Raw genomic sequence first — 101,260 nt, 5'->3', positions numbered from 1 at the left:
TCAATGTAACACACCATGGAGAAAACCCATTGCAAGCATTGATGACATATCTTCAGCGTACACTTCCTTGTATGAGTCCAAATTTACTACCATTTACTTACCTACTACACGCCTATTATCCGATCCTACACGGGTACCCGCTGTTGGTTTCAAGAAGTACAAAATGTCCGATTGGGAATAGTTTGACAGTAGCACTAGCAATATGTATTAAGATACACATATAAACGATATGGTCATGCAGATACACTTAAGTTCATTAAAGTTTTATGTTTTTTTCAAAGTCATAAGGATGCGTTCTTAGTCTTGAAGAAATGCGAACATTAGTGACTTGTGTAACCATGTGGTTATAGTTAATTGAAACACTCATGAAACAATACATCAGGTGACTAACCACGGGTCCGGGTAGTCCTGAGGGTACCAGGGTCCAACACAGTACCTACCCAACCCGAGTACCCGAGTTATGCGTCCAGGCTCCAGCTTCTGATACCAAACCATTTTCAATGTTCAAACAGGTCATTGTATGCATGTTTTGGTTCTTAACGCACAAGAAAGCCAACACTTAAACACAGCTTAATTTCTGTACATGAAGTATACAAAATGTCAGCAAATCATTCTTCCCTGTGTTAAGTACAGGGTTGTTCAGTGATATACTGCTGAACATGGCTTTATTCATTGTAAGAATGTCTTTCTATGTTAATATATCATCCAAAACTGGCTCCCACAGGAGTGGGTGAGAGATAGAGGTTATCACGCGAGTGTGTTGGGATGGTAAATATCCTGCGTTAGGAATAAACATTGTATTTAGCGAGCCTTGACATTCTTACTTAACAGGGGCACGGGTGGCCCAGTCGTCTAAGGCGCCGCGATTCGCTGTGCAGAGTTGCGTCCGTTGGGCACACCAGAAACCTATGATTGTGGGTTCGATTCCCGGTTCGCCCCGATTATGCTTCTAGGTTTGTCAGCACCATACCCGTGCTCGTGGGTTTCACCGAAGTGGTAAACGTCTGAGACCTGCAACACCCTCTCCTCCAACATTAAGCTGACACGCCGTGATATAACTACAATGCTGCTGAAACTCGAGTTAAACCTAACTTACTCATTTATACTATACCGTTAACGTGAACGTAGTATAGATGTGTCTAACCTATCAGTGTACTAACTTAGTCTGACGAGGTGACCATTTGGTATGATTGTTACTGGTATGTTGGTGTTTAACTGAGGTTCATTTGTCACAGTTAGAGACACCTACTATGTCACATTGTAAAAAATACATAAAACATTGCAAAACACCGAACAGTGATACGTGTTTCAACCAAAGCAAATGTCAGTTTGCTGAACATAATCATCTTCATTGGAAGGGGCAGTGATGGCCAAATCGTCTATGGCCATGTAATTCGCATGATTACGTCCCAAAAGGGGTGACAGAAACCTATGATCAAGGGTTCGAATCCTGGTTCCCCCTGGTCCTGTTTTGGGTTTGTCAGTGCCATGCTCGTTCTTGTGGGTTTCGAAGTTCTAATTAAGACCGATATCAAATCGGACTCTCCTCCCACACCATCCTCATGATATCACTGAAATACTGTTCAAAGATTCCTTAAACCGAACTCACTCACTCATCTGCATTCGATTTTTATCCACATGATGCCAACTGCCTTTGCATTGGAGCTGAAACAACATGCGCGTACACTGAAATTAATGTTGGTGCGTGATCCTGTTCCCTGTTTCAATCGTCAACAGTATATACATAATGCATGCATGAGAAGATATATGGCTAGTAAATAGGGCTTCGGATATGAAAGTTAATTTCTATAATATAATATGCCTTGTACCGTTTTGACTCAACATTACCAGACTCTTGGCTCTCGGAGAACACGTGCCTTTATCGCTTATTTAGCTTTATCGATCGTAAAACGGAAAAGACGACCAGATGCCATTTGTTCTGTTTGAAGTTGCATCACAACACAATATATCTTATGCTATAATTCGTATTTATTGATAAATGTAGCCGCATGAATATGTAGGTGATGCATAATATTGTGAAAACTAGGGAATCACTATTAACAAGAGAGGGGACATCAAAGGGAAAATGTGATAGATACTCTATTATCTGTATCGTTATACTCTATCGTTCCTCGGGATAAAAACACATACCTTACATATTTTTTAAAAGAAATGAAACATCGACTATCTCTCCTTCAAACCTATTGTTATGCAGGCAGAGAAGTTTCCCAGCAGAATATTCAACAGTTCAATAATGGCCCGTGTACATACGCGTTATTTGGAGACTCCTGAAAGCTACATCAAATGCATACAGATTCAGGGTGACATTGCTACACACAAAGTTCGAACTTTGATATTTTTTGCGTCGTATAGTTTGTTGAGACTGTTCTCTGTACAACCTATGAAGGGCTTAAAAATCGGTTTAATCTAGCATGTGCTCAGGATTGGCTCACTGTGAAATCGCACCGATGTCTTGTAGTGTTGAGTATGCTTACAATCACTCGTTTGCCTGACGAAGATTCGTGTATTTACAGGCCGACACCACCTCAAAGCTACAATACCACAACCTCTAAGCTACCCTACCACAACCTCTAAGCTACCCCACAACCACCTCTAAGCTACCCTACCACAACCTCTAAGCTACCCCACAACCACCTCTAAGCTACCCTACCACAACCTCTAAGCTACCCCACCACCACCTCTAAGTTACCCCACAACCACCTCTAAGCTACCCCACCACCACCTCTAAGCTACCCCACCACAACCTCTAAGCTACCCCACAACCACCTCTAAGCTACCCCACAACCACCTCTAAGCTACCCTACCACAACCTCTAAGCTACCCCACAACCACCTCTAAGCTACCCCACAACCACCTCTAAGCTACCCCACATCCACCTCTAAGCTACCCCACAACCACCTCTAAGCTACCCCACAACCACCTCTAAGCTACCCTACCACAACCTCTAAGCTACCCCACAACCACCTCTAAGCTACCCCACAACCACCTCTAAGCTACCCCACATCCACCTCTAAGCTACCCCACAACCACCTCTAAGCTACCCTACCACAACCTCTAAGCTACCCCACAACCACCTCTAAGCTACCCCACAACCACCTCTAAGCTACCCCACAACCACCTCTAAGCTACCCCACATCCACCTCTAAGCTACCCCACAACCACCTCTAAGCTACCCTACCACAACCTCTAAGCTACCCCACATCCACCTCTAAGCTACCCCACAACCACCTCTAAGCTACCCCACATCCACCTCTAAGCTACCCCACCACCACCTCTAAGTTACCCCACCACAACCTCTAAGCTACCCCACAGCCACCTCTAAGCTACCCCACCACAACCTCTAAGCTACCCCACATCCACCTCTAAGCTACCCCACAACCACCTCTAAGCTACCCTACCACAACCTCTAAGTTACCCCACAACCACCTCTAAGCTACCCCACCACCACCTCTAAGCTACCCCACCACCACCTCTAAGCTACCCCACAACCACCTCTAAGCTACACGACCACAACCTCTAAGCTAGCCCACCACCACCTCTAAGCTACCCCACCACAACATCTAAGCTACCCCACAGCCACCTCTAAGCTACCCCACCACCACCTCTAAGCTACCCCACCACAACCTCTAAGCTACCCCACCACAACCTCTAAGCTACCCCACAGCCACCTCTCAGGTACCCCACCACCACCTCTAAGCTACCCCACCACCACCTCTAAGCTACCCCACCACAACCTCTAAGCTACCCCACCACCACCTCTAAGCTACCCCAACACCACCTCTAAGCTACCCCAACACCACCTCTAAGCTACCCTACCACAACCTCTAAGCTACCCCACAACCACCTCTAAGCTACCCCACTACCACCTTTAAGCTACCCCAACACTACCTCTAAGCTACCCCAACACCACCTCAAAGCTACAATACCACAACCTCTAAGCTACCCCACCACCACCTCAAAGCTACAATACCACAACCTCTAAGCTACCCCACCACCACCTCTAACCTACCCCACAACCACCTCTAAGCTACCCTACCACAACCTCTAAGCTACCCCACCACCACCTCTAAGCTACCCCACCACCACCTCTAAGCTGCCCCAACACCACCTCTAAGCTACCCCAACACCACCTCAAAGCTACCCCACCATCACCTCTAAGCTACCCTACCACCACCTCTAAGCTACCCCATCACCACCTCTAAGCTACCCCACCACAACCTCTAAGCTACCCCACAACCACCTCTAAGCTACCCCACAACCACCTCTAAGCTACCCTACCACAACCTCTAAGCTACCCCACAACCACCTCTAAGCTACCCCCACCACAACCTCTAAGCTATCCCACAACCACCTCTAAGCTACCCCACAACCACCTCAAAGCTACCCCACCACCACCTCTAAGCTACCCTACCACAACCTCTAAGCTACCCCACCACAACCTCTAAGCTACCCCACCACCACCTCTAAGCTACCCCACAACCACCTCAAAGCTACCCCACAACCACCTCTAAGCTACCCAAAAACCATCTCTAAGCTACCCCACCACCACCTCAAAGCTACAATACCACAACCTCTAAGCTACCCCACAACCACCTCTAAGCTACCCCACCACAACCTCTAAGCTACCCCACCACCACCTCTAAGCTACCCCACCACAACCTCTAAGCTACCCCACCATCACCTCTAAGCTACCCCACATCCACCTCTAAGCTACCCAAAAACCATCTCTAAGCTACCCCACCACCACCTCAAAGCTACAATACCATAACCTCTAAGCTACCCCACAACCACCTCTAAGCTACCCCACCACAACATCTAAGCTACCCCACCACCACCTCTAAGCTGCCCCAACACCACCTCTAAGCTACCCCACCACCACTTCTAAGCTACCCCACCACCACCTTTAAGCTACCCGAACACTACCACTAAGCTACCTCAGCACCACTTGTGAGCTACCCCACCACCACCTCTAAACTACCCCAACACCACCTCTAAGTTATCACATCACCACCTCTAAGCTACCCCACCACCACCTCTAAGTTATCACATCACCACCTCTAAGCTACCCCACCACCACATGTGAGCTCACTACCACCACCTCTAAGCTTCCACACCACCACCTCTAAGCTGCCCCACCACCACCTCTAAGCTACCCCATCACCACCTCTACGCTGCCCTAATACCACCTCTAAGTTACCCAAACGCCACCTCTAAACTACGCAACACCACCTCTAAGCTACCCCAACACCTACTCTAAGCTACCCCAACACCACCTCTAAGCTACCCCACCACCACCTCTAAGCTACCTCAACACTACCTCTAAGCTACCCCACCACCACCTCTAAGCTGCCCCAACACCACCTCTAAGCTACCCCAACACCACCTCTAAGCTACCCCAACACCACCTCTAAGCTACCCCAACACCACCTCTAAGCTACCCCAACACCACCTCTAAGTGCCCCATCGCCACATTGTAGCTTCCCGACCTCCCCTATTGTGATATGAAGATATACGTTCTATGTTGAACTGAAGTACTTTAACTAAGTACTGATAACGAAAGGTCGCATAAATCAACATATATAAATACCTTTTATTTTGCAACAATACCTTTTTAAAATAAATGAAATATGAAAGCAAGGAAATATTTTGATGGGATGACCCCAGTATTCCTTCCGCGTCGATCACACGAATCAACGTGTAGGGATCCTTGTGTTGCGAGGCCAGATCCCGCACTCTCAGTGGTGGTGATTAAATTACCCTATAAAAACCTTGTGATGGTGTTGCTGTGGCTGAGGATACTGTGTGTGGTCGCGTGCTGCTGTGTGCAAAGATGTCATTCAGATGAAGGTAATCACCGCTCCACTGCATGCTCTTTATCTACAGTCACAGGCATGTTGAACTCATGTATCAAGCGCTGAAGAGATGTGAAGGCAGCCATAGACAATCAGTTGTAACAGATGTGTGAAAGTGGACACAAATCTTCCGGTGCAAACACTGTCGTTCCGGCTTATCTTCCGGTTTTGCTATTATTCATCTATTTATAATTATTCATTATTCATAGGGTGAACTACTATTCAAAGCACCACTCGCTCCCTCCCTCACTCACTAACTCACTCACACAATTGGATCGATGGATCCAGCTCGATGAAGAGGTTGATAGGGTGTCTTCGTACCCAGTCGTAAGGACCGTTGCTAATAATATCAATCACTGGTTTGTCTGGTCCAGACTTGATTTTTCATAGACCCCGTCATATAGCTGTAATATGGCTGTGTACGTCATTATACATTAGAAAGGCCGACATACCACATACATATAGACAGTCACACAAACACTCACAGACACACGCAAACAATCATAATCATAATCATAAGAAATGTCTACAACGTTATTTTGAATTTGGATTGCAACAGAATCCTGAACACATTCCATATTCATATTCGACGTAGAATTACAACGCGTTGTCGGCAATACCTCATGTGTTCCTACTATGTGAAGATCCAGGTTATAACTGGTCTTCAGCAACCCATGCTTGTCGTAAGAGGCGAATAACCGTATCGGTTGGTCAGTTTCGCTGACTCGGTTGATGCATATCATCGTATCCCAACTGCGCACATAGACAGCCACGATATCACTCACTGGATTGTCTGGTCCAGATTCGATTATTTACAGACCGTCGTCATATGGCTGGAATATTGCGAAACAAAAAACAAACAAACAAACACGATCATGTATCTCTATGTATTACAGCATGGACTGGGAGTGACACAAGCACTACCTCTGTACGGGAAGGTCATAATGCAACGTTTACCTGGAATATGAGAATCTATGGACATCGGTTTTATGTTCGGTCCCCCACCGACAAGAGTCTGCTGACAGTGGAATCGTCTCTGGTCAGCGTATGGCCTCAATATATATCACGAATCAAGATCACTGGCGTCACCAACTCATCTGCTGGTCTGGCGGTACAGTTCATCCTGTACAGTGTGACGGCGAGTGATGCTGGGAGGTACACCTGTAGCAAAGTCTGGTGGAGTGGCGGGAGTACCATCCCTGACTGTGGATACACCCTGGTTGTTGAAGGTATGCATCAAACATCAAGCATGTCTGCTAGTTTGTTAGAATATATTATTCGTGAAAAATTTAAAAGCAAGTCTAAATGAATAAATTGAATTTGTTGAAATGAAAATGACTCCCTAAGTACCAATCGTTTAACTATGAAAACCGTATACAATACGAAGCTCATACTTACAACATATTGTGAACTCCTGTAAGGGCACCGTGGCAGTGAGATCCGGTTCCAAATCAACGAATCATTGTAAATGTGTGATATACTTGACGAGTTTTCGGAATCATCGTGGTCCGGATCAAAAGCTGTTCACTGTACAATACATTAGTCATTTCTTGGTCCATGTGTCATGTATACAGAATTCTCCTGAAGAAAACTGTAACAATATCCTCGAAATAACTACTGTGCATCCTGAAAAAACAAGGATGCCAAAGGATGCCAAATGAACCAAACGTTTCACAACAGAGACAGAGACATCAAGCAACGATCCCTGCCGTAGGGGAGACACGTTTTCACGTAAAATAGAACTTAACTTTTGTATTTCAAAAGCTCGTGGGTTACAAGAGTCCTTCTTGTGTTGCCAGGGACCGCGGGACAAGCAAGCACCGCCTCCTCTGCACTGGGCCAGGACACAACCTTGGTGTACTCCACCCCTTTCAAGAGTACCGCACCGGACCACCATCTCACATTGTCCTGGACAACAAACAACACGCACCTGCTGAAAGGAAAAAGGTATCAATTAACTAAAATCCTGCTAGTTAACAGTGAGTGAGTGAGTTGGGTTTAACGCCGCTTTTAACAGTATTGGCGTGTCAGCTTAATGAGGGAGGAAAGCCCGAAGTGATGCAGGTCTCAGACGTTTACCACTTCGGTGAAACCCACGAGCACGGGTATGGTGCTGACACACCTAGTAACATAATCGGGGCGAACCGGGATTCGAACCCACAATCAAAGGATTCTGGCGTGTCCAAGGGACGCAACTCTGCACAGCGAATCGCGGCTCCTTAAACGACTGGGCCACCCGTGCCCCCTGCTAGTTAATAGGTGATACGTGTGTTTTGTGTGTCGAGAGGAACATATATGTAACAGGTAGGCCGGCCTGGGAAATAAATGTTCTCCTAGTTTTATATGATAAGTAAACTGATAGATAAAAACATATTCTTGAAGCTTCTTTTGCCAATAATATCATCATTAATCTGCAGAACGAAATATTGAACCAATAACCCAATCGTTTGTCTCGAATGGAAATCACTTAATAAAAATAAATAAAAAGAATATCAAGCATCACTGTAATGTTACATGACTGATAAATATATATGTCTTAAACTACCAAGCTTTTGCTTAATATATTTGCTAACTTAAGTGATAGTGGCGTTTCTAACAGTAACGACATTTCTGTCTGACAGAACACAGGCCGACCAACCACACAGCAGCAGCGTACGGACCATATCATATGGATGTCCAGCCATCCTAGATCTCTTCATAGTGACTCTATTTGTCGTTGGAGTCAGTCGATAAACAACTATTGTGATACATGTAACATAAATAAATCTGTTTTGTTTATGTTATTAACCTTGTATTGTATGAGTCCTCAAAGACATCGACATTTAAGTCGATACAGCCGAGGAGGCACATGTGTCTGCTAACCAATCTTTCCCTACATGTCCAGTGTAAAGGTATTGACTGACCAACTCTATAGTTTGACTATGAAACGTTGCCAATCCATGTTCCATCGTGAAATATGACTTTCTGAAGCATCGTGAAGGGGTAGCTTATGGGTCGTGTGAATCCTTTTCTATTGACCCCAAAACCCATTTTTCCATCTGGGAATAAGCAAGTTTTAATTAGATTCAGCTACGAACTAACCTTTTTTAAGAAAGATAAATTTTATCCCGAAAACACATCTTAAGTAAATCTTGGTATAGTTGATATAGAACCAGTAATACAAGAAACCTACCTACCAGTCACTAATGAAACAGAATAAATTCTCAACATAAACATATCAACGTCTCCCCCACACATGGCTAATAACAGTTGTGGTATTCTAATATAGGGGATCCAACACCTAGGATCAACGTCTCACCCAGACATGGCTAACAACAGTTGTGGTATACTAATATAGGTGATCCAACACCTAGGATCAACGTCTCACCCAGACATGGCTAATAACAGTTGTGGTATTCTAATATAGGGGATCCAACACCTAGCATCGACGTCTCACCCAGACATGGCTAACAACAGTCGTGGTATTCTCATATAGGTGATCCAACACCTAGGATCAACGTCTCACCCAGACATGGCTAACAACAGTTGTGGTATTCTAATATAGGTGATCCAACACCTAGCATCAACGTCTCACCCAGACAGGGCTAACAACAGCCGTGGTATTCTAATATAGGTGATCCACCACCTAGGATCAACGTCTCATCCAGACATGGCTAACAACAGTTGTGTTATTCTAATATAGGTGATCCAACAACTAGCATCAACGTCTCACCCAGACATGGCTAACAACAGTTGTGGTATTCTAATAAAGGTGATCCAACACTTAGGATCAACGTCTCACCCAGACATGGCTAACAACAGTTGTGGTATTCTAATATAGGTGATCCAATACCTAGCATCAACGTCTCACCCAGACATGGCTAACAACAGTTGTGGTATTCTAATATAGGTGATCCACCACCTAGGATCAACGTCTCACCCAGACATGGCTAACAACAGTTGTGGTATTCTAATATAGGTGATCCAACACCTAGCATCAACGTCTCACCCAGGCATGGCTAACAACAGTTGTGGTATTCTAATATAGGGGATCCAACAACTAGGATCAACGTCTCACTCAGACATGGCTAACAACAGTTGTGGTATTCTAATATAGGTGATCCAATACCTAGAATCAACGTCTCACCCAGACATGGCTAACAACAGTTGTGGTATTCTAATATAGGTGATCCAACACCAAGGATCAACGTCTCACCCAGACAAGGCTAACAACAGTTGTGGTATTTTAATATAGGTGATCCAAAACCTAGGATCAACGTCTCACCCAGACATGGCTAACAACAGTCGTGGTATTCTAATATAGGTGATCCAATACCTAGGATCAACGTCTCACCCAGACATGGCTAATAACAGTCGTGGTATTCTAATATAGGTGACCCACCACCTAGGATCAACGTCTCATCCAGACATGGCTAACAACAGTCGTGGTATTCTAATATAGGTGATCCAACAACTAGCATCAACGTCTCACCCACACATGGCTAACAACAGTCGTGGTATTCTCATATAGGTGATCCAACACCTAGGATCAACGTCTCATCCAGACATGGCTAACAACAGTTGTGGTATTCTCATATAGGTGATCCAACAACTAGCATCAACGTCTCACCCACACATGGCTAACAACAGTTGTGGTATTCTAATATAGGTGATCCAACAACTAGCATCGACGTCTCACCCAGACATGGCTAACAACAGTTGTGGTATTCTAATATAGGTGATCCAACACTTAGGATCAACGTCTCACCCAGACATGGCTAACAACAGTTGTGGTATTCTAATATAGGTGATCAAAAACCTAGCATCAACGTCTCACCCAGGCATGGCTAACAACAGTTGTGGTATTCTAATATAGGGGATCCAACAACTAGGATCAACGTCTCACTCAGACATGGCTAACAACAGTTGTGGTATTCTAATATAGGTGATCCAACACTTAGGATCAACGTCTTACCCAGACACGGCTAACAACAGTTGTGGTATTCTCATATAGGTGATCCAACACCAAGGATCAACGTCTCACCCAGACATGGCTAACAACAGTTGTGGTATTCTAATATAGGTGATCCAAAACCTAGGATCAACGTCTCACCCAGACATGGCTAACAACAGTCGTGGTATTCTCATATAGGTGATCCAACACCTAGGATCAACGTCTCACCCAGACATGGCTAATAACAGTCGTGGTATTCTAATATAGGGGATCCAACAACTAGGATCAACGTCTCACCCACACATGGCTAACAACAGTTGTGGTATTCTAATATAGGTGATCCAACACCTAGGATCAACGTCTCATCCAGACATGGCTAACAACAGTTGTGGTATTCTAATATAGGTGATCCAACACCTAGCATCAACGTCTCACCCAGACATGGCTAACAACAGTCGTGGTATTCTCATATAGGTGATCCAACACCTAGGATCAACGTCTCACCCAGACATGGCTAACAACAGTCGTGGTATTCTAACATAGGTGATCCAACATCTAGGATCAACGTCTCACCCAGACAAGGTTAACAACAGTCGTGGTATTCTGATATAGGTGATCCAACATCTAGGATCAACGTCTCACCCAGACAAGGTTAACAACAGTTGTGGTATTCTAGTATAGGTGATCCAACAACTAGGATGAACGGGCAACACCTAATTGACATCGTGCACACAAAAGACAAAGTGTACCTTTGACGAAAAAGAACACCATAAAGGTCCAGACGCCAAGTCGGATGTGACAGCAGACGTCTGGGTGAGACGTTGATCCTAGGTGTTGGATCCCCTATATTAGAATACCACGACTGTTGTTAGCCATGTCTGGGTGAGACGTTGATGCTAGGATCTATACCTGATTCCACGTCAGTGTTGTCAATGTGAAACTGAAAACAAAACGTGAAAGGCTTTAATCAAATGACGGCAAGATGTCACTAAAACTGTGTTGGCAGTCGGTTGAATATTGCGACCCAGCAGGAAATCCTCATATTTCTAATGACATTAAAGGGGAATGATTCACCTTCCCTGCCTGTGATTACATATTAGCGTCTCTTTCTTTTAGTATAATCACAGGATGAATGAAGTGGCCTTTCTGGCGCTCAATTGTATGTCCTTATCAGTTGTATTTCTTTATCAATTGTATTTTCTTATCAGTTGTATTCTCTTATCAGTTGTATTGCCTTATCAGTTGTATTTCCTTATCAGTTGTATTCCCTTATCAGTTGCATTTCCTTATCAGTTGTATTTCCTTATCAGTTGAATTCCCTTATCAGTTGTATTTCCTTATCAGTTGTATTCCCTTATCAGTTGTATTCCCTTATCAGTTGTATTCCCTTATCAGTTGTATTTCCTAATCAGTTGTATTTCCTTATCAGTTATATTGGAGAACCACTTTAAAACACTTGAGAGAAAACATTGACCGTCAAATTAGTGGTCGACCAGGTCGACTTTTTAACAAGGATCAGTCAGCACAGACCATCCGAGACGAATGGTATCAAGTCCCATTTCTTGTGATCAGACATATAACATCTTCTGCCTGTCGTCAATTTGGGGCGTGCACTGATTCATATTGACTGACAAGTGTGTCATTCTGAAGGATTAATTAAAGAAAGTTCCATTTGCTGATTTCAGTCTTGATGGTAGATCCATCCCTGAGCAACAGACCCCATCCCCCAAGCTGTAGATACAATACCTTCATTTTTGTTCTCAGTCACAGCATAACTTGTAATGCTGTTGTTAATTCATGTCTTTTACAATACAAGTATCTTCCACAACATTGATCCTGCTCTTTGTTTTGGAACACAAAATGCTGGTTGGTAATGGATTTTTGCTCGTCATTTGAGATGATATTACTAACATGTACTCTTTTGGGGCTTTTGGGTCACATGACAATTAATGCTAAATGAAATGTCAGATTCTCATTATCGTGGAAATCGTAATACCCAACAGAGTATCAATTATTACAAGTAAGTAGCACGTTAATTGCCCAAGGGAACGAATACAATAGAAATGACATGATATTCTGTATTTTTTAGAATAATTACCTGCAGCTAAAATATAACTTATCCATTATAATAAGATAGCTCTGATGAAGGAAGAGTCCATTGTACGACTATAGCATAAGCAACTCTTTAGGAATCACTATCAAACAGTAATGATACCACATTGCAAAGATTCGTGCAAATCCTTTGAGTGTGTTATGATCCGCATGGTATTAATCCTACTTGTCTCAAATACTTTCTGTAAATATAAAGAAACGTCGTCCTTGATTGCATTTAGGGTCATGGTTAATCTCTGAGACAGGGATTTGGTGGTACGTTTGCTAACAAGCAGTCTGTCTGATTCTATATTCTATTTTGCTTGTACCATATGCTCAGATTAACAGTTGACTGGACTCTGCATTCCACCAGTCTCTGGCAGTGAACATTTGTAAATGTTTACTCTGTTTCTAATATGTTGTACCTGAAGTTAAGACTTAAATTAACCGCTTGTCTGTCAAAATTACACCTTAAAACAAAACAATAATAATCCGGTACACAGCTAATCCCTTGCCACTTGTATTTTTCTTGTGAAGACCGAATTTACAGTGACAAGGTTTTCAATTAATTATGGAGTTAGTTGTGTAATCTGCAAGCACCTCTCATCATAACGAGATACATAATGAATAAAGACCGAATTTACAGTGACAAGGTATTCAGTTAATTAGGTTGTTATTAGTGTAAATTTCCAAGAACCTCTCATCACAAAATGAAATAATCAACGTGTTCATCATCATGTTACAATTAAGGGTTTCACAACCCTTTGACTTGAAAACATATGCATTCTTCATAATATTTTTGCCCACATTGAATAAATAAATAATTCATACATATGTATAAGTGTGTTTTATTTACAATTTTAGTCACACATTTATATACGTTTTGGACAAAGAATGCTTGAATTGGTTGACTGACTTCACACAGACAACGAAAGGATTAAAAGTCCCAAATACCTCCTATCACAATCATCCACTACCAATTTTCTCTATTAAATATCCACAAGCACCAATACTACGTATGGTCATTGGATGATTATAAAAATCACAAAGCCTAAATGACCACATCCGATGATCGTTTAGAAGAACACATATAAAGTCAGCATCATGACAGTCTATATTTGTTTCCAACATCTCGTTATAATTAATAGTATATGTTAGAAAAAACACTTCCTGAAACGAGCACCCCCCACCCCCCCCAAAAAAAAAAACAACAACAAAAAACGAAACAAAAAACCTCTCTCTTATTAATAATTCTTACAAAGAGAAGACAAAAGTAGGATGTGTGGGGAAAAACAACGTCAAACCATTTGAGAAGTGGAAGCTACTATTACTTTAAAAAAAACTACAGACAAATGCATTTCCCTCATTGTGATAGTGCATCTGAAATAATTATTCAGGACATTCTTTACCCAAATGTTTGTAACATATTTAGCAGTGTAAATTAATTGCAAAGGCATTTGATAAATTAAGACGACTGAACTTTGCACTAAACTTCTGTGGATTATTTCTTACCGCTTATGATCATGATGACAAGAAGAATGTGGTTATTATTATGTCAAATGACATTAAAATGATATTTTGTATTGGCCTCTGTGATGTGATTGGCTGACGTATTTCTGTATACTTCAGTAAATCATTTAAAGTCATCAGCAAATGAAATAGCACACGTACAAGTGCAGGTGCCAGACAGACATTTGTCAGATACTTTTCATATTAGGCAAGAAGAATTCGATGTCCTGTTTGGAGGTCCGAGCTGAGGAAAAATCTTTTTTTCAGAAGCAGCGGTCACACGCCAGAAGCCAGCTTCCCGTCGCAAGAGTATCCACTATATCAAGGCCTAAATCAAGACTTTGTTAAAAAGGCTAGTGGACGCTCCTTGTGGAAACAAGACTTTGATAAAAAGGCTAATGGACGCTCTTGCCTCGAGAAGATGACCAGAAGCAGATACAATAGAGGTTGTGTGTGCTTTATGTTTGGGAATGTTCAGGGAAGCATGGCAATGGGCTTGTGATTTTCGATGTGGTGCAAGCAATGAGACACATCAATGTTTGTTGATATTCGAAACTTGAAGCGGTTCATGATCAAATTTTCCACGGGTGATGTGTTTAATGCAACAAAACATAAACAAGATTCTGAGTATAAATAATAATGTTAACGATTACTGCAATCATTATTTTAAGTGAGATACTAGCGTTCAGCTAAATTTGTAATCGCAAAAGACAAATTTACTTTATAGTTCAGATTTATAATACAATTTTCCTGAGACTGAAGAGAACAATAATCACATAAAATATTTGTTTATACATATATGAATGAGTACATTTCTATTCCCACCAAGTCTGCTTGATAACATTGACAATTCCACGTGTCACTTTCAGCATCTGTTTCCTTCAGCATTTTACGGTGCATTTTAAAACAGATCTTGATCAACTTCAGAGAACTAAATCAGTTTATCATTGTGTGCTAATTGCAGTTGTCACTCAGCGTTATACATATGAGACCTGTGACATTAAAATTTAAACATCAAAAAGACACATTCATCAGTGTTTACAAGAGAACATGGACACGTTTTCAAAGTGCCACTTAACTGTTAGCATACCTCCATTTCGTGACTGTATGCATCAGCTCAATCCCCTATCGTCACTGGAAATGTGGCTTAACACAGAAATACTTGTGGGAAATAAATTGTTCAAGCCCTTTCTGTGACACTTGATATGTGTTATTATACAATGTGCCTCACCTTGGCATTGGAAGTCTAAACGTGTTATTTGACTAAACACAACATTGAAATAGAAAATCTATTTTCGGAATCGTGCTGTCAACTCAACTGGATGTTGGAAAGTGATCATTGATATATCAGTTCATGTAAGAACTAAGGTCAGTAAAAGTGAAATAAAAGAACACAAATGTGATGAGACAGTATGCAAGATGCTAGTCTTGCCCTGGGACGTAGGTAGCCTAGTGTTCAACACGTTGGCTTCTCACGAGGAGGGACATGGTTTGAGGAAGATAAATCTGTTATTTTTTTAAATGGAAACTGGGGTCCAAATATTTATAAAAATATTGAGACAATATTAAAATTGCACGAACGCACATGCATGATGGTGCTATATGACATATTTGTTTGTTTCATATTCTTACTAAAATATGTATTAGGCTTCTTCTGTAACTAATAAATAGTTCTTATTTAATAAAGTTGCCTCTTTTGTCAAATCAATTACGTCATAAAATAATACATGCATAGCCAGTGAGTGTTTATCTTATGTTATGAATATACCATTCTCTATCGTCTTATCTGTCAGCTAATGAATGAACAGTAAATAATATGTTGAAATTAATTGGTAATGTTGGTTTGGGTAGTCTGTGATCAATCTCTAAAAAAATATGATTTGTGAGACGACATAAGCACTAAATATAACAGGAAAAACAGGAATAAGTGCCAATATCGATTTCAACCACCATAAAGCAGGGTTTTGAAATTGGAGGTATTTATCCCTAAGTGCTCTCAGCATCATCTGCAGCCAAAATGGGAAGCCATCAATTAACTGTAAATTAACTTCTTTGCGTTGCAGATTACGTAAGGGCACAGATCAGGAAGAGCATCTTCAGGTAATGAGATGTAGCTTCAGAAGATTTCGAGTGGAGGTGGCCAAGATGGGAGATGCCTGGCGAACTGCGTCCTGGCTATTCTGGCTTTGTGTGGTTTTACAATCTATTACACTTTGCTTCTGTGACATGTCACGTGGAACCACAATCAAGAGCCTTTCATGGATTGACATTCGTCGGTGCAACAGATTATGCATTCACAGTGCTGGCTGTGGGTTTTTTTAATTTAATCATGGCATCTTGACGTGTCGCCTGTCAAACACCGAAGAAGGTGGGCAGTTACAAGAAGAGTCCTTTGTTGTCGGTGAAGACGAGTCAAAGGTGAGAGAGATCCGTATGCTTGTTTGTTGTTGAGCCCCGGACTCCGCAATATTCCATCAACATCGCATCATATCGCAAGAATAGCTGCACCTTGATATCAAACAAATATTTATGCATTTAAACAATTTTATTTGTAGACAAACATTAAACGAAAAACAGACCAAGAACCATAGTATCCGGTTGTACACGTATAGTTTGTAATTGAAACGATTGTTTTTTTGAATAATCACCTAATCTAAGGCTAAGGAAACTTTAAAATTACTTAACCGCATCAGTCTTTAAACACGTAGATAGTTTGACCATCAGAGATAATTTGCGTTTAACCTTTGTGGTGGAATTCTTGAAATGGAAATATTCACATGAATGTTCAATATGCAACAACGTCTTACTCAGTTGTTAGGACATAAACATGCATCTAATAAAATTTATTTCACAGAATGAATTATTAGTAATCATATGCATAAGTGATAGGTGGAATGTATTTTCGCAATAATAGGGAAAGCTGAATAATTAACGATTTTTAAATTGTAGAAATCTGCTTCTGGTGGTTGCTCCCTGAGAACCCATACCCTCATCGCCCCGTGTCTGAAAACAGATCACAAACACGCATTTAAACACAGTCACAAGGAACATTCAAAGAAGGATGTTAAAGACATTCATAAGGAACATTCAAGGGAGGGTGTTAAAGACAGTCACACGGAACATTCAAAGAATGGTGTTAAAGACATAAACAAGCAACATTCAAAGAAGGGAGTTAAGGACATTCACAAGGAACATTCAAAGAACGACGCTGAAGACATAAACATGGATCATTCAAAGAAGGGTGTTAAAGACAGTCACACGGAACATTCAAAGAACGACGTTGAAGACATAAACATGGAACATTCAAAGAACGGTGTTAAAGACAGACACACGGAACATTCAAAGAAGGGAGTTAAAGACATTCACAAGGAACATTCACGGGAGGGTGTTAAAGACAGTCACACGGAACATTCAAAGAAGGGTGTTAGAGACATTCATCAGGAACATTCAAAAAACGACGTTGAAAACATAAACATGGAGCATTCAAAGAAGGGTGTTAAAGACAGTCACACGGAACATTCAAAGAAGGGTGTTAAAGACATAAACAAGCAACATTCAAAGAACGACGTTGAAGACATAAACATGGAACATTCAAAGAAGGGAGTTAAAGACATAAACATGGAACATTCAAAGAAGGATGTTAAAGACATAAACATTGAACATTCAAAGAAGGGTGTTAAAGACATAAACATGGAACATTCAAAGAAGGGTGTTAAAGACATAAACATGGAACATTCAAAGAAGGGTGTTAAAGACATAAACATGGAACATTCAAAGAAGAATGTTAAAGACATAAACATGGAGCATTCAAAGAAGGGTGTTAAAGACAGTCACACGGAACATTCAAAGAAGGGTGTTAAAGACATAAACAAGCAACATTCAAAGAACGACGTTGAAGACATAAACATGGAACATTCAAAGAAGGGAGTTAAAGACATAAACATGGAACATTCAAAGAAGGATGTTAAAGACATAAACATTGAACATTCAAAGAAGGGTGTTAAAGACATAAACATGGAACATTCAAAGAAGGGTGTTAAAGACATAAACATGGAACATTCAAAGAAGGGTGTTAAAGACATAAACATGGAACATTCAAAGAAGAATGTTAAAGACATAAACATTGAACATTCAAAGAAGGGTGTTAAAGACAGTCACAAGGAACATTCAAAGAAGGATGTTAAAGGCATTCAAACGGAACATTCAAAGAAGGGTTTTAAAGATGTAAACAAGCAACATTCAAAGACGGGAGTTAAAGACATTCACAAGCATTGTAAGCGGAGATTTATCTGTTTACTATTTTATTCAAAGTATAGATGCGAACATTTCTTATTGAAGAAATCTCACACAGTTATAAACACATTTTACTACCATTTAATCTAGTTAATGCAAATGGCACATTTGTTCGAGTTTTCCAGGTGGAGGTGGATAGCACAGGCACAAATCTAAGATACACTTATTTGTAAGATACAGGGAGTCCTGCTTGTAGTATCATCTGGTGTAAGCTCAGCGCCTCACCTAAAACAACTTGTTATCCTGACTGGCCCAGTTTTACTGAGGTACCATGGCGCAGTTGAACGTGGATACCCAACTGAGACACAGTATAATGAGCCAACCAGTTTGTGAATCACCTCCTGTTTAGCGCAAGGCAGGGTAACAACAAGTGCCATCTACGTCCCTTGGTATGACGCGGCCGGGGATCGAACCACCGACATTCCGTTCTCCGGGCAGACGCTCTACCCCCAAGACCACGGAGAAAAACATAACAAACATTGCTATATGTAGACAGGGATGAATGGTAGTCTAGGAAGACATTCAATATGGTTGTCGTGTGCACTGTTCGGTACGCATTGTCAGTGTTTCATACAATGCTAAGTAGTTTTTAAGTTAAATAGCTACCAATTCAGACGTTTCGAATGAGTGTATCAAACTCTGCATCCATGATACTACTCACAAGAAGTTAAAGAAGACCCAAGTATTTCAATAGTTATTCTGTCATGCCATAAGAAATTAACTATAGTAATATGAAACCATCGGTTAAAAAGTTCTTCTTGTGTTGCCAGGGACCGCGGGACAAGCAAGCACCACCTCCTCTGCACTGGGCCAGGATACAACCTTGGTGTACTCCACCCCTTTCAAGAGTACCGCACCGGACCACCATCCGACCTTGTCCTGGACAACAAACAACACGCACCTGCTGAAAAGAAAAAGGTATCACATTAGCTTAAATCCTGCAAGTTAATAGGTGATAGGTGTGTTTTCTATGTCGGGAGGAAAATGTTTGTAACAATTTGCCGGCCTGAGAAATAAATGTTCTCCTAGTTGTATATGATAAGTAAACTGACACATAAAAACAGATTCATGAATCTTCTTTTGCCAATAATATCATCATTAATCTGCAGAACGCAAGAAAGAACCAATAACCAAATCAAAAATCACTTATGGAAATAAAAAGAATATTAAAAATCACAGTAATGTTACATGACCGATGAATATATTTGTTTGAAACTACAAAGCTTCTGATAAATATTGTTGCTTACTTACGTGATAGTCGAGTTTGTAACAGTAAAGTCATTTCTTTCTGACAGAACACAGGTAAACCAAGCACACAGCGGGAGAGTATGGATCATATCATGTGGATGTCCAGCCATCCTGAATCTCTTCATAGTGACTCTATTTGTCGTTGGAGTCAGTCGATGAACCACTATTGTTATACATGTAACATGCGATTAACCTTGTATTGTATGAGTCCTCAAAGACATCAACATTTATATCGAAACACCCGGGCAGGCACATACAAGTTCTAAGCCTAACAAACAAATCCAACAGTTGTGAAAGTGTTTTTAATTTTATTTTTTAACATAATTTCCCTCCTTTCGATACACTTATTATATCGATAGTGAAGCTTTTCAATTCAAATCAGGAAGTAGTTTTCTGAAGTCACCCTGAAAAACCCGCTCACGTCAGCTTTGAGGTCATCGTTGTCATCATAGCGCTTTCCACAAAGGTATTCTTTCAGTTTAGGAAACAGGTGGAAATCACTTGGTGCCAGGTCTAGCGAGTATGGAGGGTGAGGAAGCTCTTCGAACCCACATTGTCGCACGGTAGGCTTGGCAAATCGATAGGTGTAAGAAGAGGAATTGTCGTGAAATAGTAAAAGCACTCCAGCAGTCAGCATTCCTTGCCACTCTTCTTTGATAGATTCTCTCAGGCGATGAAGCAAATCAGCATAGTAGGCACCTATAATCGTCTTTTGATTTTCTAAGTAATCACACCCTTTGGATCTCAGAATACAGTGGCCTTAACTTTATTTACTGATATTGAAGACTTAATTTTCTTTGGTGCTGGAGAAGTGAAATGGTGCCTTTCCATGGATAAACGATTTGACTCGGGATTGGACTAAATACACTTGCAACGAACTACTCAAAAAACGCATTGCATTGAGTATCATGCATTGCATTATGGCCCATAGTTGAACGTTAATCAAGCTTAGAACATTTCGACCAGCCCTCGTATTGACCTGGTCACCTACAGCTATTAATCCAGTAGCTCAATGTAATCAAATTGTAATCAAATGTAAAAATAATGCTGTAAATAACTGCAAAGACAAATCTGCCAAACTTTTACTATCAACAGTTATTCTGTTCACAACTAACCACTTGAAATGTTCAAAGTTATATTATTACATAATTGCATAAACAATTAAACTAAAAAGCATAAAACAATACAATTTTTTTATTCATATTTTATGAATTTGTATAAAAAATGTTCTGAAACTAACCAAACTAACCAGTTTTCGCATTTCCAGCAAGAAAAGATGTTCCCACTCCTGATGTCACCAACCAAGTGATCATGCATGTGGCATGCTCACGGCGCGAAGAGCAATCAAACTGGCTCTACTTGGTTTTCAGAAAATGTGTGCCAATCAAATCTGATGTCAAACTTCTTGTTTAGAAATAACGCCTTACAATAACTATGACGCTCTCTGTGGATTGGGAGCTCTTATTGGGTTGTGGGAAGTTTTCTTTTATCTTGAAAATACTACATAAATAACTTAAAATCCACCACCAAATAACTACAAATAACATGATATTTTGAATACTGTTACATTTATGTGACGAGAGCAATTGGGATTATTATAATTTGTTAAAATTAAAATTCAATTTTCACTCAACGTTGTAAATGCACAGCCAGTACTAGTTTTCACCATCTAGGAAGCTGTGATATAGCGACGGTATGTGATGTTCTCCCCATGACAATTTGTCTGTACTCATCCCTGAGGTGCCCATCAAATAAGAGTGCCATGTACTAAGTATTTATGTTTTAGGATGGTCTTATGCTTCTTTTCAGTATCATATAACGTGTTAGCTGTCCAATAAAATGTGGAAATGTCAACAGTGTTGGAAATCCTTTTCAGTGGAGATTGTGGCCAACGTTAGACTGCTGAGCGTCGGTGTATTGTGTATTCCAACAATGTCTCTCACAGTTAACACTACTCTTTGGTGAGTGAGTGAGTTCCGTTAAAAAACGTATGCAACAGTATTCCAGTTACTTCAACGGGTATGCTGTTGGAAAACCTAGAAACATAATCTGGGCAAACCAGGATTCGCACCCACGATCATAGGTTTCTGGTGTGCCCAAGAGACGCAACTCTGCACAGGGAATTGCGGCGCCTTAATCGCTTCGCCCAAAACGGGTGAGACGGCAAGAGTCAGGCTATCGGCCAAAACGTGTGAGACGGCAAGTGTCAGGCTATCGGCCAAAACATGTGAGACGGCAAGTATCAGGCTATCGGCCAAAACGTGTGGGGCGGCAAGTGTCAGGCTATCGGCCAAAACGTGTGAGACGGCAAGGGTCAAGCTATCAGCCAAAACGTGTGAGACGGCAAGTGTCCAGCTATCGGCCAAAACGTGTGAGACGGCATGTACCAAGCTATCGGCCAAAACGTGTGAGACGGCAAGTATCAAGCTATCGGCCAAAACGTGTGAGACGGCAAGTGTCAGGCTATCGGCCAAAACTTGTGAGACGGCAAGTGTCAGGCTATCGACCAAAACGTGTGAGACGGCAATTGTCAAGCTATCGGTCAAAACGTGTGAGACGGCAAGTGTCAAGCTATCGGCCAAAACGTGTGAGACAGCAAGCGTCAGGCTATCAGTGTTTTGTGATGGGGGGTTTGGTGCTGACAAACCAGGAGACATAGTTAGGGCCAATTTGAAGATGGAAACACGACAATAGGTTGCTGGCCCGTCTTAGAGATACAACTCTTGGCCATCACCAGACATATCACCCAGATGACACTTGTGGGATCACCTTGACTGTCACATAAGAGTAACGATCAGTTAGCTAGTCCCCTCTGAGACGAATGGTGTCAAATCCCATTTCTTATGATCAGACGATTTTCATCTTCTGCTTGTCCAGTTGGGGCGGGGGTATTGATGTCCGTATTGGGCATACACGATATTGACTGACAAGTGTGACAGGATTCAAGAGAGTTCCATGTGCTGATTTCAGTCTTGATAGTAGATCGATTCATGAGCAACAGACGCCATCCCCCAAGCTGTGGACACAATACCTTCATTTTTGTTCTCAGTCAAAACATAACTTGCAATGATGTTGTTAATTCGTGTCTTTTACAATAAAAATATCTTCCTCAACATTGATCCTGCTCTTTGTTTTGGAACAAAAAATGCTGGTTGGTAATGGATTTTTGCTCGTCATTTGAGATGATATTACTAACATGTACTCTTTTGGAGCTTTTGGGTCACATGACAATTAATGCTAAATGAAATGTCAGATTCTCATTATCGTGGAAATCGTAGTACCCAACAGAGTATCAGTTATCATACATAAGTAGTCTCACAGAATATATCGTTAAGACGCGCACGTCCGCCATATGATTTGTCCATGCCAACCAGAATGAAGACATACACTAAGAAATCCACTGCCTCTTGCCTGAATTGATCGCAAGGAAACGAATATAATAGAAATAGAAAAATATTCTCTACTTTCGAAATTTATTTCTCTCCACAAGACAGTCTGAATAAAACCTTTTTCCATAATAATAAGATAGATATGCTAAAATAATGCCCATTGTACGATCCTGACTATACCATAAGCATATGTTTATGAATCCCTATCAAATAGTGATTATAAGATTCACATGGTATATATTCCACTTGTCTCAGGTAGTATCTGTGAAGTTAAAACAAAATTCTTTCCGTGATTATGGTTAATTTTTTAGACAGGAAATTTGGTGGTACGGTTCCTGAATCATACATTATATCTAATGCTATATCCTATTTTGACTTGTACAACATGTTCAGGAGTGTCATCGCTGGGAAAGAACACCTGTTTGTCATCAGAAATAGATGGTGATTCATAAATACATGCTTATGATACAGTTGGAATCGTGCAATAGACTCGGCTGTTAGCAGGGACTTCTTATCATTTCGGTGAGGGTTTTGTCACCCTTTGAAACCCAGCAATACTGTTCTAGTTCCATACTGCTGTGTGCGAGGTGGCGGATTGTATCACTAATGACTCTATATGATACAAGTTAACGTCTGGACATATTTCGCTTTTATATATATCATTGTTACTTTGGTATTTTAATCAAGTTCATGTTCAAGTTCAAGAGGTTTTATTGTACTGAAGGCCTCCAGCCCATATACAAAACAAGAGTACAAAGAGATAATATCCGTGAATACAACACAGCTATATAGAGATGTGTTGCATAAAATACATGTGTGGAGACAACGTTACAAAGTGGGTGTACACAATTATTTTACGAAGTGACTTCACGAAACTATAAGATTCTTGCGCCGCAGGTATTTCTGTGGAATATATGCTTCTCTTAAATCAGTATAAACAGTAGAAACAAGCAGTATATGAAGTTCATCCTCTATACAAGTTTGACAGAAAGGACACAATCTCATTGGCTTCAGTATAGAACGATGTCGTCCAATGTTAACCACTATTTCAGACAATCTGAGACGAAATCTTGAATATGTTATGCGCAGATATTTGTATGTTATAACATTTAAATACAATTCAGGTTCAATCAACGATTTAAAAGATCTATATATGACATATCTTGAACTGTTTTCAAGTGTCGATCTCCAATCCTGCTGAAACATATCTAGTGACTTTCTATGAAATAATCTTAAAAAATCATGTTTAATACCGACACCTTTATACAACCACACATAAACGAAACCGTGATAAAATAACATATAACGAATATTTGATGCCCATGTTGTGTACCCATGATTGTCCAGATTAAGTAGCATTTTGTATGCTTTTCTTGGCAGGCGCTCTTCATGCATTTCTCAAATTTTAAACCAGTATTTTAAACAACTAATATACGCATTAATGTACGTCGGATATCTTCCACATTCGCCATAAACCATACAGTTTGGAGTGTTTATTCCTCTCTTCAAAAACTTTTTACTGCATATAAATGTATTTTCTCCGTTGGTTCATAATTTTTAAAACCCCAAAGTTCTGAGCCGTATAAAAGGATAGACTGTACTTGGGCATCAAATAGATTAAAATAAACTCTAGGTGGAACATGTATTTATATACAGTGGTAATCAACATGATCATTGCTTTCTTGGCCCTTACAGCTAAATTGTGGACAGTTTTTCCTAAATTCAAAGTCTTAGTAAATAAAATACCCAGGTATTTATATTCATCTGGGGTGTTTTTGTAAAACTAGTAGCGAGTTGACCACCTCTCCTAAACACAACCACATTTCTTTTATCTAGGTTTACTGTAAGTTGCCATTCATCTGTAAACTTTTCTAAGATATTCAGCTGGTTTTGAAGCCATATCACAGTATCTAATACAAGTATGACATCATCAGCAAACAATAGCATGAATAACTCTGGGTACAGCTGAACACCGTGTTTCCCCTGTCTGACGTATGTTAACTCTTTAATGAAAAATGAGAACAGCATAGGACTTAATAAGCATCCTTGTTTCAAACCAGTAGGACAATCGCAAAAGCCTGTTATCTGACCATCCAACCGTAGACATGCTCTCACATTTGTGTACATACTTTTTTACATTTGTAGTGCTTTACCATTCATGCCTGTATTTTTCAAACAAAGCCATAATTTATGTCGATTAACAGAATCAAACGCTTTCTAAAAGTCAACAAATGCTACATAAAGCTTCTTCTTACGCCTTAATAGATATTTCTGAACAATGGCATCAAGTGTAAACATGTGGTCAGTAGTAGAATAATGTTTTCGAAAAACCACCTTGCGTTTCCGGAAATTTGTCTCTCATATTTGCCCAAAGTGTAAGTCTCTTGTTTAATATACATGTAAAGACTTTACTAAGTGTACTATTCAGTGAGATTCCTCTATAGTTGCCTGGATTATTAGGATCACCCTTTTTGTGGAGAGGTACAATTATAGCTTTCGACCACATTTAAGGAAAACGGCTACTTGAATATATCTTATTAAAATATTTCGCCAAAAACGGCAGTATTATTTCCTTAGAACATTTAAGCATTTCAACAAGAATATTATCTAATCCAGGGGACTTTCCATTCTTCAGAGAATACATTGCATCGATAATTTCCTCAACAGTGGTATTGGCACCAAGAATACATCGATCAATATCAGTATAATGCTATGATAACATATATCTGTGTCGGTATCAGAACTGGTTAAGTTCTCAAACATATCAGCAGTATGGAAGACATCTTTGAAATGAGTTAACCATTCGGTGGGATTGTTTTTGCAAATGGTTTATGACTAATGTTTCGAATCTCTTTCAAAAAATTTGCAGGGTTACGGAGAGATTTGCATAATTTATCTACTTTATGTTGTCGAACTTGAAATTTATACCTCCGACATGTTTGCTTATATTTATTCCTGACAGCACAATATTGTTTTCTGGAATGTTCATTTCTATGTCACCTGAACTGTCGAAGCGCTCTCCTGCTGGCACGTTTGACAGATCTACATTCATCATTTAGTATTATTCTATTGGGTGTATTGTGAATATTTAACACACGTCTTTTCATACAATCAGCTGATTCTGAAATTATTTTTTACAAAATCGTTTAAAGCTTTATTTTTATTTTAATCAACATCTAACAACAGACGATCCAATAACTTAGTTGATCGTAACTTATCTAAAAACTGAACACTGAAGTTATCATTCCAAATGTACTTATCATAATGTACATTACCAATTCCCCGCTGCTGGTCTTCTACGTCATCGCCATATTTTCGAGTTCCAGAGGAAAATGATCCGAGTCTAATCTTTCACCAACATTCAACATAGATATGTGTGAAAACAATTCATAGAGCAGATGAAGTAGTCAACTCTGCTGCCCTGGCTACTGACGTACGTATATTCACCATTAGTGTCACCCTCCATTCGACCGTTCACGATACAGAAGTCAAAAACATCACTTAAGTTTGTTCATACTGGTATCTTGTGAAGTTCTATCCTCAAATGGCGGGAAAAGGATCACCTCTATTCTGTATGCTGTCTGGGTTAAAGTCTCTATAGTTATTCTTAATACCACAACGGGCGTTCATGTCTCAACACAACACAATATGACAATCTGATACATCGGGTAATAAATCAGATAAAAACAACTCCAGCTGGTCTATAGCACACGTTGATGACTTATTATCATAATAAGTAGATACTTGTGGAGGAATATATACACAAACTAGAACAATGTCAAAATCAATTTTAAGAATACTTTTTTGATAGCCTGAGACAAACAACATCATCGAAGTTGGCTTGCATGACGGTGGAAAAACCATCAAGAGCTTGCTTAATACAGACACAAACACCACCACAACATCGACAGTGTTCAGATATTTTGATGGCAGGTGAATAAAAACTTTCATATCCAGGTAACCAACTATTTGGTAATTCGTTAGACAAAAAGTTTTCAACTAGACATACAATGTCAAATGCTTGTAAATAATTTAGAAAGTCAAGATCTGAAAGTTTGCTGGAGAGTCCATTTATGTTATAAGTTAATAGACGAAGAAATGGGGATTCTTTTACGGTGTTGTGATTTTCACGACATGAGGTTGTGTTGTCTATTTCACCGGTGTTGTTTGGACATAGCTCCTGTGGAAAAAGGCCTTGGCCACTGTCCTGGCTGGTCGAAGCGCTGTCAGTTCGCCGTCCATCAGTTCGACGACTGGCACGTACGAACGGTCGCCTGGAGGTCAATGATCCCGTCTCCAAGTGCTGGGTGCCTGTTCCGTCTCATGTCGATTTCGCACTGTTATCAGTTTTCCTTGCTTGAAATATCCTTTCAGTCCTCTTCTCTCGAATTCCTTCAGACGGTCACTTTGGCGAAAGGTGAGATCGTTGGAGACGCCATAACCGCCCTCTTTCAATACAGGCTCCTTGCTTTTAAATTCTCGATTTCATCATCAGATTCCCGATATTTCACTATTAAGGGTTGTGGTTTACTTGGATTGTCACGCTGGATGCCTAGGCGGTGAGCACGGATAACGTCTGATTTCTCCCACGTTTTAGTCTTGACGCTGTCATTGAGAAGTGCTATTATAAATTTCGTTACGTAATAAGGGTGTCTCTTCTGGCAATTCTTGCACTCCGTAGAACATAACGTTGTCTCTACGGCTGAACGCCTCCAGCCCATAGAGCTCATTGTCAACATCTGACATCTTGTTCTGTATCCTGTCGACCTTTTCCGTCAGCACATCTATGTCGTCATACACAATACTGTTTGTCTGTTGGAGAGCGTTCAAGTCCGACTTAGTAGTGGCTAGTTGACTTTCCATCTGTCCACACTAGGCTGATAGTGTCTGAACGTCCGACTTGATGAATTAATTTGATTACTCAAGTCCGTTTTGACAGTATGAAGCTCGGATGTGACGGCGCGAATTTCTTCGAGGATGGCGATAGAGAGGGTGGGCCGGGGTTAGCTTCTATATCGCCAGAGCAAAGTAGCAAATCTGATACACCGGCTGGCAAAGGGTGCACCCCGAGCTAACAAAAAAATGGTGCACGGGAAAAGTGCCCCGTCGTTGACACAAAGGACTTGTCACGTACAACAACTTGACTTGCAAAATATTTTCTGCCGGTATCATATTAGTGAAATCTAGTTCATTTTTTAGAATACTGATAATGCCAAAGGAGCACAGTACCTGGATCGTCAGTAGAAAAGAGCACATAAAGCATCTAAGTGGTATATCCGATCCTGATGTGTACGGTGAGTAAGTTATATTGTTGAGCTAGATTTGCCAGGTGCCCCTCGGGTGGGAGAACGACACTATGCTGGCCCTGTACACCTTGATCGATACCAAGCTTCGTTACTTCACAATGCGTACGTAACCAGGTTTCAAAATGAGTAGGTTTCAGTCTCAAATTCGCATATAAATTACACAAATACGAAGTATTATTAAGCTGTTCGCAAACTTCCTGTTGTAGTCAAAGAGTACACGAGTGTAACCATACCCGAACATAAGACAAAATGGAAATTGACGTGACGTTTTAGCCTTGTTGATTTATGGCATAAATATAGTGAATAATACAACTGCTACGTACGAATAAAGTTTATCGATTTTGTCATAAAAGGAAAGATTTACAAGATAAAAGCTTATAGCTTTTTGTTTTGGCACTTGGAAAACTGTCACAGAAACAAAACATGCTGCAAATCATTTAAAGGTATCAGCATATTAAATATCATAATGGTTATGTTAGAAACCACTTGGGTTGTATGATAACTGTTTCAGAACTGATGGTACTGATTACTCGAGGGACATAGTTTATGGACAGATATAAAATACGATTTTCGCGCGACCCATACATACGATAACAATAATCGAGTACAATATTTGTTTATACATATATGAACGACTACGTTTCTATCGAATACCATGTGTCAGTCTTTCTGAAACAGATCATGATCACCATCAGAGAACAAAATCATTTTAAAGATCTCAATTTGTGCTAATTGCAGTTGTCACTGTGCGTTACACATATGAGATCTATGACATAAACAGTTATACATCAACTGTATGCAGCAGGTAAAGTGAACCTTATCGTCATGTAAATGTGGCTTAAAAACATAAATAAATGAGAGATGTCAACATGTTGAGGACCTATTGATCAAGTATGCTTCTATGTGTTATTATACAATATGCCTCTCTTAGTTAAAGAAAATGCAAAGGTGTTGCTTTGTCTAAATACAACATTGAAATAGATCATCTATATTAGGGGTCATGTTTTCAGCTAGATGTTGGAAAATGATCACTGAAATATATTCGTTACCATGCACGATCTAAGGTCAGTTAGTTGGTGAAATAAAATAAGACAGATCAAATGAAACAGTTTTTCAAAATGCTCATTTTGTTTTCAAGGGTGAGGAGTTAGCCTAGTGTTTAAGGCGTTGGCTTGTCACGCTGAGGAACAGGGTTCGAGGCCCCTCATGAAGCCGACTCTGGCGTCCTCTTGTGTGACTTGACTGGAACAGTGCGATAGGCGGCTCAGTCTCACTCACTCATTCTGAAAGTGTTCTGTCCAGAAAGAACACTGGGTTTCAGAAGATCATTACAGTGGATACACTATTAACCATATTTTGAAGCCCATGTATAAATTGTGACATTTCAGGCTCTAGCTTGGCTGTATCGCTATAATTCAATTAGGATACATCTGTTCTTTTCATGAAAAATGACTGGGGTCCAAATATTTACAAAAAAAATATAGAGAGACAATACTGAAATTGCACCAACGCACAAGCATGGTGACATATTTGCTTGTTTCATATTGTATAAATCCTGTTATAAGGTGTCTTCTGTAAGTAATAATTAGTTCTTATTTGATAAAGTTACCTCTCTGGTCAAATCATTTACGTCGTCATGAATTAATACAAGCATAAGGTACCATGTGAGCTGTAACTACTCTCCATGCGGTTCCATGGGGCCGGCAGCCAGCCAGCATAGTACCTCTGCCACAGGCCAGCGCCATGTGACGATCACATCTTTCAAAGTCCATTCAAGATATTGCATATGCTTCTCATCCGTTTCATGTTTGACAAGTCTACACATTTACATAAACAAATGTTGGTTACGGTTCATCAAGAAAGTATCTTAATACGTGAAAATCTACTTGTTTTTGCGCAGTTATCCTTTGTTTACATTGGTTGTACAGCTCCACGTGCTGTCATCGAAGCCCAACGGAGAGCTGGCGATACGGTCACTTTGAAGTATAAATATATATTGTCATGCAACTCCCTGTCGCAGTTGTATTAGCATATCTATATAATTATGCGAACCAATATGTAAAGCAACCCCAAATACTTGCATTAGTCCGTTCTATATTGATTTCTGAAAAAGCGCGTTTGTTTACAAACAAGAGAAAAGTCCGGCCACGTGATATGCAAATTAGCCTGTGGCAGTGGTGTTATGCAAATTAGTCTGTGGCAGTGGTGTTATGCTGAGTCACCACTGCGGCGGAGTGTGAGCTGTAACGAAAAAAAACAGGAACAAGTACCCATATCGATTTCAACCACAATCAATTATGGTTTTGAAAGACTTTCAAATTGGATGTAATTATCGCTAAGTGCTCTCAACATTATCTGCAGCCAAAATGGGAAATATGATAAGTCACGAAATAAAACTGCAGCCAAACTGGGAAGCCATCAGTTAACTGTAAATTAACTTCTTTGCGTTGCAGATGACGTAAGGACAAAGATGTGGAAGAACTTCAGATAAGGATATGTAACTTCAGAAGATTTCGAGCGGAGGTGGCCAAGATGGCAGATGCCTAGCGACCTGCGTCCTGGCTATTCTGGCTTTGTGTGGTTTTACAATCTGTTACACTTTGCTTCTGTGACACGTCACGTGGAAGCACAATCAAGAGCCTTTCATGGATTAACATTCGTCGGTGCAACAGATTGTGCCTTCAGAGTGCTTTCTGTGTGGGTTTTGAATTAAATCATGGCATCCTGTCGTGTCGCCTGTCAAACACCGAGGAAGGTGGGCAGTTACAGGAAGAGTCCTTTGTTCTTGGTGAAGACAAGTCAAAGGTGAGAGAGATCCGTTTGCTTGTTTGTTGTTGAACCGCGCACTCCGCAATATTCCATCAGCATCGCAACATATCGCGAGAATAGCTGCACCTTGATATCAAACACATATTCATGCATTTAATGACCAAGGCCCCATCAGTCTTTAAACACGTAGATATTTTGTCCATCAGAGACAATTTATGTTTAACCTTGATTATGGTATTCTGTGAATGGATTGGTTGGTTGGTTTGTTGTTTAACGCCGCACTCAGCAATATTCCAGCTATATGACGGTGGTCTGTAAATAATCGAGTGATTGATATCATGAGCATCGATCCACGCAGCGACCATGACCACCCGATCCCATCTGTCGCCTTTTACGACAAGCATAGTCACCTTTTACGGCAAGCATGGGTTGTTGAAGACCTATTCTACCCCGGATCTTCACGGGTATTCTGTGGATAGAAATTCATATGAATGTTCACCATGCAAGTACAACAGTGTCTCACTCAGATGCTAGAACATAAACATGCAGTTACGTAAGATTTATTTTACAGCATGTGTCTTTACAAGGTAGACACAATTTTATGGCTAACAACTTCTTTAATACTGTAAAAAGCGACGTTTCCGTATAGATCCTTAAACCGTTGTCAAGCAACGTCGCTTTTTACAGTATTAAAGAAGTTGTTAGCCATAAAATTGTGTCTACTTTGTCACCCGTCAAGTTATGCCTATCAAACAATTAATGTATTTTTAGTCATTGTCTAAATAAGCGATGGGTGGGGGATAAAGGAAAGTTTGATAATTAACGACATTTGAATCGTAGGAATCTGCTTCTGGTGTTTGTTCTCTGAAGACAGTTACCCACGCCACACTGTGTAAGGAAATACAACACGAAGATAAAGACAGTCACAAGCAACACTCAAAGAAGGGTGTTAGAGACAGTCACAAGCAAAACTCAAAGAAGGGTGTTAGAGACAGTCACAAGCAACACTCAAAGAAAGGAGTTAAAGACTCTCAGAAGCAACATTCAAAGAAGGATGTGAACGACAAAAACAAGCATCGTATGTGAAGATTTATGCCGTTATTAAATTGTGTACGATTTCATAAAAAAATATAGGTGCGAAAATTTCTTATTGAAAAAATCTCATACAGTTATTAACAAAGTTTACATCCATAACTATGCATTATGTGTTTACAAAGGTATCCTCACAAAACGTCTTGGCAAAACCTCCACAAACGAACCCTATCCTCCTATAATCCTTTCTCTTGTGTTGTTCCATTACAACCTTTTGAAAACTCCTTTCCTCGTTGTAAATATATGTTGATGTTTTCGCACGTATTTATGGCGAACAATGACAAGCCTTAACAAGCCACGGCGAACAAGGACAAGCCTTAACAAGCCACGGCGAACAAGGACAAGCCTTAAGCCACGGCTTACAATGGCAAGGCTTAACAAGCGATGGCGAATAATGACAAGCCTTTACAAGCCACGGCGAAGAATGACAAGCCTTAACAAGCCACAGCGAACAATGACAAGCCTTAACAAGCCACGGCGAACAAGGACAAGCCTTAACAAGCCACGGCGAACAATGACAAGCCTTAACATGCAACGGCGAACAATGATAAGCCTTAACAAGCCACGGCGAACAATGACAAGCCTTAAGCCACGGCGAACAATGTCAAGCCTTAACAAGCCACGGCGAACAATGACAAGCCTTAAGCCACGGCGAACAATGACAAGCCTTAACAAGCCACGGCGAACAATGACAAGCCTTCACAAGCCAAGGCTAACAATGACAAGGCTTAAACCACGGTCAACAATGACAAGCCTTAACAAGCAACGGCGAACAATGACAATCCTTAAGCCAAGGCTAACAATGACAAGCCTTAACAAGCCACGGCGAACAATAATAAGCCTTAAGCCACGGCAAACAATGACAGGCCTTAAGCCACGACGAACAATGACAAGCCTTAAGCCACGGGGAACAATGACAAGCTTTAAGCCACGGCGAACAATGACAAGCTTTAACAAGCCACGGGGAACAATGACAAGCTTTAAGCCACGGCGAACAATGACAAGCCTTAAGCCACGGCGAACAATGACAAGCCTTAAGCCACGGCGAACAATGACAAGCCTTAAGCCACGGCGAACAATGACAAGCCATAAGCCACGGCGAACAATGACAAGCCATAAGCCACGGGGAACAATGACAAGCCTTAAGCCACGGCGAACAATGACAAGCCTTAAGCCACGGCGAACAATGACAAGCCTTAAGCCACGGTGAACAATGACAAGCCATAAGCCACGGCGAACAATGACAAGCCTTAAGCCACGGCGAACAATGACAATCCTTAACAAGCCACGGCGAACAATGACAAGCCTTCACAAGCCAAGGCTAACAATGACAAGGCTTAAACCACGGTCAACAATGACAAGCCTTAACAAGCAACGGCGAACAATGACAATCCTTAAGCCAAGGCTAACAATGGCAAGCCTTAACAAGCCACGGCGAACAATAATAAGCCTTAAGCCACGGCAAACAATGACAGGCCTTAAGCCACGACGAACAATGACAAGCTTTAACAAGCCACGGCGAACAATGACAAGCCTTAAGCCACGGCGAACAATGACAAGCCTTAAGCCACGGCGAACAATGACAAGCCTTAAGCCACGGCGAACAATGACAAGCCATAAGCCACGGCGAACAATGACAAGCCTAAAGCCACGGCGAACAATGACAAGCCTTAACAAGCCACGGCGAACAATGACAAGCCTTCACAAGCCAAGGCTAACAATGACAAGGCTTAAACCACGGTCAACAATGACAAGCCTTAACAAGCAACGGCGAACAATGACAAGCCTAAAGCCACGGCGAACAATGACAAGCCTTAACAAGCAACGGCGAACAATGACAATCCTTAAGCCAAGGCTAACAATGACAAGCCTTAACAAGCCAAGGCGAACAATGACAAGCCTTAAGCCACGGCGAACAATAACAAGCCACGGCGAACAATGACAAGCCTTAACAAGCCACGGTGAAACGTAAATTCTCCCTACCTAACACATAGGGACGGTTCACCATCCCATGTATTTGCGACTTAAAAAGTAGTTACGGGTTTGCGAAATCATAAAAAATATGCACAATAGCAACAAAGAACAGTTTCTGTAGCATACATATAGATATGATTATAAACAAAATTAACTTTGTTATAAATATTCTTGAAAGCTTTGAGAACGCTGTCGGAAGCGAAAGAATACACGCTGGTCAAGTAACAAAAATGGCGCTTTGGTCTCGATTGACAGTTAAGTGAGACAATTACAGTTTATAACAGAACATTTTCAAGAGAATGACAAACGCCATGAAGCGATATTAACTCCATAAATGACCATTTGTCATTAGTTTGCATGGCCAATGTGGAACTAACATTAAAAAAGGATGTCAACAGTGTGTGAACGGGCCGGACACTTACGATAAAGGGAAACAATTTGCATGACAATTACAACAGTTAAAGTTGTTATGTTCACTGCAATAAAGATCACTTTTCTCAACTTCGGAAAACACTTCAGTATATGATACATTTTCATTCCTCCATGTCATCATATCAAACGCTATCTATCATAGCTATCTATCTATCTATACTGCTCACAAGAACACTCGATAATTTCATATTTCTATAGTTAATCTGTCATGCCATAGAATATTTACTATATTAATATGAAATAATCTGGTGTTCTTTTACTTTTTGAGTAGTATATCTGATTAGTTTTCTTATCGTTACAGCTCCAGCTACATATATTGACTGTGTCGAAGTTGACAAAAAGTACACCTTTACTCCTGACGTATATAAGATAGGCAAGGGCGACATCCCCTTTGATCAATGCGCACGTGTCTGCCAGAATGGCATGTTTGGTATTGAGGTAAGCAGTGTTATCTTGAGTACGTGGACGTTTATTTTGATTGCTTTCAGTACTGTTACTTGTATATCACACGGGCCCGTAAATAGTCGGTAACTTCTCAGTCTGCCTACATCTCAATCTACCTACAACTTCAACACGGCGGCCAGCAAGCTCCCCGAAGGAGAATATACAGAGACTTAGACTCGCGTCTTCAGACACTGAAAGTGAAGCTTGTGCAAGGACAGATGACCTAAATGAACTTCTTAGATGCTGCTAGCCACCTGTTGAAACTGAAGATGTGAACTGTGAACTAAGATGACGATGTGAACTGAGTGAGTGAGTGAGTGAGTGAGTTATATTTAAAGTCACATTGGCAATATTGCAGCCATATCGTGACTATCTAGGTTATATGTTTGTAAATACAATTTAACTTATATAAAAACCTGCCAACGAAGGACAGTAAAAAGTACTAGACTTATCACAGAAAAAGATATTAAAACTAGTATGGGATCATAAAGAAGGATAACAATTATACATAACAATAACATGATAAAAACGGACTATAGATCGCCAGCCCCTGAAAGGAGATCACCATACTGGGGATGTGAACTGTGAACTAAGATGATGATGTGAACTATTGATAGATCTGGGCCCAATTTTCTCAACACAAAGTTTTTACTATTAAATAACATTAAATATTACACATTCCTTTTTGTTTGTCTAACAGTTTGGACACTGTTACTATTGAAAATAGGGGTGTTCTCATTGTGCCTACACTTTAATTTACAGTGTAGACAGACTGAGATGTAGGCACACTGAGATGAAGGCAGACTGAGAGTGAACCAAATAGTCTGGTTGAGAAATGTCGAGGTTGTGACGACGAGCCATGCAGGATTACACATAATTATAATTCAACTAGGCTCTGTCTATCATACCGTTCAAAGTGCGCATCTTGCAGTGCGTTCCTGTAGTGAAACCTGTCACATGTCTGACGTGATCTGCAAGAACTTCAGATCGATATTCACCATTTCTACAAGTTCGATCGTCACCCAAATATTTACAAATCCCTTCTACGTGTCAAAACTTACCTTCTCTGTTGATTTTGTTGTATTTACGGATATGTATCTGGTGTTGATAGGTAGCAAATTTTAAATGTAAAACGTCGACGCAAGAGAACAATCAGTCTCAATTATCCGGCCAATCAGATTTAGGCGTTCAAGGCAAAATACATCAACATTACATGCATGGATCACTGAAAATCAGTGATGACACCAGGCGCGAAAAACTTACAAGATTTACTTGTTTATGTGCTGTGTAAGAAATACTTGAGCCGCTACATGAGGCTCCCTTCTGCACACATCACATATACAAACGTAAGAAGTCAAAACATTTAAATATTATTGACAATGTAAGTCACAAAGTTACAAAAATGAGGAATTGTGATATTGCTTATAGTTTGATTGTATTTTGGTTCAGTGGAATTATACTTAGTAAGTTGTCTTTCTGTTTGTTTGATTGTCCCTATTGTTGCCTATTGCTGCGGAGGTAACGGTTTTCACCTAACCCTTTGATTTAAGTGCATACATTTACATAGACGTCAGAATAGGTCTTCGGCAACCCGTGCTAGTCGTAAGAGGCGACTATGCTTGTCGTAAGAGGCGACTAACGGGATCGGGTGGTCATGTTCGCTGACTTGGCTGATACATGTCATCGTGTCCCAATTGCGTGGATCGATGCTCATGATGTCAATCACCGGACTGTCTGGTCCAGACTCGATTATTTACAGACCGCCATCATATCGCTGTAATATTGCTGAGTGCGCCGTTAAACAACAAACAAAACAAATCAACAAACATTTACGTCACATTTAACGTCACTGTCTGACTTTCTAGATTGTATAGTCTCTGTCACAGCAACGTTTGTCGGTTACCTATAGGGGCGGTCGGGTAGCCTAGTGGTTAAAGCGTTTGCTCGTCACGCCGAAGACCCGGGTTCGAATCCCGACATGGGTACAATGTGTTAAGCCCATTTGGTGTCCCCCGCCGCCAAATCCCGTCCAAGTTTGAATTATATTATATCGTTTTGTGTAAGCGAGAATATATCGAAATGAAACCAATCATGTTTAACAGCAAGGTTTTAACGCCGAGAGCTGTCGGTTAGGAAGGACATGCTGTTTTCGGGAACGCCTGGTGTCATCGCTACTTTGTCTTTTGTCAAAAGAATTTGTTTAGGCGGATAATCGAGACTGGTTATTCTCTGGCGATGACGTTTAATGTTTGTCGAATATGCAAAAATGGAGTGACAGAATATGCTATTTTCATTGGTTGTGTTGTTCTCTTGCTAGTAAACTGGAGAATCACACGAACATGAAGATATGCACACGCTTATAACTCACGGTATGGAACTCAAACTATAACTGGGATTCCAGGACTTGAGAAGGGGTGACGACAATGTCTTGTTATCCAGCTCATTGTGACGTGACATTCATTGAGTTCCATCACGTTCCTTTTCGTCAGTGGTTGTCAAACTGTGATTTAACTGTTCCAAACCTTGTTGAACCCAACTCTCTTACTCACTCTGTTTCAGTGTACCATGGGGTGCTATTGTCACTTCATCTGGAGACGTCGGTACAAGAGAAAGAAATTCTGGGGCTGCAGATTACTGGCGTTGCAGAACATCAGGTGTGGAAACATGCCGACACTGGCGATTTATAACATTACGGTGATCTCGGTGGATGGTACAGGGAGTGGGTGAGTGAGTATGGTTTTACGCCGCTTTTAGCAATATTACAGCAATATCACGGCGGGGGACACCAGAAATGGGCTTCACGCATAAAAAAACACCCTGCCACCAATCCCTCCCCACAATATCATACAATGGGTTCCTAAGGAGATGGATTTGTAATCCAGTTTGAAATCACCGCTACTCACATGATGATGCTTTGCATGTAGTAGCAGCAGCGTAAATGTCAAATGCAAGTGTAGTCATTCTTGTCATTAGTACATGAATATGTTCACAACCTGGTGAAAGAGGAAGAAGTAGATGTAAGGATGGTCTTTTCGATGTCATGCAACTTGTTCGCCTTTCAATAAAATGTGAAAATGTCAGCAGTGTTCGGACTGGTTTTTTTTCAGTAGAGATTGTGCTCCATGTGTGACTGTGAGCATCGGTGTATTTTACGATCGCTTCCCTATATGTCTGTTAAAGTGAAGGTTTTATGTCGCGTTTAGCAATATTACGGTGGGACACCACAAATGGGCTTCGCACATTGTACCCATGTTGGGAATCAATCCCGGGTCTTTGAGTGAACACTTTAACCATTCGGCCCACTCTCACTGTGAACACTCTTCAGGAGCGATTTCGGTTCAACGCGGCGTTGAACGTTATTCCAGTTATATCAGGGCATGTCAGCTTAATGTGGGTTAAAAATCCTAAGTAGTGCAGGTCGCAGAGCAGATGATCAAAGTTCAGGAAGACTTTCAACTTCAACCTCTGAGAAAAATGTTGATGAAATAATTAATGTCATTATTGAGGATGGAGGATAAGTCAAATAAGCACTGAGGGGGGTACTTCTCACGAAAATGTCGAGAACATCCTGAGACATGAAGTAGGCATGACAAAGGCATCAGCACGTTGGGTTGCAAGGATGACTCTGGATCAGAAACACTCCAGGTTCATCATCTTATAAAAGCTGGTTTTGTTGATCGAATTGTAGCCATGGACGAGTCTCAAATTCACTACAGTCAGCCAGTGACTAAAAAACAATCCAAGCAGAGGAAACATATTACGTGTCTTTCTCAGGAGAAGGCCAAATCTCCTTCATCACCTTGGAAGGTGATGGCTTCGGATTTCTGGGATTCCAATGGAATCGGGCTTGTGCTACCACCGGAAGTGTCAGACGGCTGATATTCGGACAAACAGTTATGACAACTGAGCAAATATGAAGAATACATGTCATGGAAAACTCCTTGGGGTATAGTTGCTTCTCCTGGACAATGTGCCTATGTATTAGCTACAAAGCGTAAAATTAAACAGCCTGACAAGCATTAAGGAAACGATGATGACGCCATTTTTGGTGTGGAAGATTTTGTGGACGAGCAGAATGAAACTCGCAAGCATCGTTGGCAGAAGCATGGACATTAGAGAGAAAACTTAAAAAACCAATAACCCCATCATCAATTTTAATTACATCCACTTGCCGTTGGAGGCCATGCCCTTTCCATGTTGGGGCAGCAAAAGACTCCAGACCAGATGTTACATGTATGCGCTTGGAAGGACTCTCTGGGCTTGAAATGGGCTGGCATGCGCTGTGTCAACATACTTCTCTTCAATGGCTTCGTGACGTTCTGCTGTATAAGATGGGCTGTAGAAACTCTCCAAGGGCAAACCTGAACTGACTGTCACCCAAGTGCTTCTCAGTGGATTCATCTTTAATCAACCTAGGAAATGACACTTTATCTGATTTCTGTCTTTTTTATTGCAAAAGATGTTTGCCGATCTAGACTTCCGATCTATGCCCACGGTTTCAGAAAGTTTTGGATGTCTGCAGAAACAGCTGGAGTCTTGTGTACACGTTCATTTTGCATGATTGGAATCTAAGGTGAGGATCGTTAATCACTTGACCAATGGCGCACCTTGCGCACACACCCAAGCCGGCGTTATAGAATGAAAGTCCATCTCCCACAATATGTGTCTTAACTGACCACTAACGAGAACGATCTTGTTTCACATACTCCCCAAACCGTAGATACTGCTCTCAGCTTATCCTTGTCTATGAGATGATCTACAGAGGTTACAGTGTGAAATGACCAATCGTGAATTAGATGTGATTAAAATTGTTTAATTTTACATTTGGACACACAGGAAGGAAGTGACGTTTTCCGGCCTCAAGCATACACAGTTGAAAAGGTTAGGGTTTACTGCTGAGTGCGGCATTAAACAAACCAAGCACAACTATCAGATATGTTGGCAGTGAAGAGGACGTCTGTTAAAAAATTTTGAAGATTTTAGAGTGTTTGCAACCAAATCAGTAACTTATGATGATGGCGCAAAAGAGGGAGCGTATTCAAAGCAATTATTGGCTTCACACATCGTACCCTTGTTCGAAATTGAACCCAGGTCTTCCAATGAGTGAATGATTTAACCACTTGGCTAAACCACTGCCACATAACAGGCTGTGTGGCGTAGGTCATAGATGTTTACATTAATGAATCTTACAAACAATGTGGGGACAAACCTCTGAACATGTTGAGGGCAATCTTGGATTTGAACCAACTCTCAACAGATCATGTACTGAAAAATACTCGCAGCATCTTGACCTAAAGATGACAAATGTCAAAGCAGCATCTCTGAATCCCACTTAATTGAAGACTGGATCTGTGTTTTCTTCTGGTAGCAATTGTGTAGGTTGAGTATTCATCACTACAGACAGGATCTGTGTTTTCTTCTGGTAGCAATTGTTTGGGTTGAGTATTCATCACTGAAGAGGGGATCTGTGTTTTCTTCTGGTAGCAATTGTTTGGGTTGAGTATTCATCACTGAAGACAGGATCTGTGTTTACTTCTGATATCAATTTTGTAGTTTGAGTATTCATCACTGCAGACAGGATCTGTTTTCTTCTGGTAGCAATTGTTTGGATTGAGTATTCATCACTGAAGACAGGATCTGTGTTTTCTTCTGGTAGCAGTTGTGTAGGTTGAGTATTCATCACTGAAGACAGGATCTGTGTTTTCTTCTGGTAGCAGTTGTGTAGGTTGAGTATTCATCACTGAAGACAGGATCTGTGTTTTCTTCTGGTAGCAATGTTGTAGGTTGAGTATTCATCACTGCAGACAGGGTCTGTGTTTTCTTCTGGTAGCAGTTGTGTAGGTTGAGTATTCATCACTGAAGACAGGATCTGTGTTTTCTTCTGGTAGCAGTTGTGTAGGTTGAGTATTCATCACTGCAGACAGGATCTGTGTTTTCTTCTGGTGGCAATTGTGTAGGTTGAGTTTTCATCACTGCAGATATATTTTCACTTGGGGCAACATGCAGTTAACATCAAACACAACAAACAAGTCCATTGTGGAAAAGAACCACTGTATTTCTTGACTCATGGAATTATTAAACATCAGGAATAAAGTACCTCAGTTATATGCTATGAACAATTGCAACAAATATAAGCACTTTCTATATTACTCAACATTTGATAAGAACCAAATTAGAAATTTAAAGGTGTGGTTCTTAGCAAATAGTGAGTAGTATATTATATACTAGGAAAATATTACACATCAGGTGAAACACACATCCAGTTATTTTCAGTCAGAATTGGGTTTTAATTGAGTGTGCAAATTTCAGACCTAAGAAATATCACAGATAACCTAAGAGAAATCTTGACAAGATGCCGACATTCATTCCTTGCCATGAGTGGGCGACTCATCTTGGGCTTTACGCTGTTATGTATTTTCAATGATATAACAGCAGTATTCACTTCACATGTGACATATTTGATGTTTATGTCTGTGAATCAACAACAAACTGAGATCACTCAGCTGGATACCAGCCAACAAACAGATAACCTTCTTTGACTATCTGCCACCTTTGTTCAGCCACATTCCAAGTTAAGGTATCTGCAACCACAGCGACTGACTGTGTTACGTGCAACCAGAGCCACCTTCTTGCTCAACTGTGTCTAGGTATGTGCAACCACAGCGACTGACTGTGTTACGTGCAACCACAGCCACATCGACCTTTCTGCTCAACTGTGTCAAGGTAGTGTGTTACGTGCAACCACAGCCACATCGACCTTCCTGCTCAACTGTGTCAAGGTGTGTGGACACAACCCTCTTCAGCGAGCAGCTTTGACTATCTGCCACCTTTGTCAGCCACATTCCACAGTGACCTTCCTGCTCAACTGAGTGGTAAGATATTTTAGCCAGAGCCATGTTGTTCGCAGTGAACTTCCTGCTCAGCCCATCACTGCTTTATAAAGCCCTGCACCCCATTTCAAACAATGATCTTGGCACTACAATTTCCACACATTCCCATAACATGGACTTCACTGTCACTTACAGTAATACTTAAAAAGGTTACCCTTCCTCATTTTACTTGCCCTTTGAGACAAGCATGAAGGCATATGATCTGTTCTTACGTCAAAACCTCATAATGTCAGCAGTCATGTGTGTTATAACATGGTTGAAAAGTTCTAAGGCTTATCAGGCTAAACTACTGATTAACTCTTTTCAAAACTTGGTTAACTGATCCCCCAAACCAGACGTTTATTAATGAGGAAAAAACGAAACAGATTCTTATTTGGTGAACAGGGGGTGTAAACCTTTTTGTTTCATCCTATCAAGACATTCTTTGATATCACATAAAAATATACTTTTAAAAAAAAGAAGAAGTTTTCTTCAAACCACAAGGCCTGCGGTTCAGGAAAAAGAAATCTGAAACATTTATAAAAGAAACACGGTGTAAGGATGGTTTTATCTGATTGTTTCAGGTTTTATTGCCCCAACAAATGTAGTCAGTATTCTATCAACATGTCATCACATTCTGGCTGAAAATCACCCACATCTTCAAACACACATAGATCAGGTAATTGTTTGAAACTAATACATTAAATAACTGTTACATTATGTACACTGAGTTGGATTAATTATTTACATAATCCTACAAAATTTGTTAGAAAATGGAGCAACATGATTTGCCCAAAAATCAAGCTAATTATCAGCACTATGTAACACAATAGTTCCAGCTGTATGTCAGGACAATACCATGTGCATGGTCAAGATGTGACAAGGTGAGGTGAAATGGGGTTTAATGTCGGGCTCAAGATTATTGCACTTATATATAGCATATGGCGTGTGTGAGTGTGTGTGTGGCTGCGTGTACCAGTCCGGGCTAATGTCAATTTAATAGTACTAGCTCACTGAGATACCATGTCACAGTTTAACATGACTACCCCACTCAGACACAGTATACTGAACCCGAGACACCAGTTTTTGTTTTAGCCTCTTATGCCAAGCACCAGGCAAGGTGACAACAAGTACCATTTTTTAACCTCTGTTGGCATGACGTGACCAGGGATCGACCACCCAACTTTCCGCTCTCCGGGCAGACGCTCTACCACCAGACCACAGAGGTGATACTCTTGGTAATCATGACCACGGAGTAACTGAGTTGGCTTCAACATCACTTCGAACAGTTTATGAAATCCACAAGCTAACCAACTAAGGAATCCACCTCTGCAAAGCAAATTGTTGTTCCTCCCACAATGTGTTTTATTTAACCCCCGCCGCCCCCACCCTCCACCCCCCCCCCGGCCCCCCTTAGCAGAGAAATGGAGGTAATGGTCCTAAAATAACTTGAAATTTGGTCTGTATATATCATTTATGTTAGTCATTACTGGCACCTGGATTCCACAAAGCGCTACAACTTTCAGTCAGATCCCCATTTATATACTCTGAAACGGATTTAAAAACAATCTATGTCAGATGTACAATATTGTGTGAGGAGTCGTAATGTATTCATTTGGTCTTGTGATTGAAGGGCACGGGTCAGTGATAGGCAATGAGGGAGTGTGCTGGTGACTGGTTAGGGACACTGCCACAGTGAGCAATAGAAAAGCTGTATCACTGCAACCTGTCATTGAGCTCGCACCGCAAATCATTTGTTGAAAGCGAGAGCAGAACTCCAGTGTCCGGTATCACACAATCTATGTGATCCAACTCCCATGCTTCAACATTACTTGAAGCAGTTGTACCTCGACGATTGCTTTGTGGACAGTGGATCTGGTGATCAGTGAATCAGTGATCAGTCGATCTCTCCTTGTGGTCATCCATCCAAATACCCCCACCACATAGTATCCATTGTGACCCCCTGACCCCCATCATATTCGCCTCTAAGGCTCGTGGTTGGATCATAAACCCCATTTTACCTCACCTCTTTAAAAAAACATGTTTTTGTTTCTTTTGTTTGTTTGTTGTTTAACGCCGCACTCAGCAATATTCCAGCTATATGACAGCGGTCTGTAAATAATCAAGTCTGGACCAGACAATCCAGTGATTGACATCATGAGCTGCAATCTACGCAATTGGGATCGATGACATGCATCAACCAAGTCAGTTAGTCTGACCACCCAATCCCGTTAGTCGCAGCTTACGACGAGCAAAAAGCATGACCCATTTGGGATCCATATTCTACTTTTTCAATACAAGGAACACTTTCAGGGCAGAACTTTATCACAGCACCCAAAAAGATTCTGGAATACACTTCATCATCTAGGAGCAATTCTACAAAGTGAACTCGAAGCCTTGCACTTACAAACATTATCAACATGTCGCCAACACGGCATGCAAAAATAACAAAATCACACCTAGCTTGTCCTCAACTGCCATTACTCAATCCAGCATAGGAGTATCTAAATGCAGGAACACTGGACACCAGAAACAAAATATAAAATGTTAGATCTAGCTGATATGGCAAACTGTAGAGATTATACAGGAACACAGGATCATACATCTTCAAACTCAATAACGTCACACAATATTAGCATACAAGCATACAATATGTACAGATTTTACATGTAGTACAGTAAGTCACCCATCTATGTTTCATTAAAGCTATGAGTTACAGTTGCTGTCGAACTATCACCTATCATAATATATCCAAGCTGGGATCACGATATGAGAATCTCTTTGATGATGATTTTCAATTGAAAATTTGAAAAATAATCTATTTCTAGTAAATGTGTCTTTTCAAACTTTAAACAGCACTGCAAATACTTATAAGAATAATGAATGAATTTCTAGGTTGCTATGGCATGAACTGCATCAAGGAGAAGTTCGTCAAGAATGTTCCCATGTTTCCTGCATCACGATGCTCTGTTCTTGTTCTGTGTACACATCAGCATATTGACTGTAGAAACAAGGGATGGAAATTAATGCTTGACCGTAGGCCAAAGGCCAGTCGAAATTACTTCAGGCTAAAAAAGTATGTCTACTAGCCTTGTAACTTTTTTTGACACAATCTGTAAATTATCTATCATCCTATTGGTTCACCCTCTTAAATTGCTGCGATAAACATTTGGCACAATCTTTCAAGTCTTTCTTGTAATGAATAATGTACGCAATTTTCGAATTTACCAACCTATACATTGTCACTGAACCATAACAACAGAATGTGCTTATGGCAAATAAAAGATTATAATTTCAAAGTCTTCATATTTTATCATATTTGTAACCTTAACAGTGATAGCAGAAAAAATTCCACTAATTTCCATCCCTGTAGAACCATCTCTGTGGTGAGGCAGATCAAACCTAAGTCCATCTGATCCCAATATTCTGCCTGCCACATCTGGTGATATATTAGCACAGATCCAAAACCAGGTATCTTCAGAGAACATGAAACAGCAACCATGGGGGCGTTCGTGAAGTGAAAGCAGCTCTTCCCTCCTTGGAAGTTCAGTACAGGTGACACGCATCAACTGCTTACTTCCTTGAAACACCTCCTCTTTATAACACACTACACACAAGCCAGCAGGTTTGTGAGCAGAGATATTCACACCACTATACCTCACATATACATAGGCTAAACTGATCTTCTAACTCAACTGTTTTTACAATATTCACAGAAAAAGACTGTTTAGTTAATTCAATATGGTGACATTATCTCATCGTAAACAAAGCAATAATTTGAAGGTAACGTTCTTGGATCTTCAAACTGATAAATTTCATTACAGATTCTTCCAAAATGTTTTCCGAATTCTGCAGATTCCTGAAAATTGCTATTTTCAAGTTCTTCCACCTGCCTTAAAGTGAGGGTGTTTCTCCAATGCTGTACTGCCATGTGTTATAATGGTGATGCACTGATAGCATTAAATGCCTTGTGGTGTCACGATCATCCCAACAATGTCTTATTTGTAACGCAAACTGGCAGTGGTCACACATGCAACAAGTTACTGCAACACAGCTAGGATTTCAAGTCACATGACCATCTGATGCCATGTGACTGTCACATAATCCATGTCATGTGACGTGGCTAGAACATCTTATGCATTTGACAACATACGTGTCACATGACCATCACATGACTAGGACGGGGTACATTGTAGTCTTTCAGGGTCCTCAGCCTCTTCCTCATCAGAATCAGAGTCGCTGTTTTCGCTGGAACTCGACACCTCTTCCCCTTCTTGACGCAACTGATAAAAGGAAGACAATAGTTTCACTTATCATCTCCTGGCAAAAATAATGAAATTATTTGCTTCAGTCTGCGTGAAATGGTTTGATTTAGCAGGGCTTGTCTAACCTCTCATAAAGCAGTATTGTCGGAGTCAATCAGGAAGTCGGTTGGTTGGTTGCTTTGTTGTTTAACGCCGCATTCAGCAATATTCCATCTATATGACGGCTGTCCTTAAATAATCGAGTCTGGACCAGACAATCCAGTGATTGATATCATGAGCATCAATCCACACAATTGGGATCGATGACATGCATCAACCAAGTCAGCGGGTCTGACCTCCCGATCCTATTAGACGCCTTTTACGACAAGCATAGTCACCCTTTACGGCAAGCATGGGTTGCTGGAGATCTATTCTACCCCGGATCTTCACGGAAGTTGGGAACAACTGGGGAGGATAAATATTTCAGATGTAAGTGTTGCATAAGGACATTTCTTTCACTACTTAATTTTTTTCTTATGGCTTTAAACAAAATAAGGGAGAGAAACCAGGCACAGGCATTGCATATTAAACAACAGACTGTGACTTTAGCCACTAGTTCGAAGCCTGATTCTAGTTAAATTGCTTTCGGTCCCGTAAGCTCTGCTCCTAAATAACCATACATGAACACTCAAATCTACTGAAATTGATGTCATGTGACAGGTTCGGGCAAGTAGACTCAAAATATTTTGGCACACACTGAGACATAAATATCTCGGCCAGCTATCTTTAACTTAGGACTAACCTGTAGTCGAGTATCAAAATCATTAACATTGTATCCTCATGTTGGTCTAATCATATTGTCTGTGAGTGAGTGAGTTTGATTTTATGCCGCTTTTAGCAATATTCCAGCAATATCACTGCGGGGGACGCCAGAAAAGGGCTTCACACATTGTACCCATGTCGGGAATCAAACCCGGGTCCTCAGTCTGACGAGCGAACGCTTTAACCACTAGGCTACCCAACAGCTCCTATTGTCTATGAAACATTCCAGACATATCCAGTATGTCAGGCAGTCCAGTGGTTGCATCATGATCAACAATCCCCGATGTCCGGACACAATCACACACAATCAGCAAGATCACTGAGTTTGACAAATCCTCATCTAATCAGCTCTGAAAAGCATGCAGTACTGGGGGACCTGTTCTGCCATGTCCTAGAACAGAGATTGCCGAAATACGAAACCTACCCTCCTCCTGGCTGAGCGCCGGAAGTGGTGCATGATAAACCACAGCATCTGCCCATCGATCATCTCCGGCTCTTGCGTTCTCTCCTCATCTCTCTCTTTACAGTTCCGCTTCACTGCCTGCAAATGTATGTTGCTTGTTGTTTAACACAGCACCCAGCAGTATTCCAGCTACATAACAATAGCCTGTAGGTAATAAAGTCTGGACAGGACAACCCAGACTGGGATTTATTTAAGCTGAGACCCCCACAAATAAAGGCTGATCCCTGAGTCCCTGATCCAGTGATTGATATCATGAGCACCTCTTGAAACATGTAGATCACCCTACACCTCTAATTGTACAGTTGGGGAAATCTGGTGTAATGTGGAGATATGTCTGGATCAAATAATTTAGTGATTGATAAACAATCAATATGGTCTGGGGACGGTGACAATCACTGAATCTGAGCACTCGATCCAGCGCAGACTGCCGGGGATCTATCCTACCCCGAATCTCCACTGTGAGGCACAGGGAGACGAACTCAACAAAGTGGCATCTGGTCGGGACACCAAAGCACAATGACATGCATCATCTACAGTACAATACAGACATGTGATTCAGAAACTCAGTTCATAATTTCATTGCTTAGTTTCTGTTTCAACTGCAGCAACTTCCAATTATACGAGAGGAGTGCTTTGACTGGACACATGCAATACCATAAAAAGACTTCATACCAGTCAACAAAAAGTGTCCATAACTAGGTGTAAGGCCCTCTTTTTTTAATACTAGTGTCTGTGAAAGTTTGGTCCATGTGATTTTCTTTCATAGATTGGCATATTATTCAAATTCAAATGAAATAAGAAAGAAATGATGCTGCATCATTTGGCCGCTATGTATATTTACCTTCCTCAGTCCCTTCAGTCGGGTTGGTTCCTCTGCTGTGGGTGCCCAGATCTTGACATCATGGTCTAACCCACTCGTAGCCAGGATCGGTGCGAAGGGATGGGGCTCCAGCACGTTGATCTGATAACAAAAACAAAGACGGTTCAGAGACATTAATTTGTTGTTGTTTAACTCTGCACTCAGGAATATTCCAGCTGTATGACGGCAGCTTGGAATAATCTTGTCTGGACCAGACAATCCAGTGATTGATACTGTGAACAACGATCCACGTCATTGGGCTATGATGACATGCAATCAACCAAGTCAGCCTGGCCACCAATCCATTTGGTTGCCTCTTAGGACCAGCACAGGCTGCTGGGACTTACTTTAACACTGGATCAAAACTGGGTGAAAACTAATAACTTAAAGTAGCATTTCGAGGCTTTAGTATCACTGAACAGGGTTTGATGACAGGAAATAAAGTCCTACCCAGTTGTTGATCACTTACTTGATACAGGCACCTTTACTGAAACATTGCATAAATACAGAAGTTGAAACCTATACTAATACCTTGTCTTTAGTTGAATCAAAGTCTGAGTTTTGTTGGCTTCTTGTTTAATGTCACACTCAGCAATATACCAGCTATATGACACCAGCCTGTTCATAAACGTGTCTGTACTAGACAATCCGGAGAATCAAAACTCTTAGTGTAATAAATCCATCATAATGAGTATTTGATTGAACTCACCACACCTCCTTCATCGCCTTCCATGAAGTTGACGATCTTGGCCGTCTCCTTGTCCCACAGAAACACATGGCCGCAGTCACTGCCGCTCACGATGTACTCACTCTTAGGCCCATAGAAGTTCACTCCCTTCACTGAAACACATGCCCAACATTGCAGCCAAACACCATCACTCTTGGGCCCATAGAAGTTCACTCCCTTCACTGAAACACACTCCCAACATTGCAGACAAACACCATCACTCTTAGGCCCACAGAAGTTCACTCCCTTCACTGAAACACATGCCCAACATTGCAGCCAAACACCATCACTCTTAGGCCCATAGAAGTTCACTCCCTTCACTGAAACACATGCCCAACATTGCAGACAAACACCATCACTCTTAGGCCCATAGAAGTTCACTCCCTTCACTGAAACACATGCCCAACATTGCAGCTAAACACCATCACTCTTAGGCCCATAGAAGTTCACTCCCTTCACTGAAACACATGCCCAACATTGCAGACAAACACCATCACTCTTAGGCCCATAGAAGTTCACTCCCTTTACTGAAACACATGCCCAACATTGCAGCCAAACACCATCACTCTTAGGCCCATAGAAGTTCACTCCCTTCACTGAAACACATGTCCAACATTGCAGGCAAACACCATCACTATTAGGCCCATAGAAGTTCACTCCCTTCACTGAAACACATGCCCAACATTGCAGCCAAACACCATCACTCTTAGGCCCATAGAAGTTCACTCCCTTCACTAAAACACATGCCCAACATTGCAGCCAAACACCATCATTCTGCATTGGGGACAGAAAGTTCAACAAACTTGTTCAGTGATGATATCAGCCTACTTATCCTCATACAACATAGTGCAACTTTCTTTCTTCTTTCTTTGATCCTCTAACACAGAACCAAAAGAAGTGCCTCTCCACCATGCCAGATTAGAGTTACCTCCCTCTTAGCCCTCAATTTCCAAGCTCCTTCCCAGCACGTGACACCTTCGTGGACGCGGCCATTACAAGAATCTTGAAATTTGCCCTCTAACCCCAAATGTACCGTATTTTCTTGAGTATAGTGCGCACCCATGTATAATGCGCACACCCCTCTAGCGGGTTCAATATTTTGGAAAAAAAGAAATTTGAATATTATGCGCAGAAAAAAATTACACCGTACCCTTTCAGCAAAGTCCGGCAAACGAACGGGTGATGAGAAACTTTGTCAGTACAAATTCGAAATTTGAGATAAAAAATCACCAAACATGTTTATTTACCGTTTAAATAGTATTTATTGTTCTGCTAGGCATTGTTTTATATCTAGGGATTAAGATTACCTTGTGTATTTTCTAGTAAACTAAGCCGGAAACAGCAATCAGCTGTAAACACGTTTTCTTGGAATCGACCGGTGATTCGGTCAAGACACACCCAATGATATAACTCTATAGGATTTATAATGCAAGGATCAGCAACAATTGTATCTGAAACTATTTTTTTTAATCAGGAATAATATATTCCATTATTTTCTTAATTATATGCAGCCTTTACTAAACATATTTAAAATACTAATAACCCTAAGCGAAGCAGCTGATCGCTATTGCCGGGTATTATATTTTACATGGAACCAGTCTGACCAGTCACCGTGCACGTGATCGCGAGAATTTCATGTTGACATAGAATCGTCAAACAAAAACAAATATGACTTTTAACGAGGCAAAGTATGGCATTTATGATATATGTATCCATTCTCTGTCAACTAAAGTTCGTTTCAAGGCGTCAATAGCGGTATTCTGACCGTGGTTGCTGTTAATAACGGTGAGTTGTGCGATCTTCCGATCGCTTCACACACGATTTCGCGGAAATTAATAAAAACAATATTAAAAGGAATTTTGAATAAAATTAATGAAATAAATATAAGTCCAGATATACAAAGAACACTTTTTATAGCAAGACAGTGTAATTACATGATTAATTTGCGTACTTCAGTATGGATTTGTTGACATGGTTTTTCCGGTGTTTCGTGCTCACGGTAATGTCTTTCCATGGGGGAAAAAAACATCCGAACTCATAATTCGTGTATAATGCGCACCCCCTTCTACACAGCTGTGTTTTTTTAAAAAAAAGTGCGCACTATACTCAAGAAAATACGGTAGTAACGTTTATACTTTTGTTTATGTCTTTGGGAATGCAATCATAGTGAATTTTGAACAAGTTTACAACTGACCATATTTCCCAGAAAAATTTAACTTTTTGTTTGTTTGATCAGATTGGTGTCGAGATTCCAGACTAACAGAAAATCAACCAAATTCAAACTGACAAACAAAGAAAATAATTTAGAAGGGGTAAGAGTATTCGGCGTCACGGCAATCATCACTTGTTTGTAAACATAACGGTCAGTCAGATGCAAGTCAAACTCCAAGCATGGTTGTGGCCACCTTTCACAGTAGGGAGTTTTGACTGGTGGCAGCGACAGTATAGAGAGCCACATGAACGGGCCATCGCTGTGAGGAACTTGCCACAATTTCCTCTCATCTAAAGCTCTACGACATTGGACAGGGTTAGGTTGTGAGGGTCATCGAAGTGTTGTCTCAGGCTAAGTATACTACTATTATAAATATACAAATGTTTTGAAATTATTCCTTAAAATGACATGGCATAGCGCAAAGTATATCCCACAGAGGAGTTTCCCAAAATGGAAGCTCTAAAACGGGTCTCACGTACCCTTTCTTTGGGAATCAGTCAACTGGGAAATTCTGTGTTCGGTACAAATTATCTCAGTTCATCTGCCATCATCAAGTGTGAAAACAGTGAACGCTGTCCCGATATGAGAAAGATTTTACAGTGCCAAACCTGTGTGAAAGTGCAGCCTGAGGTCATTAGGTCCTACAATTCTATCATGCTTCTATTGGAGACACATAATGTATTATTATACCTCTCGTGATACTGCTACAACGTATATTACACACACTAAACAAAGCATCACCAGAACAAGCAGCTACTGCCAGATATCTAACCTAGATATGCTGGAAGACGGTACAGCAGTTACTCAAAGCAGTTTATTTGTGAGAGTTAATAACACATACTTAAGATGATGAATGAAATGTAACAGTCCTTATAACCCTTGCTGGAGTGGAAGTCTACACAATTTGCTATTACTGAGAGTAGGGCCGGGACGGGTAACTCGGGTACTCGGGTCAGGTGGGTACTGAGAAGGACCCGAGTACCCAAAGAACTACCTGGACCTGTGGTTGGTCATGTGATATATTGTTTAATGACAAAAATGATCTTGAACTATATCGTTACACCACAAGTCACTAATGTTGGCATTTCTTTCTGACTGTGGACCCAGACGTTTATATGTTTGAATAAAGATAAAACTTCAGTCAACTTCAGCATATGCATGACCAGATCGTTTTATACATGTCTCTAAAAATATTTTGTCCAGGGCTACAGTCAAACTATTCCCAATCGGACATTTTGTACCTATCTGTTGAGACCTACAGCTGGTATCCAGGAAGGGTCAGGTAATAGGTGGGTGGGTCCCTGGGTAGTAAATATGGACTCCTCCCAGACCTAGTGAGTGAGTGAGTATGGTTTTACGCCACTTTTAGCAATATTCCAGCAATGTCACGGTGGGGGACACCAAAAATGGGCTTCACAAATTTTCCCATGTCGGGAATCGAACCCGGGTTTCGGCGTGACGAGTGAACGCTTTAACCACTAGGCTACCCGACCGCCCCCGTCCCAGCCCTAACTGAGACAAATATTCACACCCAAACAATAGGTTGAATACACAGATGTACATAAATGCAACTTTCTATTGCCATGCCACCAACAATGTGATCATAAACTCAGGCTAATATATAAAGGAGGTTTTAGCTAAAACTACAAGGAATGAACTGTTACTAAAAAATATTATACTTGTAGATGTCATCCATTACATTGTCACATTCACAGTTACTGTAAACATATTTGTATTTGTTGCCTAAGGAAATGTTACCATATGGTAATAGTGCTATCTTGAAAAGATAGTTGTCTTTCATGATAAGTTTTCGATCTACAGGTGACAGACAAGCAAACATTAAACAAGGAATGAGAAAGTGATCATGGTGATGCCAAGACATATCACTACAAACATGAAATGAAATCATGGGGACAGTACCTGTAGCGTTATTGCGATGACCGCGGTACCTCTGTGTGAACTCTGCCCCGTCGGAGTGGAAGTTGTTGAACAGGTAGATGTCCTCATCATTGTATGTCCCCAGCACCTCTACAACCACACAGAGAGAAGGATGCTCAATATCACTTTATCCAGTTCATTATTCTTTCAAACCTGTCAAGGAAACCTGCTTTGCCACTGAACTAAGACAGTCTTCCGAAAAATGACACTGAGATATTGAAGCACCATCAATGATAACAGGGGAGGTCTCGATACAGATGTAACATGATACAATACGTATCGCGATACAGAAGACACGACACAATACACATACTGCATATACAACAAGTTTTATTTGTTTGTTGTTTAACGCAGCACTGAGCAATATTCCAAGCTGTATGGCAGGGTGTGTAAATAATCAAGCCCTTACCAGACAATCCAGAGAGATATTGTGAGCAACATTTCAGGGTGAGAAGACACTCTTATCAACTAAGTCACTGACCCTGACCACCTGATCTGTTTGCTCCCAGAGAATGATCAAGACACAAGCCTCTCACCTGTTCCATTGTAGTTGTAGCAGGCACAGGTCACGTTGGCCTTCACGTCACTGTCCAACTGAAACAATACCCAGCGTTAGACATAGGCACTAGTCCTATACTCCTTGCCAAGCTGCCCAATAGGTATCATAGGGACGAGTAGAAATTTGACATTGTTTCAGGGCTTTGAAATATGTTATCATTATAAGGACTAGTGGACTGAAACTGTTCTACCGCTGAATACCTCAATGCTTCATTTATCATGTCTATAGAAATATTTCTTCGGATCAGTTGGTTTTAGTGTAAGTTCATCTTAATACAGCCATGAACAGTATTTCGGTAATATCAGGCCTTGTGAGTGGGAAGAGAGCCAAAATGACAGGTGTAGGAGAGTGAGTGAGTGAGTTGGATCTAACACCGCCTGGAACAATATTTCAGTAAATCATGACTTGTCACAACACAGTAACTGCCAGAGAATGATACAACCATGATTCAAAACAACCTCGCAGATGACCTTGACATTGGACAGACAAGCCAATATTTCATTCTGTAGTATTTGTAAAGATGTATGCAGAGGTAACTCAGACACTCAAATTGATGTCAACATGTTTTGAAAAGATGGTGACCTTGACTTTTGACAAATCTTCAACAATTTTCCAGAGCAGGGCCCCATCCTTGAGAAGGTACATACCAAGTTCAATGACAAATGCAAAGTGTGACCTTAATCTTTTAAGAGACATTTTTCTCTCTGACCTTGACCTTTAACCTCATGGTATATGCCAAACAAATTCCACAGATACACATGAAATAAGTCTATTGCAGGATATCTGTTAATGTCAAAAGTCTTTGCACAGTATTCAAGAGAAGAGCAATGAAACCTCTTCTGACAAATACCTAAAAGGTGACCCTGACCTTACAAATTTGATCAGAGAAATCAGAAAAATGTACAGTGTAAAACCTTGTGTCTGCAGAGGTATCCATGTCTCAGAAACTGACTGTGAAAGAACCATCTGATCTTGATGTTTGATTAATCTTGACCCAATTCTTTTCAAAGCAGGTCCCATCCTCGAGAAGGTAACACAAAGTCTAATGATAAATACATTAATACATTTTGAGAAAGTGTCACCACAATCCATGACCTTGACCTGTAAACTTTACATGACATGTGCCAGAAGACTTCCTCATGGCCATTTGGAAGTGTTCATGGAAGAATCGTCTCTAATAATCTATGTGTGTCGTAGATCTATGAAAAATCACCGGCTAAAATATGTTCTCAAAGCAGTCCCATTTCATAGGGATGCTAATTTTTGTGTCCCAATATTAAACAACAGGATCCAGTTATTCACAGCTTGCCTAGTGCTATGACCATAGCAAGTCTCAGCCAAGTACAGCAGCTACAGGTGTGTGGAGATAAATCAAAGACATACCAGATGATGAGGGCAAAATTTCTTCAGCACTCCACCATTGACATCCTGCAAACAAAGTGATTAGTCTACATTGCCGACAGATACAGATACAAGTGAGCTGGTGAAAGGGGGTTTTACATGGCGTTCAAGGTTATTGCACTTATATAGCGATGTGCATGCATGTGCATGTTTGGTCCACACCAAATGGACCTTTGAGCACACTCAGTACCTCTACAGTTAACCTCATACCATACTACATCTTGTTGGTTTGTTGTTTAACGCCGCACTCAGCAATATTCCAGCTATATGACGGTGGTCTGTAAATAATCGAGTCTGGACCAGACAATCCAGTGATTAATATCATGAGCATCGATCCACGCAACTGGGATCGATGACATGCATCAACCAAGTCAGCGGGTCTGACCACCTGATCCCGTTAGTGGCATTTTACGACAAGCATAGTCACCTTTTATGGCAAGCATGGGTTGCTGAAGACCGACTCTACCCCGGAATCTTCATGGGTCCCATACTACATCACTAATCCCTGTGTAATGTGTAATTTCAAACAGTATGTACTTGTTTATTTTATAATGTTCACATGTTCCTATTACATTGTACAACAATGCATCATTAACTTATGTGACATTGGCAGCAGACAGGCCGACGTATCAACCTGGTGTAACCTGATTTTGTTTGGGGCAGCTTGATTTTCATGTCAACATGCACCTGGTGCAAGTTAAATCAAGTTCCTGATACCGAGCCCAGTCGATGTTTAGCAACAATATTATTCTGCTATCAGAAACTCACATACACATGTCTCTGACAAGGCAAGGTAGGAAATACTGTAGGACATAGAAATCAACTACTCCCAAGAACAAGACGTTTTAAATGAGCCGTAAAATTGACACTAAACTTCAAGTATATATGTCAGTTACTTCCTGTGAGTGAGTTTAGTTTAACTCTGCTTTTAACAGTATTCCAGTTATATCACGGCATGTCAGCTTAATGTGGGAAGAAAGCCCGAAGTGATGCAGGTCTTAGACGTTGACCACTTCGGTGAAACCCACGAGCATGGGTATGGTGCTGACAAAACTAGAAACATAATTAGAGAACCGGGATTCGAAGCCCCAATCATAGGTTTCTGGCGTGCCAAAGGGACGCAACTCTGCACAGCAAATCGCGGCGCCTTAGACCACTGGGCCACCCATGCCCCCCCTTCCTGACAGTGTTATTGTACAAGGACTCTACATAACCCTCACCTCTGCAATCCTTCTCTTGTCATAGACTCTGGAAAGGAAGCCCATACATAACATTAGTACAAGCTTTCATAACATTACACGCCTCCTGCAACAAAATGTACAATCAAATCAAATCCTGAGAAATGCAACATAAATTACCTAGAAAATGTAAATACATGGCAAATACATCCATGGCCTCAAGAAAAACTGGAGTTGATAATTAGCTTATACATTAAGTGACTTGCAAAACACATTATTATTACATGTAATAAAGTCCATCTATCTGACTGGCCAATTGCTGTCTTGCAAAAACCCTTAACAGTCAGTTGGCCAGGCTGTAGGGACAAAATGGCGTCATAGTGTTTGATATGCTGTTAACTGATTGACGCTGCTCACAGGATGAATTGCCATACAGGCAGTTGCAAAGCAGACCTCATATTGTCACACAAACATATTGCACAGAAAACATGTCTTGGTTGGTTGGTTGGTTTGTTGTTTTACGCCGCACTCAGCAATATTCCAGCTATATGACTATGGACTGTAAATAATCGGACCAGACAATCCAGTGATTAATATCATGAGCATCGATCCACGCAATTTGGATCGATGACATGCATCAACCAAGTCAGTGAGCCTGACCACCTGATCCCGTTAGTCGCCTTTTACGACAAGCATAGTCACCTTTTACGGCAAGCATGGGTTGCTGAAGACCTATTCTACCCCGGAATATTCACGGGTCACATGGTATACATGTTATATGTGTCACTAGTAAGGAGGATGGGGTTTTACGAGCTGAAAATCCCACACACCCGTAAGTAACACACGTAGCTCATAGCAACCTGTACATGAAAACATATGGGACATAAAGAGATCAGACACTCTCTTGTTTTAAGTTTGTTTGTTTGTTTGTTTGTGCTGAACATCGCACTCAGCAATATTCCAGCTATATGACGGCAATGCTGGACCAGGCACTCCAGTGATTGACAACATGGGCATCGATCCACAAAATTGGGATCAATGACATGCATCAACCAAGTCAGCGAGCCTGACCACCCGATTCTGTTAGTCGCCTCCTACTACAAGCATAGTCGCCTTTTACAGCAAGCATGGGTTGCTGAAGACCTATTCTGCTTTAGATCTTCACAGGTTTTTAAGTAACAACATTAACATTCACAATGAAGCAACTTGGCACTAGTGTGCTGTCTCCTTGTCACTTGTCAAGGTATCCAATGGACCAGCAGAATTTCATTCTTTTCATCACTATTCACAGAAAATGTCCCTCGCAAGAAAAATCATGTTTTTTAATAAAACTGTCAGGTCAGTAACATTTGGTTAACGGACATTCCCGATTTCCTCCCCCACGGCTGAGCTTGACACAAGGTACATGTAGTATGATAGAACTAGGAACAAACAAATCTGGCGCCAAGCCAGTATCAGAGGAACTAAGCTTGTATCACAAGCTCATTGTTTTTTCTTGAAAAATCGACAATCTGTTCTAAACTGACCTGGGCCAACTTGCACAAAGCAATCTTAGCGCTAAGATGATCGCAACTCCCATACTTTAACATAGGCTTACGATAGTCAAGTGGCTCCTGTTGTCTAATGGCAGGCAACGGCTGTAAACAGGACAGACTGTGGTGGAAGAGCAAAGGCTTACAGTGACAGAAATTAGTCCCATAGTCCTTGTCACACTGCCAAGGTATCATAAGGAAAAGCAAAAATTTGCCATTTTGAAGGGTTATCAGGACTAGAGGACTAACATAAAGACAAGAGGTATTTTACATTTCTCCAATGTTCTGAGATTTTTGAAGGAGTATATTCAGGCTAATGAATGTTTCAGGGTAATTTGTGTTCCCAGGATTAAAGTTTGTAAGAAAGAATTCAGATAACTATATGAGAGACTGACCTGATGTAGTGATCCCGACCTCCCACACAGAACTCGAAAGAGTTGCGTGGGTTGGAGTGGATGGAGTACAGAGCCACCTTCCGGTCATTTTCTTTGGTTGTAATCAGTCTGTGAAACAAGAACACCTCACTTATGCAGCGGACTTAAAAAAATATTTGTTTTATTTGTCATTTAAAGCCACACTCGGGTAAATTCCACCACCATGATGGCGGCTGTAAATAAACCCATCTGGACCAGACAATGCAGCAATTACAAGCAAAGGTTATCGGGGTATGTAGACACGCTCTCGATCAAGTCACAATGTCTGATCACCCAATTCAAGTCATGTAAGCATATGTTGCTAGGACCAATTCTAACCAGGAATCTCCATGGGTTAATGAGGATTAAGACAGAAAATGCACTTACAGTCAGTTTAGATACACCATAAAAACAGCCTTATTGTGCTATACTAGTTTCATGATAACTAATTGTGAAACAGAAGGTTAATCAGATTTGTCTGTCTTTGTTTGTTGCGTAAGGCAGCACTCAACATTATCATCACAGGCACATAGCATCATATACAAACACCAAATGTGACCGACCATGAGTGAGTGAGTGAGCGAGTTGGGTTTAACGCCGCTTTAAACAGTATTCCAGTTATATCAGGGCGTGTCAGCTTAATATGGGAGAAAAGCCCGAGGTGATGCAGGTCTCAGACGTTTACCACTTCGGTGAAACCCACGAGCACCGGTATGGTGCTGACAAACCCAGAAACATAATCGGGACGAACCGGGATTCAAACCCACATTCATAGGTTTCTGGCGTGCCCAAGCGTCGTGTGGGTCACCCGTGCCCCGACCAACCATGACATAAGGGATCCTTGTGGGTGAAAAATCACATTTTGACTTCATGTTATATTTTGAAATTTCAGTATCTTGGGACCACAAAAATACAATTGATAAGCTTCAGTTCATATATAATACACAGACCCATGGCATCAAACATTTGGACTCATTTTCTGCAGACATTATGAAGTACCAAGAGAAAAATAAAATATTTTTGTTTACAGTCAGCTCACATGATTATTTTTACGGTTGTAAGTTGACGTCAAATGTCTTTATGACCTCACAGAACATAAGGTCCCTCTTCTGGTGGGTCACAAATTACATACAGCACTGGGCCATTACATCGGGTGCCCTGCCTTGTACTGGTTATCTACAAAGCTGGAATGAAGGTGTGATGGAAAGACGGAGCCCCAACCTACTTGTTAGGCTTGTCCTGTCGGAGATCCATCTCGTACGTCATCGCATCCTCCCCACAGCTGAGAAACAGGTGAGGCGAGTCGAACTCCAGGGCCAGCTACACAAACACACAGTAACAAAACACTGTTGATAAGTCTTGCATTTCACCAACATTAGCTTCTTTCTGTTTGTAGGGTATTCTTAGGCAAGGCAAAAAATAATAGACTCAGCGCCAAAAACTTTCAAGTCAAAGGTGAGGTGAGGTGAAATTGGGTTTAATGTCCCGTCCAAGATTATTGCACTTATATAGCAATGTGCATGCACGTGTGTGTGTACTAGTCTGCACTGACGCCGAGATACCATGCCACAGTTTAACATGAATTCCCCAGTCAGCCACAGTATAGTGACTCTGAGCCGACAGTCCTTGTTTAGCCCCTTAATGCCGAGCACCAGACAGGGTAACAAGAAATGCCATCTTTAAATGTCTTTTGGTATGACGCGGCTGGGAATCGAATCGCAGACCTTCCGCTCTCCGGGCAGACGCTCTACCACAGAGGCGGTCTCAGGATTAACACCATCCATTCACTGGGGACAAATAATCCGTAATTCCTCAAAATAAGTTGATTATTCTCTAAATAATACCTGCAAAATGGCATACATTGAAGCCACCAGTGATGTTCCTATACAAATGCACTAACATCATATGACGCCAATAATTACAAAGGCAACCATATCTAGCAGCACCTAAAACCTTCACTTATTTTCTCCTGTACTGCAAGAGTAATGTACTGGCAATATATTGTGCTCTGGAATCATTACAAGGTCAAGGTCACTGTGAATGTCCTTCACCTTGTGTGCTGCCCCCTTGTGTTGGGCCAGCTTCTTGGTGCCCTTGCACACCCCAGTGAGAGATAACTCCGCCAGCCTCACTTGCCCATCCCGTGCACAGCTGACAACATGACAGTCACCACTATACGGCATGAACTTTGCCTGCAACAATCAATGTAATCCAGTGTCTTCAACAACATTACAGATGTAGGATAGAAACATAAACTCTTTTCATATACAGATCGTATTGATGAGGATCAGGACAATTTGTTTTTTCACTCCTGGATAAATAAGCCCTTGTTACATCTTTCGTTGGGATCGGGTGGTCAGACTCGTAGACTTGGTTGATGCATCTCATTGTATCCCAATTGCCAAGATCAAAGCTCATGATGTTCAGGCTCGATTATTTACAGCCTGCTGTCGTATAGCTGGAACATTGCTGAGTGCGGCATTAAACAACAAACAAACATCTTTCTTGAAAACAAATATAGATCTGGTTGTCCTGATTTCTGGTAAAGTCTATAAATATTCAATATCAACTCAACATGCTCAATGGTCCCAAAAATGTGCCAGTGTTTGAGGGTTAACCAGGAGGCTACACACCCCAGTAAGCTGTGTCAGTGTTTGTATGTTTACCATGAGGCTACACAGCCCAGTAAGCTGTGCCAGTCATTACCTGAAAGTCTATAAATATACAATATCAACTCAACATGCTCAATGGTCCCAAAAATGTGCCAGTGTTTGTATGTTAACCATGAGGCTACACACCCCAGTGGCTGTGTCAGTGTTTGTATGTTAACCAGGAGGCTACACACCCCAGTAAGCTGTGTCAGTGTTTGTATGTTTACCATGAGGCTACACACCCCAGTAAGCTGTGTCAGTATTTGTATGTTAACCAGGAGGCTACACACCCCAGTAAGCTGTGCCAGTGTTTGTATGTTAACCAGGAGGCTACACACCCCAGTATCTGTGTCCGTGTTTGTAGGTTAACTAGGAGGCTACACATCCCAGTAAGCTGTGTCAGTGTTTCTATGTTAACCAGGCTACACAGCCCAGTAAGCTGTGTCAGTGTTTCTATGTTAACCATGAGGCTACACAACCCAGTAAGCTGTGTCAGTGTTTCTATGTTAACCATGAGGCTACACACTGAGTAAGCTGTGTCAGTGTGTTTATGTTAACCATGAGGCTCCACACCCCAGTAGGCTGTGCCAGTGTCTGTATGTTATCCAGGAGGCTACACACCCCAGTAGCTGTGTCAGTGTTTGTATGTTAACCAGGAGGCTACACACCCCAGTAGCTGTGCCAGTGTTTGTAGGTTAACGATGAGGCTACACACCCCAGTAGCTGTGCCAGTGTCTGTATGTTATCCAGGAGGCAACACACCCCAGTAGCTGTGCCAGTGTTTGTAGGTTATCCAGGAGGCAACACACCCCAGTAGCTGTGCCAGTGTTTGTAGGTTAACGATGAGGCTACACACCCCAGTAGCTGTGCCAGTGTCTGTATGTTATCCAGGAGGCTACACACCCAGTAGCTGTGCCAGTGTTTGTATGTTAACCAGGAGGCTACACACCCCAGTAGGCTGTGCCAGTGTCTGTATGTTATCCAGGAGGCTACACACCCCAGTAGCTGTGCCAGTGTTTGTATGTTAACCAGGAGGCTACACACCCCAGTAGCTGTGCCAGTGTTTGTCTGTTAACCAGGAGGCTACACACCCCAGTAGCTGTGCCAGTGTTTGTAGGTTAACGATGAGGCTACACACCCCAGTAGCTGTGCCAGTGTCTGTATGTTATCCAGGAGGCTACACACCCAGTAGCTGTGCCAGTGTTTGTATGTTAACCAGGAGGCTAACACCCCAGTAAGCTGTGTCAGTGTTTGTATGTTAACCAGGAGGCTACACACCCCAGTAAGCTGTGCCAGTCATTACCTGAAAGACGTTGCTCCTGTGGCCACTGTCATACACAAGGGCCGGCCGATTCCTGAGCCAGTTCCACAGCACTATGTTGAGATCATCAGACCCACTCGCCAGCAGTGTGCCTTCAGTCAGAAACAACAACAGCACAGTGAGCATGTTCAGGCCTCTCGCCTTCACTTATCCTGGGAAGCCCCTCGCTCTTTACCTTACTTTCATGGTAGTCTTAGCAGTTCATACATAAGAAGCAAACAAAATTTCCCAAAACTGTGTAAGGAAGCAATTATTTTCAAATTAAAACAAAACAAGTAAAATAAGGCTTTAGAGCAGACATTGGCGCCCTTCTGCGCTCCCAATGATCAACCTGAAAATTTACATCGGTCTGTATTTTCTTGTTTATGTTATAGATTATTGACAGAAACCAGTGGTGTCAAAGGGGTATATATACTTGCCTAGAAATTATAGAAAAAGTCATCTTTTGCAACGAAAGTAAAATGTGAATTCATGCCACGAAACTAACTTGGCATGCTTGTAGAGACTAACATCTAGCCTCTGAAATGAACTATCTTATAGAAACAAACAGTAGTTAAGTTATAGGTATAAAGTATAACTAAAACGAGCCTAGAGACTTTCCTTATTAGCAGATATGATCCTGCAGTCATCTAGACTTGCCTAATACATGTATTATAGACTTGCATGGGTTTCAGATTGTTTCAGGGTCTGTATGACAGACAGGCATACAGGCTAAATGTTTTGTTTAACACCAGAATCAACTTAATTCCAAGGCCATATTATGGTTACCATGGTTACCAGGAACTATTTGGCAGGACTGATCAGTGGTTGATAGCATGAGCAAAGTATTATTAATAGTCAAGCTATCAGCAGACACCAACACAAGATTATCATGGGCATGTTGAGTGACAAGCAGATCTTCATTCTAAATCAGTCCCTACTACTAGTGGTTGAGTCACCGTTGTCAGAGGCTTGTGTCCAGCAGGACAAGCGGTGCCCTGTGAGATTAAAAGAAACAGGTGCAAAAGTGAGCGTGGCTCACTAATTCAAACATGTCAAATATCATGTATATGATGGTGGCCCACAAGTAATCCAATCTGGACCAGACAATCCAGTGACATCTTCCAAGGAAAGGGAGTCAACGGACTATAAAAGTCCACATGTCGACCAGTTTCCTTTTTATAGTCAGTTAACTCCCTCATGAAGATGATCCAGTGATTGATGGTATAAACAACGATACACGCCATTGGGATACAATGACACGACATCAACTAAGTCATGGCCTTGGCCAGCTGATGTATTCGGTCACACGGACACCTTCAAGGCTACTGACGAAGTTGTGAGTGCGGTGGCACATGATTTACATCTTCAGTAGGCTGAATGGTCGAATGATCAGTTTTGATAAGCATGTGCTTGATTTCAAATACTCAATCCCTAATTTCCACATTTATTTTTACACGAGACAAAATCATGGACAGATTTCCACCTATAACCACTGCTTCCAATTTTAAACCTAACCCTAATCCTTAAATATTTGTAACTTTTGCTTGTTCTGCATGTTAAAGGGGCACTGATCTAACACAATTCCCCGAACTGGTTGTTGCCTTTGTTATTGTTTTTTCCCCGTGAGTACCCGGATGATACGCAACGCAACTGAGCGTGACCAGAGACTGGGCTACCGTCTGCAAGGACAGCTAAATAAACTTGGAGGCTGGAGGCAATATTTGTTTTACGCATTTTTGAACACTGATTGGTTAACTGTGATCTATAAAGATTTCGACAAAGGGGGCATGTTAATTAAATTCTTCAGCCTAAACAAACAGACAAAAACAACAGCGGAGCTCATCGGATGTCGTAATTTGGAAATACCCCAGATGGTTATAGTTTAATAATAAAAAAAAAAATTCCATGCAGTGAAAGCATTTTCGGATTTCCGATTGCGTCGATAATATGATTACTACTCCCTTGTTGTCATCCAAGTTTTCTAGTATAACCCTACACTTGTGTATTTGTCGTCATTCACTTGATGCTCAGTTAATGAATTTATTACAGGTACAATTAGTGGTAGCACCACTTCCCATTTGGCATTTATTGTGTCTGGGGTAATTATTCAATCTAAATCCAGGTCTGAAGTGAGGTGAAGTGTGTGTTATGTAATATGCACGTGGCAGACCAGCAAGAGATGAATGATCAGTTGATTTACTCGTAGTCATTAAAGGATTAACAGATAATACGTTGATTGATTAATCACTGTTATCTTGCACAGTGGACATGTCAAAAGTGAGTGTTTACATGTCTAGGTTTACTAAAACAAAGGGAATACACTCATATCATTGCGTGAGGTGCCGATGTAAAAACAACATACTTTGTTTAAAGGGTTCACTGATAATACGTTGATTGATTGCTCATTGTTATCTATCACTCAATGGATTTTTTAGGAACCGTGGACATTATTAAAATAGTTGTCACGTGGGCTTTCTCAGCATACATACACGAAAATTTGCCAAATTGGTGTCACATTTACACGGACGGATCCTCAGATCCAACCTCCAAACACACGGGTTTCGGAGTCCATACCACACAACCAACTAAAACCACACAATCCTTCCGACTCCCAAATAACCAATCAATATTCATGGCAGAACTAATGGGCATGGCCTCAGCCCTCCATAATCAAGAATCCAAAAACTACAAAAAAATCCTAATACTTACCGACTCCCTAAGTGGACTGCAAGCCCTCCAAAACAAAAATACCAAAAACCGACCTAAATTAATAAATCAAATACTTAAAAACTCCAACGACCTAACTAAGGCAGGCAAACAAATAACCTTCTTGTGGATCCCCGCCCATGTAGGAATATACGGTAATGAAAACGCGGATAAAGCAGCTAAACTATCCCTCAAAATCCCAGAAATAAGCTTAAACTTACCCATCTCAAAATCAGAAATTAAAATTGTAAACAAGCAAAAAATCACCAAAAAATGGCATAACCAATATCTAAACTCAAATAGCCAAATCAAAAAAGTGCTCAGCAAACCACTAACCAAACCAAAAATTCTCCATCCATCAAAAAAAATCGACAGAATAATCACTAAACTCCAAACAGGACACACCAACCTAAATAACCACCTAAAAAAAATAAAAAAACACACTACAGGTAACTGCCCACATTGCAAACAACTAGAAACCCCAGAACACGCACTCATCCACTGCACACACTACCTCACACATCCAACCGAATTACAAACCACCCTCAATCTAAACAAGGCTCTCACTCTAGAAGCAATACTAAACCCAAAAAATAAACTAGAAAACTTCAAGGCCTTAGGCGTATTCTTAATCAAAACGGAACTAATAAAACGCATCTAAAAACATAATAACCTACCAAATCAAAATCACGTAAACAAACAAACATCCACCATACCCAGCTCCCTTAGTTCTCCTCCCCAACCCCATCGGCATCTATTCCAAACCTCAAAATTCCCAAATTATATATAAGCAACCCCTAAAGCCCCCTCATAGGTTGCACAGGCCACCTTCGCCCCTTTCGGAAATACATTAAATGGCCTGGCCGGGCCCGTGTGCGAAATACGCATCAGTCGGAAAGCGCACGTTAAATCTCCAAAGTAAGTAAGACTTTCTCAGCCGACCCTTGAGACTTGACACCTATGTGAAACACCTGAAACAATCTACGTGATCAGTTGAGAAACGAACACGGGTTATAATATCCCGAAACAATATATATCTTTTAAAATATTCGATTGTTACTGAGACACGTGACATCGAATAAGTTTCTTTGTACAGCTGCAGACGAGTGGGATATTGTTCCTTTGTGTGGATATTCACGGATACATTCCTCGATCAAGGAAGCTGCCTAAAATTTATACACATAAATTTAGTAGGTTGTAATTATGATATTTGCATTTTGTTTTCCTTCATTTGCTGTAGCATTGAACTGATTCGTTCTTGTTCCTCTACATCTTGGTTGGGAAATTCTTCAATGTGCGATAGACTTGTTTTCACGTCTTTTCTTTTGAAAGCGTGTATATATTACCGTCAATTTGTAAAATGTGATTCTCTCAGGCAATTTATAAAATGTGTAAATATTTCAGTCATTTTGACTGAAAAATCTGTCCAGATTGACTAAAATTGATTTAGACGATCAATAGGGCCTAAAACATCACAATAGATTATTATGTAGGATTAGAAGCCAAACAACATAGAAATGTACTTTTCAACATTTTCAGTCTCTTGGAAATGACATTAAACATCAAAATGTTTGGAATTCGTTATCATAATAATACAGATGGAAATGTTTTTCTGTCACTTTGTAAAATAACTGAATATTTAGGCGTTTAATAAATTTGAAAATGTTACATATTTTTACCATGTGTTTACAGTAAAAAAATAGTACACACTATAAAAACAGCAATGCTCAGGTGAAATATTTACTTTGTGTTGCAAGTCAAAATAGTATAAATGAAAATCGAAAAATTACCAAGCAAGTGACTTATCAAAACTTCGTCACCATTACCGATGCTACCCACAAAGATACATACATTTCCTTCTCGAAAACTGTATTTCATTTTGTTGATCAATGTGACCATAGGCCCTTATTACTACCCATAAAAGTGACTAATGTGCTTACGAATGGCGCAGCAGAGGTCGCGAACTAGTCTAGATTTCTGCTATACATCCGGGTACTTACTGGGAAAAAACAATAACAAAGGCAACAACCAGTCCCAGGGAATTGCTTTAGATCAGTGCCCCTTTAACTAATTTTTACATAAATATTTTTCTTAAACTTCTAGCACTGTGACTAGCCAGGAGTTATGATTCTTAAAAAAATCGGTGAAGGGTTTTACCTCCAGGGGTTTCATGGATGAAAAATAAAGAATATGTTCCGTCCTGAGGGACACACAATAATATTACTTGTACCAAATTCTTGAAAAGAGACATAGGTCCTGTGATTAAAGTAATTATCAAATATTAAAGTAAAGTACACCACAGCATTTCATTACTTTACAAGACCCTCATCAGAGCTACAGTTAAGCTGAGTATTTGCGTAAAATCCCCCCCGCCCCCCCCTCCCCCCCAAAAAACAACTAAAAAAAATATTCAAAACCCAATTACTTTCAATTAACCTGTGTACAGAAACGAAAAAATGTGTTAATGAAAAAACTCAAATGTATAAAAACAGCTCTCATAAATACCCACTGAAGCTTATAAGCATGCGTACAACAGAGCTAATTTCTGAAACACAATTACAAGCCAATTTACTTTCTGAGTTAAGCCTATACTTAGAACAGTTATATACATATAAAACATTATTTAATTTTTTGGAAATCTCAAAATGTGTTCTCATTTTGCATGATTGGGGAAAAACCCAATAATGATGAATAGATGAGTAAAAAAATATAGGTTACCCAATGAAAAATGTAATAACTCAATTAAAATAGAACCCTTCGAGTAAAAACTTAATTGTTCAAAAATTTATCTGGAGCTCTGCCTCATAGTTAGGACCCTTGGAAGTAATTATTGGGGTCCCTTAAGTTTTGTCACAAAAAAAAGGTTCTCAGGACATGGCGGAGCCATCACTGCTGAAAAAAGATTTACCGATTCTGTTGAAGTGTAAAGCGTTGACGCATCCCTCATGATATTCCATCCTATACTGTAACTTTAGTCTTTGTACCATTTGAAGACTACCCTGAATCTTCTCACGAAATAAGGATGGAGGTGATCTATTGGTGTAACCATACTCTCGATCACGCAAGTCTGACACAGCTCTCCATTTATGACGTGGTCTGATGCCATCGTCGTCAACGTCCATCTCATCCTCACTTTCAGATTCAGATTCTTTCTTCTTGCCGGTGTCAGCATTTTCATTGTCACTGTCCTCAGAGTCACTTGAGGATGAATTGCTACGCTCATGCCTTCGCTTACGTGTGCCAGGGGAGCCTGTGTTTGTTTCGGAGTCATCTGCAACAATATTTGTGGATGTATCACTGACATCATGATGTGGACTAGTAACGGGTGACTCAGTCATATTAGAGGTAGCAACATTTTCACTATCATCGGTGTCATTACAATCACGCATACCTGTGCTTTCGGATGAATCGATCCCTACATCTGATGTTTCATCTGATTTAGCTTTCACGTCTTCCCATTTGACATCACTGACCGATTCACTTTGTGAACAAGCAGCACTGTCATTCAGTGATTCACTGCACTCCGCATCTGACATCTCTTTTGCACTTGTAGTTGGAGACTTCTCCATGTCAATACCACTGTCATCTTTCTTGAGACTTCCTAAAGTGAAGTTTTCCCTGGACGTCATACTAGATTCTGACAAGTCATCGCTCGTGGTTGATGTTGGGAGGTTGGACTTGTCATCAAATTCAACAAAATCGTTCTTGTTGCCTGAGCCACTGCAAAGTCCATTTCCTTCGGTGTTATTGTTTGTGCTTGAAACCTCTTGATCGGATGCATCTGCCATCTTGCAAGATGTTGCAAGAAACTTCTCACGCAGATTGGGTAAATTGATTGGAGATTTGAGACGATCTCCGTATTGTTTCCTTAATGAGTTTTCAAAATATTGCAACTGTCATGACGCTCCGATGATCTCATGCTCTGAAACGTAGAAAAACGAGATACTACTAATCTCAAATACACTAATTTGTCGTTCAAAGACTGAATTATATGACTAGATAGCCTGGGCGTCTTGAGTGATTAAGCGGCCATATTGGGACATGAATTTACATCCAATAACAAGTCACTCGGATCAAAATGTCAAAATAAACAAAACGTTATTGGCTATACTGTCAATGACATTATATGAAATGAAAGGCTGGACTTTATCATGCAATGTATTGTTATTAACGAGCGAGAGGTACATGCGCACCACTTTATCTCCGAGGAACTGCGCAAAGTGTTCTCAGGAAATGTTTCCAAGCTTCTCAGCTGTGTCGAGATAATCCTTGTTTTCGTCTCGCATTTGGGCAGTGAATGGGAAACTAAGAGGTGATTGGTCAAATTTATCCACCCAAGAGGAGATAAAACTATCACAGTTATACATGTATTATTGAATTTGGAGTTCTATCACTATCGTTTTAATTTAATTTGATCATTATTTATATTAATTATTACTGCGCAATACATGTAGGATTCTTTCACTGATCTTGTGTGTCTCGGGCACAATGTGTATCTCCAATCGGTTGACGGATTCCAACGAGCTTTTCCGATTGCCCCGAAGCGGACATTATTCGCTCCGTAACTAAAAAAATGGCTGCTGACAGAAGTAAACAGTGTTTATCAGCTGTCAAGTTTGTCACGGAGAATTGAAGTAGTGGTGTGGCAGTCGCGTGCATTTAACAACAGATCAACACTGACAGGGAATAACTGAGTCGGTGCATAGAAGAAGACGAAGCAATAAGATTAACATGTCTCTAGAAAACGACAATCCGGGCCGCCTTCTGTCATCTCTGATCAAGGAACTGAAATCACTGGCTTTGAGCAATATTGAATACTTTCAAAATGGGAACCAAAGCCACCATGCTAAATATCACACATCCTTTTGTCTCCTTTACGAATATTTAGACATGGGTATCGAACCTAACATTGCTGGCTTGCTTCCAAGATTGTCTGATTTTGACGTTTCACCAGATTTAAAAGGAAACGGGTACCGGAGTTTGTTAAGGATTGTGTATAAATGTTGTTTGCATTTAGCCCAGTTGCTGAGGTATATTGTGGTGAATAGAGATTCTATTTTGTTCAGAAGAGCTCACTACTGTAAAGAAGTTGAGGCATATGTCAGCACCATCGGTCAGCTGAGAGCATGTCTCTATTATGCCAACAAGCTTATCAACTACTGTCAAGATGGAAACCTGTTTGCAGATGAGGAAAATCTAAATGAAAATATTGCAGAGCAGTTGATGGAGGAAGTTGAGATGTTGAACCAAGATTGTTTTTATGGCCGTTGTCTTGGATTCCAGGTAAGTACATGCTTCATTTTGTCCTGTGAATCTATACAAGAATGTCCTCCTAGTCTCATTAAAATAATAATGTACTTTCAGTTTCAACTATTCTTGGAAATTCCATTATAACATTCAAAACAATGTGTTGATACCATGTAAATAAGATATCTAATGAACAAGAAGAAATGAGAATGTATTGCCTCCCTGACTTGTTAATATGTTTTCTTTACCATGTTTACCATGTACAGATTTGTTGTCAACAAAATATGCTAAAAGTAAACAACAAATTTGCAAATTTACATTGTATCAACCTGATCATGCATTATCCATTGTTTTGAATGTTAATATCATTTATCATGTTGATACTGCTTGTTTGTTGTTTAACGCCGCACTCAGCAATCATGGCAATATTCCAGCTATATGACGGCGGTCTGTAAATAATCGAGTCTGGACCAGCCAATCCAGTGATTGACATCATGATCATCGGTCCACGCAATTAGGGCCGATGACATGCATCAACCAAGTCAGCGAACCTGACCACCCGATCCCGTTAGTCGCCTCTTACGACAAGCATAGTTGCCTTTTATGGCAAGCATGGGTTGCTGAAGACCTATTCTACCCTGGATCTTCACAGGTCTATCATGTTTATGTGCCCGTTCTAGTTGAAAGTAAGCATGCAATTGATAAGGATCAACTTGATGAAAAAACTCTGTGTAACACATATGTTAACAGTTACTACAAAGCACATAAAACAATCTATACGTTTAATTTTGGGGTGTGAAAGACTTGTAAGAATTTCTCCATGTTCTGTATATATACATAATAATTAAAGTATTAGGTCCACATGAAATAATCATGCAAACATGCATTATTGGTTTTCAAAACAATGTGTAAACTTTTTCATTAAACGTTGTAAGCTGTGATGTGTGGCCACAAAGGAGTGCTAATGTCATTGGCTGAGGAACATGGGGTGAGGGTGGTGTGATTAGATCACCCACAGAATGACCTGAGGTCATTGTTACATAACTAGGTCAGTACCCTGCTGGGCAAATCTTCTGCAGTTGGTGTTATTGTTATCAGCTGCCCCAACTTGCCCTTTGGATGATTGATTAACATGATTAAGAGAAACACATGTGTCGATTATTTTAGGAGTCCCCAACATATCTAAATTATTAAACATTGTTAAATAAGAAATGTGTTTCAGCATGAAATTTCTAAATTAGTCCGTGAGGTTAGCATGGTAGTATTGATGTATTAAGTTCAAAAGTGTGATTGTACATTTTTTACCTGAAATGATATCTTGATACAAATACCGTATTCGACATAATATGCGCCCTGCTCTAATAAATGCCCACGGCGATATTTGCATATATATTGGCTAGTCCCAATTAGCACTCCTTCCGATTGATCAATGTACACAAGACTTATACACTCGTGTGTTATATGCACCCTTAATTAGGGGCAATTAAATTCTGGAAAAATAAATCTGTCGTATATAAACAGTTCAGTCTGTCAGCATAAACCACGAAATTTATCTTTCAACTCTGTTTTTTTTCACCAAAATAATATTTTAATAAGAGCCCCTTATTTCTATTTTTGAGAGCCCCCTGGGTGCTTATTACATCGAAAAGGGTAGTACCTTTTCATAACAAACTCATTGATTTCAGAAAGTTTATCATGTTTACAAGAAAGACCTCTGACAGACTAGTCACCTGTCGTGTTATGGCAGTCTTTTACAGAGTTTCAAATCACTTTCATTGACTTATCAGTATATCTCTTCAAATTTGTTAATGATATGGAAGAATGTTCTATGAATAGTTGATAAAATCATTAAATTGTCCTAATGTCATTTGTCTCTACCAAAATCACTGGTGAAATCACAAATGACATGACAGCTGTATAAATTATGTACAACTACTCTGAACTAAGCGCAGTGTCTAACTGACGCTTTACTGTTTGTTTACCAATCCGCAATATTATATGCAATGTTAATAATAATGATCATATATACTATGAGGGTTGCACATGATGCAGAAATACTTTATTTGACACCATTTTCATCCCAAATCCTCCTAATCCTATTTTAGTATTAGTTCCACAAAAACATCCAAGGTACTCTAACAGAAATTTCATTTTTCATCATAACAAATTTCAATTAACAGAATGCTAGTGATGTTACTATTTATTACCATATTCGAAAATTGGAACTAGGGGGCCCTTATTAGAATATAATTTTCGTGAGAACAAAAACCAGAGTTGAAAGATGGTAAATTTCGTGGTTTATGCTAACAGCTTGAAATGATACAAAAGAAAAGTCTGTGCGTATTATACACCACAGATATATTTTCCAGAATTTAATTGCCCATAATTAAGGGTGCATATAACACACGAGTGTGTATTATACACAAATAAATGCGTCTTGTGTACATTGATCAATCGGAAGGGGTGCTAATTGGGATTGTTCACTAGCCAATATATTAGCAAATATGGGCGCTTATTAGAGCGGGGCGCTTATTACGTTGAATACAAAATCTTATTGACTGGACATACTACAAGTTAAACTGATGCATGACTCTCTCTTTTGCTCAGATGTGCATTTAGTCATGTGGACCCCCAGTTTTCCACAGGCTAGAGCCCCGTGGGAAGTCTGGGTTAGAATGTAACCCTACCCATTGTACCGACCCATGCTGATCGTAAAAGTGACTGAATGGATACAGTGGTTAGACTAGGTGACTTGCTTGATTGCATGTCCATGTACCCTAGAGGCATGAATCACTGCTCACATTGTCAGATCTGTCACCATGGTCACATGACTGTCTGGTACAGATTTCTTTACTAACAGGATCCCATCATATGGTTATCATTTTGCTGATTTCAACATTAAACAACAAACAAACAAACAAATAAACAAAATCCCAGGCTACATAGAACTCTGAACATTATACTGATTATTATGATGATTTGTAACTGCGATTATTAATCATGTTACATGTGGGCCAGACAAACTGGTGATTGATATCTTGTCAACTGGCCTGCCCTTAAGCATAGTGAGCGACAATGAGCCATGTCTCCATTAGGACTGTTACGATTCACTCATATTTGGTGAATCGAACCGTATCCAATATTATCCATTCATGAATTGAATTCGTTATTCGTGGCTACTAGAATCGAATATTAATGAATATGCAAGCATATGCTTTTACTAAAAAAAATACCCATAAGAACATATTTTATGCATAGATTTCTCCAAAAGAGAACACTCGTATACTATTTAACATGTTTAATTTGACAGTATTGTGGTCACTGGTCATTGTCGCATTTGAGCAGATACTAGTTCCTGGATAAGTGCAGTATATAAATGAATAATATATTAATAATAATTAACAAACCATATGAAATAATATATGTTGTTGTTGCCTCACTGAACATGCTGAATATGACAAATAATACATCAGCTGCTGACTTGTTATTGTATTCGTGAATCAATATTTGTATTCGCTACCCTACATTCATGATACGAATCTTATTCATCTCATTGTGTATTCGTTGCAGCCCTAGTCTCCATCATGTCCATATTGACCAGCTTCTCTTTACTAGCGGACTTGAGGGGAATAAGGACCAATAGGAACTGCTCGATATTCTTTCAGTATAGATGTCATCATAATCATAAATATGATAAACAGTGTTCTCCAGTACACTCAAGATATTGACCAGTTGAATGTGGCTTGGGCTGATAGCTTGGCCCCTGTGAGCGTCCAACAGGATATAGTTTACCTATTGAACTGTTGGCATTATCTGCCCTGTCACTATATTCAGATGCCCGTAATACTGTAAATGGATCACAACATTGTTTGATAGGCGTCAGCGTTCCTGTACCGGTAATTATCGTTTTTTTACCGGTAAAATTAGGCTTGGACTGGTAATTCATGTGACTGCCAGTCCCTGTGGACCGGCAAATATAGCACCTTATAAATCTTTGTTGTTGAACAAAACATGTGTGATATTCATATAAGTACATTTTTCAAACAAAGTCAGCTTGTTTGTTACCATCAGGGTTTCCCCTTGTCTATTTCTAGGTTAAATATCCATTTGTAGCGTCTTCGTCTCGAAATATAAAAAAAAAAGAAGAGAAAATTTGGACTGAAGTTTGCGTGAATGATGTATGGATCTAACTAGGTTACTTCAGAGATGACATCTTTGCACTGAACATGATGTTGAAAGAATTAAAACCAAATAATTTTCATACATTTTTTTTGTTTGTTCAAAGTTGGAACTGGCAAAAATTAGGGGGACTGGTAATTGTAAGAGTTGCCAGTCCACTGGCAGTTTCAAAAGCCAGCGGGAACACTGAGAAGTTGACGGATGACAGAGTAGACACAATTTATGGATAACAACTTCTTTAATACTGTAAACACGTTGTTCGGTATAGTGTCTACTTTGGATCACAACAAATAACCACTATGTGTGAACTGATCAAACAAGGTCGCAATGTCATATGTATTATGATGCATAGGTCACGATAGGCATATTTACCTCAAATCACATGACAACATCTTGACTACAAATGTTTCAGAGCAAGTTCAAAATGAAAAGCTACGTGTAAACACATGCTAATGGTGGATATTTTTATTAGTGAACTTAAAATGCAAATTACAACACTTTTTGTGATATTTGACTGACAAAATTAGTGGGGAACATTAAAAATTGTTAAAAAAAGAAGGTAATTTATTTTGGCAAGTGTATCATCTTGTATCGATACAGAAAAAACGTATCATGTATCATATTCATTGAACTTTATAAAAAAAACAAATCTTACATCATTAAAAAAAAGAAGGAATTTTCAAAAGTTAAATGTCTTTTATAAAATGGTTAACAATCATTTGCACAACAAGTGATTATAATTTGGGAAACAGCTCACAGCTGCAAAACATAAAGTGTAAAACAAATAATTATGCCAAATCATTTATTCCAGATACAGCTAATTTTTGGAACTCACTACCTATTGAATACACCAATGCCAATAACTTAGGAAGTTTTAAAGGCTTTATAAAAAGCAATGATGAGAATGGTATATACTTTGATGTAAAATATGTATCAAGATTCTGTCAAGTTATACACTCCCGTCTCAGGCTTGGCTGCAGTGAGTAATCTTCATGCTGACAAATATGCCAGATTTATATCCGACAGCCCGAGATGTTGTGGCTATCATGCACTTTATTTCTTTCTTACATGTCCCTTAAACAGTACATTAAGGCAAAATATGTATTATTTTGTAAAAGGCTACGATTTGAATTCAATTCTAATTGTTTTTTCACATTAAACGATTGTAACAAATCTTGAAATTTTGAAATCAGTGCACAGTTTTATTCTATCTTCTTGCCGATTTAGAGATTTTGTCTGAGATGTTGGCTTTGCTATATGGTACTATGATGTTGTTGTGCTGGGTGTAAATAATAGCTATTGTTATGAAAGATGATCCAGTAATTAAACACTTACAGAACAATACTTGTCTTCAATGTCAATTACATAATGTATGCTATTTCCCATGTCACTTTCAATACATTGTAATTTGTATCATGTTTGGGAGAGGCATTCAGATAAGCAAAATTTGCTTGTTTGCCAATCCCTCCACATTATGGAAATAAATATGGTTATATTATTCATTGCATAGAAATTCATGATGCACGTGTGCACTGATGTATCATTTCATCCCTTATATTATAACGCCAGGTGTCCGTTCATGATAGTGAAAGAAACAGAGAGGTTCTTCTGTTGTAAAATTATACATTTGTCAGTCACATGAAGGAGAGTCACTTGTCACTTTGCTGGAGTAGTTTTCATCATGACTTTAATATTATGATACCTGACAGGGCCACATGTTATTGAGAGCATCGCACCTGGCACACAGCAGACAAGGCTGTCAGCATTCTAGCCTTGCTCAAAGGCTTTACTGAAAGAATAGTCCATGTTTGTGTAGTAATTCTATCCTCCTAATAGGCAAGTCTAGATATGTGGACACTAAGGACTCCAGTCTCTTATAGGGACACCGTGTTCTTATTATTTACATAATTTAGAAATTATGATGTAAAATAATAATTATTGCCTTAGAGGCTTGTGCAAGTCTATCAACATACTTGTTGAGGAAAACAGTAGTCTTCTTGCTGAAGATGTGGATGGTTGTAATGATTCTGCAAACGAATGCAGCAATATTTGGTACATGTATTTTCTTGGCATTCAGTATATGGACCCAAATATCTATCATCATGATCATGCTTTAATGATGCTACCCCTATTATAACATTCTGTTGAATTGATAGCATCGCTGCAGTGCTGACACACACTCACTCCCTGTGTGTCTTGTGAAGATGCTATTTAAGGGACCATGCACCAGGATAATTTAGTTTATACAATCTGGGGGGACACAGGTGGCCCAGTTGTCTAATGTGTCGTGATTTGCTATGCAGAGTTGCATCCCTTGGGCACGCCAGAAACCTATGATTGTGGGTTTGAATCCCGGTTCGCCCCGATTATGTTTCTAGGTTTGTCAGCACCATACCCGTGCTCGTGGGTTTCACTGAAGTGGTAAACGTCTGAGACCTGCTTCACTTCGGACTTTCCTCTCACATTAAGCTGACACGCCGCGATATGACTGGAATACTGTTAAAAGCGGTGTTAAACCCAACTCACTCACTCACTATACAATCTGGGTGAACCTGTGTATGATGGTCAGTGTACTACAGCTATCATATGTAGGCTAGCAGTATCAACAGTGATCAATACACAGATATTGTATCTAGTGATCAGCCAGTAGGAACTTGATTTTATCATATGCGTGATGTGTTTGTTATTTATACTTGTAATCTTGTTAAAAAGGGACATCACTCCAGGTTAAGGTGTGAATTGTATTATAAAACTGAATTGGTTAGAAATCCCCATAACATTGAACATTATACACAGTCTGCTTCCCCACACTTCCCATAGATTTTTGTGTTAATGGGGATTTATCTAGGATTTCAAACTATGTGCAAATTGGGGAATTCTTTTTTACTTTGTTCAAAATTGTTTTTTTTAAGGTTCTTATTTTCTTATTTTATGAGATATTTTACATTGAATTTTAACATTGCACTCCAAATCAAGTAATAATGAGGAAATAAGCCCTTTCCCCTATTTTGGTCCTTTCAGTGAGTGAGTGAGTGAGTATGGTTTTATGCCGCTTTTAGCAATATTCCAGCAATATCATGGCAGGGGACACCAGAAATGGGCTTCACACGAACCTGGGTCTTCGGCGTGACGAGCAAACGCTTTAACCACTAGGCTACCCGACCGCCCCTCACTTCAAAGAAGCCATCATATAAGTTCTAACTTTATGTACACGAAAAAGGAATTTTTTTCAATTCCCATTTGGGAATTTTACTGACATTTGCAGCAGACTTGGGGCGGAACACCAGCGTGACCAAGTTGAGATAAATCCTGGGTTAATGTTTGTACTGTTAGAAGTTGCATTTACCATTATTACAGGGTTCCATTCCAAGTTTGTTGTATTAGTGCACCAATGGCACAGTTAAAAAAGTAACAGCATGGTTAAAGAATGCTCCCAGTGCCTACAGATCACTTTCTGAAATGGTATGATGAAACAGCAGTAGAAACTTACATTTTTAGTCCACTTGTCCTCATAACTATATAACATATAGCAAAACCTTTAAGAATGGCAAATTTCTACTTGTCCTTATGATACCTTAACTATTGGGCACTATAGTGCCAATTTCTAACACTGAATGGAAGAACTTTTGCAGTATATTGAACAAACTCATGGTGATCATGTAAACACACATAATTCACAGCATGATTTGTGATGATATTTTACATCAACCTTTAGCAGCTGAAAAGAACATTATCAATCTCAGTGGAAAGGAAGACTACAGCCTTAGTACAACTAATTATTATCTAGCTCGTAGTGAAGTGGTTTGCATCATGTTGGAATGTTTACCCCAGCTGATGGATTGTAGCCAGTCATTTGATAAAAGCTTTCATTGGAACTGTTGTGTCTAGATGTTTACCCCAGCTGATGGATTGTAGCCAGTCATTTGATAAAAGCTTTCATTGGAACTGTTGTGTCTAGATGTTTACCCCAGCTGATGGATTGTAGCCAGTCATTTGATAAAAGCTTTCATTGGAACTGTTGTGGTCGACTTACTTTTAGTTCTGTGTTAAATATTGACCGTGGATGACATTGAGTGAAACACATTATTGACTGCAGGAAAATAGGACAAACATTAAAACATCACGCTTAAGTTCCAAAGGGCACGTCTAAACATCTTTAATAGTGGCATACTGAAAAAAATATTTGTGTCTGTCACTGTTATTGAATACAGAGCGCCTCCATGGTCTTGTCCCGTCATGCCAAAAGACAAGAGACTTGTTATTACCCTTCCTAGCGCTCAGCAATAAGAACCTGTGAAGATCCGGGGTAGAATAGCAACCCATTCTTGCTGTAAAAGGCGACAATGCTTGTCGTAAGAGGTGACTAACGGGATCGGGTGGTCAGGGTCGCTGACTTGGTTGACACATATGCATGGATCAATGCTCATGATGTCAATCACTAGATTGTCTGGTCAAGACTTGATTATTTGCAGACCGCCTTCATATAGCTGGAATATTGCAGAGAGCGGCGTTAAACAACAAACCAACCAACTAGCCCTTATGATACCTTAACTATTGAGCAGTTTGGCAAGGACTGCAGGACTGGTGCCAATTTCCATCACTTCAACTGCAATGGAAGATGAGCATGTAGACACAGTGGAAGGGAAGAGGGCAAACTTTCTAAATTGTATGTAGTCTGGCCCATGGTGAAATGATGAGATTCACTGATTAGAAGATGGGTCCACCGTAAAAATGTATTCTTTCTTATTGGCGCAATTAGTTTCAAAATGGTCCTCCTTGGGACACTGGAAAACCAAACGTTTGTGTCCGTGGTGGGCTGTGGACTAGAGGCTGCAGACTGTACTGACTTAGTGTACACAGACTTGACAGGTGATGAACTGTCGACAGCAGTGTCAGGCTGCCACCTTCCAGGTGTACTGACTAACCTATGTGCATGCTACAAGCAGTACCGAAGTGTGGTTGGTCTTCAGCAACCCTTCTTGTTGTGATAGGCAACAAACCATGCTGACAGAAACAGGTTGTTAGACTAGCATATTTGGCTGATCAATGATGCATGTCATCATATCCTGTCTGCTTATCGACGCTCATGATGTCACTGGATTGTCTGGTCCAGACTCATTAACATTAAATAACAAAGAAACAGAAGTTGGCCTCCAAACTAATGACAGCATGTTACTACTACACCAAGCACAGCATTTTGCGTCATTTAGCCATTTTAACTTTGATCTTGCAAAAGAATCTTCAGACATGCCTCCTTTAGGCCACAAACCATTCAAAGAGTGTCCTCCATCTATGTTGAAGCTGCTTGGTGAAACTTAACCCTTAGACTGTAGGGGCTTAGAAACAATTCACCAGGTTATAGGTTAATGCAGAATGACAATGCTTTTGGAGACAACTTCTTGTATTTGCAACATGCTCAACAATATGCTAGTCTCAGACCAGCCCTGCCAGCAGACTAGTTTCTAGTAACTAGGGCTGGAGAGGGAGTCCTAAGTTGGATAACTTGTTCCCAATCCATTTCAATCTGAATAAAATATGTTTAAATCAACTAGGGCTGGGACGAGTCCAAATTTACTACCCGGATACCCACCCCCCTATTGCCCGACCCTGCCCGGATACCAACTGTAGGTCTTATGAAGTAGGTACAAACTGTCTGATTAAGAAAAGTTTGACCATAGCCCTGGCAAAATGTGTTTAGATACACGTATAAAACGATCTGGTGTATACACTGACGTTGACTGAAGTTTTATTTTTATTCAAACATATAAAAGTCAGAAGGAATGGACTTAGTAGTCAGAAAGAACTGCGTACATTAGTGGCTTGTAGTTTTAACATCCAGTTCTAGATAATTTTTGTCTTTAAACAATATATCACTCGACTAACCACGGGTTCGGGTAGTCCTGTGGGCACCTGGGTCCTACATGTCCCCGAGTTACCCGTCACAGCCCTACTGGTAACACTTGTAAATCATGGGTGATATAATCATGTGTTAAGGTTACAATATTATTAGGCTTCCAGCTCCAAGTTAATGATGCTGTCTGCTGCTATGTGCTCAACTGCTGTTGATTTCTCTTTTCACTGATGAATTTCTGATCATTTTTACAGTTCTGCGACTCAATGCAGCGTCCTCTTCATGCTGTTGCTATAGCGATGGCATCTTTCTCGGAGGGTTATCAAGAAAACTCACAGGTGATGCAGCTGGCCACCTCCCTCGTCAGCAGTGGGAAGTACTGGATGAACCCGGAACTCCGCGCTCAACAGGTAGGTCATCTAGACAGGGCATGAGGTAACCGTGGGTACCAGGTAGGTCATCCAGAAAGGGCATGAGGTAACCGTGGGTACCAGGTAGGTCATCTAGACAGGGCATGAGGTAACCGTGGGTACCAGGTAGGTCATCCAGACAAGGCATGAGGTAACCATGGGTACCAGGTAGGTCATCCAGACAGGGTATGAGATAACAGTGGGTACCAGGTAGGTCATCCAGACAGGGTATGAGGTAACCGTGGGTACTCTATGTCAACAGGTAGGTCATCCAGACAGGGCATGAGGTAACCGTGGGTACTCCATGTCAACAGGTAGGTCATCCAGACGGGGCATGAGGTAACCGTGGGTACTCCATGTCAACAGGTAGGTCATCCAGACGGGGCATGAGGTAACCGTGGGTACTCCATGTCAACTGGTAGGTCATCCAGACAGGGCATGAGGTAACCATGGGTACTCCGTATCAACAGGTAGCTCCACTAGACAGGGCATGTGGTAACCATGGGTACTCCGTATCAACAGGTAGCTCAACTAGACAGGGCATGAGGTAACCATGGGTACTCTGTATCAACAGGTAGCTCAACTAGACAGGGCATGTGGTAACCATGGGTACTCTGTATCAACAAGTAGCTCAACTAGACAGGACATGCGGTAACCAGGGGTCTCCACTGTATAACCGTCATAGTGCCCCTCGGTTATTTCCCGGGACGCAGGTTTTTTATATCATAAAGACCCTCGTACATGCTTTATCCTACACATTAAGTTTGTATCAAGGAGGTTGTTGTTCATGCTAAATGTATAAATATAATGATTCCTTGAAAATGTGTTTTCTTGCAGGTTGTTTACACGACACGAACAGCAGACGTCAGCTTTTGCAAAGCATTCTGGGGGATCACTGAAACTGAAATAATGAAGGTATGTCGTGAACAGTGACAGAAGGAAAGTCCCTTTAACACCACATTGTTTGTCTTCAATCTCCAGGTTTTTTTTCACTTAATGTTTAAATAGACATTGCCTTTTTAGAAAGTGGTCAAATGTAATATGTGTTATTCTGGGGATTACACTTTCTTAGTGAGGTACAAATTCTAGTTCTCTTTGGTGGAGCCTTGTTTGAATCCCATATAGGACTCCACCCAAACTGTCCACATCACACAGAGTCAGAGTCCATATCCTGACATTGACTGGACAAGGGAACAAGATGGTGGAACAGAGACCCTTTATAACCAGTGTCCGAAGTTACTGCCTGCCCACGGCTGGTGACTTTTCTGTCGGGCTGCATGAAATTTTCCTCCAACTGCCCAACTGTCTAGCAGATAATTTTGAGACTACTTACGTATTCAGTATTCCTCGTAGATCCTCAAGTATTTGTTTGCATTATTTCAACTGAATCAAGATTTGACTCTTATTTTTCGCAATGTTCCTGATACTATCGTCAGTAATCCATTATTAACGGTGGCTGAAAAGAAGTAACTACGCTTTCATTGGCCACTCTGGTCTTAATTTTAGTGTCTTGGTATTGATATTAAGACACATAATCAGAAATACATATTAGGGGCTCAAAAACACTATGCGCTAGGAAACATTAAGATTCAATATTATCTGACTGCTGGACTGGTAACCTTGAAGATGGGCATGCAACATTTATGGGTCATCTGATCGACTGTCTTGTTGGGTTTTAAGATTATTTCGACCACTGTTTCTGACATCACTCAGGCTGAGGGGATGCTGCTGACAGTAAATGCCATGTCAGCATTGAAACAACTTCTCGTATATCTAATCTACCTCCTCAACTCATCCAGATAGTGACCTTCAGTACCAGACCACATCCTGAGTCATGTAATGAGAATATTTCAATCTAGTATGACCATCCTTATACTGTACTCAAATGTACCAGGCCCACTTGTACAAAGCAGTCTTAATGACATGACTGTTGCAAGTCTTTGTTAAGAGTCGTAGAGCTATGAACATTTTGTGCAAGTGGTCATTTTCCTCTGTATATGGAGGCACGGGTGACCAAGTTGTCTAAGGCGCCACAATTCGCGGTGTAGAGTTGCGTCTCTTGGGCACACCAGAAATCTATCATTGTGGGTTCGAATCCTTGTTCGCCCTGATTATGTTTCTAGGTTAGTCAGCACCAGACCTGTGTCAGTGAGTTGTAGCAAAATAGTAAATGTCTGAGACCTGCATCACTTCGAGTTTTCATCCCACATCAAGCTGATATCCCGTGATATAAATGGAATACTGTTAAAAGCAGCATAAAACCAAACTCACTCACTCACTCACTCACTGACTATATGACATACCTAATGTGAGACTTCTCAGCTTTAGAAACTAACAGTTTTCATCCACTAGTCCTTATAATGATAACATATAGCAAAACCCTTAAAAATGGCAATTTTCTACTAGTCCTTAGGATACCTTTACCATTGGGCAGTTTGGCAAGGACTATAAGACTAGTGCCAATTTCTAACCCTGCTTCTGGGAGTGAGTCATTGCTGTGAGACATTCTATCATCTGTTCTTTCCCCCACTACTAGACCATGACGGCATGTCAACAGTCACAAAATTACATGATGACAAGGAAGATAATACTTTTATTCAGACATGAAATATTACAAAACGTGTATTATTAGTTAGGTCAATGATTATTATTCGATAATAACAAAATGTTGTCACGTGATTGGGTGCTTGATGGAAAATAATTGTGAAAAAAAACTGGGTTTCAAAATGATGGTTAACAGACAATAAGCAATTATCTACGAAAAGAGGGCGCTATTTAACAATAGGACAACAGCACTAGAGGTTTATGAATGTAGCTATGACCTTGACCTGTGTTTGCAGTCCTTGCCATCCCTGGTGTGTCCACCTGTTCAGGTGAACGAGGTTATCTCCCTTGGGCCAGATTCCTTTGAAATGCCAACAGAAGATGGGTCTGACATCGTGGTGATCACACCCCCCTGCTCCCACACGGGTCCGGGGCACGTGCAGGTCAGACTTATCTCGTCACTGATCCGGGAGGGGCAGGTAAGTCCACATCTAGGTTAATCTTAAACACGCTTAATGTGATAAATCTTTAATTTTATACATTATATTGTGTTACTGGTTTTACAATATTTCTGTATCTATACTAGACAGTAGTTAATATGGCGCTGAGGCTAGGTACAGTCAAGTCTCGTTAATCCGACACTCTTTAATCCAACAGTCATTTTTTACTGACAATTATGATGGGAACCGATTAAATCAGTGCTATTTAGACCTGATAATCCGACAGTCCCGCACTCCGACACTGACATACCTTATTTGCAACAAATTACCGAAATCACTCTCGTTAATCCGACACAGTGATGAGCTTTCTTAAGTTTTGCGGTACCAGTTTCAAACTGGCGACTTCCATTCCAACCTATGCTATTTGAAGTATTTTGAAAAAGTCATACAGTCCCTATCAATTGTTTTGTGTTAAGCCTTAGAGATTGCATGATTAGAAAACATATTCCGCGAACAATGTTTGACAACAATATTTGATAACAATATGAATATTTCATTTTTCATTTTCATCTTACATGTTTGTATCGTTATCTATTGTGTAGTTGTCCGACTTTAGATCCCGAACGTTGATACTACTTAATTTCGTTTATCCAACAAACTCGTTAATCCAACATAATCATATGCAACCAACCATGTCGGATTAACAGGACTTGATTGTACGTTGGTCTGCAATTTCCCGTGCAAGGAAGTTAACTGACTATCAATGTCCAGTTTCCAGCCTTGCCGAACTAGGCTGGAATTTTGTGGCGATTGTAGCACACTGGTGTCTATTTTGAGTTATGTCACTTCTGTGTCCCTCCTAATGACGAATCAGATTCCAGCTCTTGCATTTGCTTCAAACAAAATACCGTCACCCAGTCAAGACGATCTGATCAAGTTAATCAAAGTTTTACAATCCCTGTCTCACAGACACCCTGTGCATGTGGACTGGAGCACAATACTTGAGAAATTTGATTAAATAGATGAAGAGATATCTGTTGATGCCACATTAACCATTGTTAACGGTACACATCCTTTGCAAATCCTACAAGGCCACACAATTGACTGAAATCTATGCGCCATGTTGTTATGAACTGGATGTAATTTCATTACAATATTTTGATTTGACTATGCATAGACTCGCACCGCCCGCCAAAATATAAATAATAATAATGAGAAGAAAGATAAGAATAAAACTCAGAAATTTCAACCTAGTGGAAGGATGGAAAGTGGACTTTTGTAGTCAGTTAGCTCCCTTGCCTCGGAAGATGGGTGCTCTGTGTCAGACAGGGTTAGAAGTCAGTTTGTGTTTTCACTGGGGCACAGATTGTTAGGAACATCAACTAGGGATGGAGACACTGAAATGCTAATGTCCTTGTTGAAGGAATGTCACCTGAAGCAGCCTCCGAAGTCCAAGAATGGCCGTCCAGCGCCAAAGCTGGCCCCTAAAGCCCCCGGGCTGCTGGTACACTGTCATGGCGGAGGATTTGTAGCTCAGTCGTCCAAGTCACATGAGGTAAGAGTTGATTGCTTCAGTAGGTTGTTTAGGACAATGTTATCACAGGAATGTTTGTATGGAAATATTACATATGCTATTACAATTGTGCCGAGGTATTTGTATGGAAATATCACATATGCTATTTCAATTGTGCCAAGGTATTTGTATGAAAATGATACATATGCTATTAAAATTGTGCTGAGATGTCTAATAGATAACTATTGGCACTGTCCATCTTTCATGATGTTTAATGGACTTCTAGGAATGCTGACTGATTAATTTGTCGCTTATTAAGTGCTTTTTAATGAACCAGCTTGGTTTGACTTTGAGGACATTCTGACCACTAACATGCCCAAGAGACTTGTTTAAATTCAAAATGAACATGTTCTGTACTTGTGATGATGTTTACTTATGACCATGAAGGTATATGCAGGTATGGTTTTATTACATTCATTGAATACAGCATCCTGTATGTGTTAAATTGGTGTGATATATTTTTACTACAACGGACATATGCATGAGTGGATGGTCAGGGACTTCTACAGCATTTTCTTTTTTAAGAGACAGAATTTGGAAAAGTAATGTTATTTTTCAATGCTGGTTTATCGAGGAATGAAGAAAAATTATTTCATATAATCTGATTTTTTTATTTTCTAAATGAGTGGACTTGCTAGTTTAGATTGAATTCACTGACGCCAACTCAGACGCAGACAGACGCATGCATTTATGCACGATTGCACGCACGTGAGCATGTGAGCCTATGACTATGAGTATTTCAGGTAGCAATGTTGTAAGGTTTTCCTGAACAGAGTGCTTGTTGTTTGAGGATGAGCCCCCCCTCCACCCACTGTTCCAGGTGTACCTGCGCCACTGGGCCAAGGAGCTGAACGTGCCCATCCTGTCCATAGACTACTCCCTGGCCCCCGAGTTCCCCTTCCCCCGCGCCCTGGAGGAGTGCTTCTATGCCTACGCATGGGCCACACAGAACTGTGACAAGCTGGGTACGTTTCTTTCTTGTTGAGTGCCATAGTAATATCCCAGCTATCACAGGAGCCTGTAAATTATCAAGTCTGGATCAAACCGATGATTGATATTGTGAGCAGCAATCAGCATTGTTGGGGTATGATACGAGATCCATGACACACAATGAATCAAGTCTGAGTTGGACAACCCCGATCCACTGTAGGTAACTGGGGTCCTAATGTAACCTGTCATGTCCAAGGACCTCGGTCCAGGTCTCACATACTCTACAGAATGGGAGATGTTTAGTTTGCTTGTTTGTTATTTGACGCCGCACTCAGCAATATTCCAGCTTTATGACAGCGGTCTGTAAATAATCGAGTCTGGATCAGACAATCCAGTGATTGACATCATGAGCATCGGATACGCAGTTGGGATACGATGACATCCATGACATGCTTGCTGTAAAAGGTGACTATGCTTGTCGTAAAAGGCGACTAACGGGATCGGGTGGTCAGGCTCGCTGACTTGGTTGATGCATGTCATCGATCCCAATTGCGTGGATCGATGCACATGATATGAATCGCTGGATTGTCTGGTCCAGACTCGATTATTTACAGACCGCCGTCATATAGCTGGAATATTGCTGAGTGCGGCATTAAACAACAAACTAACCAAATCTAAAATGGGAGATGTGTGATGATGGTTTGTCAACTCATGCCACTATCATGACAGTGAGCATCCGCAATGTACATTTGCAGTAATTGGATTTCAGTACTTTTGGGTAATGAACTTTTTGAATGTACAAATTTGTAGGATATTACACAAGCTTTGATTTATTATTACGTTCATATCCTGTGTGAAATAATCATATTTACTGAATAGCTTTGATGTTGTGATGCTGTAAAAATAGATTGTGTTTTATTATTGTCCACTTAAGGTACCAACAAGTTTATGTTGCTTGAAAATTGAAAGGCTGTATTAGTCTTTTAGCAATGCAGTAATGCCAAGTCTTTACTGAGAAAATCTAACAGTCATGTTTTATAGCATGTAATTTCCTTGTAATCTCGAATTCATTTTGCTCAATGTAGTAGTGTCTTTGAAGAATCTTGAGAAATTCTTTCCATTACATATGCTTACCATGTACAGTAGAGATTGATGAGTGCTGACTTGACCAGGTACCACAGGGGAGAGGATCTGTGTGGGGGGAGACAGTGCTGGAGGGAACCTCATGATATCCACAGCCATGAGAGCCGCTGAGTTCGGCATCCGGCGCCCAGATGGCGTCATGGCGGCGTACACCCCGGTGCTGGTGCGCTACACGCCGTCCCCGTCACGCCTGCTCTGCCTCATGGACCCCCTGCTCCCAGTCGGCATCCTGTCCAGGTGTCTCGCAGGTACGTCAGGTTGTCAGTAACTATGGTAACCTGTGTAAATTATTATGGAAGTTGAAAATCTTATGTTTGGGAAATTTGGAATGATTATGAGGATGGGAAGGTGATAGAGTCTTGATGGCATTTCCATGTTGTTTACAGCATCACACACGTGACAAACAGTCATATATTGAAAAAAAATATTAAGTGTTTGAAATTGTTCTTATAATATCTAAATCATCAATCTTTTTATTGAATAGGTAAACAAAAGCAAATAATGTGTCTATGCAGGGTTAGAAACTCACAGTTTTTGTCCACTAGTCCTTATAATGATAACATATAGCAAAACCCTTAAAATGGGCTAATTTCTACTACAGGACTAGTGCCAATTTCTAACGCTGCTATGTTTATTGCTCTCATCCTCCTGTTAATAGTTTCATGATAACAAGAATATACTGTTCACTCTCACAGCAGGCCCTGTCATGCATTTGTGATATCTGCTTTTGTTGATTTTTGAGCACTTTCTCCCATGAGAATAAAAACTATTTCCTTTAACTCATTCAAAAAATACCATATAAAAACATGATGAGAGTTCTTTTGTTATTGATAGTACACCCTGTTACTGAACACTTATGATTTGCCTTGGCAGGTTCATTTAAATATTAAGCTTATGTTTTGTTTGAAATAGTTTCAAATTTTCCCAATGGCAACAGTTTTTTTGTTTTGTTGCCTGCTTAAGGTATCCTACATATTCATTATATTGTCAGTATCCATGGTAACACGGGTAGGTTATTATGAACAGAAAGTTGAAAAAAAAGCCTTGCTATTTGTGAATTAGTAATATATATTATGAAGGAAATTTTAAGAAGCTGATATTGTCTTGGTTTGGGCGTTTCAACCAAGGTTATTTATTTACAACATTACACGTGTTACTCTTATCTTACTATTAGAAGTTGGGACGGTCGGGTAGCCTAGTGGTTAAAGCATTCGCTCGTCACGCCAAAGACCCAGGTTCGATTCCTGACATGGGTACAATGTGTGAAGCCCATTTCTGGTGTCCCCTGCCGTGATATCGCTGGAATATTGCTAAAAGCGGCGTAAAACCATACTCACTCACTCACTCACTCAACCACTCACTCAACCACCCACCCACTCACTCACTGTTAGTAGTTTCATGAGCACAAGGATGTCATGTTCACTGTCACAGCATCCATGTTGTTTGTCTTGGCAGCCTATGCCGGTGTGTCAGATGAGCTGGCGTCCGGCCTGGCAAGCACAGTGTTTCCTGGTGACCAGGAATCACTCAGTTCCATCAAGCTCAAGTCGGATGAGTCCACAGACACGGAGTGGGTCATTATCTCGCAGGATGAGAAGGCAGCAAAGACCAAGGGTCCTGTGGTCCACTCCTCACAGATGGATCAACTGACCCCATCTCCATGTACCGATGGAATGGATCATGTTATAACTCAAGGTGAAGTGCTGGACTTGAACGAGGGATCGGGAATCGTAATGGACTCTCCATCACCTGACACATTTTTCACCCCCGGGGAAGGCAAGGGGCAGGCAGGCTTCAAGGATACGGCAGAGGTGTGTGGTGAGTCGCTGGAGGACATTAGGCTGGACAGTCCAACACCAGTGTCGGAAGGTCAGAGAATCTGTAAGGAGATTGCTGATGTGCTAGCTGAAGACTCCACCCAACAGATCAATCAGTTGAATCACGATCAGGACTCTGATACGTCTTCTGGTTATGAAATTCTGTTTGATAAGAACCCACAGTCTGCTAATGGACAGTTGGAACAAGCAGCAGCTTCATCTCAAAAGGGAGATAACTCCCAATGCAATCCCCAACAGGGAGATAACTCCATATCTGAAATCGACAGCCCAAGTCAGCTTGTGATACAGGCTCCTGTTTTGAATCCTGACTTAAGGATGAAGTCCACTCCATCTGTGGACAGTGGCTGTCATATTGAGGAACAGACACCTCCACACCAGGAAGAACAGACACACAGCACAGACATGCCACATTCTAACCCTGACACCAATACCGGAGATACACCTGACCAGCCTAGTAGTGGAGGAAGCTCCGCTCAGAACTCACCAGCAGCCATGCGATCAAAGCTGCATCTGAATCTAAAAAAGACATCTGAGTCGCCAGTCAAAACTTCCCAGCCTCGCATGCATCGATCTGCCTCAGCGGGTGTGTTCAAGACCACCGTCAACAATCCGGGGTCCCCCACGGACTTCCTCCGGCACCGCCACACCGCTCAAAGCCCACTGCACGCGATACGGCGTCTACCCATAGTGAAGAACCCCTACATGTCTCCTCTCCTGGCCCCAGATCACATGCTGAAGGGGCTGCCTCATCTCAGTCTGGTGGTAAGTACTGTATTGGATGTCCTAGGTATATATTCATAGTAAGACTGTCTTTATTGTATGTTAGTCATCCACCTTGGACATGTTGGAGATTCTTGTAGAATTGGTCTTCAGCAATCCATGCTTGTCATAAGAAGTGTAGTATCCCAATTGCGTAGATCGATGCTAGTGATGTCATTGATGGATTTTGTCTTACCCAGACTCAATTATTCATGGACCATTGTCATATAGTTGGAATATTGCTGAGTACGGCATTAAACAACAAACGCTAACTGTCTTAATGATACTTGGAGGGAGGTGGTCTTGTGGTTAAAGTGTTCCTTCGTCACGCCAAAGGCCCTGGTTTGACTCCCCACATGTGTATAAAGTGTTCGTCTATATCTGTGGCATATGTATCAGGACCATCAAAGCCAAATGTGTTGTCTTATGAGTCGGGAGCAGTTTCAACAATCTTTTTTCCATGATGATAAGAAATTATTTGCATGTGAAGGAGGGACTGTCGTTACTGACTGTTGCTATACACGGGGGCATGGGTGGCCCAGTCGTCTAAGGCGCTGTGAATTGCTGTGCAGAGTTGCGTCCCTTGAACAGGCCAGAACGTAGGATCGTGGGTTTGAATCCCGGTTCGCCCTGGTTATGTTTCTAGGTTTGCACCATACCCGTGCTCGTGGGTTTCAACAAAGTGGTAAACGTCTGAGACCTGCATCACTTCAGGCTTCCCTCCCATATTGAGCTGACACGCAGTGATATAATTGCAATACTGTTAAAAGCACCGTTAAACCCAACACACTCACTCACTCACTCTTGCTATACACATTAACAGTTTCAGTTACAGACACAGCTCTCCTGTAATTCAAGCCTTAAGTTTAGGTTTCACTGTGGGGCCTATCATGTCTATTTACATATTTCCCATTGTAATGCATCTTCCTGAGTCAAGAACGTCCACTAGCCTTTATATCAAAGTCTTGTTTCCACCCTTGCCACACCGAGCCAACTTTCCTGTGCTAAATATGATTGGACTATCACACATAGATAGTCCTATCAGAGAACGTTGATGTCTTTTTCATGTTTTAATCCCCCGATTGACTATGTTTTTGTGTCAGGGAGGACATCATGAATGTTTTCGTTATCTGATCGACTAGGTAGTCACCTAGGGTAGCCGCCATCTTTGTGAAGCTATATGAGACAAGAACAGCAATCTGATTGGATATTGCGTTTTCATTACAAGGGGCAGAACTCGTGGTCTTAGCGAGGTGGTCTTAGCGAGGTGGCACCAGGGCCGAGCAAAGAAATGTGGCCTTGATGTTGCAAGGGTAGAAACTAGGTTTTGATATAGGCTGGTGGACACACTTGCCTCGGCAAGATAATTGTAATGTAGATCATAAGTTGATGTGCATGATATGGTTATCGTTATTATATTTTCCAAGGTACTTTATCCCTATTATTGGTAATTTCATAATATTTTGCAAGTAATGACATTGTTATTGTACGTTCCAACATATCCAAGGCGATTCACACCATCCTTATCCTTGAGAACTCAGTGTAATTGTGTGAGTAATAATATTCTACTAATTTCACAGTCATGTCATCTTGACCCTATCCTCGATGACTCTGTCATGTTCACGAAGCGACTCAGGAAATTGGGCAACTCGGTTGACCTTCACCTCGTGGACGACTTACCTCACGGATTCCTCAACTTTGCCCTGGTTTGCAAGGAGGCAAGACAAGCATCCGAAGTCTGTATCTCCAAACTGCAGGACATGTTAGCACCCAGATAGACCACCGAAGTCTACAGGTACGCCCCTGAAGTCTACAGGTAGACCACGGAAGTCTACAGGTAGAACACTGTACTGTACAGGTATGCCCCTGAAGTCTACAGGTAGACCATGGAAGTCTACAGGTGGAACACCGAGTTGTACAGGTACGCCCCTGAAGTCTACAGGTAGACCATGGAAGTCTACAGGTAGAACACTGTACTGTACAGGTATGCCCCTGGTCTACAGGTAGACCATGGAAGTCTACAGGTAGAACACCGAACTGTACAGGTACGCCCTGAAGTCTACGGGTAGACCATGGAAGTCTACAGGTATGTTTCTGGAGTCTACAAGGTACGTCACGGAAGTCTACAGGTAGAACACCAGAGTGTACAGGTAGACCACTGAAGTCTCCAGGTACAGAGGTTGTATCACTGCTGTACCTGTCTGCAAGTGCTTCATCTCAAAACTCAACTCAGCAACAGGAACAAAGGTTGTCTTTGTCCTACATGTATATCTTATATGAGAAATGTTCATGACAAAGTAGCAGATGTGATTAATGTAATAGTAGCCTGCCCGAAATATGTTGTGCACTGCATTGTAGGAATGATCTCATTTATCGCCTAGGAATATTTGCTATTGCAGGATGTTTAGGAAAAATGTGTTTCTGCGATCATGCTTATGAAATCTGAACTTAATTGACTAATTGTAGATTGTTTTACTTTATGCTGACAGAACTTAGTGGGGGATAAATGATGCTGAAAAGCCTCAATAAATCTAAATGCTATTAAGTGCTCAGTAACTCAAGCTTATTAAAATTGTGTACAATGATCCTTGAATATTGTGTGAAATGGATGTTTGATAATTCTCTGATTGTAACTTTGTCATCAAATTTAATCTAATGGTCACATTGTTATTCTGAAAAAATCATGATGTGTTGCAAATACAACATGTACGACCATTATTTAAATTCTGTGTACAATGTAAATATCTTAGATTTGGAAAGGCAGTATTATGATTGCAAGTGTAAATCGTTTGCTTAAAAACCCTTGACCTTGAAAATTTAAACACAAGTGATGGCTTGTGATGAAGTGATTACATTACTGTTGAATAGTGTCTTTATGATGATTTGTATAGGGATGGTAGAGATGTTTCAGTTGTTGTCATTTCCTTTTTGTAGATATACCATCAATTCTTATAGATTCAGTCCCTCAGTGTGTTAGTGAGGATGAGTGACAGTACTTTATCAGGATGGGTATGAAGTGTTGCAAGAACAAAGCAGTGTCCGATTCAAGGAACTTGATTTTTCTTGGACCAGGGACATGTTGACATGTTAGCCCAGTTGCACCAGACAGAATTAATGTATCAATGTTGAGGACCTGGGAAGATCCCGGGTAGAATAAATCTTCAGCAACCCATGCTTGCCGTAAAAGACGACTATGCTTGTCATAAGAGGCGACTAACTGGATCGGGTGGTCAAGCTCGCTGACTTGGTTAATGCATGTCATCGTATCCTAATTGCCTGGGATGTCAATCACTGGATTATCTGGTCCAGACTCGATTATTTACACACTGCCGTCATATACTAGTATTAGTAGTAGCTGGAATATTGCTGAGTGCGGCGTTAAACAACAAACAAACAAAACATCAGTGTTGAAACATGCGCCGGCCTGCTGCCTGTGTCACATGAATTAATTACCTATTACTGTAAAACATAACAGGAACATGCACATAATCTTAATGTACCCAGAGTTGGATGACGTCAAGGTACTGAGGGTGTTCAAAGATCATTGTTGTGTGGACAAGTAGGGGTTAAGCAGAAACAATTTGAGTTCTTTTTCAAGCACATGGTTAATGTTGACATAAACTGTAGGTCACATTTCTCAGTAATAGATTGCACTGGTGCGTGTTTTATATAGCTAAATCGAGCCCTGACAAAGGGCGAGCTATTGGTCCTATAACTGTTCCTTTTTATACTGATAAAGTACTGTCACAAGTCCTCTATCTGTCTCAGATCACAGCCAAATGCTTGGATTCAGCAAAAAGTATCGTGAACAGTTTGCACAGATGGTACTTGTCACTGTAACCTGAGCTCAGACATCTTTGCATGTTTGTTTACATGTTGAAGTTTCAGCTAGGGAGAGCACAAGAACAATTCACACTAGTACATTGTGTGAAGTGTGAGTGGGAATAACAGGATAACAGAAGTCAGATTAATAGATGCAGCTTGCCTTGACAGGACTATTTCAGGTGTTACGTACTCACTGTAATGTCCTTGCGTTAGGGAAAAAAGCATCAAAACTCATTACGGCATGTATAATGTGCCCCCCTTCTACATAGCTGTGTTTTGGGGGAAAAAAGTGCGCACTATGCTCAAGAAAATACGGTATTTATTAGCCTCAGGATGCCATTTGCATAAAGCAACATGACTCAGGTCACAGGTGTATCGTTGTTAATGTATGCTCATGTCATCCCTGAAAGTCCAGTTTCCACCTGAAAGACCATGGCATTAGATGTTCCCAAACATTGTACTACTTCCAATACCTAGTGGTCACATCACCTCAGGTTGTATGTCTTTATGCATGTTACATTTCCAATCCTACTACCACAACTTCCAAATACTAAACCAGTCTTGGAAATCTGTGGTTTTAAGATGATAAGTCCAGAGGACTAGTGGAAGCCTCAATCCACTAGTCCTCGGGGTTAGTAGCTAGCCCTGCCTGAGAAACAAAACTGTTTACTATATTTACGTTTCTATCAGTTTTATTCAGTTCCAATTTGTAGCAAAATTGAAACACTGAGAATTATAGCTCTCCGATGCTATTAGTAAAAGAGTACTACCATCGTTACATGTCCTCAGCACAATTTAGTTGTCTCAGGCTATCATGAATTTCAGAGGATCAATTTTATTTGTTTAAGCTTCAAATGTCTGGTACATATACAAAAGATGTTGCTTTCTTATTAATGATAATGTAAACGATAAAGGCCAAAATAATAATTTCAGGTGGCAAACCAGTGCAGTATTTTGTAAACAATGTTTTTTTGCCAGATGTCAGATGAGTATGCATGGGCATTTAGAAGTTGGATGTCATCAGGACATGGAGTATTCTGGACAACAACTTCTGTGTTGTACTTACACGTTTATATACCATAATGGACGTAATAAGCGACAGATATTTTTTCCAGAATTTAATTGCCCATAACTAAGGGTGCATATATAACACACGAGTGAGTATTATACATAAATAAATAAGTCTTGTGTACATTGATCCATTGGAAGGGGTGCTAATTGGGATGGTTCACTAGCCAATATATTAGCAATTATCGCTTTGGGCACTTATTACGTCGATTACGGTACATAAGTGAAGCAAGTTCTTCCACCTTGTCATTCACCTGAACATTGTACACGTACAATATACAAGGTGTTATCCTTAGAACTGCATGTCATCATAGTTAAGTGAGCATACAATGCGGGAAGTAGAAGAATATTAGACGAAGATAATGTATAGCTTAGCAGATTTAGCAGGACCAAAGTGCCAAAATATCAAAACTTGTATAACGTAATAAATGTTATATTTTTGTATTACATTTGCCCATGGTCAGTCTAGGATATGTTCAAATCATTGGTGAGAAATAAAATGTACACTACAGTAATAAGTAAGATATATTTCAAGATTGTATTGGATTATAACACTTAGCATTGAGTCCTATTGTACATGTTGTAACACTCTAGATGTACACACAGGCACGTTGTTGTGGACAGTACTGTTATTTGAAACATGCATGCCAATTGTGTGTATCTAGTTAATTGTAAGTATATCTAATCGATAACTGAGAGTATCTAGTAGTTAATAGGAAAGTATCTCTGATTGTAAAAATCAGACCACAATTACACAACTTGTTTGTTTGTTTGTTGTTTAACGCCGCTCTCAGCAATATTCAAGCTATATGACGGCGGTCTCTAAATAACTGAGTCTGGACAAGGCAATCCAGTGATTGAAATCATGAGCAATTTGTATACAATGACATGCATCAACCAAGTCTTTGAGCATGACCACCCAATCCGTCAGTTGCCTCTTATGACAAGCATAGTTGCCTTTTACGGCAAACTGGGGTTGCTGAACACCTATTCGAGCACAGATCTTCACGGGTCACACAACTTGCTACGTATTTGTACACCCTGATTACTTAAATCTGTGTGGAATCGCAAGTAAAGCCCTATTCCCAGTGTTATTCAATCTCTCTTCGTCATGTTATTACAACTGTATGTTCAAACCATTGTTTGTTGACGTTTTCGAGGTTGCATGATTAGAAAACACATTCCGACTGCAACTTTCATGATCTGGTAAGTGACGCTCTGATTGGTCAGATGAAAGGTCATTCTGTTGTGACCCGTAATGGGATGTCCTCAGATAGCAATAGCGAGAGTAAGATCTGATTTTAATGAGATTGCATAGAGCCCCCGCTTGTCCTGACAGGAGACTGGTGGTCATGCTCACTGGCTTGGTTGACAGTGTGACATCGAACCCCGACAGTGTGGTTCATTGCTCATAAGCATGACCAGAACAATCACTGTTTCATCTGGTCCACATTATTTTATTTGCTGTTTGCTCTCATCTAGCTGGAATAATGCTAAATGTGGTGTTAAACAATAATCAAACAACCAAACAAGTCTATGTACAAGGATGTGACATGTTCTCCTGACCGGTGTCTCAGATGGGGATGTTTCAGAGTCTTGCATGTTTCCATTTGAGAAAAGTAAGGTGCTTTGTATGATCTAGTCAATTACCACCTGGCCATATATTGTCGGGAAGCAGCAGCTCAGAGGTGACTGTGGCTGTTGTGTCCTGGACAAGGTGCTGCTCTGTTTGTGTGTGCTTCATGACCTACCGGTATGTTCTGTATTCCATGATCGCTAATCTCAGTTTGTGACTGCTGCTCAGTGCTCACCAGTGCTGAAACACACTCTTCACACAAAGTCTTTGGATCTGAAGGCAGTGTCCCCCCTAACTCTCACTGCTACAACAGTCTGCAACAATCTCGTGATCATCAGGGGGCATGGGTGGCGCAGTCGTCTAAACCCAACTCACTCACTCACTCATTATCATCAGATCCTAGTGCTCACTACTGCTACAAAAGGAACTGAGGACATCCCATTACAGGTCACATCAATGACCTTTTGTAAACTTTGTCTGACCAGTGAAATGAGTATCAGGAAGTCAACATTAGCCAATCAGAAAGCAGCTTTCTCAAGCTTTATGGCACTAGTTTCTAACTGGCGACTTCCATGCAAGACTATACTTCGAAAAATATTTTGACAGTATTCCCCATTCAAAATTTGAAATTCTTGAATGGCTAATAAATGGCTGAGATGGATGGATATACTCCTTACAGGCTGTGGAAAGTATCTTTCACTTCAAATATTTATCCTATTCTCAAGGATTTTGATGGAATAAGTCATACAGCCCTTAACTGTCGTTAGGAATGCCCTATGTTAACCTTTATGAGGTTGCATGATCCATCAGTGCTCAGATTGCTTTGCTGATCCTGACAGTTTGAGATCATGCAAGGTGTCACTGACCCAGTGTCATCATGTCTGTCTTTCATAATGTATCCAGCTCTCCTTACATCTGTTCCTTGAAGCTATCATGTCTGTCTTCCAGCATATATCCAGCTCTCCTTACATCTGTTCCTTGAAGCTTTCTTCCAGCATATATCCAGTACTCCTTACATCTGTTCCTTGAAGCTATCATGTCTATCTTCCAGCATATATCCAGCTCTCCTTACATCTGTTCCTTGAAGCTATCATGTCTATCTTCCAGCATATATCCAGTACTCCTTACATCTGTTCCTTGAAGCTATCAGGTCTATCTTATCTCCAATCATCAAGGTTTTACCTTGACTGACAAAACAGGGGTCCATGGGACTCGAATAATTAATTAAGAGGGTTCTTACAAAAAGTATGCAGGTCCAGTAGGGTAATGAAACTGTGTAGTTCATTGTAACGTAAGATTTGATCAATACGTGTCTTACAGAACCCATATATTTCTTGCCAAGAATTTAATGCAATGAATATTAATGTGAGTCCCTTGGGAAGCTATAATTATTTTTCCTGCATCCATTCTATAAATTTCTGCATTCTGGACACACATTTCTGTGTTGTGTAAAACCCATACCCCTATTCCACAAACTATCTTGTCCATCTTCCATCTATAAACCCAGTACTCCATACCCCTATTCCATGAAACTGTTACATTCTCTATCACATGACAGTGTCAAAAATGGTTGTGATATTTCAAAGCAATGCATCAAATCAACATATGTTTAGTTTTGTTTCAAGTTTTGTGTTCACACTGATCATGCTCAATCAACGAGTTTTAACTAACTTTTGAGCTATTATTCATGAAGCTGCTTGTAGTGGGAATCTCGGGGCTTCTCCTTGAATCAGTGCTTAACCATTCATTCATGAAATTATCCACAGACTTGATTATGTACAGGCCCTGTCATGAAGCTGGTATATAACCAAGTGTGGGGATAACAAACATGAATTATCCAACTTGTCCACTGTTTGTTTTGGATCAGCGGTTTGTTTAACAAAGCTGGATTCTGAAGGAAAACAACCAGCCAGTAATGTTTACTACTCACAGTGGAATAGTCTCGTGTAAAACCCAGCAGACCTTTCTCTGGTTGTGTTGAGCTGTTTGTAAAAGTTTGCCTTGATTTGAATAACTTTCAGTGTAAAACAATATCAGCATGTTATGGGTTATCATGTTAGACTGAGACTATAGACTTTCAGAAGTTTGAATTTGTTTTGTATGTTTTGTAACTACCAAGTATTTATTCGTATATTAAGCCTACATATTCTCTACATTGGCTTTACATCAAACTACCAAAGAAAACCTTTCTGTGACTTATTTATGAAACCAATTGGAATGATAATAATAATAATTGTCCATTTATATGGCGCTGAACTCCATGCATAAGGATGCTCTAAGCGCGTAGACATTTATTCGGGGATGCATGTTCCTGTGTGAAGACTTATGTCTCTCACTGGAGGTGGTGAGTGAGTTGGGTTAAATGTCAACCTTAGCAGTATTTCTATTATGTCACAACATGACAGAATAATGTGGGAGGAAAGTCGAAAGAAGACAAAAGCAACAAATATGTAATTTGACAAACCCAACAAACAAGTATTTTGACAAGGCAAGAGTCGTTACAAGGGTAATCTGGTATTTGAACCACGATCAGTTGATCCTTGCATAACAAGGGGATGCAGTGAGGGATGGCACCTTCAACAACCAGGCCACCCTTTCACTGTCACAGGAGTAGAAGCAGGAATGAACCAGGACGTTTCTCTCCAAATCCGGGATGTTTCTCACTGCTTACCTTCATCTGTTCACCTGTGTATCCACTCTCAGCCTGTGTTCCAACTCTTGCAAAGTCTCACTGTTTCAGGCAATTCAAGTCACCTGTCCTTGTGTTTCAGTTGTGTCGTATTCCCTACCAGCTGTTGTTTTACCAATCTCATTAAAATCAGATCTTGGAACTAAGATCTGATTTTAGAACTAAGATCTGATTATATAACTAAGATCTGATTTTAGAACTAAGATCTGATTTTGGAACTAAGATCTGATTTTAGAACTAAGATCTGATTTCGGAACTAAGATCTGATTTTAGAACTAAGATCTGATTTTAATGAGATTGTTGTTTTCCAACATGAATTGTTTCAACTTAAATAATGTACTTGATGTCACAGTTGTTGGTTTACTGACTTGAATTGTTTCAATGTAAATAATGTGCTTCAAGTTCCTTCTCACAACTGTTGTTTTCCTCTTATATTTTCTTCAACCTAAATTATGTGTTTGATAATCCCTATCACAACTGTTGTTTTCCTCTTATATTTTCTTCAACTTAAATTATGTTTTTGATAATCCCTATCACAACTGTTGTTTTCCTCTTATATTTTCTTCAACTTAAATTATGTTTTTGATAATCCCTATCACAACTGTTGTTTTCCTCTTATATTTTCTTCAACCTAAATTATGTTTTTGATAATCCCTATCACAACTGTTGTTTTCCTCTTATATTTTCTTCAACCTAAATTATGTTTTTGATAATCCCTATCACAACTGTTGTTTTCCTCTTATATTTTCTTCAACCTAAATTATGTGCATGGTATTCCTTATCACAACGGTCATTTTACTAACTTGTATTTTCTTGAACGTAAATGTGTTTTTATATTATTTGTCACCAGTTATTTTCATTTTTTATATTCTTCAACTTAAGTTAATCATGTTGAACCACTATTGTTGATCTGAGATTGGTTCTGTCAGGTAATTGCCCTATATACATGATGTATGTTTAAGGATTGTCTCATGTGAATGTATCTGGGTATGTTTAGAGCTGAATACCAGTGTTATTGTTTTGTTGATAATTTGTTATTTTCATGAAAATAATTATTTTGGGGGCAGTGACTACTTGAGCATGAACAAGATGTTCTTTTTGTGCTGAATCACCACAATCACCTACTTTGACTATATTTTATTTATGAAAAATATCCCATCTTCAAAAGTAGGCAAATCTACAAAGCAGTAACAACTGTTTGAAATGTTTGAAGAAAGCTCAATTTCTTGACAAAAGATTTGTTTGGTGCCTGAATTATGACCTTAAACTACGATAAGGCCAGATTGTTTTTGTAACTCATACTGAAGATATTACTTTTAATTATTGCTTAACAAAATGTTGCAATAATGTTGTGTAATTCATCTGTTGTGTGGAGAAGTTGATACTGGAATACTGAGTAGCAGAATATTATCAAATCATTAGAGTTTATGCTTTCTGTACGTGATCAAAGAATATTTCTGAACAACCTTGCAAAGCTGTCCTTCAAGAGGGTATTGTGAGTAATCAGTATTGATGTTAGAATCATTGCTTCTCTCGAGGGATGATTTAGTCCTGTACATTGATACCAGATGAGCCAGGACACAGTGGTCAGGGGTCCTTGTGAAGCTGGATGTCCTTGTACAGGAGCAAATGCTTCAAAGCAAAACATAATTTGTGATATTTTTCAGATAAATTTCAGTCTGTGGTGTGCTTCAATATACCTCATTCTTGCATATCGATTTGTGGCAAACTCAATCTTTCGCAGTTCAAATTTTGCGTAGAGATAGTCTGAGTCTGTGATATGTGTTTCATGGAAGTACCCTTTTAAAAGATGATGCTTGTCAAAAATCTAAATGGTGTATGTTTTCTGTGAAAATGTACACTTTTAGAAGTAAAACCATGTCTTTGCTTGAGATGGAATGTTAGAGTTGTTCAAACTACAATCTTAATTTATGTTAGAAATGTAAATAATATGTAAA

The 101,260-nt window shown here is 40.4% G+C and overlaps 4 protein-coding genes across 5 annotated transcripts; 3 read left to right on the top strand and 1 right to left on the bottom strand.

Moving 5' to 3' along the window:
- Positions 1–5,746: 5,746 nt before the first annotated feature.
- LOC139457549 (uncharacterized) lies at positions 5,747–8,612 on the top strand. Its single transcript, XM_071238926.1, has 4 exons — positions 5,747–5,868; positions 6,770–7,102; positions 7,673–7,820; positions 8,495–8,612. Exons 1-4 carry the CDS (start codon positions 5,796–5,798, stop codon positions 8,604–8,606), a joined length of 666 nt encoding a protein of 221 aa, XP_071095027.1. The 5' UTR covers positions 5,747–5,795; the 3' UTR covers positions 8,607–8,612.
- Positions 8,613–15,818: 7,206 nt separating this feature from the next.
- On the top strand, positions 15,819–42,222 carry LOC139457024 (cylicin-1-like). The gene is made up of 9 exons (XM_071238472.1): positions 15,819–15,846; positions 16,470–16,506; positions 17,445–18,630; positions 19,049–19,059; positions 19,470–19,617; positions 31,328–31,447; positions 32,282–32,489; positions 37,913–38,007; positions 42,001–42,222. The coding sequence occupies exons 1-9, from the start codon at positions 15,819–15,821 to the stop codon at positions 42,220–42,222; spliced, it is 2,055 nt and encodes a 684-aa protein (XP_071094573.1).
- A 1,413-nt stretch (positions 42,223–43,635) lies between these two features.
- LOC139458179 (DDB1- and CUL4-associated factor 8-like) lies at positions 43,636–69,509 on the bottom strand. Of its 2 annotated transcripts, XM_071239513.1 has the most exons (15): positions 69,424–69,509; positions 68,622–69,152; positions 68,139–68,501; positions 62,525–62,634; positions 60,622–60,762; positions 59,796–59,890; positions 58,553–58,660; positions 56,668–56,695; positions 55,430–55,474; positions 54,024–54,081; positions 53,470–53,577; positions 49,320–49,450; positions 48,593–48,712; positions 47,713–47,829; positions 43,636–46,505 (listed from the first exon to the last, which is right to left on the bottom strand). In XM_071239513.1, the coding sequence occupies exons 2-15, from the start codon at positions 69,016–69,018 to the stop codon at positions 46,398–46,400; spliced, it is 1,929 nt and encodes a 642-aa protein (XP_071095614.1). In that variant the 5' UTR covers positions 69,019–69,152; positions 69,424–69,509; the 3' UTR covers positions 43,636–46,397. The 2 variants fall into 2 exon arrangements, with proteins under 2 accessions (XP_071095614.1, XP_071095613.1); XM_071239512.1 differs by having other exon boundaries at positions 68,139–69,152.
- A 306-nt stretch (positions 69,510–69,815) lies between these two features.
- LOC139458178 (hormone-sensitive lipase-like) lies at positions 69,816–94,202 on the top strand. Its single transcript, XM_071239510.1, has 10 exons — positions 69,816–70,513; positions 80,762–80,917; positions 81,755–81,832; positions 83,758–83,940; positions 85,325–85,456; positions 86,295–86,439; positions 87,577–87,795; positions 89,003–90,147; positions 91,725–92,107; positions 92,231–94,202. Exons 1-9 carry the CDS (start codon positions 69,962–69,964, stop codon positions 91,920–91,922), a joined length of 2,808 nt encoding a protein of 935 aa, XP_071095611.1. The 5' UTR covers positions 69,816–69,961; the 3' UTR covers positions 91,923–92,107; positions 92,231–94,202.
- Positions 94,203–101,260: the final 7,058 nt, after the last annotated feature.

This window comes from Haliotis cracherodii, unplaced genomic scaffold (genome assembly GCF_022045235.1).
Source record: "Haliotis cracherodii isolate W230 unplaced genomic scaffold, xgHalCrac1.p SCAF_12, whole genome shotgun sequence".
In the NCBI taxonomy this organism is placed as follows: Eukaryota; Metazoa; Mollusca; class Gastropoda; order Lepetellida; family Haliotidae; genus Haliotis; species Haliotis cracherodii.
Note: the sequence above shows the minus strand (reverse complement) of the source record. Positions and strands in the feature narration are given on the sequence as shown.

Coding starts and splice junctions, on each gene's coding strand:
- LOC139458178 (XM_071239510.1), top strand. CDS start 69,962: ATGTCTCTAGAAAACGACAATCCGGGCCGCCTTCTGTCATCTCTGATC. Junction 70,514..80,761: donor GCCGTTGTCTTGGATTCCAG/GTAAGTACATGC, acceptor TCATTTTTACAG/TTCTGCGACTCAATGCAGCG. Junction 80,918..81,754: donor CGGAACTCCGCGCTCAACAG/GTAGGTCATCTA, acceptor GTTTTCTTGCAG/GTTGTTTACACGACACGAAC.
- LOC139457024 (XM_071238472.1), top strand. CDS start 15,819: ATGCAAGATGCTAGTCTTGCCCTGGGAC. Junction 15,847..16,469: donor TGCTAGTCTTGCCCTGGGAC/GTAGGTAGCCTA, acceptor TTTGCGTTGCAG/ATTACGTAAGGGCACAGATC. Junction 32,490..37,912: donor GAACGACAAAAACAAGCATC/GTATGTGAAGAT, acceptor ACTCTGTTTCAG/TGTACCATGGGGTGCTATTG.
- LOC139458179 (XM_071239512.1), bottom strand. CDS start 69,018: ATGGCAGATGCATCCGATCAAGAGGTTTCAAGCACAAACAATAACACC. Junction 60,763..62,524: donor ACAGGAGCAACGTCTTTCAG/GTAATGACTGGC, acceptor TGATTGTTGCAG/GCAAAGTTCATGCCGTATAG. Junction 54,082..55,429: donor AATTTTGCCCTCATCATCTG/GTATGTCTTTGA, acceptor GTATTGTTTCAG/TTGGACAGTGACGTGAAGGC.
- LOC139457549 (XM_071238926.1), top strand. CDS start 5,796: ATGGTGTTGCTGTGGCTGAGGATACTGTGTGTGGTCGCGTGCTGCTGT. Junction 7,103..7,672: donor ATACACCCTGGTTGTTGAAG/GTATGCATCAAA, acceptor TTGTGTTGCCAG/GGACCGCGGGACAAGCAAGC. Junction 7,821..8,494: donor CACCTGCTGAAAGGAAAAAG/GTATCAATTAAC, acceptor TCTGTCTGACAG/AACACAGGCCGACCAACCAC.